Genomic DNA, 144,179 nt, shown 5'->3' with positions numbered 1-144,179 from the left:
CCTCTTAGGAGTAAGCTATTCATTTTTCATTGAACCTCAAATCTTCAGGCTACTAGAACACTGTTAAGATGCCTACTATTCCACTCTAAAATATAAGCACTCAAACGGATCTTCACCAACCCTATATCTGACAGAGGGCTAATATCCAGAATATATAAAGAACTCAAGAAATTTAAAAGTAACAAATCAAGTAATCCAATTAAATATGGGTCAAAGAGCTAAACAGAGAATTCTCTGTAGAGGAACATCAAATGGCAGAGAAACACTTAAAGAAATGCTCAATGTCCTTAGTCATCAGGGAAATGCAAATCAAAATGACCCTGAGATTTCACCTTACACCCATCAGAATGGCTAAGATCAAAAACTCAAGTGACAAAACATGCTGGAGAGGATGTGGAGAAAGGGGAACCCTCCTCCATTGCTGGTGGGAATGCAAACTTGTACAACCACTTTGGAAATCAATCTGGCGTTTTCTCAGATAATTAGGAATAGTGCTACCTCAAGATCCAGCTATACCACTCCTAGGCATATATCCAAAAGATGCTCAAGCATACAAGGACATTTGCTCAACCATGTTTATAGTACATTTACTCATAATAGCCAGAATGTGAAAACAACATAGACATCCCTGATCTGAGTAAGGGATATAGAAATTGTAGTACATTTACACAATGGAATACTACTCAGCAATTAAAAACAAGAAAATCATGAACTCTGCAGGCAAATGGTGGGAACTAGAAAAGATCATCCTGAGTGAGGTATCCCAGAAGCAGAAAGATATACATGATATATACTCACTTATAAGTGGATATTAGACATATAATATAGGATAAACATACTAAAAAATCTGTACACCTAAGCTAATCAAGAGGAGGATCCTGAGTGAGATGATTAATCCTCACTCAAAAAGGCAAACAGGAAGGACATTGGAAGAGGGAGAAAACAGGGAACAGGACAGAAGCCTACCACACAGGGCCTCTGAAAGACTCTACATTGCAGGGTATCAAAGCAGATGCTGACACTCATAGCCAAATTTTGGGCAAAGTGCAGGGAAACTTATGAAAGAAGGGGGAGACAGAAAGACCAGTAGGGGACAGGAGCTCCACAAGGAGAGCAACAGAATAAAAAAAAAAAATCTGGGCCCAGGGGTCTTTTTTGAGACTGATACTCTAACCAAAGACCATGTATGGAGATAACCTAGAACCCCTGCACAGATGTAGCCCAGGGCAGCTCAGTGTCCACGTGAGTTCCCTAGTAAGGGGAGCAGGGGCTGTCTTTGACATGAACTCAGTGGCTGACTCTTTGATCACCTACCCCTGAGGGGGGAGCAGCCTTACCAGGCCACAGAGGAGGACAATGCAGCCAGTCCTTATGAGACCGGATAGGCTAGAGTCAGAGGGAAATAGAGGAGGACCTCCCCTATCAGTGGATGGGGGGGAGGGAGGGAGAAAACAGAGAGAAGGTGGGATTGGGAGGGTATGAGGGGGGGCTACAGCTGGGATACAAAGTGAACAAACTGTAACTAATATAAAAAATAAATAAAAAATTAATTTAAAAAAGAAAAATAAATAAAAATGCTCTGAGTTCTGCCAAGCACAAATAAGTCTATGTGTGGAACTAGGTCAAGACAGTAAAACGCTTTTGCACAACCATAGCACAAGAACTGGCAACCCAGTGAGTGCCCCTGGGACCAGTTCTGTGTGCCATCTGGTTTATGAATGAAATGTTGTTGGAATGATGCCACACCCACACTTTACATATTGTCTACATATGGGCTGTCCTGCTAAAACAGCAAGTAATCATTAAAGAGACCACATGGCAGGCTTCAGATATAGCTCATTCAGTAGCGGGCTCTCATAGCATGCATGAGGTCATAAGTTCAATCCCCAGCACAACATAGACAGAGCTTACTGTGGTGCTGTGATAGTGAAGACAAGAGGATCAGAAGGTCAACGTCACTCTTGAATATCTCTTGAGTTATAGGCCAGCCTGAGATACACAGAATGTTATCTAAAAATATAAGTTAAAAGAGATAAATGTCCAGCAGAGAATAAAAAATTACTTTCTCTGGCCATTCCTGATTAGTCTTTGAACTCTCACCTGTCAAATGTAATTAAGAATATAGATCAATCTTACATATTTCTCTTTATTCTATGAACTTTACTGAACACCAACAAATGGTGGAACTTGGCTGAGAGGTTGGGAAATTTAGGATCTGGCTTTTGACAGTAACATGAAAAAGGCTGAAAAGAACTAAAATGGATAATTTTTCAAGGTATACCTCTAATACTGAGATGGACATACACATTGAAACTAGGGAGTCAAACCTGAAGAACTTAACAACATCCTGGATCAAAGAAAGATTCATTGGCATTTTCATTTTATATAACATAAATATAAATTTTGCTTAGAATTTACATTAATGATTTCTGTGAAGATAAAAGTTGGGGGATAGGAGGCAACTTTCAGGTGAAAGATTTACAGCATTGATCATGACAAGGGTTTCATAGCATTTACTTATTTCCAAACTCAGCAAGTTAGATGTATATACATTGTGTCCAGGTTTTTTTTTGTTTCTTGTTTTTTGCATGTCAATCACACCTCAATAAAGGATCTTAAAAATTATAGTGGTTAGCCTATCGAAGTGCTGAAAGAAACAGGGAGAATTTACAGCCTGTTTTGGCAACCAGGAGGAAACATGAGTCTCCACTACATTCTGTTGTAAGAATCCAGACTGAGGTCATGGGTGCCTTAGGCTGGAAGAGGCTGGGAGTGTCTCATAGGTTAAATGGTTTGCACAGCTTGATTCATCAGGCAAATGTGATTCAGAAAGGCTAATGAGGAAAGAAAGAAGAAAACAGCTTAGCTTTTGTGAAATGAAACTCTTGTGTCCATGAAACTCTACTCACTCTTGGAAAAAAAATATTTTGATGATAAATAATGTCACTTGTAAAGAATAAAATATATGGTTTTTTATTTAATTATTTTTATTTTTATTAATTACAGTTTATTCACTTTGTATCCCCCCTGTCCTCCCTCCCTCCTCCCTTCCCAATCCCACCCTCCCTTTTCCCCATCTGTGTCCCTCTCCTAGTCCACTGATAAAGGAGGTCCTACTCCCCTTCCCTCTGATCCTAGTCTATCAGGTCTCCTCAGGAGTGGCTGCATTTCTTCTTCTGTGGCCTGGTAATGCTGTTCCCCCTTCAGGGAATGGTGATCAAAGAGCAGGCCAATCAGTTCCTGGCAGAGACAGTCCCTGTCCCCATTACTATGGAACCCACTTGGATACTGAACTGCCATAGGCTACCTCTGTGCAGGGTTCCAGGCCATCTCCATGAGTGGTCCTTGGCTGGAGTATCAGTCTCAGAAAAGACCCCTGTGCCCAGACTTTTGGGGTCTGTTGTTCTCCTTGTTGAGCGCCTGTCCTCTTCTGGTCTTACTATCTCCCCCTTCTTTCATAAGATTCCCTGCACTCTGCCCAAAGTTTGGCTATGAGTCGGCCTCTGCTCCGATACCCTGCATGGTAGAGCCTTTCAGAGGCCCTCTGTGCTCACAAACATAAATATATGGTTTGTTGTTGTTGTTGTTTACCTAACTGTAACAATCTGGACCATATCTCCTATGTAACCAAGCAAAGAATGACACGTTTCCTGATGTCTTTTTTTTTTTGGATGAGCCTCCAAATTGACTCAACTGATGTCCACCACCTGGAAGAATTTTTTGAGGAGGGGGAAGGGTGGGGTAGGTTAAACCCGTCTGTATGGTGTGATGGAGCAAGCCCTGAGATTCCCGAAGCAAGCGGCTAGAAGGCCACAAATTCTGGTGAGCAGAGGCACTCCAGTGACCTCAGTCCGGCCATTTTCACGGAGATTGCCCGTCATCACCATGTGGGACGTGAGAGGAGTTGTTTTTGGAGTGTGCTTCCTTTCACCAAGAACATTAGTGGAAATTTTTCCTGAGTACAGAGGAGAGGGATGAGAAGATACACAGATTCTGCCAGGGCTCAGAAATCTGAAAGGCTTCAAGGCGTAAGATACCGAGATAGGAGATCTGAGTGGGCTGCGTGTTGTAGGAAGAGTATGAGGGATCACACAGGAAGCATAAAGAACAGTGGGGTGTTTTCCCAAGTATTTAGGACTCACTTGTCTCTCTCATTCCCTTTCTCCCTTCTTCCCCTCCCTCCTTTATTTCTCTCTTTCTCCTTCCCCCTTTCTCTCTGTCACTCTCTTTCTCTCTCTGTCTGTCTTTTTTAGTTTTTTTTTTTCTTTTTGTCTTTTTGATAGGATTGAGGGACACAGATGGTTGGATAAATCAGGAATATGAAACATTACTAAAAAAAAACTGTAAATGGTGGATAGGGTTTATCAAAGGTCAAATTTCTACATTTCAGTTTCTACTTATCCATTTTTTAAAAATGATTTTTTTAGTGTTTGACAGCTTCATATGTGTATATGGAAAATTTTAGTCATCTTCATGCCACACTATTCTCTCTCATTTCCCCCATCTTTCTCTTACTGAAACTCCTATTTTCTTTCTTTCTTTCTTTCTTTCTTTCTTTCTTTCTTTCTTTCTTTCTTTCTTTCTGTATATGAGTGCTTTATCTGCATGTACACGTGCATGACAGAACAGAGCATCAGATCCCATTATAGATAGTTGTGAGACACCATGTGGTTGCTGGGAAATGAACTCAGGACCTCTGGAAGAGCAGCCGGTGCTCTTAACTGCTGAGCCATCTCTCCAGCCCAAAACTCCTGTTTTCTACTTTGTTCTGTCTTCTACTTTCATTTTTGTATGTGATCTACTGAGTTTAATTAATGTTGCATGCATAAGCATGGGTGATAGCTTATTTATTGGAGCATGGCTGACTTAGTAATGGATACACCAACTGAAGAAAGGGACATTCCCTTCCCCTCACCACCATTAACTGTCTGTAGTCTATAGACCTTCCAAGCCCTTCTTCCCCTTTTCATGTGGACAGGCTCAGTCTCCCAGAGGGCTTGGGCTGGTCATCACAGCTGCACTGAGATCATGGGTACAACAGCCATGACATCCATGTTCAAAAGATGTTTTTTTGTTTTTGTTTTTGTTTTTTTTTTTTTTTTTTTTTTCCATATAGCCCCACAGTCCTTCGGTGCTTGCCTTCTTTTTGCTTCTCTTCAACAATGTCCTGATCCTTGGAAGGCGTAATATAGATGATCCCATTTAGGACCAAACAGTCCACTATCCCTTATTCTCAGCACTTCAATCAGTTATGAATCTCCATTAACCACTGCTCTCTACAATTAGAAGCCACTCTAACATAGGGTAGTGTTAATGTGTGGATGTTAATATGCATCTTGAGAAGCCATAAGTTAATTAAGCAAACATGCCAGTGCTAGGTATGGGATGCTTCTTTATGAGTTGTTGGTCAAGGAGTCCCCAGATGCTCCCAAGGCAATACAAGCTATTGTCATTGCTCTTAATCGCCCATCAAAGCTAGATGATAAGACTCTATTGCTGAAAGCATCATGCTTTGGTCACAGGCCATGGAGCAATCAAGCTGGAACTGAGATGAAAGTGTCTTGCCTCCTGGATAGCTTAAGAGAGCTGAAAGGTATCATGGAGATGGCTAGAAAAGTCATTAACAGTCATACCCACCTGTGGAGTCTGTAGGCTACAGCAACAAGCTGGCAAGATGTGCCAGCTGGTGCAGTAGTGGCATAGATGTTTAGGAATAGCCAACACCTTCCTGAATGGACTTGAGGTTCACTCCACAGAAGTGAACTCATGGGAACAAAAGATAGACTCATCATACTCTGAGGTTTGCTTAGGTTCCCTAAAGAGGGAGCCTGTACTTAAGCAGTATCTTCTGAAACCAGGTGCTGAGTATGCTTTGAGGTAGATGAACACTATCATCAAAGGTAGCCATGTTGAGAAATCTCAAAAAGATTCTGTGGAAGGGGTCTGCCTAACAGGACAGTGAAACCTGTAGAGAAGAGATATTGGGAGGTGCTCCTTCACATGAGGTTGCTAAACAGAGAGCATAAGCAGTCATCTCTGGCCCAAATTTTCACAACCAGAGGCTGTCTGATACTCAGAACCAGACAGTTAGTACAAGAGAGCTGTTTGCACAGACCACAGAAAAGTATGGGCAAATGTCTCCAGGGGGCTAGAAACACCCAGTTGCAACAGTGCCACTCAAGACTGCCGCTGCTTCAATCTTCTCCACGCTCCTAAATCCACATCTGGAAGTACAAGACAAGCAAAAGGTCAGTGAGATAGAAGATGGAGCAGAGCAGTGAAGAAGATGATTCAGTTTGTCTTCTGTCTTCAGGCTCCCAAGCTTGGCAAACCTGGGCATGGGAAAACGGAATTTAATCTGGAGTTTAATCCAGATGAGTGACTGGAAGTTTTAATATTATTTGGGGCTGGATTTTATTATGGTGTTTATCTTAAATGTTCCACTGAATGTCTATACTCTCAAGGCTTGTGTGGCAGCCTAGAGTGCTTTGAAACCTTTGAAAGAGAGAGCTGAGTATGAGGAAGTTGGATTATTGGAATTGAGCTCTGGGATGCTGGGACTCGCCCCTTCTTCTGATTCTTTGCTTCCAGCCGCCATGGGGTGAACAAGCATCCCCACCTTCCACACCTTTAGAACCTTCTGTCCTCTCCAGACACTAAAAGGGATATGGCCAAGTGACCACTGGCTAAAATGAAGAGCCCAAACAGACTTTTCCTTCTTTAGGTTGATTCTGTCAGAGACTGCACCACAGAGACCAAAAGCTGACTAGCATGTTTTGTCCTTGTCTGAAAATGGAGTCTGTAAGACAGACAGAGGCCAGCTTCAAGAAAGGGAGCTCTGATAGGGAGTTTGAAAGGATAAGTTAATTTGTTACTTTGCCTCTAAGTTCTTCCCATTCAGAAATGAGTTATACATTGCAGAAATATTATTGAGCAATGAATCTTGTATGGTAAATAAACTAATCCTGGAGGGGAAAAAAAACCACCCAAGGAAATAAGCTGATGCCTTCAGACATGTCATTAGTAATCTGGAAGATGAAAAAAGGGCTCCCTGAGGGCTCCTCCTCAGCCTGCCACAGAAAGTAGTTCATGGCCTAAGGCATGAGCCATGGCATGAGGGCAGGCAGGTGCACACCTAAAACACGGGTGTCCTTTAGTTGCTTATGTTATTTGACATATGGAGGCGGGGGCAGGAGGACAGAGGCGAGCAGAGAGAAGAGAAACTGTGGGCAGGGGCATCTCTATGAAAAGCTGAAGACCTAACGCAGGGTAGGCTCCTAGGGTGACTCTAACTGAGACTCTTAGAGGCAGGGGTCATGGAGACTTGGAAAGGACACTCTCTAAGGAGACAGGACTCCCAGTTGAGGGAGGAAAATACCAACCCACCCACAAAAACTTCAACCACAAATTTACCCTGCGTATAGGATGTATAGGGACAAAAATAGAGCAGAGGGACTGTCCAATGACTGACCCAACCTGAGAATCACTCCACGGGAGAGAGTCAAACCCTATCACTCTGCTATGCTTGCAAACGGGAGCCTAGCATAGCTGTCCTCTAAGAGGCTCCACCTAGCAGCGGATTGAAACAAATACTGAGACTCACAGACAAACATTGGGGGAAGCATAGGGAAGGATAGAAGGGAAGGATAGAAGGACCTGGAGGTGCCAGGTGCTCCACAAGAAGACCAGCAGAGCCAGCTAACCAGGGCCTAGAGGGGCTTGCAGAGAATGAAGCACCAACCAAGGACCATGCATGGACTGGACATAGGCTCCCTACACAGACATAGCCAATGAGAAGCTCGGGCTTTAGGTAGGTCCCTGGTAAGAAGAGTAGGGCTGTCTTTGATATGGGCTGTGTTGCCTGCTTTTTGATCACTTCCCCCTTGGCAGGGCTGCATCGCCAGGCCACAGTGGAAGCAGAGGAGCTCAGTTACGATGTGACTTGATATACTTGGCTGGGTTGCTATGGGGGGTTCTTCTTTTCTGAGGAGTAGGGGATGGGAACAGGGAGAGTGGGACCAGGAGGGAGGGGCCTATAATTGAGATGTAAAGGGAAGGAAGGAAGGAAGGAAGGAAGGAAGGAAGGAAGGAAGGAAGAAGGGAGGGAGGGAGGGGGGAGGGGGAGGGAGGGGGAGAGAGGGAGGAAGAAAGGAAGGAAGAAGAAAGGAAGGAAGGAAAGAAAGAAAAGAAAGAAAAAGTGAAAAAGAAAGAAGAAAGATTGGGTTGACAGTATAGGCTGAATTAGAACTTGCTCTATAGTCAAGAAAATTGAGCTTGAACTTGTGATCCTGGTGCAGCCTCCCAAGTATGGGAACTACAGGCATGCATCTCAATCTCTTTAGTGTGCACAAGTCAAGCCTTTCCAACAGACCCCATGTGTGAAGCACATGGACTTTGTGTCAAGCCTTTCTGTTGCTTATATAACAGCAATGGGCTTCTTCTATCCATGGAAATGCATCTAAGGGATGGCATTAAAACCCATTCCCATTCAAGACACAAGGTATTTTTAGTAAACTACGAAGTGACCTTAAGAAATAAAGATATTGCTCTAAATATTACTATACTCACAATCAAAAGATGTCCCTAGCTGTACATAGTTTAATGCTCCAGCCACTGGATGGATGTCACTACTTAAATTTAACTTAATTGAAGTTTTAAGAAAATTAAAAATTTTCCAAAATTAGTTTGGAAGGAACCACCATATTGGACAACAGACATGAAATATTTTCATTAGCACAGATACAGGAGTCAGAGGCTTGAAAAAGTAAAGCATTGTTCCTCGTTTGATTCATTAATCTGGGGGGGGGGGGGCGGCATTGTTTGATTGGTTGGTTGGTCCAGAACTCCCTACATAACCCAGAATGGTCTTTAACTCTCAGTGATTTTTCTGCGGGGCCTCCTAAGATCTGGAATTCCAGGCAAGATCATCTTGCACAGCTCTCATTACTCATTTTAGGGACAGGCCGAGTTTCCTTCATATTTTATTTTTAAGCAGCCTTTTATGGACAACAGACAAGCAGAAATACAGAGTTGCAGCACTTCTTCTTGGAAGCCTGAATCGGCTCCAGAACGCTGGCAAGCCGTTCTGCATCCCCACCGGGGATTTCAGACGCTGAGTGGAGTGATGTCATGCACAGGCCCTTTCTGAGAATCCTTCATGGTTCCTCTACTAAGCACACTGCTCTTCTTTGTATCACATTCTTTTCCCATGGCTGTCACTCTCACTTCCCTTCACATGATTCACGCTCTAGGGCATTGAGGCCACATTACTTTTATGAATATATCTGACAGTAAACATGGGCTAGGAAGGAACACTCAGGAATATTTGGGGAATTCTGTCATCTTAGAGGCTAATAAATTAAGAGACTGAACATTTCCTTTAGACAAGAAAAAGCAAGACTTTTGGCAATCTGAGATTTCACATACTGTGTACCACCTTCTTTCCTACCATAGAACAAGCTAAATGAATCTTGATGGAATTTAAGTTTTACTTTAGCTTCCTCCTGGGGGAGGGAAGCAGGGACACACACACACACACACACACACACACACACACACACACACACACAAAACACCGTTAGATCATCCAAAACAGCTTTCATTTTCTTCTGAAGATTTCTTGATGTGAAATCTGATGTGATCTGATGTCTAGCCAGAAAATTGATTTAATTTTCTGCAATGGGAAAAACCTGTACTTAAGCCATGCCCTGTCATTTCAACGAATCAAACGGATACCGAAAGGACAAGGTCCTTTTACAAGCGTAGCAGCCACCACCAGGCAATCCTTCATTTCTGTCCTGGGGCAGAGCGGCCAATAAGGAAACAACTTTGTAGGAAACCCAGGTGTGTGTCCTTTTTCTGTTTACCCTGTCTTACAACTGTATCATTTTGACAACCAGACTTCTGAAGTTCACTGATACAATAATGGGGTTATTTTTGTATTCATAGAATGTACACTTTTTTTTCTAACTACTGGAAAACTTTATTAAACAGAAAGTGATTTTTCAGTACACCCCTCCAGCCCTAGCCCCAGCCCCTTCTTAGAACTGATGAAAGGCCTGGAAAATCCAACTTTGGAAAAATAAATTTCAGCTTTGAGTAATTTAAGGAACTTAAAATTGTTCTCTTCTTATGTTTCCTATGCTCCTCTGAGAATTTTCCCAGACCCCACCACAATATCAATGTACAATAAACCACATAAAATACCATTATTCAGGGAAAGAGGAATGATGGTTGGGCTGGAAATGAATGTTAACAGTTTTTAATTTCCAGGAAGAGAAGAACCACAAGAAAGTCAAGGTGGCAAAAAAAAGGAAGTGACAGGGACAGGCTTAAGCCCCATCAGGAAGGGAAACATCACACTCTCAAACCTGAATGACAGAGGCTGCATTCTGCCATGGTGTGGCTGTTGTCAACACAGCCTTAGTCAGAGCCTCCACATACCCACCTGGCTCCCCAGGGACATCAGTGCTGCTCTTCTCTGGCCCACATTTGGGATAACAATGCCCCCCAGTTCACTCAATTACCACAATCATTAAATAACTCACATATAAAATGATGCCTTACGCAACTGGCCCTCACATATAAACAGGAGTCTACGAAATACTTTGGGCAGTCTTAATGATTCCATAGAAACATGTGTGGGGAGGCTCCAGGAACTCAGCATCACAGCACCTGCACACTAATAGATCCAGTTCTGAAGACTCTGTTTGCTTTTCCTAGGCTAGATGAAATTTAGTATTTCAGTAATAAAAAATGTTTTATGCCCAAATAAATTTGAAAACATTGACTTGAAAAAAGTCGCTGGGCTAGTGAGATGGCTCAGCAGGTAAAGGGACTTCAGCCAAGCCTAATGACCATCTCAGGGACCACATGGTGAAGGGAGAATACCTCTCCCACAAGTTCAAGTTGTCCTCTCACTTCTACAGACACGTTGTGGTTCACAAGCACACACACACATACACACATCTTCTTTGATAGTATCTGAGAGCTACACTAATCTATATATACATAAATTTGTATACATGCATACAAATTTAGAAGGCAGTTTGAGCCTGTCTTTTAAGAGGTTCACCTCCAGGGCCTCTGAGCTCCCAACCATAAGCTTTGGTCACATAAATCACTCTCTTAAAGATTCCTAATGTATGTTTGTGTTAAACACTCTGAGAGTCTTCTGGTAAAGGAAATATTTCTTTTAAAAAGATTTGCTTTTATTTTTAATTATGTGTATATGTGTGTGGGGGTGGGTATGGGTGTATATCTGAGCACTTGGGAGCAGATGCCTTCAGAGGCCTTTTGACCTCTGGAGTCATATGCTGTGTGTGTGTGTGTGTGTGTGTGTGTGTGTGTGTTTACGAACACGCCTACAGAGTTAACTGGCCTGGGCCCATGGGGGCTCAGAGACTGAACCTTCAACCAAAGAGCACGTATGGACTGGTCCTCTGCACATATGTAACAGATGTGCAGCTTGGTCTTCATGTGGGTCCCCCAGGCTCCTCTATGACTCTGATGCCGTTCCTCTATCCTGGCTGCCTTGTCTGGTCCCAGTAGGAGAGGATGTGCCTAGTTCTGCAGAGATTTAATGTGCCAGGGTGGGTTGGTACCCATGGGGTCCTCCCCCTTCTGTGAGGAGAAGGAGAGGGAGAATGGGGAAAAGGGGTGGGGGAGGGCTAGAAGGAGAAGTGACGCTGCAGTCAGGATGTAAAATGAATAATTAAATAAATTTTTAAAAATTCTAAAAAAAATGGGTTATTAAAATAAAAAAAATGGATATGAATTTGGGGGTTTAGAAAGAGTTGGAGGAGAAGCTGAGGTGAATATGATCCAAACTTTGCATGAAATTCTCAGTGAATTGATAGAATAAATTTAAGAAAGAGAGAATTGGCCACAAACACCATGTGTTTTTCATAGGCTGTCGTGGAAGCATTTTCACACTATGAATACTTCATTGATTTTTAAAATATTTTATTTAATGTTCATACATGCACGTAGTGTGTTCAGATCAAATTCATCTCCCCATTTCTTTCCCCTCTAATTCCTCCCCTTAACTCCAGTACTTTCCCCTCAATGATACAGTTTTAAGTGAGTCCACTATCTTGCATGACCCACAGTAACAGTTGCAATAAATCACTGCAACCTGTGACAAATTCATACAAATAAATTAGTAACAAGAGTTCTCAAAAAATGGCCAGAGCAGAGCAGAAGCAATCACCTTTGTCGCAATCAATCAGTTCGGGCCATGGAGAGAACAGCTTCCTTTGTTGTATAGAATTGGCTATATTGAAATAACATGAGATGGAGGTGGAGGTTTCTTCTACAGCAAATGGGCCAGGGCGTTGGTAGGGCACTGGGAGAATTTTGAATAAGTAGTTAATAGTTTCTTCTTTTTAACATAAAATATGGCTTCAGTGGCGTTCCCTCATACACACAGATGAGTCTATGCCATGGAACTTCAGAAGAAAGTCACAAACACATCCAGAGGAGGCGAAATGCGCCCATGCTGTCAATGCTCTCTCTTACAGGAAGCACTCAGTGTGCTCAGTGGCCTTCAGAATCTAACTGCCTCAGAGTCACCTGCATGGCTGTGGTCCACCTTGGAGTTCTGATTCAGCAGGGCTGATATGGGGCTGAGGGCCTTCATAAATTCTTGGTGCTGCTGCTATTCTAGGGCCACAATGTGAGGAACCCCTGGTGACTACCTGGCCTTCATTCTTTACCCTATAGGTGAGAGTCTGAGGCAGTAATGAGTTTATAACCCACGAGGGACCCAGGAAAGCTCCCTGGGTCCATGAGTCCTGAATGTGATCCCTGCACTCTGCTCTGCCTCCTTCGCTGCTTCAGTCACGAGTTCAGTCTCAAACTCTGGCTTGTAGATCCTCCCTCCCCATGGCAGCACCCTCTCCATTCCCTTATCATGAAAAACTATGAGACTTTGATACAGGCAAGAAAGATTACCTTGGCACTGGTCTAGTCTTCCATGGTCTTTTATTATCTTTTATTATCTAGTCTTTAAGGTCTTTTATTATCTTTCATCTATTTTACAACTCTATCAATTCTTTGAACTGATAATAATTAATGTGACTCTGCCCTGAAGAAAGGAATGAATTAAACCCCTTAAAATGCAATTGATTAGGGGCCCAGATTCTCCCCAGGAGGCTTACAGGTGACCAATGTGAAAGCAGCTGCTCCTAAAGAATTAGATGAGGCATTTTTTTAAACTAAATTTCTTATAAAAAATAGTAACTTTTAACATCACACTTGGAGCATTGAAGCTTCAAATCTATCTTGGCCAGAGGCTCAACTACCACAGGTCCCATGGGGACAGACTAGAGGGACATGAGCCAGTACCTTGGGAAAACCCCCTTCAGAGTCCCCTGAGCCACTGATAAGAACACAGCCTCAAGCACCCCACACTGCAGAGGAATTTTAATCCAGCAACATGGCTACTCTGGCAAGAGATCACATCCAAAGACCTAGATCTGTGTGATCCAGCTGGAATAAAAACACACTCTTAGTAAACAACTTTAATCCCTCTGGCTGGAATGCACACACACCTTTAGTATACACATTTAATCCGAAACAATGATATTTTTTTTGAGGGACAGACAAAGTGATAAATAAGAGAAAGATTTGACAAAATGAGTCAGAGATAGGACACACCCAGCTCTCAGGAGAACAAACAGGAAAGAGAAGCTACTAAAGAGAAGCATACACACACACACACACACACACACACACACACACACGGAGAAAGAGAGAGAGAGAGAGAGAACAAGGGAGTTCCTTGGAGGTCAGCAGATGAAGACTGGAAGCTGAAGCCTTCAAGGTCTGGGCTTACAGAAGATTAGATTTTTCAGAGGCTGGAAGCTTCCAGGCCTAGGCCTAGGGATAGTTAGACAGAAATACTCTGGGCTCAGTCCAAGCCATGTATTCATTCATAAAGCTTGGGCATTGCTCTCTTGTCATCCCCTCCTTTAAGAAAATGAAAACAATATTTACACCCACTGGAAGGCTGGCTTGTCACGTGAGCAGTAACCATGATGTGAGCCCTTAGCCCTACACCTCCATCTCCCTGTGGGTCTCCTATATCTGCAAATGTAACTGACCACAGACTTAGCATACATCTGTGAAAATTCACTTCTATGGCTGAAGAAGTCAGCATTAGACATTGGCCTCGCTGGGCTACAGCTCAGGTAGGACACTGTTGATCTTTCCTTGAGGCTCCAGGAGGCATCTGCACCCTGTGTACTCTAGCTTCTGAAAGCCCCACATCACACCTCTTAGAGCCCTCTCTTCCATCTTCAAAGCCAACAACAGAGCCCACACTGTCTCTGATGCTGGCCCCCTACATCCTTCTCATGGAGACCCTCTGGTGACGATGGACCCCAGATGATCTGCAGAGGTCCCATCTCAGCATCTTAACTTGAGCCCACCTGCATTGTCTCTTTCTTTATGAGATGTGATAGTCTCAAGTTCTGAGAATCAAGATCCTGGCCTTTGAGGAACAATGTCCTACCAATCACAGTTGGACCAGACTAGAAAGAGCTATAGTTGTTCAGTGAATGTCTCATTCTGCACTCAGAATCCATGTGTCAGAATGGTTGGCCTTCTGCATGATGATATGAGAGATGATGGATTTAGGAAGCCGGGCTCCAAGGGAGGTATTTAGGCCTTTATCATATTACCCTCAAAAGAGACTAATAGAGTTCTCCTGGGACACTAGTTGTTCGCAACAGTGCAGCGGACTTAAAAAAGTGCCTGGCCCCACTCTGCATTGGTTCCTTGTCTTGCCCCGTGACCTCTGCCTCTCCCCTGTGATTCTATCATGTCATTCACCATATGGCACAAACAAGGAGCTTCACCAGCTAAGCATCACCCCCTGAGCCTCCAACACCGAGGGCAAAATTTACCGTTTTTCTTTGTACTTTAAAAAACTACAATTGTTTATTTGGCTGTATGTGCTACGAAATAAGCATCTGTTTATAAAACTGTCCTACATCAGTGTTCTCACTGTCTGTGCATATGTGTGTTTTAACTGCCTTTTGTTTATAAGTGGTTCTGCAAGTCATAAAATTTATAAGAACCTCTGAAATAAAATCCTTTGACATATATTCATTAAATATTGTTATGGCTTTTGTCTTATGACTTTATTTTTTATTAAAAATAATCTTCTGACATTGTATATTCTCCTAAAATGGAGATGTAATTCTTGAATGGCAGAATACAAAATGCTAGTCACATGCTTTTCCATAAAAGGCATGGAATCTGTGGCAAAAATTATCAAAATCAAATTTTTCTGAACCGTAGAAATTAAAATATTACAATATTGTACCGTGTGTGTCTTTATGAATCTTGGTAAGAAGAATGTTTTGTGGCATTTTTATTTGACATAAACCCTTCTCTTCCTCTAACTCCCTGGTTCACAGTTTGTTTTTGTTGCCATGATAAATACTGAACAAAAGCAATTTGAGCAGAAAAGGGCTGAATTCCACTTTTGGATTACACTCCATTACTGAGAAAAACCAGCACAGGAGCCTGAGGCAGGAAGCTGGAGTTGGGAACTACAGCAGAGACCATAGAGGAATGCTTGCTTACTGGCTTGCTTCCTCAGGCTTTCTTAGCTCCCTCTCTTGTGCAACCCAGGACCACCTACCTAGGGATGACGCCGCCCACAATGGGCTGTGTCTTTTAGATCAACTAACGATTGAGAAAATGCTCCCAGAGACATGTCCTATCTGACAAATGAGGCTTCCTCTTCCCAGGTGACTTTAGTTTGTGTCAAGCTGACTACCCAAGGCCAAAATGGCTATGAGGACAGGTGGGCAACAGCCACTGGGGAGGAAAGAGTGGATCTGAAACTTCCCCAATGTCCCATAATGCATAAAAATTTACCTACACCACTGCCTGCTGAAAATCTCCAAGTTCAGGACTGGTCTTCATATTAGATGACTCAGCACATTTTTCTGTCCCAAAAGTCACACACTCAGAAAAAAAAAAAAAAAATCAATGGCAAGCCAGGTCCAGGGACACATGCTTCTAGTTTCATCTGCTCCAGGTGCTGAGGTGGGAACATATGAGGACAGGCTGGGCAATGTATCAAGACTCTGTCTCCAATGACCAGCCAAGCCCCAGTGGCAGTATTCAGCATGGATCTGCCCTAGACAGTGTCTCTGCTTGGGACTAGTTGGCCCGTTACATGGTGACTCACAACCATCCATAACTCCAGTTCCAAGGGATCCAGACACCTCTCCTGACTTCCACAGGTAACTAACCACACACACATACACACAGAACATATATACATCAGACAAAATACAACAAGTAAATCAAATAAGAATTTTAAGTCACTAGATTAATAAAAATGTGATCTACTGGAAAGGGAACTCAATAAACTTGAAACTGATCCAGTTGAGGATGATGCTTCATTAGAGAAAACAAAAGAGGAAAACCAACAAGGCCTCAGAGACCTATACCTTATAACAGTTCCAGAGGCAAGCAGATGGATTTTAATGATGATGATGATGATGATGATGATATGATGATGATGATAATAATAAAGATAAAAATAAGCCAAGTATGGTGACACACAGCTGTAGTTTCAAAGTTCAGGAGTTGGGACCAGGGGCAGGGGCTCAGGGATTGTAAGTTTGAGGTCATCCTTGGCTATATAAAAGACCTTCTCTCAAAAAGAAAAAAAAAAAACTTGGAAGAAGATAGTGGTCTCTATTTCCAAATATGATAAAATACACTAACCTACACATCAAGAATCTCAATAAATTAAAATGGAAAAAAATGCAAAAAGATCCAAAGTGAGATGCATTGCAGAGTGCTGAAAGATGGATTCTTTACAGCAGTGAAAGAGAAGTCACTAATCATGTGCAAAAGTTCTCACTACAACTAACAATTTTGGGCTAGAGAGATGGCTCAGCAGTTACTGCTTTTCCAGAGGACCTGAGTTTGGTTCCTAGCACAACAGCTCATAACTCCAGCCTCGAGGAAATCTGTTGCCCTCTTCTGGCCCCAAGAGGTAATGCATGCATATGCACATAGTCACACACAGACACATACACAATTTAAGTAAATAAATAAATATTTAGAAGTAAACACTAACACATGATTTCTTGTCAGAAGCCACTGATGTCTGAAGAAGATGCTGTAAACTAGTCAAAGCATTAGAAGAAAAAACTGTCAGCTAGAACACCTTCACAACTTTGTTTACCACTGAGACCATCCCTTCCTCCTGTTGCACACTTTCCTTTTTTCCCTGTCGCTAGTGTGAGGGATGATTCAGTCAGACACCTCCAAGCAGGCTCCCCCTTCACCAGATCAATCACTGTGCCAAGCATTGTCACCTCCAGAAGCCCTTTCTGTTGCCTAAATGGACACATCCTACCATCCTTTAGAACCTCAGTGAATAGTGATAAACATTCCCCGAAAACCAAAGTGGAGACCTTAGCATGTCTTCGTCACAGAGACAACACCCTGTTTGTCCCCCGGGCACTTGGACACAAGCGTGTGCTTAAGTAGGCTGGTGTGCTGGTCAGGTTTTATTGTCAACTTGGCACAGCCCAGTGTTGCCTAAGAGGAGGGAGCCTCAGCTGAAAAGTTGCCCCAATCATATTGACCTGTGGAATGGGGTGGGGTGGGTCACTTTTGCAATTGCCCATTGGTGTGGAAGGGCTCAGCCCACTGTAGGTGATACCACCCTCCAGCAGGTGGACCTGGGCAATGGAGGAAAGCCCCCTGAGGAGGCTGGAGGGAGCAAGCCAATGAACTGCATTTTTCCACTGTCTCTGTTTACTTCCTGCTTGAGCTCCTGCCCTGACTTCCTTCCAGGATGATCTGTGACCTGGAAATATAATCCAAATGAAATCTTTCCTTGATTACTTTTTTCTTCTCTCTGTCTGTCTGTCTGTCTGTCTTGTCTAGGTCTTCTCCATGCATAGCCCTTAGTTGGTGCATCAGTCTCTGCAGGAACCCCTGGGCTCAGGTTATTTAGGTTTGTTGGTCTCCTTATGGAGCTGCTGTTCCCTCTATGTTCTCCTATCTTCCCCCACTCTTCTTCCACAAGACTCCCTGCACTCTGCCCAAAGTTTGGCTGCTTCAATGCCCTGATGGGTGGAGCCTTTCAGAGGACCCTCTATAGTAGGCTCCCATCCTTTTCCCTCTCTTCCACCACTTCTGGTGTCTATCCTGTTTTCTCTTCTGAATGAGATTTAAGCATCCTCCCTAGGATGCTCATTGTCCTCCTTGTTGTTTAGTTTCTTTAGGTCTGTAGCTTTTAGAATGTTTATCCTATATCATACGGCTAATATAAGCTTTTAAGTGAGTGTCTATCATGCCTGTCTTTCTGTTTCTGGATTACTACACTTCTATTTTTAAACAAATGGATACCTTAAAAAAAAGATCTGGGGGTGTAGGCAGAAAACTTAGCTCCTGTGACCCAGAGCTAGAAAGTGCCACCCTAGCACAAGAGGAAGGATGGAACAGGGGCTTTCCTGAGGTGTGGCAACACCAAATGACTCATGCCACTTCCTTGTTCTAGCCCTTTCCATTGCTAGGGTGGAGAAAGCTTCTACAAGCCGGGGAAGCACTCTTGTTTAAAGGGTGGCCTTGGTGTGGTAAAAGCTCTTTGCTTTCTTCTTGCAACAGTGCCGGGCAAGGAACTAAAACTGCAGAGCAAGATAGTGAGAATTTGTAACTGTAACAGAATCAGTGCTGGGGAAATGCCTCTTCAAAGTGCTTTGCCATGCTGAGCACAACCAAAGGATGTTAGAAGCCCTCTGAAGCAGCCTCAGTACCGAGATGTCTCTGACCTCTCATCTTCTTGATTCTTCCCTGAAGCAAATCCTAAAAACAAGAATACTTCTGCCCCCATGATGGGTGGTAGGAACCAGAACGCATTCCATCAAGACAAGGCATAGAGCTCAATGTAGTATGGTGGCTACCTCAAGCTCTCTGTAGGAGTGAGCTGTTAACAGAAAGCTCTGGCCTACCAGATCATAAGACCTCTACTCTAGAAGGGTCCTGCTATGTGCCTAATAGGAAGGATACCACATGGCGGCAAGAAAAGTTCCAACGGGCAGGATGTCACAGAATGAACCTCTTCGATACCTTTTTAAGGGTCATGGCTGACCTTAACATGCCTGTTCCAACAGACACTTGCTGAGTCTCCATACTTGGTGTGGATCACACCCTCTTCCCACGCCAGTCCATTCTTCATTGAATGTAAACACAGACCCACGAATTTGGAAGCTGGACATACACGTGGGCATGGAAGTCTTTCCTGAGTTTAAAACTCATATTAAATAAACCTCATGTGCTCGTCTCTTATTTGCCTTTGTTACAGCAATGTCAGCCATGACCCTTAAGAAAGTATCAAATCTTTCATCCTTGCAGATACAGGAGCAATCTCTAAGATAGGTTCAACACATTAGAAAGCTAGTTACCCCACTGTGTATACAATTACAAAAGCAATCACACTCAGCAAATTCCTCTTTGTGAAGCCAGAAACTAAATGAACTTCAAATCTCACATAGTAGGCAAAGGGGACAGACAAAAGAACGAAGGGTGGGGAGTGTGAAGAAGAGGTTAACTTCTATTAACTTTGCAAACTTGTAAACGTAGGTACCAACTCAATCCCCCAAGCAAGGTTTGATTTACAGTTGCATCCTGTAACATCCTACGATTCATCTCTCTCAATGGTTCCAGACACTAACTCTGGAAGCAAAATGCTCAAGTGCGCAGAGAGTCCCTCTGCTCACAGGGAAAGGAATAACTGAGCTTTTTATACCTCATGAGGCTTTCAAAGCATCAGAGATTAAGCATCAGCAATTATATAAATCCATCCATAATTCAGAAAGAATCCAAGCTGCTGAGAAAACCAGAGCCAAAGCAGAATGGCTCTCTACTTCATGGAGCTTCACCCATTCAGTAAAATTTGATTGCTTAAAAGCTCTTTATTGAAAAGCAGAGCAGAGAATGAGGAAATCGTGAATTGCTGTTTCATAGAATAAGCCATGTGTAGGTACAGAGAAAACTACACGTAAAATTTTTATGTAAACCCCCTACTGCAGCATGGGCACCTATAAAGGGACCAAAACATTTGGGGGCTATTACTACTGTGCGTTTCGTCATTGTTTTAATTACAGAGGTGGATTTATGAATCGCAAAGACATTTCTCATAGTTCTGTAACTTACCCAGATCACTCAAAAGACTTACAATTGACCTCATGGCCCAGAGGCAAGCTGAGTTCTAGGGAGAAGCTCGGCCTATATCAAAGATTCTGCAAGCTCTTCGGCCCTGGCTGCATAGAATATTGTGACGGTGGAGTGCTGACCATGCATCCTAATCATTTGGGGCCACACTAGGCCCTTCAGCAGTCATTTACCTCGGGTTTGTATTTCACTGACATTATTGTAAGGGATAGATAAGCTTTTCAGGCAGTTGTCATGGAATGTAACAGACATCTCTCCATTACCAACCACAAAGCTAAGTGTGTTTTGACATCTGACCCCTACAATCTACCAATATAATTGGGAAGCATACTGATTTATTACTTCTATTTCTTCTTCTGTGACTATGCAGGTCCCTGTACCCTCTTCTACAGTAGAGCAGGTCATTTGGTACAGTTTGGATCCATGCTCCTGGGACATGGTCACTTTCGACTGGTTTTGAATAAATGACTTTCTTTCTTTCAGTACAGTATTTTATACTGGTACGTGTATGGAAAATGGAATATTCATGTTCTGTATCAAATTTATGACTAGTGCTATGCCCTTGGAGAAATAGCTAATATTATCTAAAATTAATTGCAACTTCAAATCCTGAACATATTTTTTAAACTTTTTATTGATTCTTTGTGATTTTCACATCATGCATCCCACCATGCATCACTCATCTCCCTGTCTCTTCATATACTCCCTCCACCCTTGCAACTTTCCCTAAAAGAAAACAAAAATATAAATAATAACAAAAAAATAAAAACAACAAAAATCTCATCACGAAAGCTGTGTTGTGCCACCGTGTGTCACACAGTACGCCCTTTCCCCAAACAGCTTTATTTGCAAATAGTTATTGCACTGAGTTATTGGTCTAGTTCAAGGCCTCTGGCTTCTGCTACACTACCAATAATGGATCCTCACAGGGACTCCTTTCAGATAGCCTGTTGTTGCCCTGTGTCATGGAGATCCTGTAGCTTTTAATATGCAGGACTGGCCCCTTCATGCACTCCAGCAGTCCATAGACAGGGTAGATGTTGGAGTGGGCCAACTCAGGTTGAATCTGGGCCTGAGAGGAAGCTGAGTTGGTCAGCCTGCCAGCTTTTCTGCACCTACACCAACAGGGCCAGCTCTCCCATTTTGCCCAGATGAGGGGTGGGGCCAGCTCTCCTGCTCCCATATCACCAGGGTCAGCTCTCCTGTGTTCTCCAAGTGAGGCAGGAGGCTCTCCTTAGTGCTATAGCCAGTGAGGGGCAGGGGCAGGGACAGCTCTCCCACCTCCAGTAGGCAGCAAGGCGGGAAGGGGCAAGTTAGGGGGCGAGTCTCTCTGATGGCCATGACATCTCACAGCAGACAGAGGCAGGGCCAGCTTTCCCATATTCATGCCCTCAGGGCCAGTTCATCCTGTTGCAGACAGGTGGTTGGGCAGGGGGCATCTCTACCACGCCCACACCACCTAATGGCAGAGGTGCAGTAGGGCCAGCTCTGCACAGTCCTAGGTCATCAACATGGCCTCCAGCAGCAGCTTGTCCCCAGCTGTCACCATAGCCTCAGGTGGCAACACAAGCCCCACAGATCAGCTTGGCCTCTCACAGCAGCATGGGCCTCAGATAGCGACATGATCTCAGGTGGTAGCCCAGACCACTGACGTCACTGCAGACCCCAGCAGCAGCAGGGCCATGGATTGAGACATGATACTCAGTGGCATCCCGGAGCCAGAACATCACCATGGCCTCAGGTGGCAGGCAGCACAGTCTACTCAGATCAGTTTGATCCCTGGAGGCAGCATAGCCCTCACACAGACATCCACACGGTCTCAGGTGACAACCTAGACCACTGACATCTGGATGGCTTTCGGTGGCTACACATCAGCACAGACCATGGACCCAAATACAATCCTCAGCAGTAGCCTGGGCCCAGACACCACCATGGCATCTGAGTTTACCTCTCTTCACAGTGTGCGCACTGCTCAGCTTGGCTTTCTCTCCTGTCTCTCCACTGTGTACCCCATCTTTCCCATCTCTCCATCACAATACTCACTCATGGTAGTGGTGCCTGCAGTGGGGCCAGGGTGGGTGCTTGGGCATCTTTCTTGCAGCTGCCCTGGGCTCCTGAATGTATTTTTTAATACATGCAGAATAAAGAATAGTAATTCTTTATTGTGAGTCTCTCTGACCTAGTGGAGACCAGAATTTATGCCCTCAAATATGCCTCTCTTGTTGTTGTTTATTTTTCAAAGAGAGAAAAAAGAATGTGGAGTTGTGTGGGTAAAGAGGTGGGGAGGATCTGGAAGGAGTCTAGGGAAGAGAACTATGTGATCAGAATACATTGTATATTTTTTAAATTAGCCTAGTAGTAATAATTATAATAATAGTAATAGCAATCTTCATCTCCATTGCTATTTTAGTGCCAGGGTAAAAACCTTCATTTTTATACCAGCAAAAAAAATAGCTAAACTAACAGAACTTCCTTCTTTTTTCTTTCTTCTTCTTCTTTCATACAGTACATCCTGACCACAGGCTCTGCCCCTTTCAGTGCTCCCCCATACCTTCACTCTCCCCCAGATCCACTGCACTTCCATTTCCCTTCAGAAAAGAGCAGGCCTTCCAGAGATATCAACCAAACACAGTACAAGAAGATGCAATAACTTCTTATAGGTGGAAGAGGCAACAGTTTAAAGTATAATTCACCTTTGCATTCTGTTTTTGCAGAAAATGCAGCTAAACCTGAATGGAAGGCCACATCTTTGAATTGCTCTGAGTATCCCCATGCATACATAAGGTATACTGTTGCTATGATACTAATATGCTGGTATACTAACATTATATTAAAGGTATACAAGTATGCTATTAAATTTCCGTTGTTTTCTTGTTGGTGTGTCTTTTGTTTTAGGAATCTGACCAAGTCATAAACACTTTGAAGTACAAAGAGGAACTTAGGTTTTCACCTACATGTCCAACAACTAAATTTATCCATTACTTAATTTCTGTCTATTTACCATTGCATAAATATCAGATATACCAAGGTTATCCTGTAAAGAAAAGCACATTAAAATGTGAAAGAAGGGGAGATGGCTCAGTGGGTACAGTGCTTGCTGCACAAGCATGAGGATCAGCCTGAGTTCGAATCCAAGCATCCACAGAAAAAGCTGGGTGTGACCACATGCAGGCTTGTAACCCCTGTGCTGTGGGAAGCTGAGGCAGGAGGATGGCTGGTAGCTGCTGACCAGCCCCTTAGCTTCTGGTTCAGGAGAGACCCTGTTGAAGGGAATGATGCAGACTGATGGAGCAGGATATCCTCTCTCACTCTCTCTCTCTCTCTGTGTATGTGTGTGTATGTGTGTGTCTCTTTTTCACTTTGTGTCCCCCCCGCTCTCTGTCTCCATCTGTTTCTTTCTCTGTCTCTCTCTTTCACACACACACACACACACACACACACACACACACACATATACACACACGAAAAATGATTCTGTGCGTACAAAACTGGCTTGGTTTAAAACATAGTGAGAGCTATCTCAAAAAAAGAAAAGTAAAAAAAAAATCAAATTTATATCTGTATGGGCTATTAAGATTATTTACTCCTACTAGGCTACTTGCAACCATTTAAATATGCAATTGGGGATGGAGAAATATAGCTTAATAGTTGACAACACTGGTTTCTCTTAAAAAAGGACCTGGATTCAATTCCCAGCACTCACCTGGTAGCTCATAACTGACTGCAACTCTAGTTACAGGGAATCCAATGTCCTCTTTTGGCCTCTGCCACTTTCAGGCATGGAAGTGACATACAGGCATCCGTGTAGATAAAACACTTATTAATATAAAATAAATAACATTAAATAACTTTTAAAATTAAAAATAATATACAAATTAATTAGGAAAATTTGATTGTAATATAAATAATTTCTGTGTATAAATAAAAATTGGGTTTTCATATCAGGAATACCCAGCCTATGGCTTGCAGGCCACATGTGTCTCAGGATAGGTTTGGATGTGACCTAACCATTAAATGACATCACTATGTCACAATGTAAAAAGTGTGGACACCCTTAATGGAAATAACCATCAGACACATGGTTCAGTGAGAGACACATTTGTTTTCTCTCCAAAGCCAAAGCAGCATCTTCCTTCCTAAAGCTTCCGTGTAGTCATTTTCAGAGACTCTGTCAGTCAAAGTGAGCGATGAGTCTATGAGGTAAAGTGCTGGCCCTGCCATTGGTGATAGCATCTTTCTTCACGGCAAACACTACTGCAGCAGTCTAAGTGTCTGAGGAAAATAGGTAAGTCGTGAGCAAAGGAAGGAAGGAGGCAACCTCGGGAAGGGGATTTAGCCGCCAGACTTCATCTTTAAAAATAGGCCAGGAAGATTAACTTATCACACAAGAGTATTCAAAACAAGGACTTGGCTCTATTTTGAGAAAGTAAAATATCAAAACTCCATTTTGTTTCGAGCTTTACCATTACTGTTGCATTTTTAAAAATCACAGAAAAAGAATGATCCCGCAACTTTTCCCCAAAGAACAAGTTGCTAAAATGTTGAGCCTTTGTTTTTAATTTTAAATCTTATATAATTACAGAACTTAACATTTTATAGCTGTAATGTCATTCTGGTTATGGAACACTTTATGCAGCTGAAATAATTACACAGGAAGAATTTAATTCTTTCATCCACACAACCATTAATGTCAGTTATAAAGAAAGCTAAAACATAGTCTATAGGAACATGTGGTATTTCTGACCAGAAGGACACCAAGTTATAATTTTATGAATAGCTGATGATTCTAAATGATCATTATTTAGTGGCATCATTAGTGATTCTGGGGAATGGTGACTAGGAAGAAAACAAAATCTGCCTGTGCGTTCAGTGTAAAACAATGGATCAAAGATGGTGGAAACTTTTGATTGTTAATTAGGATAGACTATTGTGTACTTTAATTATTTATTAATTATAAAATTATTAATAATTTAATTGATTATTAATATGATAACGTTTCTTTTAAAATACTTAAAGTGTGTGTGTGTGTGTGTGTGTGTGTGTGTGTGTGTGTGTGTGTAATTTTTTGTGCATGAATGCTCTCAGAGGCATCTGATCCTCTGGAGTTGGAGCTACAGGTGGCTGTGAGCCATCTGATGTGGGTTCTGGGAATCAAACTCAGATCTTCTTGAAGAGGAACAAGAGTTCAGAAAAGGAACAAGAGTTCTTAAACACTGAGCCATCTCCTCTGTCTGATACTTATAAGTCAAGTATCTTTCATATACTGCCTGTGATTAAGGTGATTAGACAGGGAGATAATCCAGTCAACACTCCTATCATCTCCTCCCAACAAAGCCATCCTCAGTATCCACAACAGAGAAACTGATATGTCCCTCTTTCTGCTCCTAGTGTATCTGCCACAGTACTCAATAAATGACATTACCTGAGACAAAACAAAAAACAAAAACAAAACAAACAAACAAACAAACAAAAAACTGGCATTAGGGAACAATGTACTTACAGAGTTAAGTCATGTCTTGATTCCAAAATAACTCATTTCCTTTTGAATAAATGATTAATTCAGTAATGTGACTCTCAACAGGAAGTATATTAAAAAGATTATAGTATTACCATATAATGTTTATGTAATGGGATTGTAATATTGTTGTAAAGACCAATGGTATTACATGTTGACATCTGGAAGATAATAAATTATCAATAAAGGTTATTTAACCATTTCCTTCTCTTCCCTAATCATCAGTGAGCCTTTCATAACTATTGCATTATTTATGTGTTTTATATTTTTCACCGTACATGGCACGTGTTACATAAGGGCACTTCCACACAAGTATACATTGATCTTTGAGTACACCCTCATCATTATATATTTGCTATACAAAGCCAAACAGGTGCTATAACAGAAAATGGGCAAGAGTGAAATGACAAGTACCCTAAGAGTTCACATCTCGCACACCCTCGCCTCTTCACTTACTAAGCTGTCATTAGAATTTGCTTTTTCCACAACTTTGCTGTTTTTGACGCCAATGTTTAAAAAGCACAGACACACAAACATTGAGCAATTTACAAAGCTTGCAAAATGTTCCTGGTCTTTCCTGTTCGCTGTTTACAAAGTGAGACTAATGTTCAAGCCTAATTAAGTAAGGATGAAATATTTGCCCAGGGAGAAAGATCTTGTTCTGCCTGTCCGTGAAGGGCAACAGAGGGGTGGGGGCAGCCGCGTTCAGGAGGCTGAGACTGCACTGTAGGAGGCTCTGCCAGACCCTGCCAGGCCATTCACCCTTGTTTCTCGCCCTCTTCTACACACCTGTCGGGCCAGATGTCAGCCATTCTCAGTGCTCGTCACACAGGGGCTCACTCTTCTCCTTGGTTTTCACCCTGTGCTCTTTGAAAGGATTTATTGAGTCACCTACTTTTCAACACTCTCTAACCCTTCCCTGAAAGGGAGAAACAAACAAACCAAAAGAGAGAGAGAAGTAATGGCTCATAGCTCATCTTCTTCACTCTAGGGATGGTAAAATAGAGGTGGTTCATTTAAATAAGCAGTGAAAAATGTATCTGATGAGTCTGTCTCAAATGTTCCATGAGACAGCATGAACTACTTACTTAAATTTAGGTTTCGCTTGGCACTTTGTATTATTATTTGCTCGATCTAGCCTGGCTGTTGCCCTTTGCCGTGGCATGGTATTAGGTAACTTGTCTTATGTGGCATCATCCTCTGTAAATATTACCGTACTACGGTCTCTTTGAGGCCAGGAACAGTGTCCACCTCTTTGTTTCATCACTGCTTCCGTCTCACCCACCAAATTCCCATCACACTGTCTTAAACGTTGTTGGGAAAGCAGGAATGGGATTCCCATTCATGCATTCACTCCTTCTTTGCACTGAGAAACAGCTGTTGGAGTGTGACTGGCTGCCAAGCCCTGCGCTGGTTCTGAAGAGAAAACAAGACCCAGAGTCACCAAATTGCTCCCAGCTCCGCCAGGAATGCAGATAGGTTGGAGCGCTTCCATCTGCGTGAGCTTCTAAGACACAGGGCGAGGAGAATGCAGGTGAAAGAGAGCAAGCCCAGTCCTCTAGGAGGAAATAACCTCAACCTGAGACCTAAGAACACACCGAGGTTTACTGGAGAAATGGCAGAGAGACCGGGATGAATGAAAGCTCACAGTCAGACAAACGGGCACCCAGTTAATTAGTCCGGCACTGAGCTGTTTTATTTCTCTCTTCATACAGCCTCAGTATCTTCAGGAGGCAGAGCTTAATAAAACCAGCAGTCTCTCCCCACCTTACCCCTCACCCTCCACCAGTCTTCCCCTCACTGTTCCACCCTGGCTTCTTGTTCCTCTTTACTCCCTCCACCTCCCATTGCCAAGCTGAAGCTGACCCTGCTGCCAATTTCTGATGTTCTGAAGGACACTACTCACCTCTTGTTCTGCACTTCCTGCAACACAAAACCACAACACAGCAGTTTTTGACAATGACATTTGTGGGTTGCAACTCTAAAAGTGCGGTCACAAGAAAAAGCAAAGTACATCTCTAAGGAGAAGGCCAGAAAATGCAGGAAGATGTTCTCAGGGAAAACCTGCTTAATTGAGCTTCCTAGGTAGAAGCCTTGGTATGAGCCAGTTGGTCTTGCTCATGTTTGCCATACTGACCTATGCCCAGCACAAAGCCAGCACCCACGAAGCTGCCAGTGCAAGACTTTACATGTAATTAAACCTTCAGTTCTAATTAGCAACCTAGCCCACCACCCATGGTAGGAGAACATCCCGCAAGCGATGGGAAGTCACAGCAGGAGCTATGTCTAGTTAGCCCTGGTGCAGATAGGAGAAGAATTGGAGTACCTATTCCCCCTTCTGACAAGCGCATGGAGGGCTGTTTCCAAAACTGAGTTGTGGTATCAGCTGCCACTATGGAGAGAAATGCCTTACAAATCTCCAGTCTAAGAACTGAGTAATCTGCCAATGTTGTCTAAACCTTCCTTTGTTGTTCCTTACCTCTGACAAACTTCTAGTGATAAAAAAAGGAGTCAACAATTTGGTCTTTATTACTTGATATTCAAAGGTAACCACTCTTAATTCCATCCCAGAAGGCAGATCAAATAACATATTTCCATTCTACAGACGATTAAATCAGTGCACCAGTGACAATGCTTTACCTTTGTAGAGATATTTGCATATGCATATTTGCATATTGCTATGCACCCTGGGTGCATAGCAAACATGAGGGAGTCTGGGTCATAACTGATGGTGGATCAGAGTGCGACACGGCTACCTGACTCAGACTGCTCAGACTGCTGGGGTGGGACATTCAACCATCTGTCTCCTTAAGAGAGAGAGGATGCCAGTGTCACAGCTGACTCATGGCTACTCTGAAGGGCATGAAACCCATCTCTCTCTCTGTGTCTCTGAATCTGTCTCTCTGTCTCTCTCTCTCACACACACACACACAGATACTCTAAAGGGCTTGAAATCCACTCATCACAGAAAGACAGAGAGACAGAATTGAAGTTTGAATACAGAGTGCCCACCACAGGCTCCTATTTAAACATTCAGTCCCCAGAACCTGGTGCTATTTCAGAAGGTTGTGGAAACCTTCGTGGGTAATGTCCTCCCACTCAGATGAGAGTCTACACGTGTTTTAGTCAACTCTTCAGTTGACCTAATGAGAGCTGACCACATTAGGGTGGGCACCTTGTTTTACTGCCTATACTCTTAGAAACACATTATAGAATGTAACTTGGCCAAAGGTGTACCTTGTAGCTCAATGAGACTGACAAGTCAAATTAACCATCAAAATCGGGTCACTGGAAGCATCCTGCAGCAGCTGCCAAAATGACTGGCCCACTTTCCTCCACCTTCTTTTCTGGCCTCCATTTGGATGATAAGAAACATTGACACCCCTCAATAAAGGCAGGGATATTCCAGGCCCTGAAGACATCATGCTTTTACATGATAGAACAAAGAAATGTCACCTGCTTAGGACACTGTCTTCAGATGGGTTTCCATCCTTCACAGCTAACTTTCATCCTTTTCCAAAACTCCTACTGCCCACAACACGGAATTATAGATTGGACAACAAACTATTTAAAAAATAAAAACACGTATGTTCAAGTTTCATTTCTGTTGCTATGATAAAACATTCCAATAAGAAGCAACTCAAGGAAGGAAAAAAGGAAGGAGGGAGGGAGGGCGGGAAAAGGAAGGAAGGTAGGTTTATTTTAGCTTAGAATTCCAGTTTTCAGTCTGCAGATACAGGAAGGTCAAATCCGCAGTAATCTGCAGCTGGTCCCAGCACATCCGAAGTCATTCTCTCTTGTCGCACAGTCCCGGGCCCCCACTTTAGGATGGCTCTTCCGGGAATCAGAAGAATCACCCAGAGATGCACCCACAGGCCAAACTGACTTAGACAATCTTTCTCTAAGATGAGGCACTTTTCCCAGGTTCTAGGTTGTATGAAATTGACAGACCTTTCTCAACTTGTGGCCAAATACAGAAAAAAAGACCTGCTGAGTGAGGACGTATCCCAACTTTGTGTAGCACATAATACATATACAACGCCCATCACATCATTTCATACTGTCCCCCAAAATTGGCTATGACAAGCAGAGATGGCTGGTGTTTTTATTCTTTTCCTTCTGAAATGTTGACATTACCCCTGATTTGACAATAATTTGGTTTTAATTGATTCCTCATATTAAGCTAAGCCAAGCTATTCCGTATCTAGCAAGCAATCGAACGTCTTGCTAAATGGAAGGCTATCATTTTGGAAACTCTTATGGGGAGTATTTTTCTTTTTTAAAGCATCTCTACTGCATGTTCGAACAGCCTTAAGGCAACATTAGGAGACGGAGACAAAATTCTCCTTTAGTGTGATGGACATCAAAGTGACCATGTGCAATTTAAATCCTACCTAATGGAGGAGACCTTTGGCCACAGAGAAGCAAAGACTCAGTAAGGCCTGTTTCTCGTCCGCTGCAGTGGGTTTTTGCTGTGCTGGTTATTGCTACTGTTTGGTGCTGGGACTCAGAACGAGGGCCTGCCTCCTGAAGCTATAGCTGGTGGAAGCTTGGTGAGTTTTAAATAAAGTAAGGAAATACTATTATTGTCTGATTCATGTTAATATTAAATGCCCCAGGAATCCTCACACTCTTAAGAACTTTTTTATTTATGACATAGTTTTATTTGTCCATAAAACCATGCCTGCTGCTGTTGCTGCCTCTCCTCCTCCACTTATTCCTCCTCCTTCTGTTTCCTGTTTAGATATACATATCAACACATAGGCTCCAGTGTTGAAACATATGTTTTCAGAAAGCCCTCACCATACCTACTTCCAAAGGACTTTCTTCTCAGCAAGCATGTGCCAGCAGAGGGCCAGCATGGGAGGGCTGTGCGGTGACACAGATACTGTTGTTTAATCTTCTCCACACTAGGCCCTAACTAGGTTTGCCTACATTTATTAAAAAAATGTACTGTTACTGTTGAGACTAAGACCACTACCACAATTTTTAGCCAAATTTGAAGCAAGCTTTAATTAAGTACTAGCCAGGAGATAGGATCTGGCCAGGACCATTTTGAGGTTCCCAAGAAATGGTCATGGAATCATTTTTTTTTTCAGTGATGCCAAAGTGTCTTCAAAAGAGCTTTATCAAAATGTCACATGTCTGCTTTCTACACCTTTATATAAGTCATGAAAATATGTGCAGCACAAAGGGTTACTGTGTACAGGTAAAGTGCTGAGGCTATGGTGCTGCAGCATTTTATGGTACACAGAATGGCAATTACATAATGTGTCTCCAGTCATTGAAGTAGTTAGCAAATCTTTTCAGGGAATAAGACATTCATTCCATGTGTATCCACATTGTTTTAGAAAGAGCTTGACAATGGGCTCCTGCAATCTGGTCAAGAGGCTTAAAAAGCCAAAACCACAGGAACACGGTATTTTCTTTTTCTTTTTTTTTTTTTCCATTAGGTCCAATCAGGGGAAAGTATGCATATCCTGACATACTTCCTGCCTGTGTTCCTCCCACCGACATCCAATCAGGAGCAAGCATACATCCTGATGTATTTCCACCCACATATCTCCTGCCTACATATGATAGGTCAAACATAAGACAAACAGGAACTTATTCTTAACTGCAAACAAAACTCTCAACTTGCAAGTTATATCTGTAAATAACTTTCAAGTTATATTTTTTCTGTTTTGGTCTCACAGTACAACGGCCAGCTAAAATTGGGTTTCCAATGAACGATGAGATCTTAAAGTAGAGGTATGTCCCAGGCAAGACTGGGGACATAATTATACTAAAAGGAATACACATTCGTTGTCTTTGTGAATGCTGGGATTCCATTTTCATGGACTAGCCTGTATTTTCTCTGGCAACCCTACTTCCGACCATCCTGAGGGATAGTTGCTTGTCTTCATGGTCCAGACTTATATATTAAACAAAGCATCACTTCTAGGTCTGTCATAGGATCATAACCAACGAGCCTGAGCATCTTGCCTTTGCATTGTGCTTTTGCTTTTCGAAAGTGTCTCATGCCCCTAGAAGTTCCCCTAACTCAGGCTCACCGGTGCTGGGATTATAACGGCCACTACCAGGTGCAGCATGATCCTGTTTTGGTTCCTTGCTACTGAAGATTGTCCACCTCTTGGAGTTAGTTGATGTGTGCTAGAGATTCACCATGTCCTCAGCAAATCTCTCCTCCACCCTTCTCAACACCTGACAGAGCAGCTGCCTGGGTTACAGCAACCAAGCTCCTGGTTCTCTTGCCTCTAGTTGGGCTTGGCCAGTTGGAACCACCTGGAGAAGATGACAGAGGAACAAGACAGATATTCATCTACTCCCTTTCTCTGGGCAGAGCGCTGATAAGCTTCAACTCGGTCCCACCCAGGGTCACGTTCTAGAGGTGGGTCAGTGGCCAGGGTGGGGTAGCTAATCTCTCCCACAGACACGGCTCATGAACAGCCCATGTGCAACTTCCTCCTTTGTTCACCCTTGAAGGCCAAGAAGAATGGTACCCTGGAGGCCTTGCTAAACCCTGTACAGTCCTTCTGATCTCCCTGGACCTGTGCCCTGTTTTATAAGCATTCCCTCCCTGGGGGTGTCCTTGATCACCTCTCTTTGACTGTGTTCCCCTATGAGTACACTGACATCCTGATATGACAGACAGCTGAGATTCCTACTCTCAACCTCAGTCCGAAATCTCCAACTTACTACTGGTGTTGGCAGAAAGTCACACCAGGGGGGTCCAGCCCCCAGCCTTTGTTTCCCATTTCTGAATGAATCCGAAACCAACAATTACCCTGTCCCGTTTTGTAGGCTGAATGAAAACTGCTGTTAGCTTGCTGGCCAGTGTTATCACCAGTATCCCCAGTACATTTACATCGACTTATTGTTAGTACCTTGAAGGTGGGGACCAATATTTTAAACTGCAGTTAAGGAGCATCTCTATAGAAAAGGAGAATACTAACCTACAGACCTCCTGACCGGGTGGAGGCAGGGGTTAGGGGAGGAGGGTGACTTTGCCCTGTGCCTGGGATCTGAGGTCTGTCCAGCAAAACTTCAGTGTCCCTTGTCAGAAAGGAGGAAACCCTTAAGCTATGTTTATGAAGCTATGTGTCCTCAGAACAGTTAAGCACGATGCACTTTACATGAGAAACTAAAACAAATTAAAGAAGCCAGCTGAAAACTCTCACCCTTACCTCCACACTCTCACCCACCCCAGCTATTTTTAAATAATCAAATCACTGTAGTATTGTGGCATTTTGGAGGTTGCTGGGATTGTGAGTCATATCCGTATTTACGGGAATGATGGGGAAAGAGCTTGTTCAGCACTTACTCCATTTATGAGATGGGAACAGCAATTAAGAAACTGGGGGGTGAGAGGTGGTGGGGGAAGCACTTCCCGTGCAATTATACCTGGTCCCAAAGACTCTTTATCTTTCCCTTCTCAGGACTTTGGCCAGAGAGAACAGCCACTGCCAGGATGGTGACATAAAACACAAGGTGTCTCCTGCCCTCCTGGAATTCTGTCCTAGCTACAGAAACTCTAGTTCCTCTGTCCTAGCTACAGAAACTCTAGTTCCTCCTTGAACACCCTGACTCAGTCATATATCCTTAGAATGTCATTCCTGATCTTCTTTGCCCATAGCACCCGGTGAAAGTTCATGAAAGCCTGACTCCTGAGGGGAAAACTCTGTGCTTCAGTGTGTGTGACTCAGGTCATCGCCTCATGGTCACAATTACAGCCTCAGTAAACAGCCCTCATAAAAGCAGCCTTTTATCTGCCTCCTGTCTTCAGAACATGAGAGACTGAACATATTTCCAACATCTCAGCAGAACCAACGCATGGGTTCCATGCTCTGTTTGAACACTTTTCCCCAAGAGAGAACTACGACAACGGAAAGAGTATATTCCCACTTGGTGAAAACAGAAGGTCATTCTAAACCATTCTGGGAAGGTGTTCAGAGCAACCTAGGAGCAATGCTGTCGGGACCGGGAGTCATTTCTTCTCCACCTTTGCACTTTTGTACATTCTTCTTCCTGTGCTCATGTTTGGCCGTATCTGTGTTCCCTTCGCTGACAACCGTCACTCTTCTAATAGTTGGGCGTGGAGGATGGAGGCCTGGAATCCAGGTGAGGAAGGAGGAGTACCATGAGTGTGAAGTCAACCTGGGTCACTGAGGCTATGGTGATACCCCATCTTTAAAAAAAAAATCAAACTTTGACACTAGGGTATATCTCAGTGATAGACAGTGTGTTTAATATGTGTATAGAAGGGCCTAGAATCAATCTCTGACACTGGAGAGGACAAAGGAGAAGAAAGGAGAGAGGAGAGGACAGGTGAGAAAAGGAAAGGGGAAAGGCCAGGAGAACTGGTACACACTTGTGGTACTAACACTTGAGACACTGGATCACCATGCTTTCAAGGCTACCCTGAGAGACAGTGAGGCCCTGTCTCAATCAACCACAGTGGACAATAATCAAGATAAAAAATAACAAAGGTGGGTGAGAGAAAGGATATTCTAATCCTTGGAGAATACTCTGCTGGGAACTCAGCAACCTTGAAAGCTAAAACTAGAAAACAGGAACACTGCAGGCATGTCTATAAACAGCAGGATTACAGGCATCTCCACATGTAACATGCTAGTGGAAACAACAGAGACAAACTCAAGACTGTTCTGCTAGGCTCTGTGATATTGCTAAGGGCTTGTTTATTCCCTAAGAAGTATACTCATTAAATGACTTTACAAAATGCACAATTCTAGCTTCTATCTACCATCCCTCCCTCCCTCTATCTTTCTATATATATAACAAATAATTCTAAATAGCCCTCTAAGTAACCTAAAATGAAGTACATTGTAAGAGAAAAATCTTAAAAATCCCCGATTCTAGAAGGGACTATGTTACCCTTGTAATGTAACACACTTTAAAATCTTTTGTAGAATTGGGTTGTGGAGGCACATGGCTTTGGTCCCAGCATTTGGGAGGCAGAGGCAGGCAGATCTCTGAGTTCCAGGCCAGCTCGGTCTACACAATCAGTTTCAGGACAGCCAAAGTTACACAGAGAAACCCTGTGTCTCAAAACCAGGGGTAAATTTTTTTTGTAGTGCTACTTTGCTCTTAGGATTAAGACAAAAAAATATAAGTCAAACAAAACAAACACATATTGAGAACTCTGTACATACATAAAATGTGGTTTGATAAAAATCTACCCTCCATTCCATCCCCTCTAGTTCTTCCTTTTCTTCCCAACTTCATGTGCTCTCTTAAAAAAGTACACCTAAAGAAGCTAAGCAAGAAGGAGGACCCTGGTTAAGATGGCCCATCCTCATTCAGAAAAACAAATGGGACCGACATCAGAAGAGGGAGAAAACAGGGAATAGGACAGGAGCCTACCACAGAGGACCTCTGAAAGACTCTACCCTGTAGAGTATCAAAGCAGATGCTGAGACTCATAACCAAACTTTGGGCAGAGTGCAGAAAGAAGGGGGAGATAGAAATACCTGGAGGGGACAGGTTCTCCACAGGAGAGCAACAGAACCAAAAAAAAAAAAAAAAAAAAAAAAAAAAAAAAAAAAAAAAAAAAAAAACCTGGGCCACAAGGGTCTTTTCTGAGACTGATACTCCAACCAAGGACCAGGCATGGAGATAAGCTAGAACTCCTGCACAGATGTAGCCCATGGCAGCTCAGTGTCCAAGTGGGTTTCCTAGTAAGGGGAACAGGGACTGTTTCTGACATGAACTCAGTGCCTGGTTCTTTGATCACCTCCCCCTGAGGGTGCAGGAGGGGGGCAGCCTTACCAGGCCACAGAGAAGGGCAATGCAGCCAGTCCTGATGAGACTTGATAGGCTAGGGTCAGATGAAAGAGGAGGAGGACCTCCCTTACCAGTAGACTTGGGGAGGGGCATGGGAGGAGATGAGGGAGGGAGGGTGGGATTGGGAGGAGATAAGGGAGGGGCTATAGCTGGGATACAAAGTGAGTAAAGTGTAATTTATAAAAAAATAAATTAATTAAAAAATAAATAAAATGAAATCAAACAAAACAAACAAAACCAAGCATGGAGTCCATTTCGTGCTGCCTGTATGCATCTGGCTGTATTACTATCTACTGCAGCTTGGGTAGCCTCTTGGAGGCCACATCTCTGAAGAAAGCTGACTCCCTTAGCAGCCATCAGTTGCCAATGGCTTCTCACAGGAGCTCCTGCAAACCATGTTTCTTAAAGCATTCTGTAGTTCCTACCTTAATCTCTAACTTCAGTATGAACCTGTTCACTCTCAGCCACACTGGCCTACCCTCAAGTCTTTAAATGGGGCCTTTGCCTGTGTGTGTGTGTTTGTGGTTTTTATGTGCGTATGTGTGTGCCTTTGTGTGTATGTACGTGTGTGTGTGTGTGTGTGTGTATGTAGGAGATTTTTAAAACCTATTTTATCTTAGTTTCTTATATCTATTTCTTCCTTCTCTACCCCAATCCCTTCCAGCACTCCAACACCAGGTAGAAGAGGTAGGAGGTTAGTGAGGTGAGGGGGCATAGGTCTCTTTAACTACTTCCTGCTGGTTAGGGTCATCGGGTTCCTTGGGGCAAGTCCAATCTTCATTTCAGTATATCTCCAACTTCTTTTCATCAAACTGCATCAATAGCAACCAGGAGCAGCAGGGGGACCGGCAGCCTCCTTCTTTCTTGGACCCCCACCAGCCCCCCCCCCCACCAATCTCTGTCCTGCTTCTAGCATTTATCCCTTCTTCAGAGTCCTCAGAATTAAACTGTCTGCAGCTGGCAAGGATCACACCCCTCTTAGAGCCTTTGAGAGACAAATGGTCTGCTGCTGTGGACAACCTGGAGCAGTCCTATACCACACACCTGGGACTGAAACAAAAACATGTTTATATAACATAACTGAGTTTTTGAAGACACCAAAACTTCTACCTCATGTTTATATACGTGTGTGTGTGTGTGTGTGTGTGTGAGAGAGAGAGAGAGAGAGAGAGATTGTGGTCTAGATCTTTTTCTCCACCTGCCTTCTCTCTGCCTATGTCATTTACTCATCCATCAGATCTTATCTCATTACTCATTACCAAGCAATCAAGGATTCCTCATCTCATCCCTACTCCTTTTTTATATCCTCTCATAAATGCTATCTTTTTCCTGTTTGACTCTTATCCCATTTGGCATATTCCTTATCTTTTACCACTTAACCAATCACCCCAAAATTTAATAGCTTAAAGCAACAAGCATTTACTGTCTCAGAATTCCCAAGAACGAGGAGCTGGAATCAGCTTACCGGGGTGGTTCTGCTTCATCTCTGATGAGCTTCTGGCAGCCTGTAGCTACCTGAAGTCCTGCCTAGGGCTGGAGGCCCCACCTGGCTTACCTATTTGGCTACTGTCACGAATATCAGTTCTAACTCATGCTTCTCCACTCCCAGCTTTCCTCTTCATAGCCCAGCAGCAGAGAGGAGGGGGAGGGCATGCTGACGCCTCTGTGCTTTTGAGTCTGGCTGCTCCCTGCTTACTTATCCACAATATTTCATATTCAGATTCATACAATCAGGAACAAAAATTGGTTTTAAAATTGTGAGGGTTTTTTAAATATCTTAAGCTGACATCCATAGTTACTTAAGTAAACATATATCTCCCCTCCTAGACTAGGACCTCCCACCACCACCGCCTCCACAGTTCTCTGCCAGAAGCCAGAGAGTGCATAGACATGCAGTAATGTTAAATGGACAGAAGAAAAGAGGGGGGTATTGGAGGTAAGGACAGAGAGATGGGGTGGTTGGGGGAGGTGGGAGTGGGAGTGGAGGTAGTATCTTTGTTACTAAATTGTTATAGTAAATTAAAGGGGCATTAGGCTATATATTATTTATTATTTGCCCCATGGTTATGTGGTGGTATTATTTAAACCACTACTACAATCAAATAAGACACAGACACCTGTTGGATTTTATAATTGTCTTAAAAACACCTTGGGCTGGGCAGATATTCTACCTACACTGTCTCAGTGATCTCACCATCTACATCCCAGCCTCCCCAATGCCACCCACCTTAACCACCCTCATCTGGTCTATCTTCCATCCATAATCCCAAGATACTGGCTTATATTTAATCTTAGTGTTTTCTCCATCCATGCTATCCTTGAGTCCTTCCTCCTGGCTCACATGGTGCCTTGTCCATGCCAACCCATCATGGCATCCTCCTGTCTCTCCTCCCATCCATCTCTCTTCCTCCTATGATTGTCCTCTTTCCCAAAGCCTGGAAACCTTAGCTATGCCTACCCCATTCTGCCCTGTCTAGGTATAGACCATTTAATCAGCCAAGAGGTAGGTTTACACAAGGATAGGTGTATATAGGCAGTAACCAGAGCATGAGGGTAAGTTAGCAGCATCCAAATACAAGCATCAGATCCCCAGCCCTAAACCCAAGATCTAGAGAAGTTTGTATAAACTGTAGAACCTAAATTTTCTAGTTTTGAGAAATTAGTATAAGGTAGAAATTAGTATAAGGTATAAGCAAATGACATGATGCATATTACATGGCAGATATAGTCTATATGAATATAGCATAAAACACAAAGGGACTATAAGGGAGGTTGTCTAAAGGAGAGGGAAAGCAAAGGAGAGTAGTTAGAGGAGAAAGGACAGAATACATATTTTCTCTTCATTACAGAATCTATACTTAGTTATTTAGAAACACAGCTATATAATATGTGTGGGAGGTATTGTTTCCTAACATGAAAACATAACGGGACGGGAGGAGTTGTCTATAGGTAGGAAGGAGACCAAGCCAGCCTGAGGGGAGAAGGAGGAATGAGGATGCACAATAGGAAAGTAATACACACAAGCAGAATATAATGCTTCTTCATCTAGTTTATATGAAGATATCATATTAGAGTCCATTATTTTGTGTGCTGATTTAGAGTTATTTCAAAGGTGGCTCCGATGAGGAATGGATAGCATACTGTAACTGCAAAAGTTCTCCAAGAACACCTGTACATATAGCACCCAATAGAGTCTGACCCAAAAGGGGCCTATTGAATCTTGCTTTTCTCCTTTTGCGTTTAAACGACTTATGTGGTCTGTTTAGTATGTGTGCTTCCCACCCATGCCACCTGATTGTGAGTTTCCATGGCTACTACTCCAAGAACCCTGCACATTCCTATGAGCCTCCTTCAGTTCCTTCCTGGACCCCTCTCTCTTTCATGTAGTCAGCACACTGTAACCAGACTACTCATCCCTAATTCTGTGGCCATTTGCATTTGCAGTCCCTGTTGCTGCTGCATTTGTTAAGTGTGTAATAGATCTGGGGCTGGATTGTGTTTGAATTTCAAGTCTATTCTGTTCCTTGTTTGTACTGAATTGATAATGCACCCAAGCCCTCTGTGACTTAGAAAAACAAGCTCTGCTGGTTCCAATAGATTTGGCCGCTAGCCATACTTGATCACATTCTTTTTTGTGTCTACACAAACTAAATGGCCTACAAATAGCAGATCTTTTAGTAGAGCAATTGCAAAATATAATGAGATTTTCATTATTCTTTACTTCTAGCTCTAAGGCAAGCATCTTCACACTAATGCTAAGACCACTGTGTTGATTTTTTTTTAACATTCTATTATATTAACAATATCGCTATATTAAGAATGCTTTAATTCTATTTGTGTGTGTGTGTGTGTCTTGTTGAGAATTGTCCCTAGGTTCTCACTCAGTACAAAGCAAGTACTGCACCATGGTTTTATAATGTGAAGGTGTCACATTCTTAGTGATCTGCGGTAGATAAATAATATGCTTTTGGTAAAAAAGGGTTGTGGGAAGTTGTCAAATGAATGACAAGTTCTGCCTTTAGGTTTCTCTGTCTTGCAGTAAAATAGATGATATTTAATGTTTTAATAAATCAGAATCTGCTGAAAACACACTCAGGGCAAAGTTTCCTTCTGAGGACAAATAGGCATATTTTGGAAACCCTGGGTAAATGTTCTGTTCAAGGGCCACAAACCCAGCGACATCCTGTGCTGGTTTGAATTGGAATGGCCCTCAGAGGTGCATATATTTGGATGTTTGGTCATCAGGGAGTGGCACTATTCGATAGGGATTAGAAGGTGTGGCCTTGTTGAAGGAAGTGATCACTGGGGCTGGGCTTTGGAGTTCCAAATGCTCAAGCCAGGCCCAGTGTCCCTCTCTTCCTGTTGCCTGCTGGTCTGGATGTAGAACACTCAGCTTTTTTCAAGCATCATGTCAGCCTGTATGCTGCCATGCTTCCCACCATGATGACAATGAAATAAACCTCTGAACTGTAAGCCAGCTGCAATAAAATGTTTTTCTTTTTTAAGAGTCATCATGGTCATGGTGTCTCTTCACAGTGATAGAACATTGACTAATACACATCCCAACAGCTTTACCTGCTTGACCGCTCATCTGGCCAAGCGGAGCTGTTTTCCTGCCTTCACCTCTACAAAAGTTCATAACTGCTTGAGTTCTCCAGATGCACGCGGCCACCTTCAGAGGACCAGCGTTTCTTGCTGCTGTGTTAGCCATAAGATCATGTAAATCTGGGGAATAGAATCTCCTTTCTGTTGCTTCACGATGACTGAAAAACAAACAACTAGGGACAAGGTCTAGCCATGATCATAGAGTTTTTTATTTGTTTTTTTTTTTGGGGGGGGGTTGTTTTGTCTTGTTTGCCTTGGTTCAAAAATTAAAGCAACAGAAATTTTCAGTCAGATGAACTCAGTGACTGGCTCTTTGACTTCTCCCTATCCCCTGATGGGGGAGCAGCCTTATCAGGCCACAGAGGAGAACAATGCAGCCAGTCCTGATGAGACCTGATAGGCTAGGGTCAGATGGAAGGGGAGGAAGACCTCCTCTATCAGTGGACTTGGAGAGGGGCAGAGGAGGAGATGAAGGAGGGAGGGAGGGCAGAATTCAGAGGGGATTAGGGAAAGGGCTACAGCTGTAATGCAAAGTGAATAAACTGTAATTAACATAAAAAATTAAAATTTAATTAAAAAAATAAATAAAAATAAAGAAGAAATTGTCAGTCAGGCTTCACAGCAGTGGAAGACTTTGAGACCCGCAGAAAAGCTTCATCTCTAGGACGGGAAGGCTTCACAGCCTCTGCACTACATAGGAAGCAGCCCTGGCTTCCCATTCTGTGCCCATGATCCCCATTGGTTGGTTCGTCATGATGGAACATCACTCTTTGTCCTGTTGACATGTCATTGAATGGGACGATTCTTTTTAGGGAAAACTGCCCTGTCTGTGGTATCCTTCTTGGGCTCCGCTGTCATACCAAAAGTGCCATGTGTCCTAATAGTGGCAACAAAAGAAAAAGACCAGCAAAATGGCTCAGCAGATGCTTGCCTCCAAGCCTGGGCTCAACATCAGAGGTCTACAAGGTAAAAAAAAAAAAAAAAAAAGAGAGAGAGAGAGAGAGAGAACTGATCCAAGAAGTCTTCTGACAATCAGATGGGTACCGTGACACACTCACACATATGTACATAAACACAAACACACAAATAACAAATATTCTTTTAAAGGAAAGAAAATGTTTCTAGATGCTATCAAATATCCCCCGGGGAACCCCATGCCTTGCTGGGAATACCGTCTCTCTCTCAGGTCATCGTGATACATCATAATCGCTATTAGTGCTCTGAGAGAGTACTTTAGATGAGAAGCCCAAGTGTCTCCCTGAAAAAGGACTTCACTTTTTTTTCAGTACATACTGCGGAGAAGAAATTCTAACTGGGGCAACTCCTAGCACAAAGGGCCTAAGAACAGAGCCAGACTCAGGGCTGTACTTTTGATCCATGTTTAATGAAAAAGAATTCACGTGAACAGAAATGGACACAGAACAAGGACGGGTGGGAAAGTGCCGTAGCTGCAACAAAGAGAAATCACTTTAATTATGAATTCACGTGCACGTCCCTGTCAGTTTTTACTGATCTACCGCATCTCCTGAAACACTGCAACAGTTATGTCCTTCCCCCTGATCTTACATAGACACTCAACAAAATAGTATCTGAATGGTAACTTTCTACTTTCCCCATGCCCAGATCCCAAAGACACACACACAGGCAAGGCAAACGTATCCACTGGGTGTCAACAGGCAGTGAAGAAGGCTCAGCCAGCCTTGATTATCACACAAGTCAGCACTGGCCCGAGAGCTTTGGGCATGGACACACCCGATAATATTTTCATGAGAAATCATTTAGGCTATGCAACCGTTTGTTCTTAGGACAATCAGTCATTGAAAAATTGCATCTGATGCTACTGAGCACAGCTATGTGCAGAGACGTTTCCATGGTTTGTAGTTGAGCAGACTTGAAATATGAAAAGGCATAAAATTTTAAAATGCACAGATGTGAAGCTGCAGTGAACATCTGACTGGCTTATTTTATGGCTCTTGATTTTCACTGGTGCCAGTCAATATTCTATTTTTATTATTTTCTACTCTAACGTATAGTATGATCAGAACTTTCTAACTAAGAAATATATATATATATCTTTGGAAAAGATCTCTGAAAATATGTACTGGTGAGAGCTGTGCATTAATGACCTTGCTTAAAATAAAATATCCCTCTCTCAAGCTAGAAGCGAGGCAGCACTAAACTCACTGGAAGCACTTGCCATATGAGTAGTAAAGAGGATAGATTTTACTCTCTGTTCCTTTAAGATGCAAATCTTTTGGCCAGTGCAGAGCAGTCACCAATCTCGCCCGCTCACATTTCCTCACTGCTGTTAGGACGACCCCTGCCTCTTCTGAGACTGGATCCTGAGCTTTTCCAGTTGCTCTACACACTGAGACTGGGCCATCTTCAGCGTCCGGTTCTCCTCCGTCAGGGCCTCAAATTCCCGAACCAGCTGAGCAGCATCCAGCTTCTCCTTTTCTGCCTGGTCCAGCTTAGCGATGAGCTCCTTCCTGAAACGCAGGGCACAGGGCAAAGGAGAAGCAGAGACTTCACTGCAAACACTCCCAGCAATCTCTACTCCTCACACTGCTCTTCTCACTGTTTACCCTTCCGGCCACCCAGGATAGGCCTTTACTTTTCCCTTTCCTCTTCAAGTATTCTTACTTTTTCATTAGCTTACAAGGCAACAGGTTTCCTTCAACATGGGATTCTCATGCGTCTCTCACGCTCACCTCACCTCCCTACCCTCTTTCCCCAGTGTACCCTTTGTCCCCACTTGGTTCTGTTGTCATCTCCGATGTTCCCTTAAAGCCTCCTTTCTTCCACTCTCATGGGCTACTTTCCACCTTCTTTCCTTTATGGTTCCTTCTGCTAATGCTTCTTTAACAATTAGAGGTTAGGAGCTACATACACTGTTTGTATTTCTGAACCTGGCTTACCTCACTTACTATGCTTTTTCAAATTCAGCCATTTTCCAGAAAGTTTCATAATTTGATCTTTCTTTACAGCTGAATAAAACTCCAATGTGTGCTTTCATTATCTGTTTATCTGTTAACGGACATCCAGGCTGATTCTGTTTCGTTGCTATTGTAAAAAGAGAGCAACATGAATAGGCAAGATGTGGAGTCTTAGGGTATGTGCACAGGAGAGGTAACTAGGTCCTAGGCTGCTTCTATTTTTAGTTTTGTGGAAAGCCTCTTCACTGATTTCCACAGTAGCTGCCAGTTTACACTCACACCAACCGTGGACAAGACGGTTGCATATCCAAGTTGCCTGGAACTCACTATGGAGCCCACGGTACCCTTAAATGTACAGCAATTCTCCTGCCTCGGCTTCCTAAGTGCTGAAATTACAGTTGTGAACTACAGTGCCTAAGTATTTTTAATTTTAATTTCTGCAAAATGACAGGTTTGGGGACCTTTTACCTAGCACCTCCACTAGACATATCCAATATGCTGGACACATGCTAAAGACCTGTAGGTCAGTCATCCCAGTAACCTTTTAAACTGTGCGCGGGCACGCGCGCGCGCGCGCGCGCGCGTGTGTGTGTGTGTGTGTGTGTGTGTGTGTGTGTGTGTGTGTGTGTGTACGTACAGATGGGCACGTGCCAGCCTGAAGTGGAATCAGCTCTCTTCTTCCACTATGAAATTTGGGGATATAGTAAGGTGGTCTGGCTTGTGTGGTAAGTCCTTATACCTGCTACAGCATCTCACTGGCCTGTGATTTTATTTTCCTTAAGGGCAGCAAATTAAGCATTGTCTGCTTAAAAGTCAAAACAGCAATGCATTTCTGCCTCTGAGAAAGCAAATATCATGTAAAACAAGGTGCAACAAGTTATTAAAATTATTACTTTAGAAAGGAATAAAAAGACTATCAGTTACTAACGCAGTATACTTTAAGGCCCTGCCTACTGTCCTTCGAGGAAAATTACTTTGTCTCTTATTGAATCTTTGTCCTTGGAACTCAGTGTTTAGCTTCTTTTGTTTGTTAAGTCTGGGTTTAACAAGTCTTCAGGAGGGGTTGGAGATGAAGTCCAGTGGCACAGCACTTACCAGCCATGAGCTCAAAGCCCTAGGTTTGGTGCTGAGGATATTATTTTCCATGTCTTTCTCTAGCACTCACATGTATACAGCTGTCCCTTCACACCATCAGGCATGAGATCCAGGACCTCCACAGGTCTTCTCATGCTCAAATAAAATACAGAACAAGATAATTTGAACACAGGGAACTTCCCAGAAAATCATAGTCCAACCAAGGACTATTCGTGGAGATGACCTGGAACCCCTGCACAGGTGTAGCCCATGGCAGTTCAGTGTCCAAGTGGTTTACATAGTAATGGGAAGAGGGACTGCCTCTGACATAATCTGATTGGCCTGCTCTTTGATCACGTCCCCCTGAGGGGGGGAGCAGCCTTATCAGGCCACAGTAGAGGATAATGCAGCCACTTTTGATGAGAACTGATAGACTAAGATCAGAAAGAAGAGGAGAACCTCCCCTATCAGTGGACTTGGGGAGTGGCATGCATGCAGAAAGGGGAGGGAGGGTGGGATCGGCAGGGGAGGAGGGAGGGGCTTATGGGGGGATACAAAATGAATAAAGTGTAATTAATAAAAAATTAAAAAAAATAGCACAGTGTTGTTACGTAATGAGCACACGTCTTCCTGTATATTTAACTCTAGATCATTTCCAATGTCTAATACAACGTGCGTGCTGTGTAAAAAACTAAATGCTATTCTCTTTGAAAAGTGCAACAAGAAACATGCCCTGACTGCACAGAATCCTGATGTGTGCTTGACTGGATCATGATATAGATCCCTGTACAGGAAGGACTTTATTCCTAAAAGTCTTCTTTCTTTCTTCTTACACTGACCTGATACTACGTAAGACACACGGAAGAATGGAAAGTATATATTCATACAAAATAATAGTATTCACATTTACATTGGAAATAAGTGCAGGGCTACAGGAGCAAGGAAACTTTTATGATCACAAACCCTGTCGGTAATGTTCCAATAATCCATAAATAGAAAATGACATTACTGTCCTGTTCATTTAGATCTCCTGAGCCATTTGAGTGTTTTAAGACTATTAGTTAAACATTAGCTGTGATGCCTATAATCCTGGTCCTTGGCAGCCTGAGGGAGGAACTTGTGGCCAGTCTAGGTTATTAGAGAGATCTAATTTATATTAGTTCTTATATAATTATACATATATAACTATATATAATATATATTAGTTTTGTGTGTGACTGTTTTGAACTAATATGTTAGTTATATATATTATATAGTCATTATTTATATATTAATTATTATATCATATATAATATATATTAGTTCAAAACAATCACACAGAAAACTTTGGACACAAAATCAGATTAATTCCTGAATTATATATGTGTTACTATACTCTGTGTCTTATAAAGCATACCCAATATGGTTATGTAATGAGATAACACTGGATGCTAAAACAAGGGGGTGAAAGAAAATCTGGTGAGAAACAACACATTTACATGTGTGCAAAGTATACTGCCACAAATTCTGAGGACCACAAATTCTGAGGACCACAAATTCTGAGGACCACAAATTCTGAGGACCACAAATTCTGAGGACCACAAATTCTGAGGACCACAAATTCTGAGGACCACAAATTCTGAGGACCACAAATTCTGCCACAAATTCTGCCAAGGGTAGAGGAGTGGAGAGGTCACTGTGGCGACTTTAGACTCTAACCAAGTCAACTTCATTGTCATCACTACTGCAGAGACAAATGGGGACCACGTGCCCTAGGAAGACCATGCATCATGTCTGTGCTATTGCCTACCCAACCCAAAACATACAAGCTGCATCTAAACATGAGGAATGTTAGGCAATTCAAGAAAAAAGAAATCCCTCATGGTTAAGGAAGAACAAAGCACATTTTGGGAAATTTTTAATAATTACTAAATCCAGTAAAAGACACACAAGGATTTTAACACTTTCTTTGGAGTTTTCTGTACATTTGAAACCATTGAAATAAGGTGATCTACAAAAGAGGCAAAAATTAAATCAGAATAGAAGTTCTGGTATTTTCTTCCTACGCCTGACAGAGTCCCTCAGTCACTGAGCAAAACCAAGCATCGTAAAAGAAGCGCGGAGCAGGACCAAAGGGGAGGGTGTGGAGCACATGCAGGCACATACAGTAAGTTCTTAGCTTCCAACTGATCTTCAACATGTCTGGATCTCCAAGATGTTTAAAATAGAACAGACTCCCAATAAATACTTGGCAAATTAATAATTAAAGAAAAAGTACTTCAGGGAAAGATCATTTATATCTTAAAAGAAAGAAAGCCTAACTCAAAGTGCTCCGTTTAATTTAAAAAAAAAAAAAGCTACATTGCTAATAAGAAATGGCAGAAGTCAAGCCCGTCCTGATTAAATGCTCAGTTCTCTGTATCCCTGAGCACAGTTGAGGCAGAAAATACTGATAATTAAATATTGATTAGTAAAAGTTCTTTTGTAACTATCTTAAAGAAATTAATGAGCAAAAAACCTTACATGGGATTGAAAGAGAGAGAACTGCGGCCAACCCTCTGAGGTGGTCTGGGTGATCACCTTCTCATTTATACTTACTTTACATTGCTGTGTAGCATACATCATTCACACCGACGCAGAGTTCTGCTTTCACCATGTGGTCAGGGGTGTGGGCTAATTTCCTGACTCCTTATCTGACTTCTGGTAACCCCTGGTGCCCTCTGTCTGTCTTTTGACTTGTGGCAATGACCAGCCAGAGAGTCGCTGCTTTTATAAGTGCATGGAAAGGTTGAAACAGTCTCGTCCAATCTCCCTGTACTGGAGAGTGCCAATAATAACGTTTTTACTGCAATCAAGACGCCTTGGCTGATGGGTTTCTAAACTAGCTTCATGTAAGTAATTATATAGATAGACAGTAAAAACTGTCAAAAGTCTGCCTTCTCCTGTGTAGAACTGATTAATTTAGACACATTTATGTTCACCAATTAGCAAGTCATGGGTAAGTCCCGACATACCAAACTACTGAAACTATCTTATAAATAGATGACCCCAAGAAGAATTCATTACTTACAATGAGGTAAAATGTGGTCCCATCTTTGAGTTTTCAGGCTATCATGTCTATCATTCATTAAGTGTCACATGATGTGTGGCGCAGGGGGAAGGCCATAACTACAGGAATCTTATTTTGATGCTAATCTTACATGGTGCATCTCAGCAGTCTGAAGACCACACCCTTAGGTTCTACCATCAATCCTCAGATGTCCCCATCCTAGCCACATAGCTGGAAAAGTTTTACTTGTAAAGAAAAAGGAGAGAAGTAAAAGCATCAGTAAGGACTGAAATTTTGTGGATATTAATTTCAAAATGTAGGAAACTCTTCAGGTTCCAAGGAACTGACTCATTGATGATAATTTTTTTTTTATCCGAAAAGATCACAATCAGCCTGGAGAGATGGCTCAGCTAGGCTCACAACCAAAAATGTAAGAGGAGAAAGATCCTTATCATAGTCTTCAGTACTTGCAAATTAACTAAAGATTTTTATTAGAAAGAAATTAAAATTCTAGACAGTTTGGCCTTGATGAAGTTAACAATTTTGGATTAACTAATGTAATAACATAATTATCTTTTTCATAGGGTGAACTTTACTCTAAAATAAGGATCTGGAATCCTTGAACTGCTGGTGGTACTTGAAAGATGTGTGTTCAGCGGCCCAAATTTATATAGGAGAGGAAAAGCAGATGCCTCAGATAATCTTTTGAGGGTTTTATCTTCCTTTTTGTTTTTTAAGATGGAGGAATAAAAATTGGTATTGAACTTAGACTTCCAAAATTTGATCTGGATGATGGTGCTGAAAGCTCCTGAATAAATAATAAATGTACACATGTACTAAAATGCTAAAAGGCAGCAGTGTGCCCAAAGGACAACAGTGTTTCCTTGCAGGGGGAGTGAGACTGGGTCTGAATAAGGGCTTATTTTTAATATGATTGGTAAATAGACCTGAAGAGTCTCTCCTGGCATTACAGGAGGCTTACCATCATTCTTGGCTTTCACTCACTAGATGCTAGGTACAACTTCCTCACTTCCTGACCATGAAATCAAACATTTCCCTAGATATTAGCCATGTCCAGGGTTGGAGATAAAGCGGAGAGTCCTCTTGCAAGAAATATTGCTGTACATAAAGAAAGCTGTGGGATCCACTCTATCAGTCACCCTGATCGGATCCTGGAATGGGGGATGAAGTAAACATTAAGGAGCTTCCTTGCTCTACTTCCTAGAGATTACATCAGTGTCTCCTCTTTAGTAAAGGAAACCCACTTAAAGATATACTCATTACGGGTACGTAAATGTCATGTCTCTTTTAACAAGGTCTCAGGCAGGCAGGTGGGAATGAGATTCTAGTCAAGGGACTAGACAGCCAACTAATCATTGGGTTGGAAAGCCAGTGATTACTGGGGCATTAAATGAAAGTGTCATCTCACAGCCTGGAGTATTGACATTTCACATAAAACTAGCTACTTAAAAGAAGGGAAAATCCTTTGGCCCTTCCTCTGCCTCCTCCTGCAAAGTCATCTGCAATCAATTTTCAGTGTTTTTTCGTCACTTGCTCAACAAGTATAACATCCAAGAGCAAACCAGGCAATGTGTTTATTCTTGCTAGCAGATTGGTCTCAAGAAACACATCTTCACTGCTGGGAAATAAACTCCAATCCCATGCTTTACCCAGGAGACAACATGGACAGATAAAAGATCATGAGAAAGAGAGGACAGTTTATGCCATACTCCTACCCACTATTATAAACACTCAGGGAAAAATACTGTTATAGGATATTTGATCATTGTACATAGAACACCTAATTATTAGCAAAATGTAAAAGCCTAAATAGATATTGCATTTGTCAGATGCAGTTTGGGTGTGCCTCTAAAAGCCTCCATAGATACAAATGTGAAAGAATGGAAAGTTCCTGCCTGTTTTAAGGCTAGTTGCTTGAGAGAAGTCTTGAGGTCTTTGTTCTATGACCTGAGACAAAGCCAGCTGAGTAGTCTCGAGCTGTACCCCCATAGAGGTGAAATGGTTCAGTCCCTACTGACTTGGCTTGGAGACCCTCACCCCCACCATGACAGTGACATGGGTCAGCCTGCCAAGGGTGCAGGAGAGGAGCTAGAAACTTGTTTTTATAAACATTTGTACCTCTGGTAGAGTCTCTCTCTCTCTCTCTCTCTCTCTCTCTCTCTCTCCCCTCTCCATGTCTCCGTGTGTGTGTGTGTGTATGTGTGTCTCTGGGGGGTGGTTGGAAGAACCTTTTTGGAAGGAGCTCCAGGGTAAGAGATAGAGATCCTCTCCATGGGCTTGCAGGAACCAGAGAGAAGCAGCTGGCAGGACACAGGTAAAACAGACTTCAAGAAAAGAGAGTTAAGGAGCCCTCTTGGGTTTGGAGGAGCTCAAGAGAAAGGTAGACTAGCTAGGTAGAATGACACAGATAGGGAGTGTCTAGTAGATTTCTAAAAAGCTACTAGTTTAAGTTGTAGAATCAGGCTTATAAATAGATATGCTGTATATAGTTCAGAAAATAAAGTTACCTTTCTGAGCTAGCAGGTAACTTGTGCCAACAAGTTACACTTGGTGCTCCAGTGCATGGAAAAAGTACATGCAGAAAGAAATCAGACAGAAAAACACAAGGCAGTAAGCAAATGGCACAAGAAGAAATCAGGCAGGAAAATCACATCATCTGCTGATACATGGAAATGGTGGGAGAAGCTGAGAAGATTTGATAAGATACCGGAGAAGTCTTTAAGGAGAGAGTTAGGCAATATTAAAAAGAATAAGCCATGTAAGGAAGAGAAATACCATAAACACAGGGCATTAGAACCCTGTATAGTACTATCTTAGATGGCTTAAAGTAGAAACAGAAAATAAAAAGATAAATGAGTTAACTGTTATTGGTTTAATACTAATTTTGATTACCATCATTCTGGTAATTCATATTTTATCCTCAATAGCCATAGTGCTTTCTGTGCCTTCTCAAAGAAAAAAGCTTTAGAGATATAGGAAAAAGAAACATATAAAAAGCAATGCAAGCCTTAGAAGAAAAATTAGAAAGACATAAATAAAAATTACAAAGATCTGCAGATACAGATAGAGAAATTAAGACAAGAGCATACTGCACCATTTTATAATGATAGTCAAGGTCAATCAAAAGTTGTTAGAAAACCAATCTTAACTTATCCAGTTACTATATGACAAAACGAGCAGATGATAGGAATGCCCAAGCTTATGAAGAATTTGGATGGCATCTCATAGAAATGCTAGATTTAAAATAATAATAATAAAGAATCAATTATTTCACATGGTATGCATTCACCTTATGTGAAGCAGATATTAAATACTTGGGTGATTCTAAATAGAGTAATCTGCCAAGACTGGAAAAATATGACAAAAGCAGTGTTAGAAGCTATTCTTCAGCTACAGTGTTAATCATGATGGAAGGAAGAAGCTAAGCAGATAGAACAGAGAAACAGGGATAGAGGTATCAATATTTCCTAAGAGCAGTTCCTAGGTGAAGGCCAATATGCTAAGGTACAAATGCAGGTTGAATGTGATGATGCCAACTTGTCAAATGGTAGCTTTAAGTGCTGAAGAAACAGGAAAAAGACCTGAATAATTTACTAAAATTATACAAGTTCCAAAGGAAGCCTTCAATGATATTTTACAAAAATTGACTTTATCTGTAAATAGAAAAGTATCTGATTCAGAAGCTAGGGAAGTATTAATCAAAACTTTGGCTTTCAAAAATTTTAATTCTGCGTACAAAAAGGTTATTGGGCCTCTAAAAGCAATATCAGCACCAATATATGAGTGGATTCGAAATTTGGCTGATATTGGATCTCCCACTTCCCTTAACAGGAAAAGTAATCTCTATATATTTTTTAAAAATCAAACAGTCAAGACAGGAGTAGTGGTGCACACATTTAATCCCAGCACTCAGGGAGGCAGAGGCAGGCAGATAATCTGTTTTTGAGGCCAGCCTGGTCTACAAAGCGAGTCCAGGGCAGCCAGGGCTACACAGAGAAACCCTGTTATGGGGGAAAAAAATCAATCTGCCAAATGTTTTGACTGTGGCAAGCAAGGTCATTTCAAAAGGAATTGTAGGCTGAGCCAAAATAATTCAAAAATAAGGTCTAAGTCTTCTGGAATACACAGAAGGTGTGTCAAAAGTTGGCATTGGACTAATGAATGCAGATGGTACAAGGGACAGACAAGGTAACTTCTTGTAGGAAAACTTTAGGGAAATGTTCTAGGGGACCTTTCACGGGCCCTTATATCAAATTAAAGTTGGCCATTTCAGGTCAGCAGTGGATAAACTCATCTGCAGAGCAATTAAACAGCACTGCTCAGATATAGCCATTAATAGCCCAGATAGCAAAGTCAGAGCATCTTCAGTAGATGAAACAGAAAGGTCAAGAGAGACGAGGAAACAAGCATTTTGGCAAGCTGATATAGATGATCAGACACCAAAACTAAAAGTATTTATAAATGATATTGAAAAGAAAAGTTTTTGTAGACACAGGTGCAGACATAACAATAATTTCACCAAAATCTTGGACTTCAGATTGGTCTCTTCAGGAGGTAGATATTTAGTTTCTATGGTCTGAAACTTTATCTCAGGTAAAAAGTGTAGAAGGCCAGAATGTCAAGTAGAAAAATTAAAGCCTTATGTTGTAACATAGTCAGGAATTTGGGGGGATGTGATTTGTTGCAGCAATGGAAGATGCAGACTAACATTCCTTCAATCTCAGAAATAAACCATAAAATTAAAAAACGCTTCTGAGAAAAATAGTGAAAGGTGCTATCAAGAACAGTCACAGACTGTCCAAGTTGTCCATAAATAGGACACAACATATGTTGATCTTTCAAGTGTACCAACCACCCTCCCTTTAAAACGGCTGACAAGCCTGTGTGGGTAGACCAATGGCCTCTGAGAAAAGGAAAATTACAAGTACGAGAACAGCGGGCACTAGAGCAGCTGAATGTAACACGCTGAAGAATCCACCTGTCCTTGGATTCACCTATATTTGTCATTAAAAAGTAATCTGGACAATGGAGAATGCTAACAGATTTAAGAGCCATAAATACTGTGAATCATCCAATGGGCTTTTTGCAGCCTGGAATCTCAGAATGGTCTATTATAGTGATTGACTTAAAAGACTTCTTTTAACTATACTTTTACAAGAACAGGATAGAGAAAACTTTTCTTTCACATAGTCTACTTATAATGACACTCAACCAGTTAAAAGGTATCTTCCACAAGGAATGTTAACTAATCCAACACTATGTCAAGATTTCTTACAGCCAATAGAAATAATTCATAGTTTTCTGAATCTAAAATTTATCATTATATGAATGAGATCTTACTGGCTGATTCAGATGCAGACACCTTAGAAAAAAAATGTTTGGTGAAGTAAAAAAAAAAAAAAATACTTGCTGGGGATTACAAATTGTTCCTGAAAAAAATACAAAAAGGAGAGTCTCTCAATTATCTAGTATATAAAATAGGTTTACAAAATTTCAACCACAGAAAGTACAAATCAGGAGAGATCAGTCCCAAACTCTTAATGATTTCCAAAAATTGCTGGGAGATATTAACTAATCGTGGCCCACTATTGGATTAATTACTCAAAAGATAAGTGATTTATTTCAAGCCTTACAATGTGATAAAGACTTAAATAGTCCAAGAAAACTATCATCTGAGGCTGAAAAGGAACGGGCTCCGATGGAACAGAAATTACAGGATGCACATGTGGATCACTTGAATCCAAAGATGGCTTGTATCTTAGTTATTTTGCCTTCTACACGTTCCCCCACAGAAGTTCTTAAGCAGAGAGAAGATGATATATTAGAAGGGATATTTTTCGCATAAAAACAGAGTAAAAAATTAAAGAGCTATGTAGAAAAGATTTCTGAATTGATTCTGAAAGAAAAAAATGAGACTTAGATCCAGCAGAAATTGTGATACCTTTTACTAATGCTGAAACTGCTTCATTATGGGCAGAAAATAAACATTAGCAAAAAGCTTGCAGTAATTTCTTGGGAAAGATTAACAACAAATATCCCAAAAGTAAGAGACTTCAGTTTATAAAAAGAACTAATTGGGTTCTGCCTCATATAGTAAAAAGAAGCCAATTCTGGAGTCCCTACATTCTATACTGATACAAATAAATCAGGAAAGGCAGGTTATAAGTCAGGAAAAAAATAAGTAGGGAGCTTGATTGAGGAAGAAGAGGCCATACTTCATCAGACTAAGAGGCCTTTAAATGCTGCAAACTTGTTCCTAGTTATGGTGTCCGTGGCAACTACACAGAGTAAAAGGGATGATCCAGATACCAAAGACATAGAGAAGAACTAGTAAAGTTCACACTCAAGGACACGGACACTTGCAAACTGTTGCTCTCTTCAGAAGTGCACAACAGGTTGTTATTAACTGAATATTTTTATTGTTCAGTATTACTAAAACATAGGAGACTTTTTAAGTATTTAAGTAAATTCAGAGTGTCACTACCGGCATATCTCTTTGAATTCTAGTACAGCCTAGTCTACACGATGAAGTATCTCTGTTGATAAGAAAAAGCTGTTTGTAATCAGAGGTCTAAAATTCAACATGACACCGTTTTTACCTTAAAGGTATTATGTAGGTTTTTGCTTAGTAATAAATAATATTGTCCTTAGTGATCTAAGAGATAAATACACATAAATCTTAATAGTTTCAACTTAAAACAAAATTAATTTTAATTTGAAAAGTCATGTTTTTGTTGTTGCCAGAGAGCATTTTGCCCAGGACAGATATATTCTGCTAATCAATGAAAGTACCTGGAGTTAGGGTTGAGGCAGGCTTTTGCTTTTATCTTCCCAGGAGAAGAAAAGCATCCAACTAAGGAAACCAGAGACCACTGGAAAAAAGAAACATCTAAGAAAAATTATGGATCCATCAAGAGAAGATATTCCCTCCAAAAGGAGTAAACTGGTGACATATAAAAAATAACTATATTAAGCTTATTAACTGTATTGCATCTTAATTATCAGCTTGGTAATACAGAGTACAAATGCCTTTTATCAGAGGAGATAAGTCAAATGAACACACATGTCATAGAGACAATGTGATATTGTTTTGATTTGAAAAAGACAAAAGATTAATGCCAATAACGTCTAAATGTGGTATGCTATCATATTATCTGGATATACTGACAGACAATGGTCTAGTTTTAAATGGCATGGATTAGGGACTTGTAACTCCCTGGGCCAATTTAATAATTCAACTAAAATTAATGCTTCTCCCCCACATGGGTACAGAGCAGAAAATCAACATCTGTCGATCAAAGAGACTGTGCTGTGGCACAACAACCAAGGTATCATTTGTGCAAGTTCCTTGACTTCATACATGTGCTAATGCTGAGTTGTTAGTGCATGATACTTTTAAAAGTTTGTATGTTAGCCAGGCATGGTGGCACATACCTGTGATCCCAGCACTTTGGGAGGAAGAGGCAGGTGGATCGCTGAGAGTTCGAGGCCAGCCTGGTCTACAAAGCGAGTCCAGGACATCCAAGGGTACACAGGAAAATCCTGTCTTGGGGGGAAAAATGTTTGTATGTTTTCAGAGAAAAACAAGTGTTTCAGGTAACAGAGAAAACAAGATAAACTTGACAAGATGTAACCTACAATAAGGCTGAGATGGACATTTTCTGAAAAAAAAAATGATGTTTGCTGGAAGACTATGAAGGTCACCACATTGGCTGATGCTGCAGATGCTTCATAAGGACATTCAAACTGCTGAGTTTCTGTGGGACTGACAGGAACATTTTTCGAGACTTTGAACGAAAATCTACTTAAAGACTGCTAGATACAAACAAGCTGGACATTTTGAAAGCTTGACACATGATAGATGTTTTTTTGTGTATTAGCAATCCTTATAATTGCTCATATTGTAAGAGGTCTTACTGTGTTAAAGATAAAGCCTTTCTTTTTTATTTCGACAAAAAAATGTTATAAAAGACTTAGTAATTGTACATAGAAAGCCTAACTGTTAGCAAAATATAAACGCCTATGGAGATATTAGGTCTGTCAGATGAAGTTACGTGTGTCCTGAGGACACAGTTTGGTTGTGCCTCTAAAAGTCTCCGTACATAAGAATGCTAAAGAATGGAAAGCTTCTGCCTATTTTCAGGCTAGTTACTTGGGAGAAGCCTTGTGGTTTTTGCTCTGTCTATGACCACCAGCAAGGTGGTCCCACCATAAAGGTGAAATGACTTGGTCCCTACTGACTTGGCTTGGAGGTCCCCCACCCATGACTGTGACATGGTTCAGCCTGCCAAAGGTGTAGGAGAGGAGATAGGGACTTTTGATAGTTTCTCTCTGTGTCTCTCTAAGGAGCCCATTGGGTTTGGAGGAGCTCAAGAGAAAGATAGACTAGCTAGGCAGGAAGATAGGAAGAGATTTCTAAAGAGCTAGCAGTTTAGTTGGGGAATCAGCCTTGGAAATAGATATTTTCTGGTGGGACCTAGAAAAAATCATCCCGAGTGAGGTATCCCAAAAGCAGAGAGACACACATGGTATATAATCACTTATATAGACCTATAAGATAGGATAAACATACTGAAATCTATACACCTAAAGAAGATAAACAAGAAAGAGGACTCGGGGTAAGATGACCAATCCTCACTTAGAAAGACAAATGGGATGGGCATTGGATGTAGGAGAAAACAAATTACAGGCCAGGAGCTTACTACAGAGGGCCCCTGAAAGACTCTACCTAGCAGTGTATCAAAGCAGATACTGAGACTCATAACCAAACCTTCGGGCAGAGTACAGGGAATCATATGAAAGAAGGGGAGTTAATATGACCTGGAGAGGACAGGATGTAGGAGAAAATAAGTAACAGGACAGGAGCCTAACACAGAGGGCCTCTGAAAGATTCTACCTAGCAGTGTATCAAAGCAGATGCTGAGACTCATAATCAAACCATCAGCAGAGTGCAGGGAATCATATGAAAGAAGGGGGTGTTAGTAAGACCTGGAGAGTTCAGGAGCACTACAAGGACCAAATATATCAGGGCACAGGGGTCTTTCATGAGACTCTTTCTCCAACCAAGGACCATGTATGAATATAACCTAGAACCCCTGCTCAGATATAGCCCATGGTAGCTCAGTGTCCAAATGGGTTCTCTAATTAGGGGGACAGGGACTATTTCTGACATGAACTCAACAGCGAGCTCTTCCACTCCCCTCTCACGAGGGAGGAACAGCCTTGCTAGGTCACAGAAGAGGACATTGCAGCCAGTCCTGAAGAGATTTGATAAGCTAGGATCAGATGGAGGGGGAGGAGGTCCTCCCCTGTTAGTGGACTTGGAAAGGGGCAGGGAGGAGACGATAGAGGGAGGGTGGGATTGGGAGGGAATGAGAGTGGGGGCTACGGCTGGGATAAAAAGTAAATAACCTGTGATTAATATAAAAAAATTAAAAAAAAATAAGAAAAAAAAGAGTGAGAGACCTTGAAAAACAAAATAAAAGGAAATAGATATTTTGTATATAGTTCGGAAAATAAAGTTACCTGGCTAAGCTAGCAGGTTTTTACCTCAGTTCCCACTTCCTTTGTCTTTATTGGTATAAATATTAGATAATTTAAACAGTTACAAAACACTTCCCTTTTTGTTTCTTTATGACAATGAAGACCCAATTTCTAGATTGAGAAAATTCTTAAGACCCATAATCTTGGAGTATAAGAGAAAGGTTTGGTTCTCTGTGTGTTCACACCACACAACCTTTTTTCAAAAACTCACCCTGGTGAAATAGTGTAGATAAAACTGGCCTTTCTCTGTTGACTCTATGACAGTGACCCACCAATATCCTCTTCATCCCCAAACTTTGTGAGACTTCCCCAGAACTTGGCCTAAAAATCCATCTTTGAAAATAACCTAAGGCCAACAAATCTGGGCCCAGGAGGACCTGCAAAGACTGATGCACCAACCAATGACCAGGTATGGAGAGGACCTAGACCCCCTGCTCAGATGTAGCCTATAGGCAGCTCAGTCTTCATGTAGATGCCCCAGTAAGGGCAGCAGGGCCTGTCTCTGACAGGGACTCTGTTGCCAGCTCTTTGATCACCTCCCCTTGGTGAGGGTGGGGAGTTGGGCTTGCTGGGCCACAGAAAAAGAGGATGCAGGCCGTCCTTATGAAACTTGATAGGCTGGGGTCAAATGGTAGAGGAGAAGGGCTCCCCCTTGCTGTGGACTAGAGGAGGGGTATGGGGGAGACACAGGGAGGGTGGGATAGGGAAGAAATGAGGGAGAGGCTACATTCTGGATGTAAAGTGAATAAATTATAAAAATAAAATAAAAAATAAAATAACCTAAGGCAACAAATGTCTCTATTTAAACATAAAAATATCTGTTGACAATTTCAGAATGAGTTAACTGCCATGACCAAAAGCAAACAAAAGGGGCTATTTTTACAATAGTTTTACAATATTCTCTGCCATGTTTCACACTGTACACTGCAATGCTTCCTAGACAAGCTTTTGTTCTTCTTCACCACTCTGCATGTTAGTAAGACATAAGCATGTAGGTCTTACTGTGTTTGTGGCTTCCTAATACAAAAACCCCCTTTTAATGCTTTACCCAAACCTACTAACGGTATTGATCCTTCTACTCAACGATAAAAAGTTAACTATCTTAAACCCTTTAAAACCCTCTTTAAATAAACATTTCTCCAAGAAAACATAGACATGGCCCAGAAGTGCATGCAAAGTTGTGTAACAGCATAGCCATCAGGGGAATGTAAATCAAAACCACAATGACACATCATTTCCATTCGGGAGTGTGGCTATTCTTCAGAAGGGCCTAGAGCAAGCACTAGCAGAGACATGCAAAAATGAGAACTTCTCACAAATGCTTGCAATGATATTATTCAAAATACTAACCAATGCAAACAACATAAATGTACATTATCCAATGAAAGGCAAATCAGGTGTATATGATGGGATATTATCCACAAATAAGAAGGGAGAAGCCCAGGTTTGTGATCCATGGATGAACCATGATACATTATGGTATGACAGTCTGGGAGCCACAACAAAAACATATCACACTATAACATTCATTTTAAAATGCCCAGCAGCAAGCTGGTAGAGACTGGAAATAGGTTTCTTAAAATAGCTAGGAAGAGGGGACAATAAGAGGGACTGCTCAAGACTACAAGATTTTCTTATGGGCTGGTGAAATAGTATACATCCATGATGAATACGATGTAACACTGAAAGCACTGCAGAGCCCTGAATCATCAAACAGAAAATTTCAGTAAGAAATATCATTTAATCTTTTGTAACTCTATCCGTTTCTGATAGTGTTAGTTGCCCAAGCATGGTTCATACAAAGTTCAGAGAATTACTTTCTCTACCAGACAAGATATAGTTAGGTCTGGAACTCAGTAACCTTCACAACTGGTTGTAATCTACTCATATATTTTAAATCTTTTCTTCCTGGCACCTGATGCTAGATTTCTAAAGCTCTATGATGTTGGAATGGGAATGAATACTTTTAAGATGTACCCAAAAGATGTGAGGTGCCACAACCTATGCAATTACAAGGAATATGATTACAGGCAAGCAGGCCTAGATGAGCCAACTAAAGTGGGAACTGGCTCTGTACGTAATCAGTCATACGCCAGAAATAAACATAAACAAGCAGGATTTATCCCATGATGAGAAGGCTTGACTATCTTGATCTACCCATCAGCCATGACCAGGAACACTTCTGTAAGTTCTCTCAAACCTGATCCAGGGAGACCTCCTCTGGAGAGACAACAAAAGTGCAGCCTCAAGTTCCAATATCAGGCTGAGCTCCAGCAATTCCAGTACAGAAAGCATCTTCTAAAATACTTCAGAATCTTTGTGTCTTACGAGCATGGGCCACTTGCCAAAGGCATCACAGTCGGCCACACTTTATGAAGTGTTGGGATGGAAACTCTCATCAGAATCATTTTTAAATGGAATGCAAATTGCTTGGGTCAAATCCACAGAGCCTGATTTATCTTGCTTGAAAACAAAGACTGTTCAGAAAAAAAGATGTTATGAAATGAACTACAGCATAATGAAAAACAGTGCTGCTGACAACAGCCCCCAGAGGACAGATTCCATATGGTGATGGCTCCAACGATACTTAGTGATTTAACAGTTTATCTTCATAACCCTTACTGACATCAACTCTGAATTTTTAAATGCAAACAGATATGTGTATGCAGAGGACATTACTACAACCTATCATGGGCTACCTTAGATCAACCTTATACGTATTTGATCTCTATGAACAGCTCCATGCTGGATGATAAGGATAACAAAGATGTTAAAGAACGCATGTGTCTGTAAGAGTGACAGAGAGTCATAAAGACAAGAATAAGTTTAAGCATGTCTACTGATAACATTGGCCTGCTGAGTTCAAAGAATTATTCCAGAGGCTCTTCCATTGCTAAAGAAAAGATCTGATCACCATGGGTGAAGAAACGGGATAAGCCTTCTCTGAGGAACTGTTGCATGTGGAACAGACAAACAGGATCAGCTCCAGCCTGGGAAGGGTAATAGAACAATGCAGTTGAGACAGGGTCAAGGTAGGAAGGCCTATAGAGGGTCTTAGTTGTGAAATCCAGGCCAGAACTGGCTGTTGAGCCTGGAAGTGGAGCTCAGTCAGGAGAGTGCCTGCCTAGATTGTAGACTGTCTGGGTTTGACACACAGCACTTCATAAAACAGGTGTAGCAGCACGTGTCTGTGACATTAGGAGGGTGAAGCAGGAAGAGCAGCAATTTAAGGTTGTCTTTGGTTATATAGCAGGTTTGTCCCCAACCTGGGATGATGAGACTATGTCTCCAGAGAGAGAAGGGGAAAGAAAGGGAGGAAGAGGCAGAAACTGCCATTGATCTTAAAGAAAAGGAAGATAAAAAAAACAGGAAGGAAAAAAATTATAATATTTCACCAATGAAGATTTTGAAGCAGAAAATCTTAAATCCAGATAGAAGAACTGTAAATAAAGAAATAGGACTTGAGAAACTATATGAAAGAGAAAAAAAATAGTAACATAACTTGTCCCCTTATTCAAGGCGTAAATATTACCGACAGATTTTCCCAATACGTACATAAGAAAAAACTGGCCAGAGGATGAAGACACGGTGTCTAACTTGATGGTTTTCAGGAATTAAAAAGTCAGAGTCATTGAGGATAGAGATTGACAGAACTGAGTGCAATTACAGTGAGTGAAACAAAAAGTCAGTAAAATCAAAGTGTTCTAATTAATTTCCATAGCAGACCCGTAATAATAATAAATGCTATCAAGATAAAAACTTACTGGGACTATAAAATGCAGTTAGTCAACTAATACATTCACATAACTCTAAAGGGGATTTTCGTTTAAATGGAAGACCTCCACTGCTTAAACATAAATGAAAAATCAAGCCGAAATGGCCCGAAACCTCTGTGTATGGCTATGGAAAATATGGCATGGACCTGGATGATATTTTGGCAAATTTAATTTTCTTAACTAAAATCTCTCATAAAAAAAAAGAATTTTGAGTGGAAGCATGCCCATAGCTCTTTTCCCTAGTCCACAGATAAAAGCACTTGATCCATAGAAGGTCTGTTGCTTGCTCCTACAACCCTCTCCCATCCCACCCACCGCAGTGTCTGCTTAGTGGAAGAGACTCAGTGGGAAGGTACTTACTTCCTTTCCTCAAGCAGGGCGATCTCTTTTTTGACCTCATGGTACTCTTCTGCTATTTGGCAGTGTTGTTTAAACACCTGCATGGATTCTATGGAGTCGTGACAAGGTGGCAGGGGCTGCACAGACAAGAAGAAGCAATCAGTCCATTGCATCAGGAAGCAGCATTGTCAATAAACATGGCCAAGAGCTATGTTCTACTTCTGTTAGAGGGAACACAGAGCGGTGGGATGACTATGCTCACATCGACTTTCCTGTGACATTCATGGGCATCTCATCCCTGACCCAGAACCACAAGACCTACCTGTAATGTGTGAGTGAAAAATATGTTTCCCATTAATTTGTGCTTCTTCTTGCAAATTGGAAACTGCTTTAGAAAAGATCAGTAGAAATACTGCAGTTGTCTGTTTTCATTTCCCTTTTTTGTCTACGTCATGGTCCACAAGCACAAGCCCATCAGAGTGCTGCAGTCCTACTAGGACTCTCCTCTGAGTAGCATGATCAACTCAGAGATAGGTTGTAAGGCTGGCGATGGTGCTGGCAGAAGTAGCAGACTGGTAAGGAAGATCAGATCCCTAAACCTGCTTGCGGCACCATGAGGTTGAACAGAGAACAGATTTGAGGTTCTTCACTCCACCCATCTATGAGGAAAACAGGTCCACCTGGCAAATCTTTCTAAATATAACATGATTACATTTGCACATACCTCAAATGCCCTCACCTCCCACAGGTTTCCTTCTTCCGAAGTTCACGTCTTAAAATTTCTACAGTTAACAGATGTCTACTGTTGACAGATTTCTTACTTCCAGAAATCACTCTTAACAAACTAGTTTTTCATGAGTTTTTATTCTTATTTCTATATCAGCAGGGAGTGATTTAAAACACTACTGTTTGGGGTAGAAATTAATTATCTTTTAAAGAGTTTTAAATCACTCCCTAATTACTTATGGAAAAAAAAACATGCAAAATCTGAGAACCATGAAAGTTTGTTGTCGAACAAGTTCTTTGGTCTTATCTGTCATTATAACCTATGTAGGTAAGTAGTGTGTCTGACCAGGTACTATTCTCACAAACTTACATTAGTAAAATGCTAACTAGTAGATTTCTTGGCATTTGCTCCTATATTGTTCAAACACACAGATTTCTTTGGGTTTCGCACTTACTCAGTAAGTAACAGAAGTTCCATAAAGCATATGCTCTGGATGATAGCTAAATAGGACCCTGCTCACTTAAAGGAAGAAAAATTCTAAACAGATGTATGCATTACTGACATGTCACACTGAAATTTGTTAATATGCACAATGAATACATATTGTTAATAATAAGAGTAAGGTATACGATGTTTTAAAATTCTGATTTAAAATTCTGATCTTTCCCTGAATCTCTATGAGCACATTCACAGAGTCAGCCCAAGCCAACTGTAACCATGATCCTCTTTAATACAGAAAAAAAAAAAAAAAAGGAAAACTAGGACACAGTAGTATGACAATATCATTCACCCTAGGAGGTGAAGCCCTTGCCAAAGGAATTCGGAACTCCTGGCTCCTCCAGTCTGTGTCCCAGAATCTCAACCCACTCACCAATTTTCACCTGTTACACTGGCAAGTTATCAACTCTAACAGTCAGTGGAATGATAGTAGCATACCCCAGGCTCCAGAGCCAAGCTTCTAAATCATCTGTGCCCTGTTAAAGGATCTGCCCACTGGCAGCCAATAGATCACACATTTCGCCCTCCTGTCCTCATAAACACCACAGAAGCCACGCTCCGTTCAAGCAGGATTCAGCACATCGCTTGCCACCTGCAAGTACCTGAGCCTCTAATCCAGCTGCTACTTCATGCCGTAGCCAAACCAATCTAAAGTCCTGTGTATGGGCTCTGCATCCGAGAGAATAAACATGGACAACTGCTGGTCAAAACTGAAAATCCCAAGTGCACTTTCTTCAGGTGATGGGGGACTCCTCCCTCCTCCTTCCTTTGCTTGGCACCTTGCAATTCTTTTTAGTAAGTGGGATTATTTCCCATGACTTTGCTTTTGTGTTTTGTAGGTATTTGAGTATGAGTGTTTTGCTTGTGTTCATATACGTGGACCACATGCATGCTCTCAGATGCCAGAAGGTGTCAGATCACCTAGAACCAGAGTTACAGACTGTTCTGAGCTGCCATGTGGATCTGGGTAACGGAACCCCCACCCTCTAGAAGAGAAGACATTGTTCCAAAGTGCTGACCCATTGCCCCAGCACCCCCCTCCACCCCTTTTCTTTCATTGTTTTTATTTGCACTTTAGCATGCTACCACTGCGTGACATCTCTGGGCCTTTTTTTTTCTTTTTGGACAAGATCTTGCTAAATTACGCAACTTGCATTAAGTTCACTATGGAGTCTAGGTGGCCCTAACACCTGTCTCCTCAAGTGTCAGCCCCATAATCAGCTGGAATTGCATATATACACCAGTGTGTCTGGCTAACTGACATCTGTTAACTGTAGAAATTTTAAGACGTGTACTGTGAAAGAAGGAAGCCTGTGGGAGGCGGGGAGGGACAGGTGAGGGCATTTGAGGTATGTGCAAATATAATCAAAGCATATTGTATACACAGATGAAAATGCCATAATGAAACCTATTTTTTTTTCTACAGCAAATTCATTGAAGAATTTGTTTCTGTGCCTGGGGTTTGCGTCCCAGAAGAAATTCCAAGCAATAAGACTTCAAAGTTTTATAACAAATATAATTTAGGATAATGATATGCTAACCTGTGCATCCTAATACTACCCATTGCCATGTTTTTTAAAACAGGTTCTTATGTCATCAAGTAGGCCCTAAACTTACTAGGTAGCTGAGGATGACCCTGAGTTTCTGCTCCTACCTCTGTGTACCAGCATGCCTGGCGTATGCTGTCTTGGGGACTGACCCTGGGGCTGTATTATGTAAGCAGGGTACCAACTGAGCTCCAACTCCAGCCCCTCTATTGCTTTATGGTAGGTGTGTACTGCTCTTAGGCTCTCAAGATAGCAGCTCATTCTGACCTTCTTAATGTTCCTCAAAAGAGGAGCTGATGTTCGATAAATTAAAATTCCACCTGAGGAAATACATCCCTAACAGCCAAGCATACACACATGATTTATAGCTTAACAACAGAGCTACCAGCTCTTGGTTGAGGGCCATCCCAGACCAAGGCAAAACATGGCATCTGAAAAAAAAAAAAAGATGAAAAGGTCTTTGAAGCTGATCAATTCCAAGTTTCAACTTGTGAAAACTGGAAAATTTATGACTCTGAAGACAGATGGAGGCGAGGGAAATTACTCATCCTTGCCAAATGCCCAGCTTTGAGGAGCTCTGACACAGAATATTATGTCGTTTTGGCTAAAACTGGTGTCCATCACTCCAGTGGCAAGGATATTGAACTGAACACAGCACATGGAAAATAGTACAGAATGAGCATGATGGCTGTCGCTGATCCAAGCCATTCTCACATCATTAGAAGCATGCCAGCACACACTGGAGAAAAGTAAACCAGAAAAGGATTTTGTGAAAGCTTGCCAGAGCTTGTTATTAATCAATCAATCAATCAATCAATTTAAAAAAAAACAAAAGCAAAAAACAAAACTACCAGTAGGGTTAAGTAATGGAACATTTAAACCCAGGCATGTATGATTTAATTAGTTTGTGAGCCTGCTTAACACATGTTCAAATTGAAAACCAATGTATAATCTAGGAGAATTCCTGGTATAGCTAGAGAGAAACCATTAATTTTTGGGAGTAAAAGTAACAGTGTCTTCCAGGTATGGCGCACTCCTCGAATCCCAGTACTTGAAAGGCAGAGAACCAACAGATCAAAATCAATCTCCAGCTATTTACTGAGCTCAGCAACAAACTGCTCCATCATAAGACTATTTCAAAAAACAAAACAAAGCAAGAACAATCAAAACAACAGTAAAGATAACGGTGGTTTTATTCCTGATACTTGATTTTAATGATTTCTGTTAGAGAGATTTCCACTAAATCCCATACTGGATGTAGGGAGCAGTAAACAAATGTCATGTTTGTGCTTTCTTCTTACATCAGGAGACAGGGCCCTTGTAACCCCCTCATTATCATGCCTCACTTCCTGCACCTAGATGCCCTTACTCCACACTCCTGTCAAAGGATTGAGGCTGATTCCAACAGGACTGAATCCCCAAATAGTGAGCAATGATAAGATAAGGATATTCCCAACATCCTAGAGCAGCCTGGGAAACAGTCAGTGACTGCAGAGCCCTAGCCTAGCTATCGGGAGGCCCAGGGTTCAGTCTCTGGTAGTATGCCGCCCGCCCGGCCCCAAAGTAATTGTTTAAGATTGTATGTTTTCACAGAAACTGTCTTTTAGTCTCACTCCATGTGAAGGTATCTTCCTGGTAAATAAAGCTGTCTCCAAGCCTCAACTTTGGGACACTGTTTTCCAAGGCACAGAGTGGGGCTTGGATGAGGTCAGAGCCTAGGGCAGTGACTTCCTCTTCACCCCTTTTCCTGAGAAGATGGAGCTTACGAAGGCTTTAAATTACACCGCAGAGTCGGGAAGCCTCTGGTATCCAGTCCAATCACCAGGACTAAATTAACATGATGAAGTAAGAGAGAAACCAAACCGCAGGCTCCTGTTCAAGAATGCGGCTTGAACCACACCGCGCTATCTCAGCCATGTGCTCACAGCCTCCAGAAGTGTATTGCATCCTTTGGAAGTGAGCCCGTGAGAAAGCGGGCTGCCAAGCACCCCTTAGCAAGGGACAACGCCGGCTTAAGCATTTCCGTTTTCTGCTTGGCTACTTCAGAAACTACTGGCCCTGTTCACTTCCAAAAACACAAGAACTGAATTCTCCGACCCCAGCTTCCCACACAGAAGATATATTTAGGAAGCCAAACATTCTACAGTGGTTGAGTGAAGTTCGTATTTATTTCTTGATTCTCGGGATTAACTATTTGGGCAGAGAATAGAGATTACACTCCATTTTAATGTCTCTCAAAATTAACAAGCATAGTCCGCTGAAACTAAGAGGAGAAAACTAGTCCATACTGGAGCAAGGACATTCTAGAGTACATCCAACTATGGTCATTCAAATTTTTACTATGTTGGGACGTTAGGGATTTGAAAAAATATTATAGTAACAGACACTTCTACAACACCTACATTATAGTACTAGTAAGCGCTGGAATTTACACTGTGAAACTTACACATGATTCAGCTTGGAGTAAAATACATTTGTGTCCTCTCTGTTGATCCAGAGACTATCAAAGAGCAATGTAATTAAAGAATTCTCAGACTTTTTTCCTTATAACCACTGACTGATTGACTGGACTTTCAAAAAATTACGTTTGTAAAGCTCCAAAACACATAGTCTTTCTGTCTCTCTCTTTCTCACGTGTGTGTGTGTGTGTGTGTGTGTGTGTGTGTGTGTGTGTACTTATTTTTTTTTCTGAATGGCTATGAAAGCCAAAGGATAACTCTAAGACACTTTTATTTGTGTGTGGACCAGAAAGAGATGAGAGCTACTGGCCATTTTCAGCAGTATTCCCTCCCCTCAGCCTTTCCTGACCACAGTTCCAGGAGAGTATTGAAGATGTCATAGTAGCAGAATTCGGGGGAGATAGGCTCACTTCATCTTTCAACGTTTTCATTTCCCAGATGTCAAAGGCTACACCGAGGCAAGCACTTAAGAAGTTTCTGGAGAGGCTGCCTGGATAACCATATATTATGACTCTCAGCTGAAACTGAGGCTGTACGGATAATGATATATTATGATACTCCAGTGAAACTGTGAAATTGTTTATTTGTAGACGTGACATCAGATTCTGAACTTACAGGACTCTGTCTGAGAAAGGGCAAGTTCAGTGTGTACCAGGGAGACACCTGTCACTGTCACCGCTCCCCCCCCACCAGACGAGAGGGCTTTAGAAGGCTTTGAAGCTATTGCTCAATTCGTCCTTTTTTCTTTCTTTCTTTCTTTTCTCTTTAAGATCATTGTTTTCCAAGTGCCTTGACCTGATAAAGAGAACATCCAAACCTTTGTCTGTAGCCCAGAATGTGGAGGCACGCATCTTTGGTTTTTCTTTACACACGTAATAAATAAAGAAATAGTAAAATAAATAAATAAATAAAAAATAAAGAAAAGAAAGAAAGAAATCACTTAATCCTAAATATTTTGTTCAATCAAGAACTTCACCAAGAAAGACTATTTATGTTGAAGACTATTTATGTAACTATTTATGTCACAATGTTTCCCAAGTACTTTCTTAGGGCTCCTCTTTACCATACTTCATTCCCTCCACAGTGTGAGACAGGTTAATTAGCTGAAGAGAGTGAGGCAAGCCATAATGACTAAAACACAGCTCTTCCACTGCAGCTGAAAGATGAACTTGGCTTTGCCTTGGGAGATTCCTTCTGAATAGAGAAAAGACAGAAGTCTGTTAACACCTTTACAAATAGAAGAAAACTACTTTTCCCTAAAGAAAAGAGAAAAGTAGTAATTTTTCATTCACCCTTGAAGTAGTGGACATAGAATTTCACCTTTTCTTCTAATTATATAATCTAAACCTGCTGTACCAAATATCACTCTTGATACTCACAAGGGTTTTGAAAACTTAGTCCCAAGAAAGGAGTGTAAAATTAGCCTCCCATCTGCTCCTTAGCAGAGGCTCGAAGCCTAGAAATGAACATTGCAAAGCAATGTTCACTTCATTGTACCTTACCCTGAGGTCTCTGAACCACGATTTTGCATTAATAGAGATATCAAGAGATAGGTTTGTCATTGCTATTCTTGCCCAAGGCTTTTTTTGGCTTCTGTGAAAATAGAAGCACCATGAATTGCATGTTCAAACATGTCCACATTCTTGGCAAAGCAACAGAAAAAGAAATTGATGATAGAGTATCTACCAAAAAGATATTGCATAGCCATGCTTTATAAATTACCAAGGAATGTGCAAGAGATATAAGAAAGTTCCAATAAGTTTTACAAGGCGGTTCTAGAACTACATCCTGGTAACCTTGCCAACCTTGAAGCAAAACAAATCCCGATTTATCAAACTAATTTAAACAGGCCATGTGCTCCACAAAAAGCACTAAGAGAAAGAGATCAGCGAATTGATTTAGACGAAACTTTGACCTCAAGTTTCTCACGTATAAAGTGGAGACAGAACAGTTAGCTTCTATAATTATAGCAAGAACCAAGTAAGATCACATGGAGCGAAATGGCCCTTGCCTGCCTCAGAGTCAGTATGCAGAGGTGGAACCTAGTAGCAGCTGGCATCGTTTGTTCTTCACTTGGCAATGTTTTAGGTCTCCTGAGTAGTGACACCCACAAGACTCTTCTTTCTAACTAGAGTTTATTTTCCCATGGTGGATTATGATACTCAATAATGAGAATTACAAACTGGAACTCAAGGCTGACTGTAAGGAAGGCCTGTTCCGTGTAAGGGTGGTTTCTTTTTTAATACAGAACTGTCTGATGTAGGATGGCTCACGTGTGTGCCTGAGCCCGGGAACAGGAGCGTGCTCTTTCCTCCTCAGCCCTCACTGTCTTGGTTTTTGTTGTTGTAGTTGGTTTGGTTTTTGGTTTTCCATTTTTGGCACTCACACCCTGCCATGGAGAATAAAGATTATAAGCAATAGCTCTAGACAGAGGGAGTTCAAACCAAAAGTCTTGACAACTGTTAAGTGTTAATAACAAAGCCAGTCTCATCTCTCCCTCCATAAACACAGATTTACTTGGGCATGTTTTGTTCTGAGACTAGCGATATCTTCTCTGTCTAGGAAGAGGTAATGGCATAACCACACTGAAGGAGAAAATTGAAACCCCTACAGCAGCAACCATGATGCCTACCTCATTAAAGATCAATAAAGATAGAAGTTTCTCACTGGAATAAAATAATTAAACAGATTTAATTTCTAATATATGTCAAATAGAATTAAAGCTATAAAATTCAAATGGACTTCATGAAGCTCTCATAGAAAATTATCGGGATAATCACTGGGGTACTCTGACTGCTCTATAGAGACTGTACCACAAGCTCTGGAAGAAAAATGGTTTTTCCAACACACACACACACACACACACAGAGAGAGAGAGAGAGAGAGAGAGAGAGAGAGAACGAAGTCATTATTTATAATTTCATGGGGGAATAAGAACCTGAATTGACTGATTTATTTTCAAAACATAGTGACCCCTGTTTTCATCTAATTGCCATGACAATAAAACAGCTTTGAGACGACAGCATGATAAAAGGGAATATATTCCTTTCACAGTCCCTACTATACCACTGGCAGAACATGTATCGACAAACCCTGGAGGTTAGCACCTCAGGAATGTGATTTGTGGTGGGAGCAAAACAGAAAAAAAAGGGGGAGCCTGGAGAGACGGAATACTGAATACTGAAAAGATGCTGGACCAGTGTGGGAGTAAAAGAAGTGTGATTTGAGTCAGCCTCCAGAGAACCTGGCTGAAGAGTCTTCTTAGAGCGGGTGGAAGGAACAGAGGGACAGGAACAGCCTGATATCTGGAGAGAGCATCTTCAGGATTGTAAAGCCACAGACTTTAGCGGTGTGGTAACCACCAGCTCTCCCGCCCGCTAAGCAATCTTTAGCAGGCTAGTTACTGAAAGGAAATGATGACACCCATGTGTGCTGCAGAGGTGAGGACTTTTGGCTCCTGCAAGAGTCCAGGATGTGTCTGGGTGGCTCTGTGTTGGTTCTGAGGTGCTACGCCAGCAGCTAAGAGAACTGGCTGCTCTTCTAGCAGCCCGAGGTTCAATTTCCCTGTAACAACATGGCATCTCACAACCATCTGTAACCGCAGTTCTAGGGAATCTGACAAAACAAGGTTCAAAAGTGGTAGACAGTCCGATGGTTAGGAGATATCATAGCAAACTAAAGTGGGGCAAAACACATTCTCGACTAGAGCTACTTGACTCTGAACATTTAAAGCTCAGCTATCATAGCTGGGTAACCGGGAGACCTTCTGTAACTGCTTCTGTCTGACCTCGGAGCTCCACAAATGCAAATGTTTATGACCTAGAATCCCTCTAACCTGTGTATCAATGCTTATTTTCCACTTAGCCATCTCCTGGATCACTGTATCTGGGGCACGATAGGAAAGCAGGCATATACTTGCAGAATCCTTACCTGGAGCTGCTGCTCTAATTCTGGGAAGACCAAAGGAATGGCATCTTCAGATGGTGTATCATCTAAAACATGAAAACACAGTGATTACCCAGCATGCCCTGTGTATCATGAGCATCCCTGATCATCTTCTGTATGCATGAAAGCACTAAGAGAGCTTGGTTGGCCTGACACAAAGTTTTTAAAAGTGTGTGTGTGTGTGTGTGTGTGTGTGTGTGTGTGTGTGTGTGTGTGTCCATCCTCGAATGTCTACTCCGGTAGCTCTCCAATTGAAAGGGGCTACATAACACTGTCACATTAGCCCAAACCAAAAACTATGATCTGCACAAAAGTGCTTTAACAATGTGCTAACAGGGTGGCCAGAAAAACCCCAACGTTGCAGAAGGACATGCATGGCAAACAGCAGCTTCACTTAAATCGTTTTACCCTTTCCTCTGTCACAAGCCACCATGTACAAACAGCTCTCCAGCCCTCACTGCAGGTTGCTGTGGGTAACAGCCAGCAGCCCAAACAGGGAATCTCTCCCACTGTGTTAGGCAACAGTACCAACCTGGGGCAGCATCCACAGCTGTGTTTCCGAATGAGCCTGAGCCCACACAACTGACAAACACATAAGCAGTTTGATTAACCATAGGCTTTTGATGCACACCACACACACTTAAAACCAAAGCCATTTCAAGTCAAAACAAAACAAGGAAATACACTAGTTTTAAATTTCTCACTAATATAATAAAATTCACTGATAAAAATCAATTAATGTTCATTTTAATTCATGCATGCATACACAACAAAGAGACAAAAAGAGTCATGGTTGGTATCCACTGAGATTTATTTCCATGACCATTCATGGATAAAAATCTGAGGACGCTAAACTCAAGTCACTCATATGAAATGTAGCATTTACATATAACTTAAATGGATACTCACACTTTCATCTCTAGGTAATTTTTTTGTTTGTGTATATGTTTGCTTGCTTTGGTTTTTTTGAGACAGGCTTTCTCTGTGTATCTTTGACTGTCCTGGACTTGCTTTGCAGACAAGGCTAGCCTGGAACTCACATCGATCTGCCTGCCTCTGCTTCCCTGAGTGCTGGAATTAAAGGCATTCACCACCTTGCCCAGCTCTAGGTAACTCTTAACAATACAGTGTGGTTGCTCTGGAAATAGTCCAGGTTAAGGACTGAGAAGAAATCTGTGTCATTTAAGTACACGCATGATTATAAGTGTTTCCTACCCTTGGATGAATCCAGATACAAACCTCACAAATACCCAAGGCCAGCTCGCTGACAGCATGGTCCAAAAAATATATAGTAAATATGCAGAACATCGTGCCTTCTGGGAGATTTCAGCTCTTTGAAGGCATGGAAGACAACCACCAACAGCTCAGGGGTCAGGTCACTTAATAGTCATCGGTATATTTTGGTCAATAGTATTGAAATATTTACCACTTAAAAGTGACCTAAAATAATGGCAATATATCACCAAAACTGAACTTAAAATGTGTAACTGAAGCTTTGCTGGCCAGTGGATATCCAGGGTTCACTGGTAATCCTAAACACAGGCTTCATCGAAGTTTGTGCCCTTTGAACGCTTGCTTCCTATCAAATAGAAAGAGCAAATTCTAGCTAGTTACTGTGGCTGTCTCAATCCCACACCATCATCAGCAAAGAGACTGGATGAAAGAATCACTACCGACACACTGTTATGAAGTGTGTAAGACTGACTGGGGTCTTCAGGGCATTTCATTTACTGCAGTGCATTTTCAAAAGCCTACACATTGTGAGTGTTTGAGCTCATCAGGTCCAAAGCCAGGGGGATTTGGCACAGTAAACAGGAACATATTATACTTTGGCATCCCAACCATGATGACCACAGATGAGGAGGCCCTTGGAAAGAGAAACCACTTCCGTAGAGTACAAACACAGACAGGGCATCATAGAATTTTAGAGGATACTGAGAATAAAGATCAGGGCTTCCTGAAATTTACGCCTTCCTTATGATGTGCTGTACATCACACTCATTGCTCCATTATTTGAGAAAAAATGGAGGGTAGTTATCCACAAGCTGCACTCACACATTGTAAACAGCAATTACCTGCTGGGACACAGAACACATGAGGTAACGTAGAAATCAGGGCCTTTATACCATCACACCGTGCTGAGACACATGTGAGCATGAAGTTAAAATGTGGATGAATGAACCCTTGCAAATGGAAGTCTTCGACTGAAAGGAAAGTCTACTGGACATAATGGATGTTTTACAGATGAGCAGAATGAAAGCAAGAATTCTGCTTCAGAACGGATCGAGCTGGATTAACCCAAGCAGGAAATAGCAGTGGAAACAAGAAAAAACGAAGACAGATGCAAGGAGTCTACCAGCTCTGAAAGCCAACCGGCATCTCCTGCTCCGTGCCATCTGCTTCAGCTGGCAGCCTGGCCTGCCAGAAATTTCAGCGTTTGAGAAGCTGCTTACAAAGCTACCCCGTGTTGGTGTAAGGGGTGTTTACTTTTAAACAGTGGCTGCCTTCTTTGACTGGTTTTAAAAATAGGCAAATATTCTAAAAGCAGAATGATGAATCACAGGACTGGGCCAAGAGGAAAGAAGGAAAATGACTCAGGCAGAGTAGTGGCACAGCTGTTCCACAAACATTTGGCCAGATAGTTGTAAAGCATTTCCACTACCATAATGGATCAGAGTCCCTGAGAGCGGTCAAGTTTATTATGGCACTTAAGAAGCACACACCGAACTGTACGATAGCTATACCAAGAGGCCCCTGGGCATATTAAATCACTATTTTTTTTCTAATAGAAAAAGAACAGTATAGTATATATACTAGATACATTTATAATGGGGCAAGATTCCCAAAATAAATAACTGCATTTTTATTACGATTTAAGTGTCAGCTACTTATTGTCTATCATGTGCACAGTAGGGACTCAGACTCTGTGCTGGACTGAAGAATCACTTTATCCTGGGTTTTATTGTGTTGAGATAAGAATATGAAAGCACTGTGAATGTCTCAGACCAGACAAAGGCTATGGACTTCTCATCTAACATGCACAAGGGCCTGGAAATATCCTCAGTACAACCCAAGAGAAAAACCAACTAAAATCTGCCCTAATAATTTCTTTTTTCTTTTTAAAAATGTTTTTAAACACACCTTCCTATTTTGTGTCTGGGGCGTTTTACCTCCATGTATGTCTCTGTGCTATACACATGCCTCGTGCCCACAGAAGCCAGAAGAGGGCACCTGATCTCCTGAGGCTAGCATTGCAGATGGTTGTGAACCACCATGTGGGTGCTGGGAATTGAACCCAGGTCCTCTGGAAGAGCAGGCAGTGCTCCTAACCACTGAGCTATCTCTCCAGCAAGGATAAAATACACAAAGAACAGAGTGGAAAAAGAGAGGGAAAATCTCGTAAACAGATGTTTACTGCCTGTAGGGCACTCATGATGCGACTAAGCCAACACGATCCTTAAGATAGAACTCTCTTGTTGGCATTCCAGCCACCCGGACACATCCCAGCACATTCTATGAGGGGCTCATTTCAGCATCTATTGAGCAGCTGTCAGCTGACTTTCAAGGGCATTGTGCTTTTGGATTCCCTTAAACCATCTTATCTATGTTTTCCACGAAGCAGATAAACAAGATTCGCCGAGACTGTAAGCTACAGCCCCACCGTTATCAAGAATTAGCTACTCCACCTGAGTAAGAGCAGAAGGCTGAAGTAAAGGGGCTGAGTGAGCATCTGGCTCAGTCCACCGAGAGTGGAATAAGGACCAAGTTATAAGAAGGAAAAGAGTTCTCTAAAGTGCGATGACTAGTGGTCTTGTGAGATGAGGTATCTCCTGGCCCGGGGTTCTTTCCGTTGGACCACTGTGCCATTCACCTTCAGGCCAATGACTTACCAGACTTACATTTCATACACCAGGATAAATTCTCCTGAAACATTGGAAGCCACGCCTTAAACAGCAATGCAAGTTTTTATCTAGTTTGTGAAGACGATTCAAAAACAATTACTGTGCATTCTTCGTTTCCCTATGCATCAGAGAAAATGTTTTAATATCAAAATGTCATGAAACTTAGAATAAAAGGTGGCCATCATATTGGGAAAATTTCAGCTTTGTATGTTAAAGCAATGTATTCTGAAACTTCATTATTACATATGTTTTTATTTTGTTTCAAGTGAAAGAGGTGAAAACTCTAGCAAGTAGTTCTGGAAACCAACATTCGAGAACTGCTGTCCTAAACATTTTCCTGATTGAGCACTATTTCTATTGGATTTGGGGTCAATTATTCCCCCAAATGTACTGCTTTCATCAGAGATGTAACTGGAGTGTGGAAAACTAAGAGAATAAAAGGTGGAAAACAGTAGAGAAAGACACTTACTCTCTATTGCTGTCCTCCATACTAACACATGCATACATATGTACCCAAACACATACCTGCACACACAGAAGCTAACATTCACATATAACACCACAAACACAAACACACACACAGTAACAACAACAATACAACACAACATATCGTACATCAAAAAGAAAAGACTGGGGCTGAGAGATGGCTCAGTGGTTAAAAGCCCTGGCTGCTTTCTCAGGGAACCTGGACTCAGTCCCCACTGCCTACATGGCGGTTCTCAAACACCTGTAACTCTAGTTCCGGGGAAAACTCTTGTGCCAGGAGATCCAACGCCCTCTTCTGAGCTCCTTTGGCACCTAACCTACACATAATGCACAGATACACATGATGGCAAAATACCCATATACATAGAATAAAAAACCAAAAATCTAAAAAACGCGAAATGCTGGGTGCAGCAGCACTAAGAGGCAGTTTGAGTTCTGTGACTCTGAGGCCAGGCTGGCCTATATAATGAGCTCCAGGGACAGAGAAAGCTTCTGTCTCTGGTTTTTTTGTTGTTGTTGTTGGTTGTTGGGGGGGGGGGGTTGTTCGTTTGTTTTTTTATTTTTCTTACTGGGCCACTCTATGAAGACAAGGCTGACCTCAAACACAGAGATCCTTTTGCTTCTGCCTCCCACATGCAGGGATTAAACACATGAGCCAGCACACCTGGCTGGCTCTGTTCAAGATACAAACATACATATATACATACATACATACATACATACATACATACATACATACATACATACATTCATACATTCATAATACATACATTCATACATAAGAACACTACTTTCTTCAGTCATAATGGTTCCATATACCTGTGATCATTACAGTCACAAAGAGTTAGAAGACCAGATGAGCCACACTTGCTTTAGTGCCTTACCGAGGTGTCTACCTATGTGAGTAAGGAGTCCTGCATTTTTGTCTTGTCCTGCGCATCCCCCGCCCCCAGGTGGCATGAAGCTGGTACCTACAGCTTGCGGCATGACCTCTGTGCACTGGTGAGCTGGAGGTGTTCTGCAGGCTACCGAGGATAAAGTGATACTCAAGAAGGCTTCTGGCCTGAGGGTGACGCACAAGCTTTCCTGGAAACTGTTTGCCTGTGAGAGCTCACAACTGCCTAGCACACTGCCAGGGAACAATGTCAGTAGCACAGGCCTGTGTGTGAACTGTAGGTCCACCTTAATGGTGAATGTGAATAATTGGTCATTTCTTTGAGACTTGGTTTTCTTTCTGAGAATGAGCAGAGGAACTTGTTTCAGAGTCTTATTATTGATGAAGAAACCCACATGTCAGTCACTTAGCCGGAAGCATCACCTCTAGGAACTAATCAGTAACAAGGATGTGCTCTTGATACACTTGAGTTTCTCTTCCGTTTCTCCTCACCATAAACACAAGCAATGCATGAAGACGAGGCAGATGTGTGTGTGCAGATGTGTATACGCATATGTGGTTGGGGACATTCTCGTCCAAAGCAAAGAGAATTGTGTGGGTCAAGGTCACCATCTCAGCTTACTCACTTCTACCCTGACAGGGGAGGGGTTCCCAGGCTCAGCCAGTGCCTCAGGTCTTAGGATTTACTTTCTTCCTTTAAAACTGAATTGAAGAAGTATTGCTCGTTCATTTCCCCACCAAAGCAAACCCTTCATGAAATGTTATCTGAAAATTTGGACTCATATAGGAAAGCTTTTTAAGTAGTTTTATTTAAAGCGAAGATGGCTCACACAACATTATTGTCAAGAGAAACTTAAGGGTATTTTTTGTTTTTTTGAGATGCCCCAGCTCTTGTCAGAACATCACAATTTTATGCCACATAAAAAGACATTTTAAAGTTTAGCTTCCTGATTACTAAATGCCATATGTGAACTCTGAAGTACGCGCTGGATTTTCAGAGCCATAGAACCGACGTACAACTAGAGAGGCGGATGCGATGGGACTGCTGACAAGCTAGCAGGACATCCATTCACTGTTGTCGCTCTGTCGTTAATAGCCGCCCCAGAGCCTTGACTGTGTGCCACCACACATGTATACCAATGCTCTGCTCTGCAGAGAGGGACTTGTTTTGGCTTACAGCAAGTTGTATGTTTCGTAGAAGCACTATTCTATTCCCTGTTATTGTCACTGTCATTTTGCTAATTCCATCATTTGTCCTTTTTCTCTCAAAGAGTTTTGGTTTACTCAGCTCATTGGCATCAAGCGCAGCATGTCACACACAGTTGGTCCTCTACATATGTTAAGTTCTGCGCTTGGAAGTTAGGCCAATCATAGACTGAAAGTGCTGGAGAGAAAGAATTATGCCCGTATCGACATGCACGGGCGGCTTTTCTTGTTGTTATTTCTGAAATCATAAAAGACGGCAGGGATTGCACAGCCTCCACACTGCATTCAGTGATCTGGAGGCAAAAGTAAAGGAGGATGGACAAAGGTCATGCAAACGCTCTGCCATTTCATACAGAGGGCTTCACCATCTGCAGAATTTGGCGGTGGAGGCGGGTCTGGAATCAAGGACCTCAGAAACCTCCAGAAGAGGTTACTTCTTGCTCAGCACCCCACCAAATAAATTTTCACTTCTCCTTTTCATTTACTCTCCAACAGCATACCAGAAGTAACCTTCTCTCATTCTCCCTCTGACTACTGGGGAGCTGTTTGCTGTCAGGACCATTCATGTTTAAAAAAAGAAATGACAGGGCCTTTATTATATAACTCTACTTCTTTACTATATAACTTTATTCTATAACTTCCTGGAACTTGTGGAAATTCTCCTGCTGCTGTCTCTTGAGTTCTGTGGGTCTGCGCCACAGAATATAAGGACCTGGTTTTGAAGCCTCCCTATTTATTAACTGCTGATTTAAAGCTGACCTTTTCGTTTTCTGAAGAATCATTCACATAACAGCCACAGCATCCTCCTGTGGGATTGTTAGCAGTGTGAAGCTGAGGTAGGACAGCACAAGTACAAATGTCTATACACTCCATAAATATTTATTCCTTACACCCTTTCTTTAAAGACTTAAGCCACAAATTCCAAACAAAATAAATAAAAGTGATTGCATCTCAAAGAATTTTCACTGATAATAATGAGCTCCAAGAGGCTGCAGCTATTGTATTATTAACTTCATAAAGTGTAGTGAGCCTCTAAAGTTAAAAGTGGCTGTCATGCGCCTTTCCTTGATGGGTCTGTCAGACACCCAGAATTCCAGCAGAACTTTCACTTTTTACTTTCTAGTAAGTGGGTAGGTAAAAAAAAGATTAACCAACAGAACAAACTAGAGATTAAAATAAAAACCCCAGTATTCACTTATAGTTAGACAGCAATAAGACCTCACAGAGTCTTCCTGTAGAGAAAAGATTAAAAATTTAGAGAGAAGAAAGTACCAGAACCATTTGGGTGCTGAGGAGAGAGGGAGGATAATACTCAGTGTATGAAAAGGTGATGTAAGGAGAGACAATGGCAAGGACAATGGCAAGGTAAATCAGTCCGTCTGATAGCCGGGTGCACTTGAACAGAAATCACCGCACGGCAGCGCAGGCAGCGCAGGCAGCGCACCGCAGCGCACGACACCACGTTGCAGCGTCTGTAGCGCTGGTTGCTTCAGCTGGTCTACGGAATTCTCACTGCTAGACAGAACGGTGGGATTTTCAAGATAAAAACAAAATACTTCAACAGCTATGATAGAATGGGTTCTGTTTTGTTTTTGTTTTTGTTTTCAACTCAGGATTTCTCTACGTAGACTTGGCTGTCCTGGACTTGCTTTGTAGACCAGCCTGGCCTCAAATTCATAGCAATCCACCTGCCCTCTGCCTTGCCGAGTGCTGGGAATACAGGTGTGTGCCACCGTGCCCAGCTTGGGTCTGAGATTTTTAAACTACATTTGTGCCCTAATGTGAAAATTCCAACAACTTAATTTTTAAATAAAATTTTAACATTTATTTAAAATTTTATTATCAGCCTAGGCTGATGTGAGTATCTTTGGAGAGAGAATGGGGTGGAGAGAATGAATGCAATGTCTAAATTTGTATGCCACCTTTGCAACTCAATTGAAGATAAAGAAAATTCTTGAGTAATTAAATGAAATCCCAGTATCTGTCCAATTCTAACTTCTCTCCCATGAGAAAGAAACCGGTGATTCCTCACAATAATTCAAGGTGGAGGATTCATATTTCTATTCAGCACATTTGATATTGTGAAAACTAACTCAGTGGAGGACCTCGTTTAGGAAATTATTATTTTGGAATGAATGCCTGATTTGGAAATAATATTGAGCATATTAAAGGCAGGCATAGCTGCCTTATCCAAGTATCAGTTATGAAGGTTTTTTTAACAGTGGTCTGGAAAAAGTGCCTGTAGCTTAGAGGACTCCATGTATTTCTCCCCAAAGCCTGCTTTTGTATGGAAGCCCTCGGAAGTCCAAGGAGACACTGAAGTCCTGTGGCTCGTTTTCTATCAATGAACAATCAAAAGCAAACTGTCGCCCAGTTGTTCCAATCCTTCTTGCAAAATCTTTTTCAAACTCCATCATTTCATCCTAAACCCAGACTCCCATCACTTTGTATTGGTATAGAACACCTCTTCCATTTTCTCTTTGCTCCACATTCCAGACTCTTCCACCAAATATCTGCCCTTTTCTCACACCAGCTTCTGAGCTAACAGACCGTGGCTTGGTGTTTTCTGAGTATGCCATGCTCTTCTCTACTCTTAAGTTTTGCTCACAATTTCTGCTTGGAAGCAATAGGAAGAAAAATGGCTAAAATAGAGTTTTTCTCCAATAGATTCTTTATACCTAGAGATGGTGTCTTTCTATAAGCTAGCTTGTAGCCCAGTTTAATTGGCAGCTCTTTCAAAGGGCTTTGCCAATTTCTTTAGATAATGTGGATTATTAAGCAAATCTCAGCCTTTTAGATTTAAGGGAGGGGACCTGTCTTGCCCCACTGTGTGCATCTAAACAGCCTCGGCAGAGTGCTGCAGGCATAGGAGATCAGAAGGGTCATCTTAGGGAGGCAATACAGCACTCACTGCTCTCTGGGTGACTGCTCCCCAAACAACAGCAGGCAGCTACTCTGTGAAGTGTATCTTGCCATCAAGGGGAAGTGTGGAATGTCCACGGGGCATGTGCTTCCTCGTGGTTTATATTTGTCTTAATACTCCACAGCCAGTTACCTTAATTATGGGGGCAGCCTGAGTATTAAATTTGTGTCATACACTTTGCTAAATGCTTCTCCTATAAGGTGACATTTCATTCTTCCACATGCAACTCAAGAAAAACTGAATTCCAACAAGGCTCAGTAGCTACCTTTCTCCATATTACACTCATAAGAATGAAAACAAACCCCAAATTACCCTTCTCTAACTCCAAACCCCTAAATTTTTCCAGTAAATGTCTCAAGAATATAGACCCAATAAATCCTATAATTACTGGAGTACTAACTATATTAGCCCCATAACAAATGAATTTGTGAGGCTGTAGAGGTGGACCACTGGTTAAGAACACTTGCTGTTCAGTCCTGAGGACCAGAGAGATTTCGAATTCCAGCACTCCTGCTACATTGTATGCTGAAAATACCTGTCATTCTAGCTCTAAGAGATCCAGTGCCCATGTTTAGTCTCAGTGTAACACATACATATGTAAACAAACAAAATAATAGAAATGAGTAGATGTGATCAAGATACAGTTTATGTATGTATAAAACTGTTCTCAAAAAGGAAAACAAATATATCAATATTCACAAGTAAACAATGTCTCCCTTTCCCTTTGACTCTGCAGATTCAATAGTTTATCCAACAGCGTGAAATTAATAACTCCTCAAAAAGGACACATTCCATTACCCACTTGCTATTAAAGTGGAGGACATTTCCCTTTTTTTTCCTTCCTAAATATGTGGTCCACAGGATGCACACACTGGAATTCAAAAGGCATGTACAGCTTGCATGATGGCAAATGTTACTCTGTGTGCCTGTGGGACACTCCATACACTCCTTATTCAAGAATTCACAGGGAGTGTCCCAAATATCTGCAAAGCATCTTTTGGTTAACTAACAGCTTTGTGTGCATGGAAAAATTCCAATTCCTTGGCTCTGACTAATCCTTGAAATGTTGTATGTCTGATATGTATAAACATATAAGATGGCTTTCTTTGTCCTCGCAGAGAAGTAGCAAGTCTCTAACGTCAACATACATAGGGCAGGACCTTTACATGTGTGTTCTTTTTCCTTAACATTTTTAATTTATTCTTTGATAATTTCACACACTTACACAATGTATTTAGAGCACGTCCATCTACCATTACTTGCCTCCAAGGCCCCATAGTACCCCCAACCCATTTCCCTCAGAATTTCCTGTCCTTCTGTTTTTGTTTTTCTAAACATGTGTTCTTGATGGATTCCCTCAAGTGGTAGAATTAGGCAGGGTTGAGAAACACTGAGAACTGCCTTAGGTTGTATAGGCAAACAGTCTTCCTAGACAACGTGAGACACATTGATTATAGGCTAAAATACTTAATCATGGCAGATTTCTTATAAGCCTTCCTAAGCATCTTTTTGTGGAAGTAGAGGGTAAGAATTACTTAAATTGTAATCTGTTTTTAAACAGCTCCATCATGAAACATAAATTTCAAAGATGGACATTTTGAAAACATTTAAAAGAGAAAAAAGAGACTAAAAGTAAATTTAAATGTATTGATTAAAGTCACTCAAGGACTCTCAGCCAGGATCAGGGAATTCAAAGACAGTGCCAAAGGAATCTTGCTGTGCATTTAGATTTCAAAGAAGAGTTCATTCATCCAGCCTGAAGATGAGACTCATGTCATTGTGACTCTTTTCTGGTGCATTTCTTTCTCTTGTACAAAATTACGTAATAATTTTACTTGAGTAAACCAAGCATTATAGCTTAAAATGTCCTTGTAACCCTGTTTACTATAATGGGACATGGTCTGCCCCATGAGAGAAAAGTCGAAGGAAGATTAGACACCTCGTTACTTTTTGGATTATGAACTTGCACGTATGTATGTATCTTAAGGGCTTCTCGTTGCATATAGTCCACTGTTTAAAATTTTGGAACTATGAAGTGCATTAAAAACTGGAAGGTTTTTTTTTTTAACTTTTTAGAGAAGTAGTAAGACATAATGAAAGAACTTAACTCCATTATTTAACTAACATGTCCTCAAGCCTCAGACTTCCACCCAGTAGATATGAGATGGCCATGTCTCCACTGTAAGGTTGTTTAAACTAGCACAGATGAGTTCCTAATACAAAGATGCTTCTACATTGATTGGTATGGATCTTCTTAGCTCCAAGGTTTCGCCTTACCAATGTCTTACAGAATAACCCTTGAGTGGGGGATGCAGTGTATAAAAACTAGTCATGAGATGAGTGACAGAAAATTACACAATAAAAAGCAGAGGTTTCATCTCTCCATACTGTACCTCATTCTCTCTTGGTGACCATGGTCTGCGAGACTTTAGGGTAAATGTTCAGCATCACATAGCTGTTTCACACAAGAATTTCTAGAGCAAAATTCCTTACTTTACATTATTTTGGAATGGTCCTGCCACTTTTCACTCATTAATAGTGTGTGTGTGTGTGTGTGTGTGTGTGTGTGTGTGTGTGTGTGTAGGCCAGAAGACAACAGTGGGTGTCATTGTTCAAGTGCCATAACCTTTGAGATAAGATCTCTTACTTTCCTGGAACTCACTGGTTAGGCTGCGAAAGAGCCCAGGAATTCTTTCTCTTTCTACCTCCCCAGTGCTGGATTTACAGGCAGGAAGAGAGAGTAACAGAGAAAATAAGACTCTGTTCTAAAAAGATCTGAGGTTTATTTTTTTTTCTTTTTTTTTTTTACATTTTTTTAACTTCTATTAATTACACTTTATTCACTTTGTATCCCCCCATAAATCCCTCCCTTCTCCCCTCCTAATCCCACCTCCCCTCCCCCTTCTTCACACATGCCCCTCCCCAAGTCTACTGATAGGGGAGAAGACCTGAGGTTTAACTGGTGATGTTTGAGCAGGTGATTTTAACAGATGACATTGAACTAAGATGCCAGGGCTTGTAAACCAGAGCTTCCTGTCATAGCCGGTATGACCTCCCACTGCTTGGGCCCCTTGGTCAAGGGTGGTGCAATTCCATATGTGTGTTAAGAGGTCACTGAGGGGAGCCATGATGAAAGGCTCTAAATATGGCAGGCTCACCTCAGACTTTACTATTTAGAGAGGCCCCTCCTCACCTGCCCCATTCATCATTCCTGGTGCAGTCTGTTTATTTAGCCGGAAGTGTGGGAACACCAGTGAGAAACCAATATCGCAGACACATGGCTGGAATGGAGACAGCACTGTTTTTATATTATCTGACCAGCTGCCAGCTCTTAATAAACATCCCCTCATGCCATTTTAACAATGACACAGTTTGCTATCCTTAGAAATTGTTATAGTTCAGTGATTCTTATCCTAAAAGAAAGCTAAAATGGCAAAGGAGAACAGGGGAAGAGTTGCTAAAACAATCAAATCGAAGTGCAGGGTGGCAGGGATGGGGGAGCTCTACAGACATTTCTAGATATCTAACAACGTGATGTAATACCATACACCTTCCCATCCGTTCACGCAAACATGCAGTTTTAAACATTCTCCATGGAATCACAAAATATGGTGAAAATTCTGAAAGGGCTGCAGAAGCAGCCCTTCCCCTCCAGAGAAGCATACCTGCGGCATCACTGAGGCTAAATGCGATGCGTACTGGCTTATCTGCAGGTACCCTGGCTGTGCTGATCATGTGGGCACCTGAGGCCCGGCCTTCTCCTGGGTCTTCCAGCTGTAAGGACAAGAGATAGCCATCGTCACTTCACCGCATGTTACACTCCAGAGACCCTCAGAAATAAGAAGAGAAAGCGAGTAAGTTGCCTTTCCCTACACTGTAAGTACATAACCGATGCGTTTTCATTTCTTTTGTCTGGCTTCTACAAAAATTCCCTTGGTAATAGGCATCTGGAATGAATGAAATATGGTATTTTTTTTAATCTATTTCATATTTTCAATATTCCTGCCCACTGATCAGTTTAATCTTGGTTTTAAGTTCACCTATAGTGAAATTATTTCTTTATTTTTAACTGGGGACAATACAAAAAGAGACATAGTCTTAATAAAGTGTCAGGTGGCTTCAGACTAAGGCAGTTTTCCATGCTGAGGACCTAGGAGGCAGTTAGCTGGTAAAGCACTTGCCATGCAAGCAGAAAGATCTGAGTTGGATCCTCCTGTAAAAAAGCAGAGTGTAGGATGGTACATACTTGTGACCTCAGTAATGGAGATACAGAAACCAGAGATACCTGGGGCCCCAGCTCAACTAGCCTAGCCTAATTAGCAAGCCCCATGGACTAGTGAGAGATCAGGTCTCAAAGACAAGGAAGACAGAACCTGACTTGTGGCCTCCACAGGTCACCTGCACACCTGTGAAAACACACAAACACGCAGACACACAGTGCCTAAATTAAACACAGTGTTTTATTTGGGACGTAGTATAGGATTGATATAAATGGGATAATTTAAAGTAAGCCACAAACTGTTTTAAACCATGTTACAGTTGTAGTATGAATATTGTATTATTAACTAACTGATGACCTAGAAATCTATCAACACTTAGCCTAAGGTTTCACCTCTCAACAGCAGGGTACTACTCAAAACAAAACTTGGCTGTGGGGCATACACCTTACAGCACAAGGACTGTGGAGGCAGGAGGATCAGCTGATCCAAGGTAAGATTTATTAAATAGAGAGTTTGAAGCCAGCTTGGGCTACAGGAAGCCCTGTTTTAAGCAAAACAAAACAAAACCAAAAAACATCCTATGAGTGTTTGGCTCTACCTATTAAATTATGATTTAGTTAATAAACTTAGAGACAACAAGTAGGAAAACATCCTTTGCATAAGATGGTAAGAGCAAAAACTGTTTCTTAAGAGAATTTAACCCAATTATTCTTTAAGGAAGATATTTTATAGCTTGATGTTCAATGGGACTAGGAAAAATGTTATACTATTACATGATATGGTTGTTATTTAAATACATATATTTAACATTTCTATTTTTGGTCATGCCCCTCCAAAAGTCTCTCCTAACCATCTCGTGTAGGCAGGAAACCAAAAAAACCTGCATGATATTTTAAGGAAAATGTCTCCAAAAATGGCAAAATATAAATAAGGTCTTTTAGCCATCCTCGGCAGGATTCTGGGAACTGCTGTAGCAGAATATTTTCTCATGGTCAGGTTTTTGACTCTTTCCCATAGCTTTTCTGTGTCTAAAAATAGTATCCAGAACACTGAGTTTTGTTTTTACAATTACTTATGTGGGCAAGTTCGACGCATACATTTGTACAAGTGCATTCAGAGGTACAAACATTTTGAACCATCTTAGGTACCATATGGGAAAAAATAAGCTTATATTAACCATAAAGCTTAAAAGCAACAATGTTTATGAGCCGTTTAGAATTCTGTTGAGCCCGGTAAGCCTCGTAATGGCTATGCGCACTGGATGCTCCACATGTAGCACGTAATTTTAAGTTACCAAAGGATGGTATCCTGAAATTGCTATGACTTAATACTGGACTTCTTGCTTTTTACAAAAACAACCGTCTGGCCAACGTCTGCATAATTTCTTCTGCTTGGTATCAAGAATTCTCTTAGCCACCTGTTTCTGAAGAAATGGCACAGATTGCCTCAAACTGAATGAAGCAAACAAAAGCCCCAAAAGCTGTGGCTGAAAAAAAAAGTCTCGTGTCCAACAGTGCCCTGTCTGCCTGAGCGTGACTTCTAGGGATGCGGAGCCCAACCCTCTTCAGGTCCATCCCTCCACTCTCCTGCATCAACAAACTGAGCACAGGAGGTGGAAATCTGCCTCTGGGGTTCATTAAACAGACCTCTGCTCTGGTTTCAAGCTAGAGAAAAGAAATCGATAAACACAGCTAAGGACAACACAACAGAAGCCTCAGAAAGGATGATGTCGAGGTCCGGGAGAGTTCAGCAGCATCCACCACTTACCTTTTCATCGTACCCCTGGGGAAACCGGCTGCTGGTTCCTTCTCCTGCCGCTGTTAACAGGGCCCTAGCTAAGTTGCCGGTGCTCAGAGAGGTTAGTTGGGTTTCACACCTGTCGCCTTACCTCACTTAGTTGAGAGTCTGCCCTTGTGTAATCCAGGGCCAGCCACTGCCTTGGCCAGTCGTTGCGTTTGTGCAGTCAGGACTCAGCGAGAGAGCAGTCTGCACCTGCTGCATAGCAGCCACTGACACTCTGAGGAGCAGAGACAGCTGTCCCGGCTGCACACAACTACCTGCTCTGCCCGGACCCCAGCGTCCCATCCCACGGGACCTCCCTGTTCCGCTTCCTTGCACAGCCCCTCTCTCCTTTCCTTGCCACTCCACAGCCAGGATGTTGTCATGTTTCTAGAAAAAGCAAGAGCAAAAGAAAAACCCTCCTCCTGTCAGAGGCATTGATAAACAGCGAGTTGTAGAGCGTCCAAATGTTTTAATTCATTAGTCCTGGCAAACCTAAAATACAAACAGACTTGCTTCACAAGACAGGAATGTCTTCGTGGTGGCCCAATCCGTGTCTGTGTCTATTCCAGCAAACTGGCAAAGATAGCCTGACTCTAGTCAGCAAAAATGTCAGCTCAGCTAGACCCAGCCGACTTGGACAGGCCACTAGCTGACTCTTGGATCGTCGCAGTGATGATCCCATTAAGAAGGTGAGGTTTGAGGCTGAGCCTCAGCTTGAACTTGATGACTTGATCCATTCTACAAATGCAGACACTCACAAAAGGGGTCAGCGGTGAACAGGGAACAGCAGGATCCTTCAAGCTTCTCTTCACAGTTGTAAACATGGATGTCTCGGGTCTTTAAAAAATAACCGAACCACGATCTTAAGGTTAGATAGTCAAATATACATAATATTAAGAGGATCCAAAGACAAGCCACAAACTGAAAGAAAATATTTGCAAAATGCACATGGGAATCCGAAACATGCAAAGAAGTCTTTAAACTGAACAAAGGGAAAACTCAGTCCCCTGCCCCCACCCCTTGAAAGGGGCGAGAGTTCTGAACAGACAAGTTTTCAGCAAAGGTAAACAGATAACAAATAAGCCTATGGAAAAACAGTCAGCTTTAGAGAGTTGAAGATTGAAATGATGCTTCATTTGCCTGTTCTCATGGCTCACATCCCAAGGCAAATGGTTAAGTACATGTGTAGAAGAATGGTACCTCTCCTTCACTTCTAGTGGGAAGGCAAAATGGTAAAGGAACTTTGAAGTACAATTTGATCATTTTTTACTAAACCAAACATATTTTTATCACATGACCCACCCATCAATCCCAGGCTGTTTAATGATCCAGCATCCAGGTTTACATGACATTAGATCATAATTGTCATGGTGAATACATTCAGCCTCAAAAAAATCAAAGCTGCCCATCCTTTCTGTGCTGGGTGGGAAGTGAATATTGTTAATGCCGTCCAAAGGTCTACACATTAAAGGTTTGCTCTGCTGCCCACAGAACAACAGCAAAGTGAGGTAAACTTTCAGGGGTGCAGTATCATGGTAGTTGGTTGTAAGTGTGTCCTTAAAGATACTGGAGTCTCAACTACCCCTCTTACTATCTTTTTGCCCCTGGATGCATTGATTTGAGCAGTTTTCCACATTACATGTTCCATGATAAATTGTCTCTTCATAGGCCCAAAGGCAACAGGGCCAAGTGACTATGGGCTACAGCCTCAGAAGCCATGGTATCAAATTAATCTTTCAGCCTTGAAGCTGACTTTCGTAGGTCCTTTGTCAAATCAGTGAAAACTAATGCAATACCATATCTTACTTGACTCCCATGTCAGCTCCTACCCCCGACTTCCCTCTAGAAAAGCTGATGGTGACATTGATGTTTCAACAGTTATCAGTAACTGCTCTAGTATCTGGGTTCCAGTGAAACTGATAGGGCTGGAAAAATCAGACTGAGAGAGCATCTTAAAGTGTCAATTCATATTAAATTCATGGAAACGACCTCTTTCTACGGTCCTGTAAATAATACCTGACAGATGCAGCATTTCTGGTCCCAGCGTCACAAAAGGAATCCTGGAAGCTTCCCAGTGCATGGGCTGTAATGTTCATGGTTGCATCTTCTACCATCAGAGATGACTTCAAGCAAGAGGTGTGCCAGCTGCTACAAAGGAAACAATTTCAACAAAGAATTATTTGACAACCACGAGTAAAGAATAAATAAGAAAATGTTTAAAATAGTCTAAATAAACTCTGTCTGAACCTGATACTACAAACTGAAACTTTCCCAATCATAATGTCTACTATCTCCTCTGTTGCCTTAGGAATAATGATGCATTTCTGGATTCCTTACCCAAAACACACTCAAGACAGCAACAAATAAGGAACACAAATGAAATCCATGCCCACTAATGAAACCCAAAATAAAATTTATGTTCTGTGTATGTCTGTGTGCCTGAGTGTGTGTATATATGCACTACCTGTATGCAGGAGCCCTTGTGTGTCAGAAGAGGCATCGGATCTCCTGGAACTGAAACAGGCAGCTGTGAGCCACCATGTAGGTGCTGGGAACCAAACGTGGGTCATCTATATAAGCACGGTCGTAACCACAAAGCATCACTCCCAAATCATATAGACTTTTTATTTAAGAATTTTCTGATCTTATATTTCCACCACCTTTCTGAAAAAAAGACTAAGAACTGCTGTTACTAACCCAAGTTTGCATGAGGCTTAAGTTAGTAGGATGAGCAGCTTTAGATGATTGTCTTCCTGAAGCTCAAGGTTAGAATGAGGGGTGAGAACCACTGAACTACCCAGTGGCTTCTCCTTTATGAATCTTACTAAAAAAGATGGTAATATCCACTAGATATTCTGACTTGGGGAAAGTAAGATGGGAGGTGGAAAACTGTGACCTATGAGGTCAATCCACACTGCTATCTCTGTAAATAAAACTTCCCCGGAACACAGCCACAACAACCATCATTCATTCTCTCTTCTCCTCACTGAAGTCGGAGCCAACACACAAGAATCTAAGAATCTGGCTGTCTAGGTCCCAGTCTGGTTCTTCTCCCATGACTTCAGTTAATTGAATCAAATAATCCACACTTCAATCTCCCCAGGAATGAAGTGGGGGGGATGTACGTTATCATTATTAAAATTAGTGGAGTTAATGTAAATGTATACAAGAATGCCCAAAATATAATTTTAAAAGTAAGTGGAAATCATTATTTTAAGGGGTAAAAATGTTGGAAAAATCACAAGAGCAATTTACACTACCTGTTTTAAGGCTCAGGGAACACTGTAGAACAGGTTAGAAAGAATGTTAGGTAACAGAAACAAATGGTACATCTACATCTCATGCACACATTCACACAAGCTTACGGACCATCCAAGAAGAAGGAACAAAAAGATTGTAAGAGCTAGAGGTTTGGGGAGCTAGGAGCAAAACACTGTCTTCTAGGCATGGTGAGACCACTTCATTCCTAATCTCAAAGCAGCTGCGGTTGCGTGCCAAGACTTGAGCAAGATCAAACCTGTCAACAGCCTAGCCTGGAGCTCCTGAGTTGCTGTAGGCAGCGGATGGCTTCTAGGGGAGGAAGAGTAATTTGTCATTAAGGCTGTGACTGCTGGCAGGCCAACAATGCTCCGGTAGATGGTCCAAAACTCAGTAATAAATGGACAGCATAAACTGGACTCAATGGGTTATTTTACAAGAGAGAAGAAAATTGGTACGGTTCTGCATACCTTTAATCTCAGCACTTGGGAGGCTGAGGCAGGCAGGCTCTGTAGTTTGAAGCCAGCCGAGTCTACATAGTGAGTTTCCATACAGTGGGCTTTATAGTGAGTCCCTGTGTCAGTGAGAGAGGCAGGGGAGGGGCACAGAGAGGGGGACATGAAGTTGGAAGAAAGACATAGTGTTGTGGATCTGAGAGAAGTTAGAGGAAAGAAAGAGGAGTAGTATGATCAAAATATATTGTTTGGAATTCTCAAAGAATTAATAAAAATATTTTTTCAATTTTTTCATTGTATTTTATTTATGTTCATCTCAATCATAATTACTGGTACTGATAATAAATAGCAAGTAATTGTTTTTAATAGGGCACTACTAAAAATTTGAGTTTTTCTATAGAGTAAGAGAGAGAGACATAATAATTTTTTAGCCATTACTATTTAAAATAAACCAAAATTCGGTGGCAAAACTGTACATTTTAATGCTATGCAGGTGTACATACAGATAGAGCACTCATATACAATAAATAAACCTTTTTTTAAAACTATAATAATAAAAGGGGGGGGGGGAAGAACATGAGGTAAAGACTGGGGAAAGGGCTGTTCCATAGTCTTTTCTGGGTATGACATAGCTGATGCAATCATGGTCTCTCGGCCACTGGAGTTGCCTTCAGGGAGCCTGCAAAAGACTGGACCTGTCAATTTTGTATGAGTCAGGGAAGGGCTAGCTAGGAACCCTACGCTGTCTGATGAACTATTGGATGTGATATATTCTGGGGGAGGAGTGGCTATTTTGTCCCCACCGATGCGCTCATGGTCACATGGACGGCCCTGATTAAACTAAACTGATCACTAACAAGACAGAAATACATGAATACAGAAGAGAGACTTGAAGCGAGGAGAGGTAATAGGGGAAAGGAAAACAGAAGGAGGCTGAGAGTAATCAGAATGCACTATACACATGTGGAATTGTCAAGAACAAATACAGAAATCTGCCTGTCTCTGCCTCCCCCTAGTGCTAGGATTATAGGCCCTCTGCCCATGCCCTACCCCAGATACCTGATTTTTTACAAAGATAGCATCTTCAACAATTGGTGCTAACTGGATGTCTATATGTAGAAAAAAGCAAATAGATCTATCTTGATCACCCTTCACAAAACTCAAGTCCAAGTGGACCAAAGACCTCAACATAAAACCAGAAATACTAAATCCATTAGAAGAGAAAAATGGGAAGAGCCTTGAACTCATTGGCACAGGAGACTACTTCCTAAACAGAACACCAACAGCTCAGGCTCTAAGATCAACAATGAATAAATGGGACCTCATGAAACTGAAAAGCTTCTGTAAGATAAAGAGCACTGTCACCAGAACAAAAAAAAAAAAAAAAAAAAAAAAGCTTTTTTAAAGTAACCAAAGAGTGCTTTTGCTCAAGCAACTACCATGAAAACAGTTCCCTAGAATTTTAATTTTATGATTAATTTATTATTCAAACTTTCACTTTTCTTATACCTTATCTTCTCAATTCATGTTTAATTTTTAATATAAGATCCAAATGTTGAAATTTGCATGTAAATGGTGGGATCTGGAAAAGATCATCCTGAGTGAGCTATCCCAGAAGCAGAAAGACACACACACATGTCATTCATATAGACATATAATATAGGATAAACCTACTAAAATCTGTACATCTAAAAAACTAACCAAGAGAAAGGACTCTTGCTAAAATGCTCAATCCCTATGAAGAAAGGCAAAGAGGATGGACATCAGAAGAAGGTGAAAAGAGGGAACAAGTCAGGAGCCTGACACAGAGGACCTCTGAAAAGCTCTGCCCTGCAGACTATCAAGGCAGATGCTGAGACTTATGGGCAACCTTTGGGCAGAGTGCAGGGAATCTTAGGAAAGAAGTGGGAAACAGTAAGGTCTGGAAAGGACAGGAACTCCACAAGGAGAGCAACAGAACCAAAAAATCTGAGCACAGGAGTCTTTCCTGAGACTGATACTCCAACCAAGACTATGCATGGAAAGAACCTAAGACCCCTGCACAGATGTAGCCCATGGCAGTTCAGTATCCAAGTGGGTTCCATTGTAATAGGGACAGGGACTGTCTCTGACATGAACTGATTGGCCTACTCTTTAATTACCTCCCCCAAGGGGGAAGCAGTATTACCAAACCACAGAAGAAGACACTGCAGCCACTCCTGATGAGACCTAATTGACTAGGATCAGAAGGAAGGAAAAGAAGGCCTCCCTTATCAGTGGACTTGGGGAGGGGCATGCATGCAGAGGGTGGAGGAAGGGAGGGATTGGGACGGGAGGAGGGAGGGAACCACAGGGGGGATACAAAGTGAATAAAGTGTAATTAATAAAGAATTTTAAAAAAAATCCAAATGTAGTAAGTTGCTATGTTTCTTACATTTTTAAAAAATTCTGTAATTATCTACCACCTATTCTTTTTTACAGTTTTTTAATCTGTTAAATAAAAATAAAAAACCTACAGTTTCTCACATATAACCATGTCTTTTAATATGTTTCTTTCTACATCTTCACTATAAATTGACAATTGGACACAGAAAGTTTAGCACATTCTTGTCTTAGTTTATTTATTTACTTTATGTGCGGGGGTGTTTTGCTTGCATGTGTATCTGTGTGTCAAGTACACAAATATGTGCCCGGTGTCTGCCAAGGCTAGAAGAGGTTGTCAGCTACCCTATTACCAGATTATAGACAATTGTGAGCTGGGAATCTATCCCGTGTCCTCTGGAAGAGCATCTAGTATTCTCAACCTCTGAGCCATCTTTCCAGGCCCCTGGATTTTTAGAAGTCTACTTCACAGAAAGAGAAAACTATTCATGTCCCAGTTTTGGTCTATATTCCAATTTTGACAATGTGTATTAATCATAAATGTATCACATAATCTTTAGAGATCCTATAAAGGAAAGTCTATTGTTTAAATATAAACAACACAACACATTTAAATGCAATTCAACTGAACACAGTGCATTCTTGAAATGAAACAAATGCACAAAGCATAAACATAGAACACATTCAGAAATGCAAATTCCCTGGGCTCCTGCCAACACTGAACCATACATGCCTGTGTCCTTCTGGGGCTTTACCTTTATGGCTTTTGCAGTCAGCATTTGGCTACTGCCTGTGACATCCCTAGCAGAGTAACAGTGCGGAGTAACAGAGTAACACCATGTGGAACAGTGATGAGAACCTGCTGTTCATGATTATTTTTCTAACCACAACTAAGCTTAGCAACAAACACAAGCCTCTTAGAATTGAGCCTTAAACAGCCACATTCTCTGTGCCTTTGAGACATTTCATTTTTAAGGTCTTATTGTTACTAGTAATTATTAAGAAAATGTATTGCACTGTTCCTAGAAACCTCAAATTAACCGAATTTAGGAATTCCTGTCTCTAAAGTGAATCTCAAGTTTGTCAATGTGGCAATCAAAAGAAATGGTTACAGTAGCCTGCTGCCTTTTAGGCGTGCAGCTTTGCATATAAACCCTTCTATTTCTTTTTTTTTTTTTTTTTGTATTTTACTTTTTTCTTATCAGTTACATTTTATTAACTCTGTACCCCAGCCGTGTCCCGATCCCTCATTCCCTCCCAGTCCCTCCCTCCCTCCCTCATCTCCACCGTGCCCCTTGCCAAGTCCACTGATAGGGGGGACCTCCTCCCCATTCATCTGATCCTGTTTTATCAGGTATCTTCAGGACTGGCTGCAAAGCTCTCCTCTGTGGCCTAACAGGACTGCTCCTCCCTTGGGGGGTGGGGAGGCCAAAGAGCCAGCCATTGAGTTCCTGTTAGAAATAGTCCTTGTTCCCCTCACTATGGGAAACCAATTGGTTACTGAGCTACCACAGGCTACATCTGAGCAGAGGTTCTAGGTTACATTCATACATGGTCCTTGGTTGCATGTCAGTCTCAGAAAAGAGCCTGTGTCCAGATATCTTTGGTCCTTGTGGAGCTCCTATCCTTTCCTCATCAGACTAACTCCCCTTCTTTCTTATGATTCCCTGTACTCTGCCAAAGGTTTGGTCATGAGTCTTTGCTTTGAAAACACTGCTAGCTAGAGTCTTTCCAATGCGCTCAGTAGACTCCTGTCAATGTTCAATGCGCATCCCATCTGTCTTTCAAAATGAGGATTGATAATCTTACCCTATGTCCGCTCTCTTGATTGTCTTTTTTAGGTGTATAGATTTCATTATGTTTATTATATCTTATAGGTCTATATAAGTGAGTATATACCGTGTTTGTCTTTCTCCTTCTGGGATATTTCACTCAGGATGATCTTTTCTAGATCCCACCATTTGCCTGCAAATTTCATGATTTCCTCCTTTTTGATTGCTGAGTAGTATTCCATTGTGTAAAAATACCACAATTTCTGTACCCATTCCTCCGTTGATGGACATCTGGGTTGTTTCCAGGTTCTGGCGAGATGGCTCAGTGGTTAAGAGCACTGACTGCTCTTCTGGAGGTCCTGAGTTCAACTCCCAGCAACCACATATAAGGAATCTGATTCCTTCTTCTGGTATGCATGAAAACAGACCATTCATATACATAAAGAAATAAATAAATCTTTAAACCCTTCTATTTCAAGAGAGAGTTAAAAAGGAAAAAAAAAAAAAAACACCGCAAACGTTACAAATGAATGATGGGAAAGAAAATAGAAGGGTAGATCTGAATGATCCATTTGTCAGTTTCTGAACTGTTGCTAATCAAGTTAACATAACCTTAACTACCAAAGGGACAGTTTGGGTCAGAAACCTGGAAAATCCAGGAACCTTCTAGTTCCATAAGTAGATTTTTCAAACAGCAAAAATCATATAAAGTTTCTTTTTCTTTGGGACAGCTTTAGTCTATACCGACTCCATTGGCAGATGGAGTTTCCCTATGACATGGCTACTACCTGCCTACACATGTCTCCCGATTTGTAAGCCCAAAGGGAAGAGAAGAGTCCTTTTCCTGAGTCTTTAGGCCAAGCATGAATGCCACTGTCATTACTACAGTTAGGACAGCGAGTACTCTATCAAATCAGACCTATGTTGTGCATTCACATGTGAGGTTGAGTAAGGCGAGACACTCTTTCAACTGCAAAATCTATGCCAGGAAGAAAGAGGAAAATAAAGAAAAAAATGAAGAATGGAACAAGAAGGGAGGGAGAAAAGAGAAGGAAGTATGGAAGTGGGTGAAGAAAAGGGAAATCAAAAGTTCTAGGCTAGTACCTTCAAGGATCAAAAGTGTCAGCCTCATGAAATACTCTGATTTCAAGATGAGAGTGAGACACTCTGAACATGAGGCCAACACTAAATGCTGGACATTTAGACGTCTCTGATAATTCACATGGTATTTAATGTGCAAGGCTGCCCTTTCACATTCCTATTTTATAAAGGAACAGAGAGTTAAAAAGTTGCAGATATTAGCTCAGTGTTCCAGAACTTGGAAATTACACTCAATTTGTTACCAAAAATAAATCTTTTCGACAACACACCAAAATCTTTTTCAAGGCTAAGATTGCCTTTGAAGGAGTTGTTTTCCTATTGCTAGAATGTTTCAAGATGTTCTTTCTTTTATTCTTTAAATATTTTTATTAATTTTTTGAGAATTTCATGAAATGTATTTTGATCATATTCACTCCTACTCCTCCCCAAATTCCTCCCAGACCTACCTCTTCTCTTCCCATCCCCTCTCAACTTCACATGCCTTTCTAAAAAAAAAAAAAAAAAGCTAAGTGTCCACTTTGTACTGCACATATACTCCAGAGTATGGGACTATCCAGTGTAGCATCGTCAGCTTATGAGGGGCCTAACCCTTAAAAGAAAACTGGCTCTCTTTCCCCAGAAACCATCAACTGCTAATTCCTCCTAAGCCAGGGGTGAAGGCTCATGAGCCCCTCTCCCCTCCGCTCTAAAATACTGGCTCTCTTGATCTGGCAATACTCAGGCGAAGGCAAGCACAGCTACTGTGAGTTCAGCAGTTCAGCAGTCCTTTCATGTCCAGAAGATACTGCTTTGGTCAGGTCCTCTTAGATCTTTGGCTTAAGAAGCTATTTCTTAATAAAGGAAAAATGCAAAGTCTGAAGGATTACAAAGAGACTCACTCATGTCAACAAGCTAATGACTTTGGATACAAATCTGTTTGCTTCCTCCAGAGAACTGAATCATGAGTTATTCCTTGTGCAAGAATTTTCAATGACGTCTTTATAGATAACCAGAGAAACACAGACTATTAGAATAAAATAGAATCTTTTTAAAAAATAAAAATAGAGTCACATGCCTTCTTCAGGAAACTGTAGACTACAGGACAGAAGGACATACGCTGAGCACTTAGTGTCCTCACTTTGGACAGCCCCACCCTCACCACCTTTTTCTACAAATGTACATGTACACCACCAAACGCTACCTTTGAAAACAAACTATGACCCGGAAAAGGAAAGGAAATTTTTCTAATCTCACTGAAATTGGGATTTTCTTTTCTTTACCTCTCTACACATAATTATCAGCTAACGCTCATAATTCTTCTTCAGAAAGGCTATAAACATAGAATAACACCAAACTCATGATTTTCCAGACCCCACCTTTGGTCTTCTTCTGGTTCACCTTCCTTGTGTGCATAGAAATGGAGCAGCTGAAGCAATCTGTGGAGCTAAACTAAGAAGTTGATTTGAGCACGTTTGTTATCTGTATGTTTTTGCAGTTATCTCGGCATAGAGTTCAGAGCATGTATTGGGCTTTCCCATATAGAATGTCACCTAGAATTAACCCCACTGAGTCAACTCATATGGCATGCCAGAATGATGAATCAAGTCCATCAATCATTTCATGCCATTAATGTGTCCTAGACAGCATTTATCATTCCATAGCCTTTATGTCAAATAATAATTTACGACCCAACACCTTCACACTTGTTCTTAAAGGCACTTCCAGGTAAACCTACAAGCATAAATATTCCCTAGTTCCAAAACTCTACTAAAGCAATAATGTGTTGCTGTTGTTGTTGTTATTTATTTGTTTACTGGTTTTAGCCTTTAGGCATAAATTAACAAGAAGACGGGGAAAGAGACAATAGGATAAAAATTTTGCAAGCAGGAATTTAATAGAAAAGGGTCAAGGAGTGATTTAGCCAGAGACAGTTGAACACATTTAAAGTGGAAGGAGGCTAAGAATGAAACAAAATAGATTCCACTGTGAAATTCCCCAATTTGCTAGAACTAGTACCTGCTTCAAGTGCCTCTAAAAGTGTAAGTAAAGAAGGAGATTTGAGTCTTAGTGTCTGCTTTGAAACACTGCTAGTTAGAGTCTTTCAGATGCCTTTTGCAGTAGACTCCTGTCATACGTTCAATTCACTCAGTAACCAAGTAGTTTTCCAAAGTAAGGGGAACAAGGACTATTTCTAACAGGATCTCAAGAGCAGGCTCTTTGACTGCCTCACCGCCCCCCCCCCCCAGGAGAGGAGCAGTCCTGTTAGGCCAGAGAGGAAGACTTTGCAGCCAGCCCTGAAGATACCTGATAAAACAGGGTCAAATGAAAGGGAGGAGGTCCTCCCCTATCAGTGGATTTGGAAAGGGGCAGGGAGGAGACCAGGGAGGGAGTGTGGGGTTGGGGAGGGAGTGAGAGAGCGGGATACAGCTGGGACACAGAGTTAACAAAATGTAACTAATAAGAAAAATAAAATTTAAAAAAAAAGAAGGAGATTTGAAAGATTTCCTAGGAGTCTGTTCAAGAAGCAATCAAATTTACATTCCCACCAGCAGTGGAGGAGGGTTCCCCTTTCTCCTTATCCTCTCCAGCATGTGTTGTCACTTGAGTTTTTGATCTTAGCCATTCTGATGGATGTAAGGTGAAATCTCAGGATCATTTTGATTTGCATCTCCCTGATGACTAAGGATGTTGAACATTTCTTTAAGTGTTTCTCTGCCATTCCATATTCCTCTATTGAGAGTTCCCTGTTTAGCTCTGTACCCCACTTTTTAATTAGATTACTTGATTTGTTGCTGTTTAACTTCTTGAGTTCTTTACACATACGGGATATTAGCCCTCTGTCAGATACAGGGTTGGTGAAGATCCTTTCCCAATCTGTAGGCAGTCGCTTTGTTTTGATGACAGTGTCCTTTGCTTTACAGAAGTTTTCAGTTTCGTGAGGTCCCATTTATTGATTGTTGTTCTTAGAGCCTGTGCTGTTGGTATTGAGTTCAGGAAATTGTCTCCTGTGCCAATTAGTTCCAGGCTCTTCCCCATTTTTCTTCTAAGCGGTTTAGTGTGTCTGGTTTTATGTTGAGGTCTTTGATCCACTTAGACTTCAGTTTTGTGCAGGGTGATAAGTATGGATCTATTTTCATTTTTCTACATGTAGACATCCAGTTAAACCAGCACCATTTGTTGAAGATGCTGTCTTTTTTTTCCATTGTATGGTTTTGGCATCTTTGTCAAAAATCAGGTGTCCATAAGTGTGTGGGTTTATTTCTGGGTCTTCTATCCAATTCCATTGATCCACCATTCTGTTTCTATGCCAGGACCATGCAGATTTTTTTACTGTTGCTCTATAGTACAGCCTGAGATCAGAGATGGAAATACCGCCAGAAGATCTTTTATTGTAAAGGAATGTTTTAGCAATTCTGGGTTTTCTCAGACAATTAGGAATAGTGCTTCCTCAAGATCCAGCTATACCACTCCTAGGCATATATCCAAAATATGCTTAAGTACACAACAAGGACATTTGCTCAACCATGTTTGTAGCAGCTTTATTTGTAATAGCCAGAAGCTGGAAACAGCCCAGATGCCCCTCAATGGAAGAATGGATACAGAAATTGTGGTACATCTACACAATGGAATATTACTCAGTGATAAAAAAAGAAAAACAAGGAAATGATGAAATATGCAGGCAAATGGTGGGAACTGAAAAAAAATATATTGAGTTCTACTTAATGGAATGTATATCTAAGTATTTCATAGGGAAAGCCCTGCTGCTTACAGTTTACTTTTAAATGCATCAAAAATGAGAATATTAGTTAGCTGATATACAATAAAGATATAGGTGGATAGCTATTTGATAAAGCAAGAATAGTAAAATTAATAATAGAATTTAGGTGGTAAGCATATCGGTATTTGTTATAAATCTTCCAATGAAGTTTATAGATGTATGACAATATTCATAATAAAATGGTATGTGTGGCAGAAAGGGAGGATCACTCAAATCATCAGAGATTTTCTTCTGCTTTTTTCAGACAAGAGATTCATCTCTGCTCCAATCAGAGAAGAGTGATGTATTTGTCTCTGCATCACATGAGAAGTTTTGAACTGATAGCTACACGTAACCATTGAGAGGTAGAATTATACTGAAAATGTAGATTTAGTTAGTATATAATACTACACATTGAGACCCCTACCACCCAACTCAACCCCTCTTTCCTATTTGCCTTCCAAAATTCCAGCAATCAGATCTTTAAATTGGAAGAAAGGTCTTCGTAGAGTCTAACTACCTTAAGAGAAAAGACTTAGGATACTAAGAGTCATGATTTGTATTGATTTCCAAGTTGAAAAAGAAAATCATCATGATACAAATCTCTGGGCACATGCATGAGAGAGTTTCTATATTAGTGTAACTGAGGAGGGAAGATATAACCAAATTAGATGGCACTATGCCCTGGACAGGAGCCCTGGACTGCATAAGCAGGAGAAAGGAGGCTGAGCACAGAGCAGCCATTGATGCAGTGATCCTCCATTATTGCAGTCCTGATCATCTGTCCATCAGCAACAGCCCATTTCAGCATCAAGGTTTTCTACTCTGTCAGTCTGATGAGCTATCTGTCCCTCTTCAGCTGGTTTGTTAAGCTGTCTCCACCCAGAGGCAACTGCTTTCTTAGTCTCTTCCGTGAGTCATGCCTTTCATTTGGAAGCTTCTCTATTTTTTTTTCAAGACAGGGTTTCTCTGTGTAGCCTTGACTGTCCTAAACTCATTTTGCAGACCAGGCTGACCTCAAACTCACAGCATTCTGCCTGTCTGCCTCCTGGAGTGCTGGAATTAAAAAGCATGCACCAACATGACCAGTTTACAATCCAGTGTCTTTTAACTACTCTTATTCCCTTTCTGTTTATCAAGGTACAATTAGATCTTTATAAATCCATACATAAACTAGACTTTTAGCCACTCTCATTCCATGTCCATGTCCATGCCAGTCATCTGGGCTCCAGTCCAGCAAGCCAGGCTTCTTACCCGTTCATTATCAATAGACTGTCTCTCTCGATCCTCAATTTCATTAGGTACCATAGGTTCACAATTAAGCATTTTCTGTTCTCTTAGTTCCTTTGTCTCTTGTCTCTCAAGCCTTTGTATTATCACAGCTAATTTTTTTTGTGTGTTGTAGCTATTTTTTCATCCTTGAAAGGAAAAACATAAAGATTGCAATTGACAGCAGAGAGGGGTTTACTCCAGTGGTCATAATCACAATGAGTATTGCAAATGGCTTTTTCAAGTAACGTTTCTATCCCCTCAACTCCTACCCTTCTTCTCAAGGGATCTGAAGTGGAGTTTCCCATTTTTAATGCAGGAAAAGTCTGTCTATATAATTAAAATTGTCTTTTGGGTTGGCCTCCTGTGAGTCACTGTTTCAGAGGCCCCTGCATGATTCCTTGCTCTGGGCTTGAGCCTCCTGCTGCACTGAGGTCTCTGGAGTCTCTGTAGGCATCCAGTGGAACTCGAAGAACTGAATCTTCCTCTGCAGATGATACCAGGCAAATTTCTTCTCCGCAGCTTTCTATCAGAGGTCTCCTGTCCTTTGTGATATTTCTGTCAGAATTCCTCTGTTTCTGCAGTATTTGTAGGCTTTCTTCTTTTTCAGTCACTTTGGGTTTTCTACGTTGAGTGCCATATGTTCTGAATTTAACATTCCTCTACAGAAAACACAAACAGTAGAGGCCTAGTTCGTGAAGTTTCCAAGGGGGAAAAGAACTTGTCTTAAATTAGTATCCTGTTGCTGTGAAGAAACTTCATGACCACAGAAACTCATATAAAGGAAAAGAGTTAATTCAGGCTGGCTTACCATTTCAGAATTTAGTCCAGTATCATCATGGCAAGAAGTACGGCAGCATGCAGACGGTTGTGGTGATGATGAAGAGGTAGCCAAGAGATGAATCATCTGGCAACAACAAGAAGAGCAACACTGGGCTTGGCTTAAGCTTCTGAAACCTCAGAGCTCACTACCAGCACCCTCCCTCAGTGACATACTTCCTCCACTAGGCCACACCTACTCCAGGACACACCTCCTAATGCTGTTCCCTATCAGCATATGGGAGCCATTTTCACTCAAACCACCCTGCGTGTGAACAAGTTTAAAGTTGTGGACAAATAGAGAACACACAGACAACAGAGAATCTTTAATTATTAAAGAGGAAACTCATTCTCTTTCTGGGACAATAGGAGAGGTGCCCTAAAGGTAAGGCCATATCCCCTCCAAGGTTCCAAATTGTAAAAATGCAAATGTATTTGCAAGAAGAAACCTGAACTGAGAATGCTCTAGATGGGGTTCCATGCTCAAAAACAACAGCCTTGTGGTGACTTGGATGACACTGGCCCTAGTATGCTCATACATTTGCATGCTTAATTCCCAGTTGGTACACTGTTTTGGAAGGATTAGGAGGTATAGCCATGTTGGAAGAGCTCTGTCACTGGGAATGAACTTTGAGGTTTCAAAAGTCCATGCCAGGTCCAGTTTCTGTCTCTCTCTGTTTCTATCTCTGTCTCGCTCTCTCTGTGTGTGTATCTATCTCTCTGTCTCCCTCTCCGTGTGTGTATGTGTGTGTGTGTGTGTGTGTGTCTATCTGTCTGTCTCTGTCTCTGTCTCTCTCTCTCTCTCTGCTTGCTGCCTGTGAACCAGGATGTAGTTCTGAGCTATTTCTCCAATAACATAGGCATTCCTACAGTCATGCTCCCTCTCATGATGACAACAGACTAAACCTCTGAAACTGAAAACCAACCCCACCCCACCCCCAATTAAATACTTTTTAAAATAAAAGTTGCCTTGGTCAACTTTGGCAATCAAACAGTAACTGAGTTATGCCTAGAAAAATTATTTTGCAGATTTAGCCACCAAGACACAAAGAGGTCACCAGAGGTTCAAGGGGATTAGATGCATTCTATCATGAGCTATCAGCAGAACTTGGCAGCTCATGGTGCTGGTTTTACAGGCACGAAGGCTGCAAGATCGAGGGGGTGATGGAGTCTGGCTTCATAGTTCCAGAGAGCTGCTGAAGCCAAGCAATGTGCAACAGGATTAAAATCTCTGCAAGAAGGTCCTGCGAGGCCATTGCATGTAGACTTGAAGGGAAGCTTCAAATATGAAAATAGAGCTGGTTTAAGAAAGCAGCTATGGTTCTAAGGAGATGGCTTGGTGGTTAAAAGCTCCGGCTGCTCTTCCAGAGGACCGGGGTTTAACTCCTAGCACCCACATCTCTACAACTCTAGTCTCCAGTTCCAGGGATTCTGGCACCCTCATACATGCAGGCAAAATACCAATACACATAAAAATAAAACTTAAAAAATAATAAATTAATTTAAAAGGAGAGAAGGAGGGTCTGTGTGCTACCTGTGGCCAAGCTGTGGAGGTGGGGCTGCCTAAGCACTGTGGAATGCAATGGCACCATCACAGAGCTCAGACCCTGGATATGGAGCTTCAGCAATTCGTGTTTGCATGCTGGGTTTTTTCTTTTGCTTTGGTTTGGGCTTTTCTTGTTACATCCCTTTCCCTCCCTATTGGAATGGGAGTGTTCATTTACGCCTGTGTATGTATAAAATGTGTAATTTGTCTTTTGATTTTAAAGGGAGTCACAGTTAAGACATCTTGAGCTTTAGAGGTAAATATGGAACAATGCTGGGCCAGGCTATTGATGATTATAAGACTTTTAAAATCATAATGTTTTCCATTGTGAGTTGATAATAAGCCTATGAAGACAAGGAGCAGAAAATTGTGGCTTAAAAGCTATATGTTTGAGTGTCAAATTGACAACAGATAAAATTGTGATGATATACTGATTAGCAGCTTGACTATCTAGACTCACCTTGGAGATAAATCTTTGGGCGTGTCTATGAAAGGTGATCTAGACTAGGTTAACTGCAGTGGGAAGACCCACTGTAAATGTGAGTGATGACTGACACGCAAAGTATTCACCTCACAATTGTGAGTACTTGAGCTTGAGCCCCTAGAGCTCACATTAAAAAATTAAAGTAAATTAAAGCCAGGCTTAGTGTCATGCTCGTAATTCCAGTTCTAAGGGTGTGGAAACAGGAGGGTCCTGGCATTTGGCTTGCCAGCAAGCCCCAGGGTAAGAAAGTGATCTTGTCTCAAAATGAATAAATAAGGCCAAGAAATAAAGAGGAAAAACAGCAGACACTGACCTTTGGTTTAGACACACACAAGCATGCACACACATGTACACATTCTCAACAGACAAACAAGAAAACGAAATGGACCTAATTTTTATATTTTAGAAGAAAAAATTATTTCCAACCTAATTTCATAGCTCCATACTTTATCTTAGGGTTAAGATCATTTTTATTTAGTTGTGTGTTATTATTTTTATTTTATGTGTATGAGTGTTTTGCCTACAGTAGGTCTGTGTACCTTGTACATGCCTGGTACCTGCAGAGGCCAAAAGATGGTGTATGAATCCCCTGAATATGGTGTAACAGTTAGTTGTGATCCACTAGGTGGGTACTGAAAATTGAGCCCAGGTCCTCTGTAAGAGCAAAAAATGCTTTTAACCACATATTTACCTCTCCAGCCCCTAAGGTAATTTTTTTTTATTTTTTATTTTTTTAAAGCATTCTGATGGTTTATTTTGTGTGTGTCATCTTTTTAAAATTATTTTATTATATACAGCTTATTCACTTATTCCCTCCTCCCCCGTAGCTTCCTCCCTCCTCCCCTCCCAATCCTACCCTCCTTCCCTCTTCTCCACCTGAACCCCTCCCCCAGTCCACTGATAAGGAAGGTCCTCCTCCCCTTCCCTCTGATCTTATTCTATTAGGTCTCATCTAGAGTGGCTGCATTGTCTTCCTCTGTGGCCTGGTTAGGCTGCTTCCCCCCTTAGGGGGAGGTGATCAAAGAGCAGGCCAATCAGTTCCTTTCAGAAACAGTCCCTGTCCCCATTGCTATGGAACGCACTTGGACACTGAACTGCCATGGGCTACCTCTGTGCAGGGGTTCCAGGCCATCTCCATGAGTGGTCATTGGCTGCAGTATCAGTCTCAGAAAAGAACCTTGTGCCCAGACTTTTTGGATCTGTTGCTCTCTTTGTGGAGTTCCTGTCCTGTCCCGGTCTTACTATCTCCCCCTTCTTTCATAAGATTCCCTGAACTCTGCCCAAAGTTTGGCTATGAGTCTCAGCATCTGCCTCGATACCCTGCAGCTAAGGTACTTTTATTATTATTAATTTTTATTTTTATTATTTATATTTATATTAATCACAGGTTATTTACTTTATATCCCAGCCATAGCCCCATCCCTCATTCCCTCCCAATCCCACCCTCCCTCATCTCCTCCCTGTCCCTTTCCAAGTCCACTGATAGGGGAGGTCCTCCTCCCCTTTCATCTGACCCTAGCTTATCAGGTATCTTCAGGACTGCTCAAATGTCCTGCTCTGTGTCCTAGCAAGACTGTTTCTCCCTCAGGGGGTGGGGGGTATAGGAGCCAGTTGTTGAGTTCATGTCAGAAATAGTTCCTGTTCCCCTTACTAGGGAAACCCACTTGGTTACTGAGCTACCATGGGCTACATCCGAGCAGAGGTTCTAGGTTATATCCATACATGGTCCTTGGTTGGAGAAACAGTCTCATAGAGGCTCCCTGTGCCCTGATATATTTTGTCCTTGTGGAGGTAATTTTTAAAAATCATACTCAAAAAAATACAATTTTTTTCAAAGTCACTGGGTAAACCAGGCAAGTTTCCTGAGGCACAGGAAACAGAATGTTCCAAAGCAAGTGACCCTTCAGATGACATAGGCATGATCCCATATGCCAAGAGGAAAGAGCAGCCTATTTCCAGGCCCCAAAAAAGTAGGTCTGACGGCCACGGGAATAGCTTCATTGGGAAGAGGAAGTGCTTAGACTACTTGACTGCCATCATGTTACAAACCTCTGACCTCTACCTGCAGACACATAGATACATACACAAATAAGATTTAGGGAACATGTAATAAAATTATTCTCAAAAATCAATTTGATTGCTGGGCACCGTGGCACATGCCTGAGATCCCAGCATTCAAGGAAGCAGAGGCAGGTAGATCTTTATGAGTTCAAGGCCAGCCTGATCTGCAAAGTGAGTTCAGGACAGCCAACACGCAGAGAAACTCTGTCTAAAGAGAAAGAAAGAAAGAAAGAAAGAAAGAAAGAAAGAAAGAAAGAAAGAAAGAAAGAAAGAAAGAAAAGAAAAAAAAAGAAAAAAGGAAAATCTATTTGATTTATTCTTTCTTAGAGGATAACTCCCTTAGCCCAGTGCTCAAACCATGTATAATTTGTGTTCTCTTCCAGGTTCATCTCAGGCTGCTCCTCTTTCCACAGTGGGACCATTGTACATGCCTTTCAGCGCCTTCAAACATTCCAGCTTTGATGCCAACATTGCGGCTTTAAGCATCGTCACTCATGACCATCACCATCTCTGTATGGTCATCCAGTTTTGCCCTCTTTAAATCCTTTATTCATTCTTTTGCTAAAGCCCTTAGCATGTGTGCTCCATCCCTTGCAGATTTATTTCCAGCCCTCAGGAGAGTGTAGACACCATTCTTGAACAGTGTTACAAAGATAGAGACAGAGAACTGTAGTGATCAACCGGATGAGAAGCTGCTGATAGGGCTATGGTGTGATTTTCCTGTTCGTGGTGGTCCGTTCTTAATGATGCCAGAGTCGAACTTTATCAGTTTGATTACTAATTCAAATATACTTGATGTCTTCAGGAGTTCAAATGTAAAATAACATGGAGGGTATAGTGGGGAATGAATGTCTTAGTGTCTCACTATGAAGTGAAAGTCATTAACATAAACTATAGAAAAGACCAGTCCTACAGAGAGTCACGCCTCTCTGTGACTCTTTCATCTTAGGGTTGTCTCTTACTTATCTGGCTATGCTAACTGTTGCCTAGCATCTCTCAGCCTTGTTGTCTCTTTTAGGTGAGAGATATTTAAAAGTGATAATTCGCAACATTTCTTACAATTCTAATTTTGTTCATTTTAGGAGACAGAGCTGGGCTTTAATTGAAAATCTGATTATTCACAGAATTCTTCCCCTTTGCTTGGAGTCAGTAAAAAGAGTGAACTGGTTTGTAATAAACCAAAAATACATTTTACAGCAGCCATCAGGAAAAGCACAGAATAGAGATAATCCCTCCTCCTCTCCCTGCTGAAGCCAGCTACCAACACAACCTCCAATTTCACTGCCAAGCCCACTTAGTCATCAAATATTTCGTACCCAAGCAATATCCATTCACTCCCTGATTATACTGTGAAACCTGAGGATGCCCAAAACACTGAAAAGGAAGTGATCATGTTTTGTTCATCAAAACACTTTTCAAATTAAGCCATCACATCCTAAAATAGTGTATTCGAATCATCCATCAGGACGTCTTCCTGAAGGCACACAAATGTGCAATCCTTGTTTAGAAGTGGGGTGTTAAGCACCATGCAGATACAAAATGACTAAGAGCAGAGGTCTAACAAGACACCTGTCAATCTGCCTTTTTTTAGCTTAGCTCTTTTCAATTCATATGAGTTGTCTGACACAGACACTTTTGCTGACACTTCTGTGTGTGCTTGAGCAGTGACACCATTAGAATGAAAATGGAGTTTTGGATATTTCCATCCTCTTCCTAAAATGACATTTTAAGAATTACAGTATTAACCACAAATGAATGGCCACCCAGCCTTTCAAACGAAACACAGAAATAGCACGTTAAGCCCATCTGTGGAGGACTAGCTCCCCATTGCTGCTGCAGCTAAATGGGGCTGAGGATTTCCTAGAAGAGCCCAGGAATAGAAACTGACATTTTCCTGGAACAGAAAAATCCCACTGAAAGTCAGGAGATGAACTCCTTTAGGGATTTAGGAATCTCAGATCTTACACTTTAGATGTGTGCTAGTTCTATTGAGGAGAACAGCTAGGGAGGGTTTTATAGATGCTTTTCTTTTGAGATGGCAGCAGGATGGCTCAAAGACCACAGTTCAAAACCAAAGCAGCATTTTTGCAGAATTTCAAATTAACCAAACAATGTAAATTAAACAAATCCGTACTCTCATCTGCAGTCTCAGTTCTATGAAAAGGAAAGGTATTTATCAGGAAATAATTCCTCTATGTAAAAGCATGTTGCTTTAAAATGCCTCCTGGCATAACTGCAGCCAATTCATACCCTGTAAGGAAAAATTGGCTACACGTTCAAAATGTTCCAAGTACTTTCTGCAGAGCTTAATTAGCATGCTTTTAGAACCTTCTTTCCAGACTTAGATTCTGAGATTCACAATGAGCAAGAATGGCATTCCCTTACAAGAAAAAGTAAACCCAGTTGAATTAGATTCTCTTTGCAATTTTTAAAAGATTGTTTCAAGAAAATCTTGTCACCCATTGACCTGAGATTTTTAGAAATAACTCCTTTGAGGATATATTACAGCAAAATACAGTAACAATCTTTTTTAAACTAAGTCTTCCTACTAGTACATCCGTGAATGGTGGGGACAACTGGGACAAGTGATTATAACGGTACTGCCGGAGCCAGGCTCCAGCCTTGTTCATCATCCCATCATTTAACACATGAGATGACCCTTATCACTGGCATGTATACTTTTTAAGTATTTATACCTGCAGGTTTCCCCCGCTGTTTTGATACTCAAGTTTCAATGCTATTTACCTCACTCTTAACTCAGTGACTCAATGAGCAAACATCACACGGTGCTGGAGAGATGGCTCTTTCTGCTCTTGCCAAGGACCCAGGTTTGGTCCTCATCCCCCACATTATAGCTCACAACTGTTTGTAACTTCAGTTCCAGGGAATTTGACACCCCTTCTGGCCTCCAAGACATTTCCATGTGCATGGCACGATACATACACTCAGGTAAACACATATAACACATTAAATGAATGAATAAATAAATAAATAAAATGTATAAAAGGAATAATGTGGTCTGTCAAGTAACAGAGTGATTATATTGTGAGGTTCATGATAACATGGTATAGTAATGTAAATAAAGAAAATAAATCAAATAAAATTATGAGCTACTGTTCTTTTTTGTGCATGGAATACAGAAAAGCATTCAAACATAATGTTCAGAAAAATCAACATGATTAAAGAGAGCAGCAGAACATCCATGAAGAGAGCCATCAGGCACAGCTCAAGCCTTATGTCACTGTCATGCTGAGCTAATCACAATCCTTCTGGTTCCCACACCACTCAACCTTCATTTTCTAGTTAGCTGATATTCACAGAATGAGTAAGTGACAGACACTACTTTAAGGGCTTTCAGTACTAATTAATTTAATTCTTAGAAACAATCCTGTAAATGGGGCCATCCTCCTGAGCAGTGACACATAGCCTAACTTTCAGAAGGGGACCTTTGTGTGATGCATAGATGTTGTCATCTTAAAATCTGAGCAAGGCGGGGCTTACAAAGACTGAAGCACCAACCAAACAGCATGCATGGACTGAACCTAGGCCCTGACATGTATGTAACTGATTGGCAGCTTAATCTTCATGTGGGTTCCCTAGCAAGTGGAGCAGGAGCTGTCTCTGACTTAGACTCAGTTGCATGTTTTTAGATCACTTTCCCCTAGCTAGGCTGCCTTGTCTGGCCAGAGTGGAAGAGGGTTCACTTAGTCCTGATGAGACTGGATGAGCTGGGGTAGTTTGGTAAGGGTGGGGTAGGGAGCTCCCCTTTGCTGAGGAGAAGGGAAGGGGGCAAAGGGGAAAATGGGGTGGGAGAATGGGACAGGGAGGAGAAGAGGGAGGAGGTGCATTCAGGATACAAAGTGAATGAATAAATTATATATTTTAAAATTTGAGCAGGGGGCTCAGCTTTCTATTTTATTCAAATGCGAGCTGAAGAGTCTAAAAATGATGCAACTGCTCCTCTCAAGGTTAAAAACTTTAACATTCCCATTTTAAGCAACTGCCTAAAGGATGACCATTATTGGATCCAGGTTGCACCCTCAGCTTACCACAATTTTGACCAAAGCACTTAGGGGAGACAATAGAAGCCATCAACACTCAACTCCTTAGCAAGTCTACAGTTTAATAAGAGGACCATTTGCTTCACCCCCTAGCCTTTCCATCAGTGTTTCTCAGAGGGGCAGAACTGTGGCAGATAAAGAAAAGGAACACATCCATAAACAAGTCAGATATGCAAAAAGAACTGCTTAGGTAAATGAAAGGTGAGAGGGGTTTTAAATGGTCATGGCAGGGGCTTAGGTCTTAGAATGACAGCTAAACAGGATACCTTTGGGGTTATTTCAGACTCTGTTCCCCAGATTAGAGCTTTTAGGAGTGGGATATAGAGCCTTACATGGAAAAGACTAAGTTAGCCAGGACTGGAGAGGCCAAGGCCAAGGCGGGACACATCAAAGGAAGCACTCAACGCTGCCTTTTATAGGCCTACACACAGCCTAACCACCCTGTTGTCCAATGGGAAAACATAAATCAAGACTCGCATCAGCTGAGGATCAAATACTAAAGATAAGAAGGCTCTGAGTCAAGGGCCAAGTCCCTTGCAGAGAGCACCATCTGGCCTCAGAGCTCTCAGAGTGTCTGGTGCAGCCGTTTCAATCTCACATTCTACCTAGACCAACCAAGGCCTCCTCTATATGGTTGGAGTCCTGGTCAGCATGGATTATTTCTTCTGATACAACACATTGTCTTTTTCTCTCTTCTTTCCAGGTATCCTACTGCTGCCTGTGTAAATTTCTGAAGTTCCTCCTCCTCTCTCTTTGAAATAGGAGAGATCTTCTTCTGGCTCTCTTTCACTGGGTCATATGGAGGCAACATCTAGCCCACCATCTCACCAGGAAGTAACAACACAGTTTTGATTCACATCTCCCTGATGGCTAAGAATGCTGACCACTCTTTTTATTATAACGTCTTGGCCATTTGTATTTCTCCTTTGAGAACTATTTGTTCAATTCATTTCCCTCATCTGTTGACTGAAAATATGGGGTTTGGGTGTGTTTTTTTCTAGTTCTTTATATATTCTTTATATTAATCCCTGTCAGCTCTCCCAGTCTCTTATCCAATGCTTCTTTTGCTGTACTGAAGCTTCTCAATCTTCTGCATCACATTTGTCAATAGTGGGTATTATTTTTTGTACTACTACAGTCCTTTTCAAAAATTCTCTGCATGTGCCTGTGTCTTGAAGTGATTTTAGATAATTTCGTGATTTTTGTTCCTCTAGCAGATGTGAAGTTTCTAGTCATACCTTAAGCTCTTTGATGTATTTTGAGTTGGTTTTTGTAGAAAGTGGCACATAAGAATCAGCTTTCATCCTTCCTATAGATAGAGCTGTGTTTATTTCTAGGTTCTCTATTAAATTCCATTGATTTTTGTGCCTGTTTGAGGGCTATCCTGTTACTATGATTTTGCTGTGATTTAGGAGTTGGGTATATTTTTATGTGTGTGCTCTTCTGAATGGAGGCAAAAGTGATGCCAAGTGATGCCTCAGTCACTCAATTTTTATTTTATTTTATTTTACTTTTTACAATTTATTCATTTTATATCCTGATTGTAGCCCCCTCCATCATCTCCTCCCAGCCCCACCCTCCCTCCCTGTCCCCCCACATCTCCCTCTCCTAGTCCACTGAAAGGAAGAGTCCTCCTCCCCTACCATCTGACCCTAGCCTATCTATTCTTATCAGGACTGTCTGGATCCTCTTCCTCTGTGGACTGCCTAGGTGGCCCTGCCAGGGGAAAGTGATCAAAGAGCAAGAAGCCAAGTTCATGTCAGAGACAGTTCCAGCTCCCCTTACTAGGGAGCCCACATGGAGATTGAGCTGCCTTAAGACTTCATCTGAACAGGCGGTCTATGTCCTCTCTGTGCATGGTCCTTGGTTGATGCATCAGTCTTTGCAGGGCCCCTTGTGCCCAGATATTTTGGCTCTGTTAGGCTCCTTGTTGGGCTCCTGTCCTCTCTGGGTCCTTCTATATCCCCCTTCTTTCATAAGATTCCCTGTGCTCCATCTAAAGTCTGGCTATGAGTCTCTGCATCTGCTTCAATCCCCTGCTGGGTGGAATCTTTCAGAGGATATTAGTGGTAGGCTCCTGTCCTGTTCCTTCTCTTCTACCACTTCCAGTATCTATACAGTCTGTTTTCCGAATGAGAACTAAGTGTCCTCCCTTGGGTCCTCCTTATTGTTTAGTTTCTTTAGGTGTACAGATTTTAGTATGTTTATCCTATATTATATGTCTAGTATCCACTTATAAGTGAGCATATACCATGCATGTCTTTCTGGTTCTGAGATACCTCACTAAGGATGATCTTTTCTAGTTACCACGCTTTGCCTGCAAATTTCATGATTTCCTTGTTTTTAATAGCAGAGTAGTATTTCATAGTGTAAATGTACCAAAATTTCTGTATTCATTCCTCAGTTGATGGACATCTGGGTTGTTTTCAGATTCTGGCTATTACAAATAAAGCTGCTATGTACGTAGTTGAGCAAATGTTCTTGTTGAATAGTTGAGCATCTTTTGGGTATACGCCCAGAAATTTTTTAATGTATTTACATTTGTTCATTTCTTTTTTTATTATTTAACTTTTATTAATTACACTTTATTCATTTTGTATCCCCCCATAAGCCCCTCCCTCCTCCCCTCCCAGTCCCACCCTCCCCCCCCCTTTCTGCATGCATGCCCCTCCCCAAGTCCACTGATAGGGGAGGTCCTCCTCTCCTTCTTTCTGATCTTAGTCTATCAGTTCTCATCAAAAGTGGCTGCATTGTCAGGGTTCTAGTTTATCTCCATGAATAGTCCTTGGTTGGAGTATGAGTCTCTGGGAAGTTCCCTGTGTTCAAATTTTCTTGTTCTGTTGCTCTCCTTGTGGAGTTCCTGTCCTCTCCAGCTCTTACTATTTCCCACTTCTTACATAAAATTCCATTCACTCTGCCCGACAATTGGCCATCAGGCTCAGCATCTGCTTTGACAGTCTGCACAGCAGAGGCTTTCAGAGGCCCTCTGTGGCAGGTTTCAAGGTTGTTTCCTGTTTTCTTCTTCTGGCTTTCAGAGGCCCTCTATAGCAGATTCCGAGGTTGTTCCCTGTTTTCTTTTTCTTCTGATGTCCATCCTCTTTGCCTTTCAGGATGAAGACTGAACATTTAAGTTAGGGTCCTCTCTTTTGCTTAGTTTGTTTAGATGTACAGATTTTAGTGGGTTTATTCTATATTGTATGTTTATATGAGTGAGTATATACCATGTGTGTCTTTTTGCTTCTGGGACAACTCACTCGGGATGATCCTTTCCAGGTCCCACCATTTACCTGCAAATTACATGATTTCCTTATTTTTCATTGCTGAGTAATACTCCATTGTATAGATGTACCACAGTTTCTGCATCCATTCTTCAGTTGAAGGGCATCTGGGCTGTTTCCAGCTTCTGGCTATTACAAATAAAGCTGCTACAAACATGGTTGAGCAAATGTCCTTTTTGTGTACTTGAGCCTCTTTTGGGTATATGCCTAGGAGTGGTATGGCTGGATCTTGAGGAAGCGCTATTCCTAGTTGTCTCAGAAAGCGCCAGATTGATTTCCAGAGTGGTAGTACCAGTTTACATTCCCACCAGCAGTGGAGAAGGGTTCCCCTTTCTCCACAACCTCTCCAGCATGTGTTGTCCCTTGAGTTTTTCATCTTGGCCATTCTGATGGGTGTAAGGTGAAATCTCAGGGTTGTTTTGATTTGCATTTCCCTAATGGCTAATGAGGTTGAGCATTTCTTTAAGTGCTTCTCTGCCATTCGATATTCCTCTACAGAGAATTCTCTGTTTAGCTCTGTTCCCCATTTTTTAAGTGGATTACTTGGTTTGTTGCTTTTCAGCTTCTTTAGTTCTTTATATATATTGGATATGAGTCCTCTGTCAGATAAAGGGTTGGTGATGATTCTTTCCCAATCTGTAGGCAGTCGCTTTGTTTTGAAGACGGTGTCCTTTGCTTTACAGAAGCTTTTCAATTTCATGAGGTCCCATTTATTGATTGTTGCTCTTAGAGCCTATGCTGTTGGTATTCTGTTCAGGAAGTTTTCTGAGTTCTAGGGTATTCCCCACTTTTTTTCTAGCTGATTTAATGTGTCTGGTTTTATGTTGTGGTCTTTGAGCCACTTGGACTTCAGTTTTGTGCAGGGTGATAAGTATGGATCTATTTTCATTTTTCTACATGTAGACATCCAGTTGGACCAGCACCATTGTATGGTTTTGGCATCTTTGTCAAAAATCAGGTGTCCATAAGTGTGTGGGTTTATTTCTGGGTTTTCTGTTCGATTCCATTGATCCACCACTCTGTTTCTTTGCCGGTACCATGCAGTTTTTATAACTGTTGCTCTATAGTACAGCTTGAGATCAGGGATGGAGATACCTCCAGAAGATCTTTTATTGTAGAGGATTGTTTTAGCAATTCTCGGTTTCTTGTTATTCCATACGAAGTTGAGAATTTTTCTTTCCAGGTCTGTAAAGAATTGTGTTGGTAAGTTGATGGGAATTGCATTGAATCTGTAGATTGCTTTTGGTAAGATGGCCATTTTTACTATGTTAATCCTGCCAAGCCACAAGCATGGGAGATCTTTCTATCTTCTGATATCTTCTTCTAATTCTTTCTTCAGAGACTTGAAATTTTTTTCATACAAGTATTTGACTTGCTTGGTTAGGGTTACTCCGAGGCACCTTATGTCATTTGTGGCTATTGTGAAAGGTGTTGTTTCCCTAATTTCTTTCTCAGCCCTTTTGTCTTTTGTATACAGGAGGGCTGATTTTTTTTGAGTTAATTTTGTATCCGGCCACTTTGCTGAAGGTGTTTATCAGCTGTAGGAGTTCCCTGGTAGAGTTTTTGGGGTCACTCACGTATACTATCATATCATCTGCAAATAGTGATAATTTGACTTCTTCTTTTCCAATTTGTATCCCCTTGATCTCCTTCAACTGTCTTATTGCTCTAGCAAGGACTTCCAGCACTATGTTGAAGAGATATAGAGAAAGTGGGCAGCCTTGTCTTGTCCCTGATTTCAGTGGGATTGCTTTAAGTTTCTCTCCGTTCAGTTTGATGTTGGCTATAGGCTTGCTGTATATCGCCTTTACTATGTTTAGATATGTGCCTTGTATCCCTGATCTCTCCAATACTTTAAACATGAATGGATGTTGGATTTTGTCAAATGCTTTTTCAGCATCTAGGGAGATTATCATGTGGTTTTTTTTCTTTCAGTTTGTTAATATGGTGGATCACATTAATGGATTTCCGTATATTGAACCACCCCTGCATACCTGGGATGAAGCCTACTTGGTCATAGTGGATAATATCTTTGATGTGTTCTTGGATTCGGTTTGCAAGTATTTTGTTAAGTATTTTTGCATCAATGTTCATAAGGGAGATTGGCCTGAAATTCTCTTTCTTTGTTTAGTCTTTGTGAGGTTTAGGTACCAAGGTGACTGTGGCTTCCTAGAATGAGTTTGGTAATGTTCCTTCTATTTCTATTTTGTGGAATAGTTTGAAGAGAATTGGAGTTAGCTCTTCTTTGAAGGTCTTGTAGAATTCTGCGCTGAAGCCATCTGGTCCTGGGCTTTTTTTTTTTGATGGGAGACTTTTGATGACTGCTTCTATTTCTTTGGGGGATATAAGACTATTTAATTAATTTACCTGGTCCTGATTCAGCGTTGGTAAGTCAAATCGATCAAGAAAATTGTCCATTTCATTTACATTTTCAAATTTTGTTGAGTATAGTCTTTTGAAGTAAGTCCTAATGATTGTTTGGATTTCCTCAGTGTCTGTAGTTATGTCCCCCTTTTCATTTCTGATTTTGTTGATTTGGGTGGTGTCTCTCTGCCTTTTAGTTAGCTTGGCTAAGGGTTTGTCGATCTTGTTGATTTTCTCAAAGAACCAGCTCTTGGTTTCATTGATTCTTTGAATTGTTTCATTTGTTTCTAATTGATTGATTTCGGCCCTGAGTTTGATTATTTCCAGCCGTCTACTCCTTTTTGGTGTGTCTGCTTCTTCTTTTTCTAGGGTTTTTAAGTGGGCCATTAAGTTGCTTGAATGAGCTGTCTCGAATTTCTTCTTGAAGGCACTTAGTGCTATGAACTTTCCTCTTAGCACTGCTTTCATTGTGTCCCACAAGTTTGGGTATGTTGTGTCTTCATTTTCATTGAGTTCTAGGAAGACTTTAATTTCTTTCCTTATTTCTTCCCTGACACAGCTGTCATTTAGTAACAAGTTGTTCAGTTTCCATGTGTGTGTAGGCTTTTTGCTATTTCTGTTGTTGTTGAGGTCCAGCTTTAGTCCATGGTGATAAGACAGGATACAAGGGATTATTTCAATCTTCTTGTATCTGTTAAGGATTGCTTTGTGACCAACTATATGGTCTATTTTGGAGAAGGTTCCATGAGGTGCTGAGAAGAAGGTAAATTCTTTTGTGTTTGGGTGTAAGGTTCTGTAAATGTCTGTGAGGTCCATTTGATTCATGACCTCTGTTAGAGACATTGTTTCTTTGTTTAATTTCTGTTTTGTTGATCTGTCCTTTGTTGAGAGTGGGATGTTGAGGTCTCCTACTATTAATGTGTGGTTTAAATTTTATCAATGTCTCTTTTACAAATGTGGATGTGCTTGTATTTGGGGCATAGATGTTCAGGATTGTAATGTCTTCTTGGAGTTTTTCCTTGATGAGTATGAAGTGTCCTTCCCCATCTCCTTTTATTAATTTTGGTTGAAAGTCTATTTTATCAGATATTAGAATGGCTACTCCTGATTGTTTCTTGGGTCCATTTGCTTGGAAAGTTGTCTTTCAACCTTTTACCCTCAGATAATGTCTATCTTTGTGCCTTAGGTGTGTTTCTTGTATGCAACAGATTGCTGGGTTTTGTTTACCTATCCATTCTGTTAATCTGTGTCTTTTTATTCGAGAGTTGAGTCCATTGATGTTGAGAGAGATTAATGACCAGTGGCTGTTAGATCCTTTGATTTTGATGTTGGCTGTGGTCATAAGATTGTGTGCTTGGTTGCTTTTTGTTTTACTGTAGTAAGGTTAATTATTTCCTGTGTTTTCTTGACAGAAGCTAATTTTCTTGGGTTGTATTTTCCCTTCCAGTGTCTTCTGTAATGCTGGATTTGTGTGTAGGTATTGTTGAAATTTGTTTTTGTCATGGAATATCTTGTTTTCTCTGTCTATGAGGACTGAGGGTTTTGCAGGGTATAGTAGCCTGGACTGACATCTGTGTTCTCTTAGGGTCTGCATGATATCTGTCCAGGCCCTTCTGGCTTTCATAGTCTCTGTTGAAAAGTCAGGTGTGATTCTAATGGTTTTGCCATTATATGTTACTTGGCCTTTTTCCCTTGCAGCTTTTAGTATTTTTTTCTTTGTTCTGTCTACTTACTGTTTTGATTATTATGTGGTGGGAGGATTTTCTTTTCTGGTCAAATTTGTTGGGTGTTCTGTAGGCCTCATGTATCCTTATTGGCTTTTCCTTTAACTTGGGGAAATTTTCTTCAATGATTTTGTTGAAAATATTTTTCTGGGCCTTGAAGAAGGGAGTCTTCTCTTTCCTCTATTCCTATTATTCTTAGGTTTTGTCTTTTCATATTGTCTTGGATTTCTTGGACGGTCTGTGTCAGGAATTTTTTGGATTTAACATTTTCTTTGACAGATACATCGATTTCTTCCATTGTATCTTCTACACCTGAGATTCTTTCTTCCATCTCTTGTAGTCTGTTAGTTATGCTTACCTCTGTAGTTCCTGTTTTCTTCTCTAAATTCTTCCTCTCCATTATTTCCTCCATTTGTGTTTTCTTTAATTTTTCCAGTTCTAGAGTTGTTTTGTTTACTTCCTTCACCTGTGTGATTGTATTTTCCTCTTTTTCTTTTAGTTCCTTCAACTCTGTTTCTTTTATTTCTTTCAGTGATTTAATTATTTCGTTTCTGAAGGCCCCAAACTGTTTGGCTGCATCTTCCCGTATTTCTTCATGGATGGCCCTAATCTGCTTGTCTTTAACTTCCCCATTTCTTTATGGATAGCCATAATCTGTTTGGTTTTATCTTCCTCTAATTCTTTACATATTTTATTTGTTTGCTCTATTACCCTTTTCATCAGCATAGATATAAGGTCATCTTCTTGATTTTCTATTATGCTGCGTTGTCCAGGGCTGTTCGCCCCTGGATGGCTGGGTTCTGGAGATGCCATATTGCTCTGTCTTTTGTTGGTTGAGCTTTTACGCTAACCTCTACCCATTGGGCTGTTTTAGGTGTTGGCTGTTAGTTTCTGTGCTTCCTGGATTACTGAGGTAGGGAGAATCCCCTTGGCCGGAAGATGATTTTTCCTGAAGGAGTCCTCCTCTGCTTTTTGGTTATGGTCACTGTATGGCCAGTGTTTCTCAGGAATTGCCACTGCTCATTTCAGGTTTATAGCCCTGAGTAGTGGCTGTGGTCTTTGTTAGGCAGGGAGGGATCTCCTCTTACACATAGAATTTCTCAAGACAGCTGCCCCACTGCTGGGTTTCTCGTTATAAACTTAGTGAGCTGCTGCTGTTGTTACATTTTTCCAGGTACAGTCCTCTTGAAGAACCTGCTGATTCCCTAGCTGTGGGGTTTTCTCCCAACAGGAAAACTCAGTTTGTTATCCTGGGGCACACAGCTCTGTCCAGGAAAGTGAGAGGTGCACTCAGCAAGTCTCTGGGCCAGAGGCTGAGTGCTCTGCTCTCATTCTGGAGAATGTGCACCTAGGTTGAGATGGCGCCTAGGGGTGCCGCTCTGGTCTGGAGGCTGGTAACTGAAGGCTCCACTCTGGTCTGAAGGCTGGACCGGAAGCTGTGTGTCCCTGTCTGGGATGTCGGCTGCGGGCACTGCTCTGGACGCTGTGGGTGCAGCCCTCTTGAAGGACCAGGGATTCCCACAGTTTTGACAGTCTAGCTAGGGATAACTGGTTGATCCTTGGCACAGTATCTGAGGGCTGCTGTTATGGCTCTCTGGCTTTTGTAGGTCTGAGGATGCAGGTGTGTGCCCCAGTGCCTTAGGGTTACTCAATAATGGCGGCAGAGCACAGCGCTCCTGCCTGCATTAGAAAGCTAGAGCCTAGAGTCTGCGTGAATCCAGAAAGTCTTTTGGTGCTGGGTGTCCTGAGCGTTAGACCTGATGATCCCCCCCCCCCCGCTGTGGGGTTTCCTCCTGCCAGGGACACCCAGTCTTTGCTTTGGGGACCGCTGTTCTGTCTGGGGTGGCGAGTAGAACCCACAGGCACAGATGCCCGCCTGTGACGCCACCTTTCTGGCTTTTGGGAGCCTGGGCGTCTGCCTAAACTGGGTAATTTTCCGGAGACCTTTGGGGGTGGTGGTAGCAGCTGAGTGCTTTGAGATCAGACCAGCCGTTTTCCTCCCTGTGGGTTTGCACCCGACAGTGAAACTCAATCTCTGGTGCCCTGGGGCCCGCAGTTCTATCTGAGGCAGCGAATCAGGCACACAGGCAGGGTTCTGTGCAGGCGCCTGGGTCCCCTGCTCTGGCTCCGGGCTGGCTCCTGGGGCACCTGCGGAACCTGAGTCTTTTCCAGGGGATGTCTGGGTGACCTAAGGTTGGTCCCAATCGTTTCCTGCTCCGTGGGGTTAACTCTCGACTGGAAAATCCAGTCTGTGATGTTCTGGGCCCACAGTTCAGTCTGGGACAGTGACCAGATCACGCTGGCATGTGGCTCTGGGCTGGTGACCAAGTGCCTGGCAGAACAGGGATCTCTTCCGAGGTTTAGCCGGGTGAGTTAAAGCTGATTGAATCCCCCACATGGGGTATCCTCTCACCTGGGAAACACAATCACTTGTGTTTTATGGCCGCGAGTTCTGATTGCTGGTCACTGTGCCGATCCTGCTGTGCTTCTCCTCAGAATGAGAGTCCTCCCGACGCCGCCATCTTGCCCCGCCCCCTTGTTCATTTCTTTTATGCTGTGTATGTTTGTGCGCACCTGTGCCTGTGCATGTGCATTTATGGATGAGCCGAGGTAAACAAGTGGTGGTCAGATAAGAACTGTCAAGAGTCAGTTCTCTCCTTCTACCATGGGGTTTCAGAGACTGGACTCGTGTGACTAGACTCAGCAATAAGCACTTTATCTACTGGCCTTTAAATATTTGTTTTTATGACAATTCATTTAGGGTGTGTACGTGTGTTTGTGTGACAGTGCTCATGCCACGGCATTCATGCAGAGGTAAGAAGGTAACTTATGGAAGTCAGTTTTCTCCTTCCACCTTGTGGCTCTCAGAGATTGAAGTCAGGTCATTAGGCTTGGAAACAATTACCTTTAACCACTGGGCCATCTCACAGTCCTCCATTCAGGTGCGCGCACGCGCGCACACACACACACACACACACACAGTCTCTCATTTAGCCGGATTCAGCTAGACTGACTGGCAGGCCTGGGTATCCTGTCTCCACAGCACCGGGTTGCTGGCACACACCACTGCACACAGTTGTTATCATGGTTGCCAAAGCTCGGAACTCAGGTCATTGTGCTTTTGTGACAAGGCTTCTGCCTAGCTCCTGTAGTGTATATTGTGGTACCTTCGGCATTAGTCTTTGTGCTTAGAATTGCTCTGGGTATCCTGGGAAGAAAGGTGTCTGTCTGCTGTACTTCCATATGAATTTTAGGACTAATCTTTTTTAGTTTGGTGAAGAATATCATTGGAATTTTGATAAAGATTACATTGACCTGCAGATTAGTTCTCCTAATCCATACACTTAAGAGGTCTCTCCGCCTTCAAGTGCTTCTTCTCTTCTTTCCTTCATTATTTTGTTTTCATTGTACAGGCATTTTCCTTTCCTTGGTTAAGTTTATTCCAGTGTTTTGTTTTGTTTGTGTGTTTATGATATTACTATGAATATAAGTGTTCTGTTTTTTTTTCTGCAATCTTATTATGTATAAAGAAAACTGCTGATGTTTAAAATTTTTGTGCCCTGCTACTTTGCTGAAAGTTTTGCTCATATCTAAAAGTTTTCTGTCGAAGCCTCTATGACTTCTAGGGACAGAATCTTGTCATCTGCAAATAGGAATGGCCTGACTTGTACCTCCTCGGTTGTCCATTTATTATTTCTCTTGCCTTATTGCTCCACCTAACAGCCTATGCACTATGCTGAAGAGTGAGGCAGGTGCACACGCGTGTCCACTTTCTGCTTTTAGAGGAAATGTTTTCAGTCTTTCCCCATTTTATGTAATATCGGCTGTAAGTTTGTCCTGCTTTATTATGTTGGAGTGCATTTCTTACGTCTATGCTAAAAGCAGTTTCAGTGCTGTTTCTATTCCTAAAATTCCATCTTCTGTTGCAGATAAATTCTCTTTATAAGTCAGAATTTGATGTACCTTGGATTTTGAATGCTAACATTTTTCTTCTCTTAGTAGTCAGCCATAAAGTCCAGTATACCCTGGCTTTTTTCCTCCTCAATAAATCAAACCTTGGTTAGGGCTGGTCAAAATGTTCAGAAAGAGCAAGACAGAATCTGGGGTTTAAGAACTGGCAACAATGGAGACAGATTGAGAGACAGTACAAAGCTGAGTCTTGAGTCAATACTAGTCTATGGCATCTGAAGCCATTGAGAGCTTGTATTTTTAGATGCAGCAGAGGCATGGGCTCTTCTGGGACTGTGCACACGTCCAACACATGCATGCATGGGCACATACACAGACTTGTTACTCATGATTCCATCTCAGTTCTGAGTGTTAGGAGCTAAGTGGAGGGTGGCAGGAAAAATCAGGTCTGCTGATGGCTAATCATTGGCATGGCATAACATAAGATCAGGGCACCAAGAAAAGGTGAGATGAACTCGTAGGTGAGTTTCCTGAGGAAGCACAACTTTTAGTGTTGGAGCCACAGGAAGCAGGGGTCGAGGCGAGCCCAGGACTCATCAGCAAATGGGTCTCCTGGGAGCTGCACAGATGAGCAGAACTCACCTGGACCCTGGAGGAACAGGAGCTTCCAGTGACAGCTTCTTCCCTTCCCCTCAGGAAACACAACCGTCCCAGCATGAAAAATTCCTGCCTATTTCCACTAGGCCTTTGTACAGTGTCTTCCAAAGGAACCCAGAATTACACCCAGGAGAGCTGTTTACCATAAACAGCTCTTAAATAAATAAGAGAAAGTGGTGTGTTTTGCGGGAGGTGCTACCTTGGTTCTCTATGCCCTAGAAAACAGGCCAGTGTGTCTCCAAGGTGTGAGAAGACTACAGGAAGGATGCTTTTAGAAGAGACGCACACGCACGAAGAATCTCCCCTCCCCGGGTGGGGATCAGCTGAAGGACTCAGTGCAGGTCACAGCAATGCTTCCTGGAGTGCTGAAACTGGAGAGGCTCTGCACACATTCTGTGCTCATGCTGCTAGACAAATACCCAGGTCTTTCCTGTGTGTAATTCCAAATGCTCCTGATCAGGACAGTATCAAGTTCCCACCCCGGACTTTTCTAATTCAGATAGGCTTTCTCTGCTTTGAAAGGGAAGGAAGTTCTCAGATTCAAAGTGAGTAGGTAAGGCTGTTCAGAGCAGAGTTGGAGACAGCAGAGCTGGTTTTCCTTAGAACTGTTTGTTCTCTGCACAGTGAATTTGAAAATGAAATGACCTACCATGCTCACCAGGGAAGAAATCAATACATTTGGGATCAATACATTTACGGAAAGGGGCTCCCTTCCAGAGGCTGGAACAGTTTATATAAATCACAGATATGAGAGATAATTCTGATAGAAAAACAGAAATAACTTCAAGTTACAACAAAACAAAACAAATGGAGAGACAGCTCAGTGGCTAAAAGCACATGCTGCTCTTCCAGAGAGGCTGAGTTCGAGTCCCAGCTCCCATGTCAGGCAGCTCACAATCGCTTTTAACTCCAGCTGTCCAGGCACTGACACCTCTGTGCTGGCACTCGCATACATGTGCTCATAAATGTTCAATTGTGTGCTTATGTCCATGTGCGTGCGTGTGCGCAGGCGCGCGCGCGCGCGCGCACACACACACACACACACACACACACACTCAATTTTAAAAATAAAGTTTTTCAAAAAGAAAAAGGATTAGTTATAAGTGTGCCGATATCAGTATCAATAAAAGACAGACACTTGTTATATTTTAATATTCCTTAAGCCTGGGGTTGGGCAGAATAAACCCCCTAGGCTACCTTGTTACCTCCCAGACCCACATCCCACAACATTTGCTTTAATGATTCTTATCTGAGCTACTTCCAATCCAATATTCCATAAATAAAGCACATGCTTTCCATCCAGGCTGTTCTCTCCATGCTGATCCTCAGAGTAAATTCCTCCTGGCCACGAGGTTCTCTCCACACTAACCCACGGCAGTCCCACTTCCTTCTCCTCTAGTACCTACTCTCTTCTCTTCCTGTGATCCTTTTGTCCTCCAAGCCCAAGAAACTTAGCTTCACCTCTTATTTGTGCCCTGCCCAGGTGTGTTGGCCTTTTATCTAGCCAATCATAGATAATTTTGGAGACAAGGTTACACACCATTCCTTGGGATACATGACAGTCTGCTTATAAGAGACAGCAAACAGACCTCAGAGAGCAAAATAATTGATAATTATTACTAAGCACCAGACCATGTGGTAACAGGTGTGTCTAAGCTAATAGAGTATTTGCCTAACACAAGCCTTAGGATCAAGGCTCAGCCCTGCATAAGCCAAGCATGGTGGTGTGCACCTACTCTTAAAATGTCATCCTTGATTCTACTTAGGAACATGTGACTCTGTCTTTTTCTTTTTCTTTTTTCTAAGGGGTTGTCTAAGAAGTGCTGGTGCTGAGACCATGGACCACTGTTTAAGGAGTAGTGCTGGGGGGAAAAACGGGCCTGAATCCAGTTTTCAGGAAAACATGTATCAAGAAGAAATAAAAAAGAAACCATTAGCAGCATCATGGCAGTAATTTGTGGAAATGGAAACTCCCAACACAGGAGTCGAGGTAAGACAGCTGTGGGGTAGGTGAGTCAAGGCTTGGTGATGTCATCAAAGACAAAGGTTCAGTAAGACAATCCAGCTCAAAAAAAAAATGGAAAAGCAAGTGAGGAAGACCCCAATGTCTCTCATGCAAGGGGCGTGACTTTGGCCAGCTGAGAACATCTGTGGGTGGACTCTGAGGAGAGGACATATATAGAGGCCCATGCACAGGCGATGTCGCTGTTTGGATCCACATCGCTGCACTGATCTTGGTGCAGAAAGAAATGTTGCAGAGAGCTTCTCTGTGCAATCCAACTGAGGCTTTAGTCTTTCACTGACTTTGTGTTGTTGCTTCTTGTTGCCTTTGGACTGGTATCCTGATGACTGAGTCTGGTAATCTCCTAATGATCCATGGAAGTAGATAAAAGAGGACAACAGCCTTTTTCCCTACTATTCTCCTACCTAAGGTTGCTGGTGGCAGGGGGAAGACTAGGAGGGAGGTAAAGGTGCTTAAGAACCCTGAATAAAATAGGTTTTGATGAAAAATCTAAGCCTACAGTGTGACCAATCTCACTATATTTACTTGCTCTGAGACATTTTTCTTATTTTGATTGGCTATTATTGTAAGCTTTGTGTATGAACTGCAATGAGTCTTTCAATCCTTTTCGCTGTGCCTTCAAAACTTCTAATTTTTGTCAAAGACTTGTTTATTTATTATATATACAATGTTTTGTCTGCATGTACATCAGCTCGCCAGAAGAAAGCAACAGTATCTTCATAGATGGTTGTGAGCCACCTTGTAGTTGCCGGGAATTAAACTCAGGACCTCTGAAAGAGCAGCCAGTGCTCTTAACCTCCAAGCCATATCTCCAGCCCTGAAACTTCTAATATTTTAAAACTTCGACTCACACTCAAGATAAGGAAACTAGTTTGCTAGAGCTTGGGAAAACAGGTCCGACTTGCTGAAGGCATAGAAGCCATGTCGAAATTCTACCTGCAGCTTTGGCATCTTTATTCACTGAAACAATCTTTAAAGTATGCTTAAATGTCATGAGAATGGCGTTCTTCTCACATCTGAGGGTGTAAAGTCCCATGAATGCACAGGTAAGGCAGATGTGTAGGAATCTCTGCCTTCAAAACAAAGGAACCCAGCAACCAATGTCCTTAAGGCTTAGGAGTGTCTGGCAAGGCAGCCCAAGTTACACCTTCTAAAATTGTCTGCCATCTTTATGATACATTTCCTCAACAGTTCTGCCATTTCACATTGGGAGAATACAGATAAGCTATTTGCTTCCTCTGGAATTTAATTTCTGTCTTTGGGAAGAGGAATGATAACACCTTTCCTGTGTATTATAAAGATTAAAGATAACTTATTTCAAAAAGACAGTGGAAATTATGTTTGTTGAAAATGCAACAAACTTGATTTTCTTATTGTATATTTCTTTTTGTTCTCTTTGAGAAATTCAAACCTAACTGTTTAAAGAAAAAAAAAGAATGAAAGAAAATCCAACCATTCTATTTTACCAATAAAGACTCAGGAGCCAGATGCTGGGGTGAAAACCTGCTAGCTCAGAGAGTCAGAGAAAGCATCCAGCTGACCTTCCTTCTCAGCTCAGGTTTGGATAGAAAAAAAACCCAAAAGCTGACGGCCCAGGAAGAAAAGGCCAAAGAACCCAAGGCCAGAGGTTTGATAGCTGAAAGCCCAAAAGGCCCCAAAAGCCACAGAGCCAGAGAGCTAAAACCTAAGCTAAAACCCCTTCTACTTATACATGCTGTCTTAAATACCCTTCAACTCAAAGTCCCTCCTGCTCTTTAATCCCTGTCAGCTGGTTTCTTGCTCTGCCTCTTGACCTAGTGTTAACTGTATTCAATCCTGTGTACAGAATAGGATAAAATATGATAAAAGATGTGTGCTAGGGCTGAGCCAAATCACTTGTTTACAATAAACATAAATTTCTTGGATTAAAGGTGTGAGGTAGGACTCAACCACACCAAACAAGAAACAGAGTTTTACAGTTCACAATTTTGGGGTTCACAATGGGACCAAATAACCTGCAACACCTAACATATGGTTTTTGAAATTCAATGGTAAGAAGACCATACATAAAAAGAAATAATGGGAGAAATTTGAAGTTGTCTAGATTGGAGGATGTATTATTCTACTTTCTGTTGCTATAACAAAAGACTTGAATCTGGTCACTTTATAGATAAAGGTCTTATTAGCACAGCATTAAAGATCCAAGAACATTGCAGCAGCTCAGTTCTCACGAAATTTTCCTCACTACATCTCTCCATGGCAGAAGCCATCATGACAAAAACCTGTGCAAGTCAAAGACCTTACAATATAACAGAGGAAGCCAGTGGGACTCAGGAGCCAGGCTTGTTTTCTCCTTAACAAGCTGTCCTTGTAGAAGCTAATTAGATCCCCACAATACATTACACCCCAGGGAACACCCTCACAACAAAATCATTTCCCGTTAATCCCTACCTCTTCAAGAGTCCACCGCTCTCAGTGCTGCCATGCTGGGAACCAAGATTCCAGCAAATGAAACTGACACGCAAACCATAACCAAATTCTAGCAAAAATAACAATCATCTCTGGCAGAGAGGTGACCTGGAAAAGAAAGAGAAGTGGCTGATCCAGAGTATGCCTTAAAGGGAGATTTCACCATTCTTACAGTGGACAGAAGAAAAGAAAAACCTCCACTAAAGCTTTATTTGGGGGTTAAGAAACATTTGCTATTTCAGAGGACCAGAGAGCGCAAGTCTCAGCTTCCACATGGTGGCTCACAGTATAAGTGGCCAACTATAACTCCAGTTCCAGGGGACCCAATGCATGCCCTCTTCTGACTTCTCCAGGCCAAAAAACAAAACAAAACAACAACAACAACAACAAAAAAAACCCAACCTACATACAAATAAGATAAACCATTTTAAACTGCCTCTATAAAAAGCTTTATTAAACTTCTTTCACTGCAAAGAAAAGGGAGTGACATGTTGATGCTATCAGTTAGTACCATCTAACAGAACTCTGCAAAGAAAGGAAGTGTTCGATGTGGCAGATTCTGCTGTCATGAACCATACAGCAAGTGGGAAGGCTATGAGTGAAGAATTGATGGGGGGGGGTGTTTGAGAGGTGAAGAGGGATGAAGGTGTGTGTATAAGTGTACAATCTAAAGGGTAGTTCAGGTGTCATGGCCCAGGACCTGCCCACCTGTTTATTTGCTTTGTTTGTTTGTTTGTTTGAATAGGGCCCGCACAAGGACCTGGGGCTTACCAGTTAGGCTGGGGTGTCTGTCTAACAAGCCCTGGGGATCCTTTCTCTCCACCTCTCCAGTATGCTGACCACAAGCATGTGTAGATCGCCATGTGTAGATCAAACTTGAGTAGTCACACCTCTATGGGAAACACTCTCCCAACTCAGCTACCTCCCTAGTCTCAAGAACTAGCTACCGTATTGAGTAGTGCAGGTCTAAGTAATATACAGCCTAGATGTTTTCATTACATCAGGGCTGGGGAAATCACTCAGTGAGAAAGAGCATTAGCTACATTAGCATGAGGAACTGGGTTCAGATGCCCGGCTCCTGCAGAACAAAAAGCCAGGGATGGCCAGGCATGCCTATAACCACAGCACTATGGGAAGCAGAGAAAGGAGGATCACTGGGGCTTGCTGGCCACCAGTTTATCTCTGGGTGAGTGAGAAGACCCTGTCTTAGGGGATAGAGGTACAGGGCTAGAGCAGGCCACTCAGCATGCTCTTCCAGCCACGGTATTTGCATGCAAAGGTGCGTCTACACACACGTGCAAACACCACACACATACAGGACACACAAACTCTCACCAAAAAATAAAACAAAATGAATTCCCTCAATTATGCATACACAACATTTCGCCAAGTCTACAGTTCGCTCCGATAGATATTTCTGCAATCTTGTCCAGTCATAACTGCTCAGTGCAAGGCAACTTAGCTAATATGGTTGAACAAGACCAAGGGCTTTCCTGCTTCTGTCAGTTCCAATATTAAGGGATGAATGGCTAGCCCTCTTCCACCAACTGTAAACACTGCATAAATTGCAACCTTGCATGTTTTAATTAAGTTGGAATGCTTCTCCTCTGCCTAGTTTATGAGAAATCAATTGCTTTAACTACATATCACCTTATTCGACCATAATGCTTATAGAAGAAATGATTAATTTCAAAAGAGCTGAGAAAGAAGGCTATGACCTAAATAACCTCATAATAAATCTGTCTCCTGGCCCAAGTGATGCTGCCATCACACTTGAGTGCTGAGCTGAATCTCAAGAGCAGTCACAGTAATGGCTGTGATGAAAAAAGGTTTTATTTTTTTATTCCATCTCTTCATGTTTTGTACATAACAGTAATATAAAGGCTTTTTTTTCCTTCTTCCTTTCTTAGCATCTTTCAGCTCCCATATAGTACAGATATCCTATAAGTATTCAAAACCCAGGATAGTATGGTGCATTTCTAGGAAGGGTAAGGCAAGTGGATTGCTACAAATTTAAAGCAAGCCTGGGCTACAGTATGAGAGCCTGCCTCTAACAAACAAATATAAGTCCAGTGTCTAGACTAAAGAGATGGCTCAATGATTAAAAGCACATACTTCTCTTGAAGAGGACCCTAGTTCAGTTCCTAGAGCCCACATCTGGCAGCTCACACCCACCTATAACTCCAGCTCCAGAGTGTCCAATGTCCTTTTCTGGCCTCTGCAGGTAGCTGTACTTATGTGTGCAAACCCCCTCACACAGACACACTAATTAATTAAAAACACTGAAAATAATCTAAAAACAAAAAAAATCATACGTTTAAAAATTCCAGTGGGTGAATATGGTATGAATACCCACTCCAAATTCCTACCACATACTTTGTAGAGGCATTTTTCTCCTTTACCTTTACATGTGTTCCAGGGATCAAATTCGGGTTGCCAGGCTTGTTCAGGAAACACATCTGCTCACTGACTCACCTCACTACTTGCCCCTACTGCATGCTTGGAGCAAACTGTTTTCTATCTGCCTAATATCACTTTGCAACATTTTCCCCCAACAACTGAAATCCTTTTCTCCATAGGGTATTATAGTGTCCTTGTGGTTCTTGTGAGACGGGCAATCTGAAATACTCTTCTCCCAATCGTAGTTACTGGGTCAGGACTGCATACAGTGCTCAGCAGCTCATCAAGATCCTGTCAGAATTCATGGGAATGTTATTAATATGTTCCTTCTAGAAGAAAGGAGTCCTTACTCTTTTTTGCAGTAGTGAGACCAAGATCTATCTTGTGATATCTGAGATCTTAACCTGTGGTTTTCCAACCATATGAAGAAGCAACCTCAAAGGGAGAGAGCAAGAGCAGCCTTCCGAGGGAAGCAGAAGAGAAAAAGAGAGATTCTTTCACTTCTCTGTAGCTAAGGCCAGCTCTGCCCATGTTCCGTTTCCTCAGTCAATGAAGTTCCCTTTTATACTTAAGCTCAAGTTGGTTTCTGTCACCTGTAGTCACATGTCCTGTTAAGCACTGCTCCTCCCCAAACCCCAAAACCAAGGGTTATGCTCCTCCCTTCCCTATGCTCAGACACACTCACTGCACTACGCTTACACATCTGTGGACCTCTACACTTACCTGCAACCCTGACCTGCGGATGTCAGCGTAAACCCCATCTTGTTGAGAAGGCTCCCCCACCCCCATGGCTGGAGAGATGCCTCAGCAGTTAGAAGCACTCATTGTTCTTGTGGCAGACCCAGGTTCGACTCTCAGTACCCACTCGGTAGCTCACAACCATCCATAGCTTCAGTTCCAAGGGATTCAATGCCCTGTTCTGACATCCACGCACCAAGCATGCATGTGGCGCATATGCATACGTGCAGACAAAACATACGTGAAAAAAGATGAATAAATCTAATTTTTTTCTGAGACAGCTTTTTCTGTGTATCCTTAGCTGTCCTGGAATCATTTTGTAGACCAGGCCTCCAGCACACAGAGCTCACCTGCCTCTGCCTCCCCTAGTGCTGGGATTACAGGTTTGTGCCAACCGGTCTGGCTACATCTAATTTTTTAAAAAAGAAGTTGTTCCCCCAGATTTTTAAGGAACGATCATTCACCTTCTATAGCTCATTGGTACCCAGTATTTTACTATCTCTATATCCTCGTATCTCAAATTTTCATATCTCCAATGTAATCAAAGTTCATTATATACATGCATTAAAATATTACAGGGCATGGTGGCCACGCCTGTAATCCCAGCACTCAGGATGGCAGAGGCAGGGGGATAGTTGTGATTTCGAGGCCAGCCTGGTCTACAAAGAGAGTCCAGGACAGTCAAGGCTACACAGAGAAAGCCTGTCTCGAAAAAAAAAAATTTTGAGTGATGCCTAGAATTTTGTATAATTAATACAAGATGAATGAAAGAAACAGAGGCCAAAAGCCTTACCCTATCATCATGCCTGACTCTCTTAAGCTTGTCTTCACCAAGCCACTAGAAACTCCATGAGAGCAGGAAGCCGCATCTGCCATGTTCCCCAATGCCTAGAAGGCTTGGTCCAGAGTCAACGCCTAATGAATGAACAAACAAATGAATAGTGTTTTGTCTTCTACTTTCTCATTTAAAGCTGACAACAAATCAATGCATTTGCCAATACATTTTTTTGAAGCCCGGTAGCTATTTTCAACTCTACTTCTTAAGAAGTAGATCAATTGTATAGATATAGGTTCTCAAAGCCCCCGAAGCTCCCAACCCAGCACACATCTCACTATAAACATCTGCTTCCAGAAATATTTTCTGTGCAAAAAAAATAATAAGCAGCACCGTGGAGCCAGGGTTAAGTGTCACTGTTACAAATTCAATACATTTATTTCTCGTAGAAGCAACTACAGTAGGATTGCTCTGCTTTGTTTGTTTTTTTACAGTAATTATAATTATCTCCTTGAAAATCATTTGTTGCTTCAAACTTCAGTCTTGCTACTTACTTCAAGCACTGGTTTTTTTTCCAGAAAAGTCTCCATCCCCTTAGGGCTTATTCAGCAATGCAAACTCTCAAACCCCACACCAGATCTACAGAATCCGAAACTGGTTTTTCACAAGAACTGCAGATAACAACAAAGCACAGTTCCCAGCTCTCTTTCCAGAGTAACAGACCAGACTAGATACTCTGAACTTGTATTCACTGTGCGCATGATGAGGCCATACTGAAGAGCAATGAGGACAGGTCACCTGACATCAGCACACATCTTTCAAGTAGAAAGAACCCCTAAAAAATACCTCCCACTTTTCTGAAGACCCTTGGCAGAGAGGAAAAGGGGCCAAGGGTAAAAAAGTAAAAAATGAGTAAGAGTAGAACCAAACGCCTGGAAAGAATATGGAGCCTGAGTCCTTGAGGGCACCTTTCTTCAGAAGCCTGTTAAGGCCCTGCGAAGTCTGGCATGGGGAGAGCAGCCCACATTCTATATTGGTGTTGGTCTTCTTGACCTCCCAAAGTTCTCAGCGTTCAGTAACATGCCGTTTTGTTCCGCTGCCTAAGCAAAGCTACCTAAGAATGCACACACACTGACAGATTTGTCTCTGGTGATGGCTCTCAGAGCATCAGACCCCTGGACAGCAAAAGCACCTTCACCTGAGAATGCCTTAGAAATTCAAATTCTAAGGACTCAGAGTCCTTCTCTGAGTCAGAAAATTTAGGGATGAGCTGAGTGACGGCTCAGGGGTTGAAAACACCCAGCACTCTCATGGCACTCTGCAAATCCAGCTCTCGGGGGACCTGAGAGACCCCTAGTCTTTGTGGACAACGCACACATGTGGTAAACAGACACACATGTAGGCAAAACACTGGTGCACATAAATTAGTCTTTTAAAAGAAAATGTAGGTTTGAGGCTTGTTGACTTGTGTTTAGTCAAGGATATCCCACACCGTGGCTCTGACATGCATTGGAAAAACCTTCTACTCTTCGATGAGCTTTCTCAGACTCAGCATTGTTAACATCAGGGCCAGATAACTGTGTGCAGCTGTCCTTCGGCAAACGCCTAGTTTCTGCCCACCAGATACCAGTGCTAACGCTCCTAATCGTGGCTCCCTAAAATTAAAATAGCTCCCTCTCCCACCCCAGTCTTTGCCTAATGCCTCGTAAGGAGACAAAATGACTTCTGTTTGAGAACCACTATCCCTAGAGTATAACTATGGCCTCGATTGTTCCTAGGCTGAATCATGGTACATAAACACACAAAATAATAATAGCACCTATGTACTTAAATATTCAGAGACATGTAACAATTTGGTGTAAAATAGCGTTTGAATAATTAATAATTTTCAAAGTCCTCATGCATAGAGGTCATCCATAATTCTGTAAGAAAAGTAATTTTATGGGCTAGTGAGATATCTCAGCAGTCAAGAGCACTGACTACTCTTCCAAAGGATGAAGTTTGGTTTCCAGCATCCTATATAGTGGCCCACAACTATCTCTTCTAGGGAACCTGACACCCTCTTCCCGTCTCTTTTGGCACCTTGTACGCATGTGGTGCACAAACATGCATTCAGACAAAACACACAAACATTTAAAAAAGAAGTAAATCTTTTTAAAAAGAAAAGAATTTACTTTCATGAATTAGTAGTAAAGAAACCTGAGAATCAGATTACTTGATGTGACCAACAGTCACAGCAAGAACTCAAATAAGGTGTTTGGTTTTCCTAGGTAAAAACGATTGTCTTGTTAAGCAACTAATGGAGAGATAGTCTCTAGTCTCACTGTATAGCCCTGGCTATCCTGGAATCCTGGAACTAGCTCTGTAGACCAGGCTGGCCTTGAACTCACAGAGCTCCAGGACCTGCTTCTGCCTCCCTAGTGTTGGGATTAAAGGTATGTGCTAACATACTTGGCAGAGTCTCTAGACTTAACAAATCTATTAAGAAACAAAAGTTGTAAGAACACTTAAACTGATTGATTAACAGAATATTTTTCATAATTCAAGATCAGGGCAAATCCAGATGATTGCCTGTTATACTGTTGAGTGAGCTAACATTTGAAAACAAGTTTTGTGATACTCACTGTGATATTTAGAGACAGCAGAATATTTGCACTCAAATCAAAGAATAAAAAGCATCACAATTAAGTTATTTAGGAAGAGCCTTTCCCCTTCAAATCACACCCTGTAGTGAGAAAGTGCAAGAGGAGTCTTGAAGCAAAAGCCTACCCACAGAGATGGAAGGCCCAGTCAAAGAGCTCCACTCTCACCCAGGTCCCCACAGTCCTGGGCTCTTACGGAGTAGTGCACAAAAAACCTGCAAAGGCCATGACTTTTCAGAAAGTGGCTGGAACACCATGGAGAGGTGAGCTGGGGATTTCCACCGGCACAGTAATAGACCCTGGCGACCGGGTGAGCGCCCAATCACCAGCAGCCAACTTAATGACCTTTGGATGGTCCTCCAACATGGCCAAACTTGTTGCAGAACATAAAACTGAAACGCTAAATAAAGATCAAGGCCAACTCAAAGTCACAGTGAGACTAGTGACCTCACACAAACCTTCTCATGTCAGTTCTTTTTTGCTCTGGAATGAATCTGAAACCTCTTGCTTCCTCTTTGGACATGGTCTGTAATGGTCCTTACAAACTAGAGTTTAAATCTGGAAATATTTCTAGTCAAGGAAAAGGGCACAAACGCTGGAGTCAACAGTGCGAGCGCCAATCCTGGATGTTAAAGGGAAAAACCATTCAACCTCCCTCCGCCCCAGGCAGAATTTGTGTCTTCCTGAAAAACAGAAAGGTCTGGTTACAGGATTACTAAATTCTGGCTTTTCTTCTACTTAGAATAACCACCACTCGGGAGCTGCTAAAGTTACGGACCTTGGAACTCGAAAGTGTCCCTAACTATCTTGAAATCCCAGCTCTGCCATCTTCTAACTGGGTTGTGTTGGTCAACACCTTTAAGCTTCCTCTACTGTTTCCTCACCTTAAAACAGAGGAGATAATAAAAATACCCAAAAGGATATTGTCAAAAACAAGGGGAATTTTATGTGTGAGCAGTGAATTAGACCCATGCCCTAACGCATAGAAAATACCCAACAGAAGGCAGGTTTTATGCACTTGCAAGCAAATGCTCAGGAGAATAAAGGAGACACCTCATGTTGGAAAAGAGGGAATCTGAGCCTCTGAAAAACTGCCTAAGAAATGCTACTTCATTCTAGAAAAAGGATTGCAGATGTTGGTGACAGTCTCAGAAGAAACTCAGGTTATTTCTTATGTTTCCTACACTATCCAAACTGGTGAACAATTTGACATGAGTTGTTCCTGGATGCATAGCATTTTTTTTAACTTATATTAATTACACCTTATTCACTTTGTATCCCCCCAAAAACCCCTTCCTCCTCCCCTCCTAATCCCACCTCCCCTCCCCCTTCTTCACGCATGCCCCTCCCCAAGTCCACTGATAGGGGAGGTCCCCCTCTCCTTCCTTCTGATCTTAGTCTATCGATCTCATCAGGAGTGGCTGCATTGTCATCTTCTGTGGCCTGGTAAGGCTGCTCCCCCCTCAGGGGGAGGTGATTTTTTAGTGCACTGCTTTCTGCTAGTCTGGCTAGGATGGCCAATTGAAAGATAGAAGGAAGTTAGCGATACATTGTCCAATACTGTAGGTGCTTTTTCACAAGGCTATTGAGCAATGGAATATGTTCATTTTAATTTGGAATGTTCTATAAATGTAACTCATTCACTAAAATAATATTCATTAATATTTTAATTAAGGAATGGTAGTGGTAAAAAAAACTAGATATTTTTTAAAAAGTAATTTAGAATTAATAATATGTGTAATTAATGTCACTTGTTTCTTTTTGCTGTTTAATGTGACCACGAAGACATTTTAAGTTGTGTATTATTTAAGTTATTTAATGCAGCTTGCATTATATTTCCATTCAATAAAACCCATACAGAAAGGGAATACAAATAGAAACATCTTTCAGCATGAAAACATACACACATACACTCAGGAGTGGGGCAGAGAAAAAGAAAGACAGAGTAAGGTAAAGGCCAGGCATGGTGGTCCACACCTTCAATTCCAGCACTCAGGAGGCAGAGGATCTCTGTGAATTCAAAGCCAGCCTGATCTACACAGCAAGTTCCAGGCCAGTCAGGGTTACACAGTGATATCCTATTTTAAGGATGAAAATAAATGAATGAAAAGAGCAACGTGAAAAAGTAAGTTACAGGACTGGAGAGATGGCTCTGCAGTTAAAAGCACTGGCTGCTCTTCCAAAGGTCATGAATTCAGTTCCCTGCAACCACATAGTGGCTCATATCCACCAGTAACGGAATCTGATTTCTTCTTCTGGTGTGCATGAAAACAGAGCATTCATATACATAAAATTAATTAATTTTTAAAAAAGTAACTTCCAGGGAGGCAGGAATTTGGAAAAGAATCAGTCCATGAATGAGATCACAGTTTTGTTAAGAATTCCACACTAAAAAAAAAAAAGAATTTTGCAGTGGTGGCACACGCCTTCAGTTCCAGCACTCAGGAGATAATGGCAGGCAGATCTCTGTGCCTTCAAGGCCAGCCTGGTCTACAAATCGAGTCCAGGACAGATAGTACTGTTACACAGAGAAACCCTGTCTCAACAAACAAAGGGGAGGGAAGAGGAGGAGGAAGAGAAGATTTCTCTCGTTCATTCTGGTAACTGCTGTTGTCATTGTGCAAGTCTTGTTTGTATGACCATCTTGTTAAGATTCCATAGGTGTAGCTTCCCTACACTATCTTGTAGTAGGCATTCTGGTCCTCTAGCTAGTACAACCCCCTTCTTCTGCAATGTTCCCTGAGCCTTAGATGTTAAGGTTGCATTGCATTGTACTGTATTTTATTGAGTTGTGTTATATTGCATTGCTCTACACTGTCTTGTGTTGTACTGTAGTGTGCTATATTGTAGATGTATCAGTTGGGGTTGGGAACCTCATAGTCAGTTGTTCTCTGCTTTTTGACCAGTTCTGGATTTCTGTGATGGAGACTACAGTCTTGAAAGAAAATCATCAAAATTGATTTTTCTGTTATTAAAACAGCTAAAAAGAGACTTCCCACTCTGCCTTTTACATATTCCATATTCCAACATTTAGTAAAGAAAAGAAAAAGAAGCTGAACCCTAACCTTGTAAAACTTCCTGTTCTTTTGCACAAGCTTGAGGAGGTAAAAATAAGAAAAGTGCACCCTCTGCAGGCTACTTAGTATATTTTAGAAGCAAAATAGGCACAATTGTATGAACATAATGTAAAGAACTGAGTAAGCTCACTATACATACTGCTTTTTATGGCTTACATATAAATAACATAAGTAAATGACGTAAGTTAAGGCAAGGGAACAGTTTGGTGGGCACTGTCCATGTTTCCTTCATGGTCCCATTCCTTCACTCTCCACAGGAAGACATGAAAGGGGTAGCATCTGTTTGCTTTTTCTTAAGCTCCCATTTAAACTTTTAAGCCACTCAGGATGATCTTTTCTAGTTCCATTCATTTCCCTGCAAATTACATTGTTTCCTTGTTTTTAATAGCTGAGTAGTATTCCATTGTATAAATGTGCTACAATTTCTGCATCCATTCCTCCACTGAAAGACATCTAGGTTGTTTCTGATTCTGGTTATTATGAATAGAGCTGCTACAAACATCATTGAGCAAATGTCCTTGTTGAATGGTGGGGCATCTTTTGGGTGTATGCCCAGGACTGGTATATCTGGATCTTGAGACAGTGATATTCCCAGTTTTTTGAGAAAATGCCAGACTGATTTCCAAAGTGTTTGCATGCCCACTAACAATGGAGGAGGGTTCTCCTTTCTCCACATCCTCTCCAGCATGTGTTGTCACTTGTGTTGGGGACAATTAAATAATGACTGTTAACAGACTTTATATAAAAGAGGTATATTAGATAGAGATGAAGAGAGAGAGAGAAGGGAGGGCAGGACATGATGGAGGGAAAGTGGGGGCGCCCTGACAGAGAAAGGAGAGAGGGCCAGAAGGCAAGAGGGCAAGAGAAGGCAAGAGGGCAAGAGCAAAAGAGGAGCAAGAGAGGGACCACATGTTGGGTTGTTCCCTTTAAGGGGCAAGGTAACCACACCTTCCAGGTGTGGCACCTGGCCAGAGACACATAATGACATCATAGGTTGCTAGGCAACCCAGGAACAGGTTTCTAAATACTAACAACTTGAATTTTTGATCTTAGCCATTCTGATCGATGTTAGATGGAATCTCAGAGTTGGAACTAGAAAAGATTATCCTGAGTGAGATAACCAAGAAAAAGAAAGACAGGCATGGTATACACTCACTTATAATCGGATATTAGCCATATAATATAGGATAGCCATACTAAAACCTACAGACCTAAAAAAGCAAAACACTAAGGAGGACCCTAGGGAGGATGCTTAAATCTCATTCAGAATGGCAAACAGGATAGACACTAGAAGCGATGGAGAGAGGAAGCAGGATGGGAGCCTACTATAGAGGGTCCTCTGAAAAACTTCACTCAACAGGGGATTGAAGCAGTCAAACTTTGGGCAGAGTGCAGGGAGTCTTATGGAAGAAGAGTGAGGGGAGATAGAAGGACATGGAGGGGACAGGATCCCCACAGGAGACCAACATAGCTAAAAATTCTGAGCTCAGGGGGTCCTGCAGAGACTGATGCATCAACCAAGGCCCATGCATGGAGAGGACCTAGACCCCTTGCTCAGATGTAGTGGACTGGCAGCTCAGTCCCCATATGGGTTCCTGGGTAAGGGGAGCAGGGGCTGCCTCTATCATGAACTAGGTTGCGTGCTCTTTGATCACTTGACCCTAGTGATGCTGTCTTGCCAGGCCACAGAGGAAGAGGATCCAGGCAGTTCTGATGAGATTCGACAAGCTATAGGCAGATGGCAGAGGAGAAGAGCTTCTCTTCTCAGTGGACTAGGAGAAGGGGATGGGGGAAGAAAGAGAGTGGGACTGGGAGGAGTTGAGGGAAGAGACTTCAGTTGGGATATATAAAGAATAAATTGTGAAAAATTTTAAATTAAAAAAGAAGAAAATAAAATATTTTAAATCACAAATCTTTGACAGTTAAACTGTGTGCTTAAGGCAGGTGGTAGTAGGGCATGCCTTTAATCCCAGCACTTGGGAGGAAGAGACAGGTGGATCTCTGAGTTCAAGGCCAGCCTGGACTACAGAGTAAGCTCCTGGATATCCAGGGCTACACAGATAAACCTTGTCTGGGGCAGAGAGAACTTATGTACCTCCTTGAGTTTCACCTCTGTGGGTGAAAACAATCATGGCAACTGTCTTGGTGATAGATGTTCAGTGAGTGTTCTCAGAACATAAGTGAAATGTGTTCACAGCTCTGGGTGTATCAATATTTCTCAAGCTCAACACTTGAAAAATACTGCTGTATTTATTTCCCTCTGATACACAGGCCTTCGATCTAGCCTTTATAGGGCTTCGGATGTGCCTCAGTCAGTAGAGTGCTTGCTTGAATGCATGAAGCTATGGCTTCAGTCCTCAGCACCACATAAAACCAGGTGTTTAATGTCAGCATTTGGGAGGTCGGAGGACCAGAGGTTCAAGATCATCCTCAGACACTTAGAGACTGTGAGGCCAGCCTGGCCTTCATGAGATCTTATCTCAAAAAGGAAAATAAATAAACAAAAATGTAAATGGATGGGCACGAAGCTTGGTTGGTGGAGTGCCTGCCTCGAATGACCAAAGCTGTGAGTTCCTCAACACCACATAAGCCAGGTCTGTAAAGGCAGCACTCAAAGGGTAGAAGCATGGGAATGGGAAGTTTAAGGTCATCCTCAGCTTCCTTTCAAATTCAAAGTCAGCCTGAGCTACATAAGAACTGGTCTGAAGAACAAAAATGACAAAAACAAAAAACAAACAAACAAACAAAATCCATCATCTTGGCAGGAAGTGGTAGAGCACACACCTGCCATTCAAACATTTGGGAGGCTGAGTAAGAAGCATCTTCAGTTTGAGGCCAACTTTGACTCCACAGGCTGCACACACATACACATACACACTCTCAAACACCCCCCTACACACACACACACACACACACACACACACACACACACACATACTGGGAGATAGAGGGGTGGAGGGAGAAATAAACTTTTTGAGAAGAAGGAAAATTTGCTGGTTTTACAATTGGCCTTGCCCATCTGTACGTCCAACCAATTACAGACAGAATGTACTTTTTTATACTGCATCTGGAAAAAACATGTACAGACTTTTTCTTGTTGTCATTCCCTGAACAGTCCACATGACAACTTGGCACTTTCATTACCTTAGCAATGTAATGTCAGTAACAGCAATGATGCAGAGTGCACAAGATGATGTGTGTTACAACCCTGTACCATCTTATGTGGGGAACTGAACATCCATGAATTTTGGTCTCTGCAGAGATCACAGAGCCCATGCCCGCAGATGCTACTGGATGATGTATTAGGTCTTAGAGTGAAAATAAAGGAAGCTTATATGAGAGAGATTGATGAGGTTTTTTGTTGTTGTTGTTGTTTTGTTTGTTTTTTAAACAACTGTTTTCAAAGAAATTCTCTGTGGTGAGGTGAGATTTGACCCAGGACCTGAATAACAAGACAAAATCACCTATGATAAGGACCGAGAGAAGGACACTCTGGTCAGAAGGAAGCCAGTAAAGAGGGGATAGGTTTAAGAGTGGCGCATTTCAAGAATATGAAGTCTGCAGCACAGCTGTGGTGGGGAGGGTAGAAAGCATAGTACACGAGAAGGCAGGCATAGATCACGTTGGGTCCTACAAACCCTTGTATGGAATGTTGGCTTTATTTTAAGTAAAATGGGAATGCACTCAAGGCTATCTGTCAATGTGGTTTAGAAGCTCCAATAAGATCATTTTCACACAGCCCTCACCAGAACATTCACAGGAGTGCATGGCATCTCATGATCTTACCATCATCATAACCATTACCCAATAAAACCCAATTTGTAATACTGTGAAGTCCAAAAGCATTCATCCTTATAAAGGATTCAGAGTCTGGTTATTACAAGATTAGTGAAGTGAGAATGGAGGCTGAGGAGCAGATAGGCATCAACTGCTCAGCCCCATATGGCCAAATTACTGTGAGCATGCTTTACTATGCACCTTATCATCATTCTCATTTTCACCATGACCATTATCATCAGTGAAACTGAAGCCAGCTTTAGTCATCGCGATCACAAATTACTGATGAAACAGTAATTTGCCTGTGGCGAAATGACCCTGAAGGAACACTTCTAAATGTTATGATTATCAAGAAATAACATCGTTTTGCTGAGCATGGTAGCACATGCCTTTAATCCCAGCATTTGGAGGTGAAGGCAAGTATATCTTCGTGAGTTAAAAGCCAGCCTGCTCTTTACAGGGAGGTCCAGGCCAGCTAAGTCTATACAGTGAGCCCCTATGTCAATAGAATAGAAAAAAAGAAGCCATTGTATCATGGACTAATAGCTAAGAATACGTATCCAGAGAACCTGAGCTGTGTTCTTAGCACCCTCCTAGGGCAATCACCTCTAACTACAGCTCCAGTGGACCTGACACCCTCTTCTGGCCTCTGGGGGGTACCCAAAAGCAGGTGCACACAAACACACACATACACATAAACAATATCAATAAATATTTTTACAAGAAAGAAATGACGCCATCATTCCCCTGAGAATGCTGTTTAGCAAACTGTCCATTTCACCAGTTCAGTGAGGATCCTACCCATTTCTCAGAGCTGGTGGCAGCAATTACTGGCCTGCAAACAGGGAGATATCCGTTTCAAGCTGGGACTTGTGTGGATGTGCCAAGGGTCTTTTCTTTTTCTGGCCTCACTTTATCAACCATGCTTTCTCTCTTTGTAAGAACACCATATAAAGCTGCCCTTTCCCCATGGATCATCTAGTTTACTAAATCATGGTTTATTTTTTTCCTCAGGATATCACATGCTATTTTAGAGTCAGTTTTCAAAAGGTCTTAAATGACTTGGCTCAAAATTGGTTTTATATTAAGGGAAGGAACCGGTGTCCCCAAGTCTCAATCAGCACCTTAAGAAGTAGGCTATAGCCTCCCTCAATGGCCCAGGGTTCCCAGCAGCTGTTAGCTGGGAGGCAGCAAAGCTTCGTATCTTCTTTGTACTTTTCTTCGTTTTTCCCGATGTTATCCAAACGAAGATTACAGTTGGCGCTTGTGGGAAGGAGCATGAGGAATGGGGGTGGGTGTGTAAGGCCAGCTGCCTCATCCTTCAGACTTTTACAGGTGCAATTAAATCACCTAGGTGCTCAGATGGCACAAATCTAGCTAGCGAGCTGGTCTGCACGAGTGCAGCAAGGAGTTCAAAATCTGCACACAAGCCATTGCAACATTGCTTCAAATTCTAACTGGATATTGGTCTCCCACTAATGTTAAATAGGATATTTTATTCATACATATTAGATATAGGAATGGAGAGTTTTATGAAATGATTCTCCAGACAAGGAAAGAGCACCCTCAAAATGTTAAGCTAGGTGGTGGTGGCACACCCCTTTTTCCCAGCACTCAGGAGGCTGAGGCAGGTGGATCTCTGTGAGTTCAAGACCAGCCTGGTCTACAGGGTGATTCCAGGATAGCCAGGGCTACACACAGGGAAACCCTGTAGCAAAAAAACAAAACAAAACAAAACAAAAAAAAAACAAAAAAAAAACCAAAAACAAACTATATTTCAAAAGTCTAAATCATATTTTATTGTAGATGGCTGCTCAAACAAGGTACAGGGGTTATTTTATTGTGTTTATTCATAGACAATAATCACTCTAAGTTATTTAAATGCAGTGGCCTCTTTTGTGTTTCTACAGCTTTGGGGTCTTCTGTAGGTGTGACAGTTCCTGGTTTATCACTTGCCTATCACTACCTCTGACCTCTTGCTACCATCAATAAATCTGACTGTTATTCACTCATGCATGCTTCCTATCTGCTCTTATCTGTTCTAGATGAGGAAAAAGACTATAAGGCTTACGGACATTTAAAAGCATTTCACAACAATTCTTAGTACAAAAGGCTTCAATGAAGGGCCACTATTTATTTCATAACACAGATGAGAAGGAAGTATATGGGCTTAGAAAAAGACATTTTCCTTGCTTACTTTTGATTTATTTTCTGTTGGGATTTTTGACAAAGTAAATGTCATCATGAGATAAGTGGGTGTCATTAAATCTTCTAAATATATTCCCTGTACCTCTCCTTTCTGACTGATGATTCCTAAATAAAGGTTATTTTCTATGCCCAGAGTTCATTTCTAATTATTAGACTTTATTTTCCTATGTTATTACTATATAACAACATTAAAGAAATGACCATCCCTTGGAAGGTAATTTTTGTAGCCATTACCCTATGCTGGTGTGACTTAACATTCTCCTCCGAGATACAGCTGGGCATGTAGTCAGCAGAGGGAAGCTCTATTAAGGAACAGGAAATGGACTGTCACATAGCAATGAGACAATGTAATTGCTCTAGCAGACTGCTACATAAATAGACACATGGATATCCTTCTTTAATTTTATTCCCTGAGACTAATGACTGACCCCACTGAAAACCCTAGTGGAAATCATCGCAATAAAAATAGCCAAAACATTAAGAATAGGACAAGTGAGAATGACAATGGCTAATAAGTATTTGAACCACCAAGCATCCTTAGCAGTCCAATCACAAAAATAAGTACCATCTCATGGGTAAGTACCTAAAAGAAACTACGGGCCAGGTGGACATGGGGTATATGCCACAATCCCAGCATTTGGTGTTTGTATTCGCCTGGTTCAATAGTTGTCTTGGAGAATTATTGCCTCTTTCTGCTAACCTAGCCCTAGTCCTGCAAGCTTCTAAAATATAACGTAGGCCCAGAACTTTTTCAGCTTCTGAGACTTACTGCTTAATAAGCTCACCCTTTCTTGTTCTTTCTGAGCTCTGGGATGGCTGGCTCAACTCAGCTGTTCTGGCTCAAACTCTTCTCCTAGCTGATTTATTCAATCTGGCTTCTCTCTCAGCCCCTGAATTGCTCTGCTTGGTCCTAAACTATCTCCAGAAATCTGCTCTAATTTCTTTGATCCTTCTCTGGCTCATTCTGTCTTCACCTGTGTCTAAGTTATTCTCTCATTCAACCTCCCTCTGTAAAACTTTACTGGTAAAACTGTTTCTTTCTTTCTTTCTCTACATTGCCCCTTAAGTAGCTTCCCTTTCCCCTTTCTTCTCATGAGAGTTGGGCGTAACTTATTCTGTCAAATCTTTTTTCTGATTTGTCACTTTTTCTGTCACACATTACTTTCAAACATTACTTTCAAACATGAGTCCTTTCTTCTACAAACTAACTTTACCTTCATTGTTCGGGATTAAAAGTGTACCACCATGCCTAGACCTAAGCTTTTCTTTATCTGAAAGTTCCTCTATGCCAGGCTGGCTTTGAACTCAGATCTGCTTGCCACTGTCTCTTGGATTAAAGGTGTGTTTACATTCCACCTTGATAACATAGATCTTGAAGGTCTTTGGATGTTATCTCTTGCCAGAGCAGATATGTTCTGAATTAAAATTTTTCTACAATTTCTCCTTTTGTTTAAGCTAAAAATTGTACACACTTTAAATTTACAATAGTAACAATTATCGATTCCACAAACTTAAGAGCCCAGATGTCCTTATGAAGACCCACTCAGCCACTGATGCAATGATCCTCCATAATTGCAGTCCTGGTCATCTATCCTTCAAGAACAGTTCATTTTAGCATCAGGGTTTTTCAGTCTGCTAGGTTGATTAACTATCTGTCCCTCTTCAGCTAGTTTGTTAAGCTGTCTCTATGCAGGGGGATCTGTTTCTGCATCATCTACATTGCTGTCTTTCTGTGTCACTTTCTTGAGTCCTGCCTTTCATTTGGAAGCTTCCTCTTCTCCTCATCTTCCTCCTTCTCTTCTTCTTCCTCCTTTTTTTCCAAGACAGGGTTTCTCTATGTAGCCTTGGCTGTCGTGGACTCAATTTGTAGACCAAGCAAATCACAGAGCTCCACCTGCCTCTGCTCCCGAGTGCTGGGATTAAAGATGTGTGCCACCACTTTCCAGTTTCCAATCCAGTGCCTTTTAACTAATCTTATTCCCTCTTCCTGTTTATCAAGGTACAATTAGATCTTTATAAATCCATACATACACTAGACATTTGGGCACTCTCATTCCATGTCCAGTTCCATGCCAGTCATCTGGGCTCTAGTCCAGCAAGCCAGGCTTCTTACCCGTTCATTATCAATGGACTGTCTCTCTCGATCCTCAATTTCATTGGGTACCATCAGTTCACAATTAAGCATTTTCTGTTCCCTTAGTTCCTTTGTCTCTTGTCTCTCAAGCCTTTGTATTTTTATAGCTAATTTTTCTTGTACAGTTATTTTTTTCAATCTTTTTTGAAAAAAACATAAAGATTGCAATTGACAGCAGAGAGGGGTTTACTCCAGTGGTCATAATTACAATGAGTATTGCAAATGGCTTTTTCAAGTAATGTTTTATCCCCTCAACTCCTATCCTTCTCAAGGGATCTGAAGTGGAGTTTCCCATTTGTAATGTAGGAAAAGTCCATCTATATAATTAAAATTGTCTTTTGGGTTGGCCTCCTGTGAGTCACTGGTTCCTTGCTCTGGGCTTGAGCCTCCTGCTGCTCTGAGGTCTCTGGAGGCTCTGTAAGCATCCAGCCGAACTCGAAGAACTGAATCTTCCTCTGCAGATGATCCCAGAAGAAATTTTCCTCTGTGGCATTTTGTCAGATGTCCCCTCTCCTCTGTGACATTTCTGTCAGAATTTGTTTCTACAACATTTGTGGGCTTCTTCAATCGCGTTGGGTTTTCTTACCAACTATGTTGAATGCTGTTTGTAAAAATAAGTTTTATTTGCCTGTTTCAATTGTTGTCTTGGAGGCTTACTGCCTGTTTGCTAACCTAGGCTTAGTCCTGGAAGCTTCTAGCCTCTGTACACTCTAACCTAGGCCAAGAACATTTTCAACCTTTGAGACTTACTGCTTAACAAGTTCATCCTTTCTTGTTCTTAATGAGTTCTGGGCTGGTTGGTTCAAATCAGCTGTTCTGGTTCAAACTCCTCTCCCAGCTGATTTATTCAGTCTGGCTTCTCTCTCAGCTTGGCCCCAAACTAGCTCCAGCAATCTGCTCTAATCTTTTGGCTCCTTCTCATTTTCTGGCATGTTCCATCTTCACCTGTATCTAGCTTGTTCTCTCAGGTGTTACAGAATATTTGATCCCATTGTGAATCCCAAAATTGTGAACTGTAAAAGTCTGTTTATTGTTTGGTCTGGCTCAAATGCACACTTTTAATCCAAGAACTTTCACTCTTATTTTGTGTCAGCTATGCTTATAAATGATGTTCTTTGAAATATGAGTTTAAAATTTTTGGTTTTTAGCTAATGCATGAGAAAATCTTTGACTGTCCAGATCTCATCTGCTTTGCGGTAGAGTCCCTCAATGATGGTTTGTGAACATGACGGATTCCCTTAATGATTGTTAGTTAACATATATTGTAGTAATCAATCATTGTTAACATAAAAATACTAAATATTAATCTAAAAACGTTAACAATGAACATTGCAGGCTATTTTTTTTTTTTTTTTTTTTTTTTTTTTTTTTTTTTTTTTTTTTTTTTGGTTTTCATTTGTTTGTTTCTCTGTGTAGCCCTGGCTGTCCTGGAAGTTGCTCTGTAAACAAGGCTGGCTTTGAACTCACAGAGCTCTGCCTGCCTGTCTCCCAAATGCTGGTATTAAAGGCATGTACCACCACCACCACCCAGCTAATATAAAATTATTGAAAATAACTTTTTTAAAGAGTAACAGTCACAATTTCTTTCTCAAATATTTTATATGTGACTTGATGGAAGACAACTTGGCTCCTTATACTTTTCACATTCATACTG

The 144,179-nt window shown here is 41.7% G+C and overlaps 1 protein-coding gene and 1 long non-coding RNA gene across 2 annotated transcripts; both read right to left on the bottom strand.

The window, feature by feature from the left end:
- Positions 1-42,423: 42,423 nt before the first annotated feature.
- On the bottom strand, positions 42,424-99,439 carry Map3k7cl (MAP3K7 C-terminal like). Its single transcript, XM_055614836.1, is given in 6 exon segments — positions 42,424-42,630; positions 60,880-60,995; positions 70,020-70,081; positions 83,112-83,220; positions 85,555-85,683; positions 99,386-99,439. Coding segments are annotated over 6 exon segments (651 nt in total). The 3' UTR covers positions 42,424-42,449.
- Positions 99,440-124,471: 25,032 nt separating this feature from the next.
- Positions 124,472-131,594, bottom strand: LOC129682528 (uncharacterized). The gene is made up of 3 exons (XR_008720992.1): positions 131,498-131,594; positions 128,706-128,827; positions 124,472-124,882 (listed from the first exon to the last, which is right to left on the bottom strand). It is a non-coding gene; the product is annotated as an uncharacterized LOC129682528 (long non-coding RNA).
- Between the last annotated feature and the right edge of the window lie 12,585 nt (positions 131,595-144,179).

This window comes from Psammomys obesus, unplaced genomic scaffold (genome assembly GCF_907164565.1).
Source record: "Psammomys obesus unplaced genomic scaffold, mPsaObe1.curated_primary_1811, whole genome shotgun sequence".
NCBI lineage: Eukaryota > Metazoa > Chordata > Mammalia > Rodentia > Muridae > Psammomys > Psammomys obesus.
Note: the sequence above shows the minus strand (reverse complement) of the source record. Positions and strands in the feature narration are given on the sequence as shown.